Here is a 144,179-nt window from a genome sequence, read left to right on the forward strand (position 1 = left end):
TGTCATATTTTTAAAGAATTTTAATTACCTTATTTTCATCGAAAAAATAAAACAGATTAATAATAATATCTGTCATATGTTGCGGTTCGGACCGGAATGGCAAGCCTCGTTACCGCCCAATGGGCGGGTCCCCTCGGGGCGGATATTCCGGTCCGAACCGCAACATATGACAGATATTATTAATCCGTCCCTCGGGAACCCGCCCATGGGCGGTAACTCGGCAAGCCTCGTTACCGCCCAATGGGCGGGTCCCCTCGGGACGGATATCCCGGTCCGAACCGCAACATATGACAGATATTATTATTATTATGTATTGTGCTCAACAATAAAAAGAAAAACATAATCCAGAATTAAAAACAAGAATTCATAGACGTATGTATAAATTAACTGCCCTTGAAATGACCTCAGAGAAGTTCAGGGGTAGATAACTTAAAAACGAGAACGGTAACCCCGTTTTTTTCTCGCTTAAAATGCTTCTGTTATCATATAATAACAACATGCCGAAATTGTACTGAACAGTTTTAATTTTGCCTGTATGTCTATATGAAAACTACCGAAAACTTCCTTAAGTCGGAAGGACATTTACGTTTGGTCTTTGTTATAAACAACTACGTTTTCAAGATGAAGAAACGCATAAACATGATGTTTTTCATTATTTTAATTCAGCGAGTCCAGTGCTAATGTCTTGAGTGCAGTCACCCTATCCATTATCGGTAGTGGCCAGAATGACGACACTTTTCATTAGACAAAAACTGACCGGACTCGCATGCGCACACAGTGCTGATGCGGGATTTTATATGATAGGTGACTGTCCGTCGTTCTGTTCGAGAGAAATTTCGTTTCTTTTAATTGACAAGGATAAAGGTTACACCAGTAGTACGATTAACGCTAGCTATACGCTCTGTAGTGATTTATTATAAATAACTGATTTAAAAATTCCTCTTCCCTAATTGACAAAGCAAAGTCAGAAATTTGTGAATCTTGTCTAATTGACCAGTATTGTTTGGACTGTGATCTACATTCATTTTAAATGTATTGCGCTGAAAATTTTAGCATCAGTTCAGTTTGTGACTTTGACCAAGTGACATACTTCTCATTATAGATGTTATGACTTTATAATCAAAAAGTACGTACGATAAAGGGCCACTATGACCATTTTGTTTGTAGATTCTGTAATGTCTGTTGTATTCCGATTAACTCGAACTTGAACATGCCAAAAACTTTTCGGATAGGAGTGCGTCTGCTTTTTAAAGTAATAATTAAAAATAAAATAATATAGTAATTCGTTACATAGAAATCGGACTTCATTAATTAATACAGGGCACTCCACTGCTAAAACTGATTTTATATTTCCTTCATTGCAATGTTACACTCAGTTTACATAATACCGTTCGTTCATTAGGGTAGTGCAGCAAGTCTATTGTGGGTGTTTTCGACGAACGTTTACTTCCTGGTTGTGACACTATAAACAACTTAGATATCTACACGTAATTGTTAAGAAATTTAAGGAAGGTAGATAAATATTCATGATTTAATTTCAGCAGATTTACAGAATATGCTAATATTAACAATAACTAAAACGTCTTCTATGTAATCTTTTATTTCAACAATATATACTTAAATACAATGTAAGAAATTATAACGGTTTTGTGTAATGAAACAAGTACCCGAATCCACACACATACGTAAAACTTTGTACATAACAATTAAACTTTAGCACCATGAATAATGTTACGTAAGTAGATGGAGATAATCAAGGGCAGCTTAATGGGTTGAATTTTTGTAAATATACACGGTATAAGAACTTTATTATTTGGCATATAATTATATTCACTTAAGATCACATTAACTAATACGGTCCCCCTAATAGATTTTCAGTCTCCCATGTTGAAAACATGCCGATAAACTATAAGATGTCCAGGAACATATTTAGTTTTCCCTGTCTCTTATGAATTGATAAAAATGCGTTTTTGAACTGGAAGTTAAAACAAACGAAACATTGTTAAATTACAATTCATTCAAATTGGCATATTTTGTCACGATCATCAGATGTATAATATAGATGTATTGATAATGGGAAATTACGTCATTTGCCACATGTTTCCAGTACAATGGAACATTGTCCAGAGACGTCACATGTAGTCACACACTTTATTAATGTCAACACAATGGTTATTATTTTTGAAAAGAATATTTTGCAGGATATGGAATACCATTTCAAATAAAGAATAGTCTTACTAATAATCAGTGCACAGGATATAGAGGACATTGAATGAGTGTAAGTTTAATACTGAATTTATTAAATTATATCATGCCAGCCTCTGGCGAGCATAATATTCTTTTCTTCGACGAGTTCAATAATTTTTGTATTAAACTTGCACGAATTTAATATTCTATTTATCACATACCCAAAAGAAAAACTGTTAAAAGTGAAAAAGTAACATATTCCATTTATATTTGTAGTGTGTAACGCTTACAAAATTTTACTGTAGCGCGTCTTTACACTATGTTTGTGTAACGCAAATGACGTCACGTCAAAATATATAGCCGTGCAATACCGTTCTTACGAGTCGCAAAATCGGCACGGGTATGTGATAAGAATCATTTATGGTATGAGAAGAATCTATAGGAATAGGTAACACAGTAAGTTTCCTATATTGCCTTTAATTAACTTTTTCTTAATAAATGCTCTTCACTATGTCCCTGTGGGGATGGGAGCAAAGTGCAAATATTCACAAAAAATATATAAAAATATGTTTCAATAAATTAGGTTAATTGGTCACAAATGTGGTCAAGTGTTGACCAGTCTTGGTTTGAATATCCTCTATGAAAAGTTTGATCTTGAATAAACAAGTGAAGTTGAAACATGTTGGTTAAATTATAGTAACAGGTGTCTTCTCACAGACTATCTTAGTTTGAATTACTATCACTCTCTATTTGCAATAATACAGCAAAGACACACATATATATATATAACCAAAATGGTGGTCTTGTTATCCAACTTTGTGCCATCTATCATTATATATATGCTATAATTGTTTTTTATATGAAAGATGATTTGAGTTGAGTTTTTTAGTTGTTTTTTTTTACCTATAAACACAAATGATGTTTGACAAAATACTCATTAAAAGTAAACACACTGCGAAAACATTATAAAACATTGTGTGTTTGTGTTGACTCAACTATAGACTAATAATGTCACAAATTAACAAGCAGAAACACAAACCAATATAAATATACTTAGAATTAAATTTTGTCTTAAATTTTCATTTCACCTTCATATTCATGCCTGGATCATTCTGCGTTGATCATTAATATCATGTACCTCTCAAGTCACCATAAAAACAAACTGTTTAAAAGTCTAAGAAAAAAAAATGATATCAAGCCTATAAATAAAGTTGAACTTTCCATATTTTGTCATCCTGGTTTCATTGTTTCAGATAAATCATGTGAAATAAGGCCAAAACATAAAACATATCAAGTATATGTATACCACAGAACACAAAGTTGTATGGTTTCAATATATACATAATAATAAAACTGCAAACATAGGTATTTTAAAAGCAAAAATTTTCTTAAAATAAACAAAGAGTTAAAGCTAAACACTTCATAATAGTAAACAAGAGCCTCATTATAATTAAGTATTATTAATGTTTAGATGTCATGAAAAGAAAACAAACAGAACAATTTACTAATAAAACAAGGATTTTACGCTAAGTGTCTCTTGACCTTGACCTTTGAATAATATTAAGAAGGAGTCATCTACTGGCCATGGGCAATGTCCCTACCAAGTGTCACAAATCTAGTCTTATTTCTTCTCAAGTTATTGCATGGATTTGAATGAGTGGGCAAGGATTTAACACAAAGTTTTACTATGACCTTGACCTTTGAATCACTGACCACAAGATAAATTGTGGTGATCTACTGGCCATGGGCAATGTCCCTATCAAGCTTCAACCTCAATACTTCTCAATGTATTGAACAGACAAGGTTTTTACACAAAATGTCAGTGTGACGTTGACCTACTGACCATAAAATCAACAAGGGTCATCAGGCCATGGGCAATGTTCATACCAAATTTCAGAAATCTAGGCTATATACCTTCTCAAGTAATCAAGTATTTTCCACTAAGTGTAACTTTGACCTTGAACTTTGACCACATGACATAAAAATCAAAAGGGCATGTGTCATCAATCTTCTCAAGTAATTGTGCAGATAAAGATTTTACACTCTGTTTCACTGTGACCTTGACCTACTGACTTCAATAAGTGTCATGTACTGGCCATGATTATGCTCCATGCTAAATTTGAAGACTGCACACACCCAATAAGCAACAAACTTTAATCATCCCAATGTTTTACAATGTTTGGGCTATAAAATATTTAACATAAGACTTTATAACCTAATTCATTAAACAAGGGAGGTGATTTCTATATATATATTGATAACAGTTGTTTGCGTCCCTTTAATACATTAATTGTACTTAAAATGGTATTTCACTCTCCCATAGCTCCCAGTACCAAGGGAGATAAGTCAAAAGAATTTACATATTTTAAAGTGTCAGAGTTACATGTATAGAGTCTGACCAGCAGCCTACAAATCTACACAGCCTTACAAGCTAAAAACCAAACTGTATTATAGACTGATAATATTATTATTGGAAACTCTCAAACTCACATTGAACAGTTCTATATTCAAACTTTATTTCACAAATTAGCTAGAATTATGTAATTAGAAATAGCCTAAACAAACTTTACTTCAAGACTGACATTAAAATAAGTATGGGCCATTTTATTCAAATAATAAAAAGTAAGAGACACATGATATTATTCTACCAGTACTTTGCATTTGTTATGATTAATCAGGAAAATGGATAACACGGTCATTTTTAATTGTTATCTCAAATTATGTGATTTATTAAAATTATTAAAAAATATTTTCACATTGGTTCAATTTAATCAGATATGATTAAAGATACTCAACAGAGCTTTAATGGGTATAAAGCTATATCTTATTTTTTTTTATAAAATCTAGTAACAGGAAAATTATGTTTTGATAATGTTATGGTTGATTCTCCCAAGAGTTGTAACATAGAATGTCTCTGTTATTTAACATATATAGATAGTGTATGTAAATAAAATAAAATGTTCCAAAACAAAATACATTGTATAATTATGCTGTTGTAAGTAGGATTTTAACTGATTAGCAATGATTTCAGACATGTGCATAAACAGCTCTAAAGAGATATTCAAACATACTGTATTTCTTTCATACAAGTATTTTGGAATTATTCTTTTTCAAAAAATTAAAATAATAAGTTTTGAAGCACATATATATAGCTTTATACACTTAAATTGATGACTACTAATAATGTATTACATAGAAAAGTTTATATAAATTATAATAGACCAACAAATCCACACTTATATAACAAGTGCTGAGATAACAATATTACAAATTTGTGTGCATATAACTGATAGTTCATCCTTGATAACAAGTATAACAGAACTATATATAACATAATAATGGAATGCTTTATAGATATGGTATAACATTAGTGCTTATATATACAATGTATGAACAAATGAATAAGTAAGTTAACATCTCAACAAACTATGATATACACTGGTGTGGTGGTAATCACAATAATTGAAAGATATTGTTTTCTGGCATTAGAGAATAGTTGATTCTGAAGGACAAAGAATAGCTCAAACCTTGCATGAAAAAACACATCCAAACATCAAGATGTAAGTATGGTCAACTGTAATTACAACAAATGTATCAAACTTAAACAATACCCATAATTAATAGCTTTCTCTATCTCATTCTTTCCCCCTGTCTCTTAGTTTTAAATCAATACTTAAGTCTGTGTAGCACTTTTTGTAGTCATCTTTAAAGCTTTGGTGCTGATCTGTCATTAGTTTTAGTTTGCCGAAGTGAAACTGAAGCAAACATCGGGTTACTACGGTAACTGAAAAATAAATACAGTAAGGAATTTATCTACATCTAGTTTGTAGACCAGACATTGAATGGATCAATATAAAAATCAGTAAAAAATCAGTTATTTATCTTCCTGAAAGTATTATTGCAGGAAACTTTTTATTTTATATGTAATGTCTACTATTCATTATACATGTTTTAAAATGCCACTGAATAAAAATAAAGTATATTTATTTGAAATATTCATGTATATCAAAATAAAGAATAACAGAATCCTTTATCAGAGTAAACACATGTACATCTGTATTGTAAACAGTTACTGGATATTTATTCTATAACACTTACTTGACATTTTCTTCGATTTCTGCATCATGTAGATCAGACCTGTTTGAGGTGGGTGGGGGTGGGGGTGGTTGACTGGGCTGTTGTCTTGCCGGACTTCCAAACCTTGATGGTGCCGTCATGTGAGGATTACCTGCAAGCTGTGCATTCTGCTGGGAATAAATTGACGCAGATGAAACATATGTTGATTGCTTATGCCCCGGTGTACCAGGTGCTGGTACTGATGGGGGCGGTGGTACACTTTGTTTGGTTATGACAGCTGGAGGGGGTGGTGGTGGAGGAGGGGCAGGGGGCGGAGATACTGGAGCAGGAGGCGGGGGTAATCCTGTCATACTTCGTAAACTTGTGGTTTGGGCAGGGAGGGTGCTGGATCTAGACTGCATCTGTGATGATGTTGTGTATGGGTTGTGGTGTGGGGTAGTGTGCTGGCTTGATAGCCTTGGTGGAGATGGGGGTGGAGGGAGGGGTGGGGAAACCTGTGGGCTGTAGCTGATGGCAGCACTCTGATGCGAGTTCTGCATTGGTCTCCCATTTGAGGTGTAGATAGAGGAAGTGTGGTGCGGAGACATTTCTCTCCCTGTATATAGGCTGTGCAGCTACAAAAGAAACAGTAATATATGATTAGTATGATAATTCCTTTATAATCATATCTTAAAATTGTTATAAATTTTACTGGTTTATATACAAGTACTAATTAAGTTCAATTTGTCAGTTTTGTACATTAATCTTTTAAAACATTTAAGCTTACAAAAAGTCTCAGATTACTTAACAACATAATTCAAAATAATCTAAATTTCAAATACAAAACATAACAATAATGCACATAACAACATGAATTTGATAAAATTACACATAATTTTAATAATTCATTTTCAAACAACATTTTAGGTATCAATTTCAGTTCATTCTTTATTAAAAGATATACATGAAAGACAAAGACAAACATGCCAAGAGTAATCAAATCACGTCCACTACCTCTGTTCAAAACACTGACAACATAATTATAAAGTCTGACGAAATTTACATTACAGTCAACTATCATTATCTCGACATCGCTTTTCTCGATATTTCGTTATCTCGATGAAATTTTGAAAGTCCCGATATTCTTCCTTCTTTGTCAATATTTGTTTATCTCGATATTTTTATTTCGATATTTTCAGTATCTCTATGTAAAATTTCAGCCCCATCAGTTATTTTCACACTATTATCCTTTGTTTATCTCGACTTACAGTTTTCATTCGTCTGTTCCCTTCAGATGTGTGAAAAACACAAACTAGACGATAATTGCTCAATAGCGTGTGTCATAATGATGATTATGTTTGTAACAAGTTAAGCTGTTTTTATAAAAGTTAATCTATTTAGCGTGTTGATTGACTTATGTCCAAAATGAGTGAATTTTACGTTCTTTATAAATATTCGAACACTGTATTAATTCGTTATGACTTTAAATGTAAATGAAATAGTGAAAGTATAGAAACGCTATCGTTGCAATATTGTTTCACAACATCACCACGAAATCAATCAGCGGTCGAACATCTCGAGAAAGACCCAATAAATAACTCTGGATGATATCCGGATCAACCACTCTGAAAACAATGTTTTCACTATATTGGTGTATTACTGAGTAAACCGCACTATGTGTTTTTATCACAGACACCCGTATTTCCGCTGGTAAACATCCGCTAATGTTACTTTGTTAAATATTGGCTAAGCCTATGATAACAAGACTTGGGGATATCATAGTTTATTTGACATAAGGTATGCACATGTCTTTTGTAAAAATCAGTTTCTGCCTTATTCAAACCCTAATATGTTTATCTCGAAATTTCGTTATCTCGATACTTTTTGGACGGTCCCGATGACTTCAAGATAACGAGAGTCGACTGTATTAGTGATTGAAATTGTAAAACTGACATGTCAATGTTCAATTTCTTTTACTTTTCCTACTTTATTGCAGAAATTTCAAGAACAGTTTTGTCATAAAAAACTATTGAGAATCTGAGAAACAAGAGCAAGGCACTAATACACTAAAAAATAGAATAAAAAGTTTTATGGTGTTATGTCTGTTACACACTTAACTTCTCAATAATGAAGATGAATAACTTTGTGATTGTGAGATTTTAATGTTATTTATACAAATATGTAACTATTTTCCACATGGAAAATGGGTATAACACTACAATAGATATCAAGTTATTCAGTGAACACTGCGGTAGCTGACAGATGGTAATGACAAACACAATACCGGATAACTACCAATGTTACCTTCCGGTGTTTACAAAGGGACAAAACTCCAAAAATTTAGCTTTCAGAATAATGCCCCTTGTCTTAAAACTGTATCTTGTCAGGATAAGCAAGTATTCTAAGTTTCATGTTGATATCTGTCAATCAACTTAATAAGTAATTTTGAAAAAGTTTCAAATTAAAAAATGTGACAACTAAAATAAATACAGCTTTCAGAATACTGCTCCTTGTCATACTGCAAGAATTGTTGAGGAAAGGGCTACATAAAGGGTTTTGCACAACAATGACAACAATGGCCCAGCACTCATAATATCATAGTCAAACTTTTTTCTTCGAAACAGACAAGCTAAAATAGCTTGAGAATCTGGTTTTATGCATAATATTGAAAATTAGTCTTCAATTGTTAAAAAATACTTGTGTTAATGTAAAATTTTTAGAAAGGGAATTCCTTGGTGAACAATGAAATAGATGATGCTTCTGTTGTTCATATCATTTTTTGTTACAAATTTACTTGAAAGGTATTTAAAGAAAATATCAAATAATCCAGACTACAACATGAGGTGCCTTAATAGTTTAATATTAAAATGCTAGTGTTAAAAAAATTTATCAAAAAAAATTACTGAACACATATGCTGAAAATGTAAAGACAATATAAGTCACACATTACATAAATACAGAATTACAATCAAGTTGACAGAAACGTCATAAGCATGCTGGGATATCCACTTTGACTGGTACCTGCTGTGTGTTGTCGATGGGAACAGGAATTGGTTGGTAGATGTTGTCACAGTCTGGCTGTGACAGGGAGGGGGCGGGATAATGTGTGTGGACAGGGGCTGGGTTGTAAGTTGTGTTAACAGGGACCAGGGGTCCACCTGCCTGAAACCAAACAGCAACTATGTTATATTCCAAAAAAAATAAATTGTTATATATATCCAATAGATAAATAAATAGATATTTAAATGAAAGTAAATGCTATGAGCAAAAACAAATAAAAAAAATTCTTTTTAACATAAATGTTTGGATAAATTAAATCCTGAATTAAATAATATTAATTTTTTTAATAATAAACCATGTCTAAAAACTATTAATCAAATAAAGAATAATAAATGTTTAAAAGCAATCATTCTGATTATTAATTTATAAGCAAAACACAAGGTTTAAACCATTTTCCTTAAGCCATACTGTAAGTCAATTAATTTATTTGCCATTTGAATTTTATAAGTAAACATTAGCATTGAGTAAAGTATTCAAGTTTCTATGTGGTGGGAAAATAATGTCAAACTAAATCTAATATGTAATTGTGCAGCATAAGGTGTTTTGTACATCAGTGTGCTTAAATATGCTGCAATACTTTGACAATAATACAACATATCATAATGATTCTGTTCTCTATGAACATTATATACATTGTTTAATATGTCAATCTGCTATCTTTATACAAACAACTATAAATTTTGGAACTGTCTGCATGAATCTCATTGTATAACTTGCAAAGTCTCTTAAGAGAATTAGAAATACTGAACATTTTTTATACAAATTTTCATCTTATTAAAGATCAATAATAAATTGTCGATACAATCCATTTTCAATGGCATATTTTTGCTTATTTATATTTCATTATAAAGGCAGTTATATTAATTGACAAACAGTGTGATGGGTAGTATGATGGAGTAAGCAAGAAGATATGAATTATGAATATACCTGTGGTGCTGATGTACCATGATGTGGTCCCTCATACAGAGACTTGGGTCGTCTAATGTTTCCAGGAACATCATGTTCATACTGGTGTGTGTACTCCGACAATGATCGACTGTCCAGTAAATCACCCATACTCTTATACCGCTGGTTAGGGCTACAGAAAACGTTCAACATGTATTAGTTTAACATTCATGGAATAGATTAGATAAAACAGTTTAAAATGCTGAACAACTTCATATCATGCCACAACTTTAATATTTACAGCTATGATATTTTTTTTACAGTTGCCTCATTACCCTTAACATATAAGCAACTCCTGTTGGGTATAAACAATTTGGTAAAAACTGGAATGTCAAAATTCAAGGCACTATGTCATATACTAGTAGTTGTATGACAATTTATTGATTATTAAACTGCATGATGGTTTAAAAGGAACATAAATATATAATACCACACATATATTGAGCATTAAATATGCATACTTTTATTTACTTTTAGCATTTTGAAAATATATTTTAATGTATCTTAACATGCCCAAATAAATACCAATCCATGACATTTTCAACCCATATTTCTAATCAGAAATTAGTTCCTGTAAGAATGTATGGTAGTATCACTGACAATATAATGTATTTATCTGTTATACACATCTTACCTCAATTTAAATTCCGGACTATCTTGACCAGTATTAACTACAGGCTGTGTGAAGGATAGAGGAAACCAACCCAGTCTGAAACAGAAGTTTACATTAATTAATTAAAATTTGTAAAATTTATAATTCAATCAGTGATTTGTAAGCTGATGAAACCATAATCTAAGTAAAAAGATGTATTTTCTGATTATTTTTTAGGAAATCATATATCTAATATAATACTAAAGCTGTGTCTGTAATTTTTATTAGAAAGGTCCATTAAGTTTGCTATTAATGTGTGATTAAAATGATGATTGAAATGGTGATTTTGTTTGGGATTTTTTTCAATATTTTTTGGTAAATAATATCATGTATGTGATATAAAATTTTACATTCTCTGTCATGTAGTCTTATATCAGTGAGCTCCCAGGCATGCCCAGTCTGGTTTAATACTTGAGTAAAATTGTATGTTCATGTATAAGAGCGCTTTTGTGGATGTTTGTGGAATTATGCAGAGGCATTTTTAGTAGCAGAAAACTTAAATAACTAATGTTGAAACCTTTTTGATTACATATAGTAAACTGATTTAGTCATAAATGGAATGCTGACTTAAGTATTTATCTCTATAATAACACCACATACCTAAAGCAGAACAAGATAAAAAAATATGCATTTTTCTATATTTGTTCCCTTAGCAGAATTCCTCGATTTCCCTGGACAGCCATTGCATTTATATATATACATAATACATGACTTGTCTAATATAACTCACTGATAATGTTTGCACTACAATATTTCAATATTTCTTTGCATTGAAAATGTTCGAATGTGACTTTAATGTCAAAATTACCAATGATACAGTGTGTGGTTAAAGAACTGATTTAAAAATTAACACATTAGAAGAAAAACACTTCAATGCAAATCTACAGGTCCAGTTATTTTGTGTCGCAAAAAGAATATGACATTTTGCTGTCAATTCATAACTTGTTAAGGAAAGAGTTATGGACTAGATTTATAAGTATGAATAAGTATGAAAAATATAACAAGAGCACCGCTAGGCGGAGCATTATATGCCTGAAAGTGATTTTTTTTTTTTTAGTAAAGATGAAGCATTTGTAAAAAATGGGAATTAAATAAAGTATTACCTCCTTCAATTAACAATCCTCCTTTGAAGTTTCAATATTGTGGCCCAAATGGAACTTAAGTTATGCCCCAGAAACTGTTTTCAATTCTTAGGTAATAGTGACCTTGACCTTTGACCTTGTGACCCCAAAATCATTAGGGGTCTTCTACCCAATATGGACAATCATACTATGACGTTTAAACACAGTAGGCCAAATGATACGTAAGTTATGTTCCGAAAACTGTTTTCAGTTTTAAGTTAATAGTGGCCTTGACCTTTAACCTTGAGACCCCAAAATCAATAGGGGTCTTCTACCCAATATGAACAATCATCCTATTAAGTTTGAATATTGTGGGCTAAATGGAACTTAAGTTATGCTCAAGAAACTGTTTTCAATTTCTAAGTAATAGTGACCTTGACCTATGACCTTGTGACCCCAAAATCAATAGGGGTCTTCTACCCAATATGGACAATCATCCTATGAAGTTTGAACACTGTGGGCCAAATGAAACTTAAATTATGCTCCGGAAACTGTTTTCAGTTTTAAGGTAGTAGTGGCCTTGACTTTTGATTTTGTGACCCCAAAATAAATAGGGGTCTACTAGCTAATATGAACAATCATCCTATGAAGTTTGAACACTGTAGGCCAAATGGAACTTAAGTTATGCTCCGGAAACTGTTTTCAGTTCTAAGGTAATAGTGACCTTGACCTTTGACCTTGTGACCCCAAAATCAATAGGGGTCTTCTACCCAATATGGACAATCATCCTATGAAGTTTGAACACTGTAGGCCAAATGGAACTTAAGTTATGCTCCGGAAACTGTTTTCAGTTTTAAGGTCATAGTGACCTTGACCTTTGACCTTGTGACCCCAAAATCAATAGGGGTCTTCTACCCAATATGGACAATCATCCTATGAAGTTTGAATATTGTAGGCCATATGGAACTTAAGTTATGCTCCGGAAACTGTTTTCAGTTTTAAGGTCATAGTGACCTTGACCTTTGACCTTGTGACCCCAAAATCAATAGGGGTCTTCTACCCAATATGGACAATCATCCTATGAAGTTTGAACACTGTAGGCCAAATGGAACTTAAGTTATGCTCTGGAAACTGTTTTCAGTTTTAAGGTCATAGTGACCTTGACCTTTGACCTTATGACCCCAAAATCAATAGGGGTCTTCTACCCAATATGGACAATCATCCTATGAAGTTTGAATATTGTGGGCCAAATGGAACTTAAGTTATGCTCCGGAAACCAAATTGCTAACGAACGGATGGAAGTACGTCCGGACGGACGCCAGGGGGTATAACATAATATGTCCGAAATTCTTTTGGGCATATAAAAATGACATGACAGCTCATGCCAGATCCTATTGGTATATATATATATATAGATGAGTTAACAATACAGAGCAAAATGCTTTTCTGATACATCACTGTGTATAAAGCTCTAGAAATATTGACAATTTGTCAATGGTTTTAAAAACTGAAGCAAATGAAAATACAAGAACGTAACATGTATCTAAATCTATGCATTACATCATAATAAACTTTGTATAAGCTGTGCAGCAATGAAAAAAAAACTCTTTAGAAGTGAAGCTTTATTCTACACTGATGCAGTAGAAATCAGCAAGGTGCTATTACTAAAAGAAGTTTGCTACATTAAAAATAGAATAACAGTTTAAATATTTGTTCTCAGTAACTGTTATATACAATGTATATACTGTAGTAGAAAAAAGTATCAGTCTCTTAGATTTTAAAACCGTTAATTCACCTTTATATGGGTAGGTAATACATTCTAAATCTTATGCTTTGAGCCCCTATGCCTGCAAATCTAATTCTTTGTTGAGCTAAATAGGTATACCAATAAATCGCAAAACAAGTGGCCTGAGCCAATTTAATATTATTCCTTATTTAAACACTTAATTACCAAATTCATTTTATCACTTTTGGAATGAAGTGTATATTGCTGAGATTACTATTTCAATCATTTGTTGACATATAAAACCTGGCAGAAAAATGCAAAATAAGAACAAAACAATGTACAAGTATCTGTCATTCACATTTTAAAATGACAAAGTAGTGCATTTGCTGTGATTTATCATTCATATATTACTATCAGGAGTATAGTAATATCCAGCATGTATACTCACGAAGTTGAAGGATGAAATCTGACTGAATGAGTTCTAGGGCGACTTCTTTCATTAAAATAAAATAAACATCAAATTTTACTGTCAACTTGTTCAATTTACCTAAAGATATTGTATTCAATATGTTTTGTAAAGTTTGGCACTATGGGGCTGGAAATTAGTCTTTTGCAAATTAGTGCATTTAGTTTCAAATTGCCAATTAAATTTGTTGGAAGTGTAATTTCTAATCATCATTCAAACATTGATAAGCTTAGTATTGGTATTATACAAGTACATAATTATTGGCTAATACAAAGTTCATAACTAACAGACTGTATTATATTTTGTACCGACTTAAAAAATGCTCTCAATCATGTCAAGGGGCAATAACTCAGATAAATCATATCTATCTAATATTACCAGTGAATTATATAGATTTGACAGATCTGGTGCACGAATACTGCTGTAGTAGTTCCCCCTTTAAAAACAGTATAAGGAAAATAACAAAATGAGTTAACTTTCTTTCATTTATGCTTACTTTTGCGAGTTGCTGTTTTGCCCATATTGCCAACCATCAGAGTTCTCTCCCATGATGGTAATCAAATCTCCATCCATAAAACTTAACTGGTTGTCCACACTGGCAGTGAAAGTGTACATAGCCTGTACTTGGCTTCGTGGGGGCAATGGAGCTGCTGTCCTAGGTGGCAATGTCTGGCCTGAATATATAAATACAACAAATATCAGTAAAAACTGTGTATTACCTTCAAATAACAATCACAAATTTGATATGTTATATATGTTTATTTATGATTTGCATATTTTATACTGTTTGCAAGATCCTATGGCTAGTTGTTACTTTAAAACTTACTAAAGTTTTAAACACATGACCATGTTCTTGAACTTGGTGTTTCTTGAAATGTTTTTGATGTAATAAATATTTCTTGTCAAGTAAATCAATTCTACGAGGGTTGTTCAAAAAGTAATAGGACTGCAGCTCTACTGTTCATATTTTTTCATCTACGTACACGAGTTTACAAAAATCGAATATCGGAATTTGTCCTCTATATACAGTGAAAAAATCAATACAATATGTTTAAAAACAACAATTCTGTACAACTTACAAATGACAAGGGGTACGCGACCCGGCGCACGCTAATTGTTAAATAAATGACGTTCATGACGTCGCAAAATAAATTCAAAATGTAAACAGCGTCATTCTTTCTGAAATTATTCTCCACAATGTTCTAGGTGCTTGAATCATGTACATGTAACTATAACCAGAACTCATCTGTGGTGATGTAGCGAAAAAAAACAATTGCATTTTCATTTCTTTATTCGAAACATGCCCGGTGGCCGGCAACTTTCGGTTTGATCTCGTGATTTTGAGTATTCTGGAAGCTAAACGGGCATGGACATATAATTTAAATGACAACGTGATTTATATTATTTATTTACACATGCCATCTTACATTCTTAAAACAATATGATTATGTACAGTAAATTAAAAATGCTTTTTAATTGAAAAATATTCTCTTTTTCTGATCACAGGCTATCATTTATTAAACGAAATCGAGAAAAATTGATACCAATAATTACCGCGTATCATTATCAAATTTATTCAATGATAACACACACATATATATATATCTAATAAAATAAAATAGTGTTTAAAACAAATTTCCCCTATTCAATAATTTTCTTAGAACTGAAACAGTAAACCCGATGCAAACATCAAACATGCCGGACAGTTCGCGGACTGTATATCGCCGATACATTTGTAGCGCTATTACAAAATTAATTAACGTCTCTTACGTCCGTCAATTTTCCGCTTTCTCCCTAGCCCTTTCGTGTCTGTGATCTCATATTCACCGTCTTTGAACTGCTTTCCCAAGCTGAAAACGAGTGTCCTAATTGCCTAATTATTGTTCTGTGAAAATTTAATCTTTTCATACGTAGCTAAAGGAGTAGGGCCTATCTGTTGGCAAAATTTAATGATCGTACACATTTTAAGTTTTTCAACGAACGTCATTTTTCTACATTTAACGCGATTATCACTGCTGTTCAAAACGTTATAGTTTAGCGATTTCTTGTCTGAATGACGTCAAATTTGGACAACATGACACCTATATCTGATAAAATGTGTTGGTGAAATATTAGGGGGAAAAGACAACATATTATGAATAAACTGAAAGTACAAATTAGCGTCAAAATATTTTTGATGCGCTGCGCCGGATGCGTGTTACCATGGTTATTTAATATCACAGGGAATACGCGTTTAGCACAATAATTCAATAAACTCATGCTGAAATTGTAGAAAACAATTAACTTTTGCCGTGGATATGAAAGTATTTAAAATCTAATGGAATATGGAGACATAAGACTCTTAGTCCTATTACTTTTTGAACAACCCTCGTATAATGTACATCTAAGTATTTCTTTATCAAGCATATAATAACAACCATTTGAATTAAACTAAATTGGATTTACAGCAATCTCTTCAACATTTGAGCCGTGTCACGACAAAACCAACATAGTGCGTTTGCGACCAGCATGGATCCAGACCAGCCTGCGCATCCGCGCAGTCTGATCAGGATCCATGCTGTTCGCTATCAGTTTCTCTACTTGTTAAAAGGTTTAAAAGCGAACAGCATGGATCCTGATCAGACTGTGCGAATGCGCAGGCTGGTCTGGATCCATGCTGGTCGCAAACCCATTATGTTGGTTTTGTCATGACACGGCTCAATTTCATTAAAGTTTAACTGTCACACTATTAACTTACTTCCATCAAAATGATTTGACTGTCTGTACAAATCATGTGTACTCTTTGACCTTCTAAACTCGTTGTTTAGTGACAATGACTGCGTTTCCTGACCATCTCTAAGAAGAAATCCATTGCTATGGTAACCAGGGCCACCATTCATTGGTTCATATGGCTCGTCCTATAGATAAATATAATGATGATATTTAATTATGTCTTCATTACATACTTATATCACATATATACCATGCTCACCTTTGGGTTATATACTTTTACTGCAGAAAATTATTGAAATCTAGGAATTTCATGCTGAATATGTCTAATTTAAATAAGAGAATGTACAATTCCCTATTACTGATCAAGTTATTTTGGTCCTTTCTTACAATTAAATGACAGTGTTTATGCTGTGTTTACCTATAGAGTGTAAAGTTTAAACATATACATCATGTATCTTCTCTATATGAACCAAAAAGATATCTAATAATTTTACATTTAAAATGAGAGTGTAACAATTATCAGCATTTTCAAAGATCAAATTTGAGCATAATATATCTTTAATGTTTTACATATTTACAATTTATTGTAAAAAAAAAGAACAATTTCTTATTAAATTTACCATGAAATAAAGCAACTAAAAACATAAAATAATTTAACAACTAATAAAGCCTCCTATGGACAAGAATGATTGTAAAAATAAACTTTCACCTTACACCAGAAATAAACTAAATTCTAATTGATCTATGCAGAACTACCAGAGTAATTGTTGTTAGTTAAATTTCGCAAGCATTTGTCGATAATTTTTGTTTTATTTACTTTGTTCTACATAAAACTTCAATGTGACAATTCTATTACCACAAAGTGGCTTAAATATGACATGTGAAGATTATTTAGAAGTATATACCATATATTCCATGAGAAGTTGGTCTGCTGATGGAGGCAGAACATGAGGATTTGAACTCATCTGTCTCCATTCTGGTAGTGGTGAGTAAACATCTACTCCGTGCCGATGCCCGGCTAATTTCAGCTGAGAAATTGCACACAATCGTTGTAAAACAAAACAATGACATCTTCGCTCTTCAAGCAATGCCTGCGTATAAAAAAATTGATACCATATTAAGTTTTCCTACTATGATTGGAAATGCCAATTATAAAGAGAAAACAACAAGACACTGATTGAAATGTCACACATGACATTATACAGTTTTGTTGTTCTTTATGATCATTTACAAAATGACACTGCAGTTTTCATTAACAAAAACAGCTCCTATTGTTTTGATCAAAACCAAAAAGGGACATTTTTTCATTTAAAGCTGGATTAATGAAGGAAAAATATATATGTCTACTTCCCTATAATGAAATTATACACAATAATCAATACACTATTTTCCCTTCATTGTTACCTAGGTTTCCAGGCTCTCTGACAATACAGTGTGTCAAATGATTGAGTGAATTGTCACAAAACAGCTCTGTTATAAAACACACCTTGCAACTGATGTTGTACAGCAATTTAATTACCTCCCTGGGGAAGAGCGCTCTTCAACCTTGTAAGGCTGAATCAATACCATTCCTAACATAACATCAACATTTCCTATTCACTGTATTATTTATACTGAGGTATAGTAATCATTCTTGTTCTCAAATAATTTGTGTTAATTGACTTATATACCTAAATATCACTTTATTGCTGTGATGGTACTCTTTCTACTATACATGATTTGCTTACTTTAAAACTGATGGATGCATGATTTGTGTTATGTCTGTTTCCTCATATGTGTTCTTTTGGCAAAGTATGAATCAATTCAGTAAATAATTAACACAGTTGACTATTTAAATAAATTTCAATAATTTGACCTTGATGGTCACCAGGTCAAATAAAGCCCAATGTCATATCTGAATTATTCAACATATGGGTTAAGCAAGTGGGTTACCGAATATAGCAAATCAATAAATAAATTACAGAGTTATGGCCAATTATTGCACAGTGCTAGGTCAAGATCAAATGAAGGTCAAGGTAAAGTTTAATTAAATCTTCTTTAATGTCTTGCCCCAAGGATTGTTGTGCAAAAGTATGAAGACATATACCGGTACATTCATTATTTATGAAGTTAAAGCTAATTATAGATAATTAATTTGACATTAAAATAATTTGACCTTCAAGGTCAAGGTCATTTATGAGTTAAGGTCATAATCAATATGGTCTATTTGAAAGTCATGTCCAAGGGATTATTGTGCCTAAGTATAAAGACAATCCATTTATTAATAACAAAGTTATAGCCAATTATACATGTAGTAAAAAATCAATCCAAACATTTGACCTTGAAGGTCAAGTTCATTTATGAATCAAGTTTAGTCTGGTCTGCATTGTACTTGAAGGTCTTGTCTAAAGGGCTGTTGTGTCCAAGTATGAACAATTCATTAGAAAATAAAACAAGGGCAACATTGTCGCTATATACGCCCCTCACAGAAGTTTTTGACAGAGATGTGGGCATTAAAGATATGCATATAGGAGATATGCTTTGGGCAATATCTGGAAAGTATCTGGATATTATATCATCTCTAGTGATTTTGACCTTAATATCATGTGTCACACTTGTAGTCATGATAGTTATCATTTGTGTTACAATCCATCAATAAATGATGACTAAATGGTCCCCATTCACAAACTTTGACCTCTCTATGTGACCTTGACTTTGGTAGTAGGGACCTGGAATATATGCGCAATAAGCCTCACAATGGTGAACATTTGCGCCAATTTACATTAGAATCCCCTGATGAATGCAGAAGTTTGGCTCAGAACAAGCATTTTTCAATAATCTCTAAGTGTGACCTTAACCTTTAACCTAGAGACCTGGTTCATGCATTTGACACTGCTTCTCATAGTGGTGAACAGTCCTATGAAGCTTCATTAGAATCCCACCATGCTTAGAGGAGACATGCTCTTGACAAAATTTCAATATTTTATCATCCTTAGTGACCTTGAGCTTGTATATATTAACCTAAATTACATTTTTCACACCAGTAGTTATGATAATGACCATTTGTATTTCAATCCCTCAATAAATTATTACTTAATGGTCTGAATAAACATTTTCATATTTTTATCTGAACTTTTACCCCTATGTGTTACCTTGACCTTGAATGCAGGGACCTAAATTTTGCATATGACACTCCGACTCATAATGGTGAACATTTGTGCAAAGTTCTATTGAAATCTCTCTATACCTGTAGAAGTTTTACTCAGGACAAGTGTTTTTCAATGAACTCTAAGTGTGACCTTGACCTTTGACCTAGAGAACTGGTTCATGCCAATGACATTGCTTCTCATAGTCATGAACATTTGTATGAAGTTTCTAAAACTTTTTTAATGAATTAAAAGATGTGAAAAACGTTGGCCTTATGCCTGTGAAGATGCCACCTTAAATTATTTGAGCTACAAGATATTTGAGTGATGTAGTAAAGTTCAAACATTGTGCTTGCCCATTTTTGAAATATGTTTTTGTGTTTGTTATGCACTGTATTTTAAGTTTCAGCATACTGATGATAGAAGCAATCACTGATATTTTTATGTACATGGCTGTTGTTTTTATTTAGAAGTACTAAATCATCTGAGAATCATGAAATGGAAATAAGGTAAGAATTCAACCAACAGAAATCTAGTAGTCAATTTACTATACCAAGAATTTTGTTCCAAATTAATAAAAGTTCTTTCAATGTCAGTAAATTGTAAACTTATGTTAACTGTTGACTGAACTTCCATAAAATTCATGACAGTCACAGGTTAGCACACAATTTGTCTACAAAGAATGTACACAATATCACACTGGGTGCCTTTAATGGTTTTATTAACTGACTGAGCGAACCTTATACTATTTTGGGCACAATTTGTTTGTTGGGACTTAATTTCATGGTTGACCTGTTCCAAGAAATCCACAAAAATAAATCACCCACAATTACTAATGATTTTACAGTAGGTCTAAAATGCAAAACAAATCTCGCAGATATTCATGTTCTCTTTAATTCTGATCATTCATGATTTTATCACTTTTGTTTCCAGTTTCAGCTTACATTTATAACAAGACATGTCAAATATATAAAACAAATAAACAAAATATAAATGTGTTCAACACAAATAGATGTAATTAAGACAATTGATAGTTCTATTAAAACACATTGTGATTATCTGAGAAATATTTTATTTTTCAACAATATGTTACCATGGAGATAACCTAAGTAAAACCTGATACAAAATAGATATATTCAAGCTAGAAAGATAACAGTTTGAACATACAAATAGGTAAAATCAGCGACAATTTATTGACAACACAACAGATGTGGATCATATCATTAAAGGCATGATTTCCTTAATACAAGGACTACATTTATATCATCATTTTATGTATATGAGATGTTTCTAGATGAGTATTTCCATCAGCATCAATATTACAAAATGCAAAAACAATGACAAGGAAGAAGAATTTCAATATCAGTACCTGACTTTAGTTATATGTATTAGATATCAAATCATGATGATGTTTTAAATTGATGCTGTGGTTTTCAATGTTTGCTTAGAAACTGATACTTCCTAAAATAGAAGCAGATGGATCAATATTGCAAAACACATAAATGTCTTGCCTAGAAAACTCAAGCAATGGGTGATGTTTACCTAAAAATAATATAGTTTACCTACCAGTTTTAAACCTTGTATTCTGTACTTGTCTAATTTTTCTTGGCACTTCCCTAAAGTCCTCATATACTGAAAAAATAAATTAATATACAATAAAGTAAAAAAAAATAATCTGGCAAGATCTGAGGAGATCTCTCAAGAGGATTGAAAACAGGAAATAATAATGTATGTAGTAAACTATGAAACAGCCATGATCATCGGGCAGGAGATTGTGCTGAAATATTTTGTACCTTTTTTAAAAACCAAAGACATACAGAACAATCCCACCATCTTGCCTTGGGATTTGAACTGTGCTTCTAGCATACAAACAAATAAGCATAATTTCTCTAGTCCACTTAGCCAAAGACTTGAGTCCCTGACTCAAATGTAAGAGTTTATATTTAATTAAGGTATACACTCATAATGTAACCCTCCAAATATATTGATACTTCTGATCTGAATTTTAATGGTATCCTCTGCTTTAACATCTTCAGTATCGTTGCACATGACTAGTAAACATTAAAAAACAGTTACACTTCTTTTAAAATCGGCTTAGGATTTATCCTGTGAGTTTTGTAAGTTTTGTAATGATCCTGAGAAAACTGAACAAAAGAAGCTTGATACCTTTAACTCTTGATGAAAAAGTCTTAATGGAGTCTACTTTGAATAGACAAGAAAAGACAGAAGAAATCAACAGTGTTTTGAAATATTGGCATACCTTTTCATCATGTAAATTGAAATATTTCAGTTATAATAGTTAAAAGCATTTGACCACTATAGTTACCTGAGCTTCTTTCTCATTGTCATACACCAGTTTGTTTTTTGTTTTCTTCCTGAATTTCTTTAATGATTCACAAGCTTTGTTGTAGGGTGACAATACAACTTTGTGTTCCTGTGAGTACTTTCTTGCATCCGACTGAATATAAGCAAAAATATGATATCACGAAAATCTGTTATCAACCTGATTCTAATTAAATTTAGTTAATTTACGAATTACCATTTTGTAAACCTGAAATCAGACTTAATATGTACGTACATTAAGTAACAAAGTGAGATCTTATTAAAATACAAGCTACATCACTATACCTAAGGTAACATGTGATGTGTAGGTATAGTCTCATGTTGAGACCTCAACTATGAAACTTAAAGCGACACAATACAGAAGTATAATGTTACTTCTCTTACACCCATCATCACATGATATCAATAAAAAACAAATTGTCAATAAAAAAATCCATTTCTTTCAGAGCTGAAAGTGTAGTCTAGGAGATAAAAGCTTTATCATAAGTCACCTGTATAAATTGTGTTTCTTAATTGCAAAAGGCAAAGCAAAGTTCAAAGCTATTAGCATCATGCAATACGAAAAAAATTGTATAAAAACATACTTGCAAGATAAACATTGGAGCTAGGGGCCTAGATCTTGCACATGACACAACATCATATCATGCAACTCAATTGTGCCCTCCTCTATCGCATGACAGAGTTATTGGCCAGACAAGATTTTCTAAGTGCTGACCTTTGACCTCATCAATGCATGACCTTGCGAATCATACATCGTCATATCATATTTCACATTTGTGCCAAGTTATTTCAAAATCCCTGGATGCATGCCAGAGTTATGGGTCGGACAAGATTTTCTAGCTGCTTTTTTTTTTTTTTTGTGATGCGTTTATTTATGGTCGCCGCCGGAAAGCCCATATGGGTGACCGTACACTCAAGTCGAGTCATCTTCGAGCGTCCCGCCGAGATTTTTCGTCGATTTTTTTCCAGCTTTATTGGTGGAGGAATACCCCAGTTGCCCCTCCGAGCATTGTTTCAGGCACGAGCGGGCACCTGGGTAGAACCACCGACCTTCCGTAAGCTTCCTCACATGAAAGATTTCGACCCGAGTGAGGATCGAACCTACAGTGGTGAGGGACCTGTGATCTCAAGTCAATGACTTTAACCACTCGGCCACAGAGGCCCCTAGCTGCTGATATATGACCTCTACTTATGACCTTGACCCTGGAGCAAGGGGTCTAGGTCTTGCACATGATATTACATCTCATAATGCTAAAAATTTGTCCCAGGTAATTTTAAAATCCCTTGAAGCATGACAGAGTTATGGGCAGGACAAGTTTTTCAAACACATACACCCAGACACGCACAGACATGCGCCAAAATGGATTAGGGGCTATTTCACTTGTCATTTTCTTTTGTTAAATAAAGGGCAATTGCCCCCTTTTTTTTATTGTTTTTTATTGTTGCAAAATGAATTATATGTTCTCTTTTGACCTGTGTAAAGTTAAATGGCCCAATATTCCTATTCAGTAGCGCAGACGGACAGACAACCAGACTAACAAGAGTAACCCCCTTGCCATTATCATGATGCGGGCATAAAAAAAACCAAAACAGTTAAGACGTACTGACCTTAAACCTGACTAAATTTCAAACAGAAGAAAGCCTGATATTTTCCCAACAGCAAATAATAATTTATGTAAATAAATATCATGAAAAACAAGATTAAATAGGTTATTGGTTGCCTAAATTTTGAACTGACTGCATTCAAATATTTATCAGATATCAAAAAGAAACAATACATTATCATAATGTTTAGCTTATCTAAGAACAATAATGAATTTATTGTCAATACCATAGTAAAAGTTATTTATCAGATTTTATCTTCATTTTATTTATTCGCCAATACAATACAGTCATGTACATGTACTTACACAATTTAACTTTTGAAATTTCAATCATGTATTCTTGTCAACCATAACTATGGTGTATTTCTGACTTTTGTTGATGATTTTAAAATGAAAATTCAACACATCTTACATGAGTGATATATTCCTCTTCAAGAAGAACTTACTTCGGATGATTTAATTAGCCATTACTAAATTTATGTCTAGTTGTGGGCAGTTTCCATATCTGGATCTGCTCATTGTCAATTGTAGGGATATTAAGATGACAAAAAAAAGTTTGTCAGCGATCATTATAAATCCTGGTCATACAATATAAAATGTTCTCTATACTGGTGGCAAGCAGGATATAAATGTGTTGTTTGTTTTGTGGGTTTTTTTTTCCAAAAAATTTCATATTTAGAAGACTTGTAACCAAAATGGTTGCTTCCATGAATTTTCCTTCCATCAAATTTTGCTTCTTTCTTAATTTTTACATGTATATCAAAGGAGAGCTTATTTCGAAACTTACAAAGTATTATACTTCCAAATATTACTAGACAAATACTAGAATCATCATACATGGTATATCTAGATTATATAAAAAATTCAAACAGCATTTTAAATGACTTCATGCACTACATTCTTCAGATAAGCATCAATTATTGAGCAGCCAAATACGGAGATATTAGCACTATCTTTTGACCAATTGAGGTCACCGAGAATACAACCTGACAACAAACTATGATAAATCATACCCTAAGTGAAAGTCATAGGGTATTTTATCAATTAGTAAATATTTGACTACTACTTGACAAGTGAATAAGTTAGAGCTGCCCTTTTTTGTTTCTTCTACTCAATGATGATACAGCCTTCATACATTAATCTTCAATATTATTAATGACTGGCTTACTTTTAAAATCTCATTCATTTCTCATCTCACGCCATTTCTTTTCTAAATTACGGAAGCAATCCTTATTAAGTGCAGATTCAAATGTTGACATTACAGAAGGTTACTGGCCTAGTCTGATTCTTGGCTCACCAAATGCTAGCCTGGGATATTGACCACATCTAATTTTTGTAACACCAAATGCTAGCCTGGGATATTGACCACATCTAATTTTAGCCACATCAAATGCTGGCCTGGGTTATTGACCACATCTAACTTTTGCCACATCAAATGGTGGCCTTGGTTATTAACCACATCTAACTTTTGCCACATCAAATGCTGGCCTGGGATATTGACCACATCTAACTTTTGCCACATCAAATGCTGGCCTGGGATATTGACCACATCTTATTTTAGCCACATCAAATGCTAGCCTGGGATATTGACCACATCTAACTTTCGCCACATCAAATGCTGGTCTGGGATATTGACCACATCTAACTTTTGTCACATCAAATGCTGGCCTGGGATATTGACCACATCTAATTTAAGCCACATCAAATGCTAGCCTAAGATATTGACCACATCCAATTTCAGCCACATCAAATGCTGGCCTTGGATACTAAACACATCTAATTTTAGTCACATCAAATGCTGGCCTGGGATATTGGCCACATCTTATTTTAGCCACATCAAATGCTGGCCTTGGATATTGACCACATCTTATTTTTGCCACATCAAATGCTGGCCTGGGATATTGACCAAATCTAATTTTAGCCACATCAAATGCTGGCATGGGATATTGACCAAATCTAATTTTTGCCACATCAAATGCTGGCCTAAGATATTGACCACATCTTATTTTTGCCACATCAAATGCTGGCCTGGAATATTGACCAAATCTAATTTTTGCCACATCAAATGCTGGCCTGAGATATTGACCACATCTAATTTTTGCCACATCAAATGCTGGCCTGGATATTGACCACATCTAAATTTTGCCACATCAAATGCTGGCCTGAGATATTGACCACATCTTATTTTTGCCACATCAAATGCTGGCCTAAGATATTGACCAAATCTAATTTTAGCCACATCAAATGCTAGCCTGGGATATTGACCAAATCTAATTTTTGCCACATCAAATGCTGGCCTGAGATATTGACCACATCTTATTTTTGCCACATCAAATGCTGGCCTGGGATATTGACCAAATCTAATTTTTGCCACATCAAATGCTGACCTGAGATATTGACCACATCTAATTTTTGCCACATCAAATGCTGGCCTGGATATTGACCACATCTTAATTTTGCCACATCAAATTCTGATCTGGGATATTGATCTGGATGATATTGACCTGGGCTCATACCAGTAATATAACTTGAGCATTACTATTTGTGATCCAGGGATAATGTTAAAGGATAAAAGTAATGACCTACATGTTCTATATACAATTGTGAAACAATATTTCTACAGTGACATAGTCTTATCAAGAAAATATAAAGAATATCTCACATTAACCCTGTTCTTAGTTACAAGCAGTTATAAATATGATGTATCTAAGAAACCTTTCATGTATCTAAGAAACCTGTCTTATATCTATGAAACCTGATTGTATCTAAGAAACCTGCCTTAATAAGGAAAGTTAATTCATTCACAATTTAAAAATTCCTTGTTGACCATACATGAAATAATAAAGAGAAAACAGATAGTAGCCAAGCAATATATGCATAATCACTTGAAAGATATGTGACAATAGAAAATATAACAAGGAAGAAGAAAAACTTCCTTACTTTGGACCCTCAAGTTTGGTATTCTCTATTAGGTATAAATTATATCAACAACTTGACTTTATACAAATATTCTGTAATACTCAATTTAAAATTTAATGCAAAGTTAATAAACACACTTCCTTAAGCATTATTATTAAAAAATTGTGACAAAAAAGGCCAAGCTATAAAAACTGGAAGGACAGTAATGTGATCATATTGCATAGATATGTAGCTGGGTAACACTTCATAATTATATCCATAATATTTTCATTTAAAAACGCTGCTCTACGTGATACATTATTCAACCATCTTAAATAATTTCATAATAGCTGATTAAAATTATTATACAACAAACAAAGGTGTACTATAGGCAAGCTGGAATATATCCATTTCATTAGATTTCAGATGATTACACTTACATGGGCTTTCTTGAAATCCTTTTCTAACTTTTGCTCCAATGGTAAAATGAGCTCTGTGAATAACGCTTTAGTCTGAAAAGTTAAACATCAAGTCTGTGCTATTGCAAATAAATGTAAAAAAAAATTATTAAAGAGAAGTGAACATGTTTTTCCTGTTTACACATGGATATCTCTATCAGCAAACTCCTCAAATTTCAATTAATCACATCATTAGAACTACAACTTGTTACTTGACACACAAGACTGACTGATTATTTAACATCATTTTTATCATGCAACATATAGGAGGAGGTTTTCTCAATGACAATTTAAGATTTTTTAAACTGATATTGTGATTTCTTAAAAAGACCTTAATTCCATGAAATCAATCAGTCTCAAGACACTAATTACTAGTTGATACATGAATGAATACATACGCTATCTTCATGTCTGCTTTGGATTTCTTTTTGAGCTTCAGTAATTTGTAGTATGGCTTCTCCTATAATGAAACAATATTCAACATTTTATAATTTATTGATTTTACTAATTAATGTACTGTCTAAAACATTCTAATTTCGGCATTATCTTTTCTATACTAATTTATATGTTACATTTTTACATTAATTAATATAACTATAAAGGTTGCTTATTTGCTGCTATTTTTGATATCTAAATTGTTTCACTGTAAGGTAGTTAACAATCAAATCTGACATCTCTGCATGATGATTCTTTTTGCATTTTATTTTATTTTTGTCCATAAAAGCATATACATTTTATCCATGATTAAAATTTTAAAATGCAGACAGGGTCAGACACAATTTTTTGTCAAGTTTAAAGCATAATAGTAGCCTTATCATTTTTTTACTTGCAAGACAATATAAAAGAATAACTTGATAAGGCTGTCTACATTAAAGAAAATAAAAATGTAGAAGCACTTAAAGCATGGCCTTCATCAAAATAAATGTCAAAATTTTAAGTCAGGCTAACATGTTTAAGTGGTGTTGCATTTATTTGGCACCTATGAACGAATTGCTTATAAATTTACAATTGTACATTGTAATTGTATTTTGTACAAGTCTCTGTTCTGTTCTTATAAATTTACAAGTAAAATAACCTAATATCATAGGTAAAGAATATCGTTGTTTTAGGACATAATTAGTTTATATACAGAGTATTTTGTTTGTACATATATTTAACGAGAGATTAAAAAATAACTTTGCTCCTGGATAAACATTCAGTATGTAGAAGATTAACATCTGATTCTAACATGTATACATGTATATATATATATGGAGGTATAATATTAAAACATTTCCTTTGGGATGTTAATTATAACAATAACTATAAATCAATTGTCTGTCAGTAAGGTATACACTACTACTACTAATATCAAAATGATCAACAATGGTCTTGTTCTTGTTTACCCCTGGGAACAGCCAAGGTATTTACAATGTAATCATTGGCACTTCAATCACATCATTTACACCTGTAATAAAAACTTTCCTTGTTCAATAGTTTACTGTTATCAACAGGTACTATTATAGGGTGTTATTCTATCCAACATGCAAACAAGCCCAATAAACCACATAAAATCCTATAAAATCAATATAAATCAAACTTGCTCAACAATTAAACACCAATTTTATTACCAATTTCAATTAGCATTAGCAACACTTTGATTTATAAAGTCTTTAAAAGCGTATAATTTGAAACATTTTTGATAGGTGGTCACAATGAACTTTATATTCAAACAAGTATAAAATTTGGTTCAAACAGTTCCAAAACTGGCCTGTTCAGGCTTGGAAGAAACAAAACAATTAGACCAATCTAATTTTAAAATCAACAGCAATTTAGTTTTGCAATCATTAAGAAAACCAGTAATTTTATTCTACACTTGAATGTCCTTTCTCAATTAGTAACGCTCAAATTATTAATTATGGCATTTTTCAAGTACATGTATTATTATAATTTATGCAAAATGCCCTCAATATTCGTTACATAACTCATAAAAAGATCTTTGTATATTCATCCTTTAAAGGTATTCACAAAAAAAGTTTGTTAATCATAATTATGCTACATAAATTTTTTAAATGAATTGAATATGATCAACATAGTGTGTAACATTCTGGCCTGAAACGTTATGTTACTGAATATTTATAAAGAAGCAAATAAACTGGTCTTATGCTGGGGCAAAATAAATTAATGATTTCTGTTTTCAGTAATGCAACAAAAATAAGGTACATGTACTCTGGCTTTTGTTCTCAATTCCAAACTATTAGACTGTTAGTATTTAAAAACAAAAACAGCATGATTTAAGAAACACTAAATGAACTTACATATCTTATCTTGCATATGGTCAAATTTGCTCATTCAGCAGGTGACCAATAATGTTATTTGGCATTAAATAACCTAACATTGCTTTTAGCATTGACTTGACAACAGATTTTTAATTAAGAGGCCATTGGTTCGATCCTTGGGCAGGATGAAATTTCTTTGTGACAAATGATGTTGAGTCTCTTAGATAGTAATTGAAATGACATTGATAAGTATTAAAAGAAAAACTGTTTAGCATTGAATGAATTGACTTTAATCACTTGGCATTACATTGACTGACATTATTCTATAGAATAAAATGCCTCTTATTGATTAATCAACATTGACATTGACTTAGTTAAAAAAACTTTGACTATTGTCAATATTAAAGATGAATTGACATTAATATAATATCTGGCACGAATTTAAGATGACAAGAGCTGGTTTGCACACAGAAAAGAACACCTTTGTAGTCCCAGACAAAGTTCAAAGTGCTTTAAATCGAAAATTAGGCAAGACAGAGTTACTGTTCTTTGCACTGCACTTCTACTTAATGAGATCTATCTACCAACTTAGTTTCTTGTTGATAACTCTTGTAGTTCCAGACAAAGTTCACAGTGTAAAATTGAAAAAGGGCAATAACTCAAAAAATAGGCAAAGCAGAGTTACGGTTCTTTTGCACTGCATATCTATGCAATAAGATCTATCTACCTTGAAGGTTTAATGTTAATATCTCTTATAGTTTCTGAGTTACATCAAATAGAGTTATGGTTCTTTGGAACTGCACTCTGCCTCAATGCCCTCTACCACTGTGTGTAGTTTAAACAAATTATGTCCAAGGGTTTTCAAGTTATGCTTTGGACAAAACGGACGGACAGACGGACATTAGGCAGCAAGTATATGCTCTCTCTTTGCGGAGCATAAAGATCTATTTGATAATGTTTTTACTAAAAAATTAAGTTAGAACAATGGTACCGGTATATTTATAAATGTTAACTCCTCTAAAAATTATTTTTTATGCAAAGCTACTTGATTTATGTGTTTCATAATTTGATATACTGTAATGCCATTTTATGACTATATAATGGATTTTTTACTTCTTATTTCAAATGAACCTTGTGAGGAAAATGTGTCACTTTCATTAGTCTAATACTTACACATATGTATGACTAGTTATGAGATCTTTATTATATCGTAATTGATGTTGATGATAATGTTTGATAAACATTATAGTTTGACACTAAAACACCTTGTAGCTTGAGGCAGGCATGTTGTGACCAGTAACAAATTGTAGACAATTATGTTGGTCCACAAATGTCACGCCCTCCAGCATCAAACTCTCCACATTTTACTACTAAATAACTAGACCTAACATCATTGTAACACTGCTCCAAGTGACATATATAAGATTTGAAATCATGTAGCACTGTAAGGTTAATGTAATAATACTTATTTACATTGTCTTATTTTTTTGTATTATCTAACTAAAACAGTTATTTGGATTTCCTGTAGTACTGACTCTATAATGTCCCACTAAACAGAAAAAAGTAACATGGTAGCATGATGAAGTTTAGTAAAAAATTGTTTGTTTCTAGAGAAGGTAAGTGTTTGTTAGTCAGCATAAATGAAATTAAATTTGTTGCAGCTGCATGACAGATTAATGGAATTAATGTTGACTTAACAAACACCAATCTACTTAGTGGTTGAACCAGGCAAGTATCATATGCTGATTTAATGTCATAGTATAAAATAACAAGTTTGATTATATATATGAATTAATTGTATCGAAGAATTTGTAAAATGGAACAATTTCATTGGATGAAATATATTATTTCAACAACTAGAAAGGTGAGTTCCCTAAAATGCAATAAATCAAGATCTCAACCCAGAGATCATGGGTTCAAGCCCTACTCGGGTCACGACCGTGTTTCTTCATACAACACCAGTACTGGTTGGTTCCAGGAAGCGGACTCGAAAGTGATTAATATAAGTTGCAAGAACTTGTTTTGCAATCGAGCTTAAATAAATATGTTTAAACCAATAAATCAAGAAAAAATAATTGAAAATCGGAGACTCAGATTGAGCCAGTTAATCAGAGAAAACATAAAGTTGCAATTTCTCTCATGTACCCTAGTATCTGTTAAAAAGGAACTCAACTCTGAGGTTTTTTGACATGATTCCTTGTGAGATTTGTGTACCATTTGATGTAGGTCTGAATCAATAACTTGCAAATTTTCAGATTATTCCCTCTTCAGAATATTTAGTTTTATTGTGCAAAATGACCAAAAATTAAACCCATTGCACTTATTATGCACAGTATTTTCATAAAGCCTCAGCTTTCACATGTATAAATAGCATGTTATCCTAACGCATCGAGTCCACAACGCCGCTTCAACGAACCGTAAAAAACATGACCAAACCATGCGCGCGACCATGTCAACCCCAGAAATCATAGTTTTCCTGGCGTCGTTGAATAGTCCACACGTGTTACGCTTACTTTCGTTTTCTTATGCAGTTTTTGAGGGTTTGTTTTGTATTTACAGCTTTCGGCTTTTTGTTTGTCGGTAAGTTTGTGAATTGACGTGAAATTATTTTGTTATTTTTATTTCTTATACAGTTTTTTTTGGCTCTGTCTAGGACGTTGTCCAGACTTTGTTGTTTTTTCAATATGAGCCAGTCCGAAGACGATGTCTCGGTAAATAGGAATTTATCTGTTCAGAATGAAGATGTGTTACATCTTTCTGACGAGAGTCCAGAGTTTTCTGGATTTTCGGAGGACGATGTCCCCGTTAAGAATAAGAGCCGTGGTAAAGGGCCTGGCAGAATTAAAAGTTCAGTGTCAAAAGTTGGTCAAGAGGTCGCGAAAACTGGTAAAAAATCGACCAATGTGGATAAATCTAAGACAACAAAGACCTCTGTTAGTGATAAAAAGGGGACAAAATCAAGGAACGCTAACAAAAGTTTGATTGATTTAAATAAATTATCCTCTGATGATTTAGAGTTGTTACGGAGTAAATTGGGGCTTCCTGCTCCACAGGTTTCTAACACTTTTTCTATGGAACAAAGTGATATGGAAAATGAGTATGTTGATTTGGCCGAGCACCTAATATGCAAATTGAAGTTGAAAATGATTTTTTAGATAGCGATGACAGTATTGGCCACAGACCTGCAAGGCATGCTAGAAGTCGAGATATGACTAAAAGGCTGATTGATTCAATGTTTGGAGAGGACGATGTGTCCCATGTTAGTGATGATGAAGATTGGGGCTTGCCTAAAATTAAGCAGAGAAATAAAGGTGAGGCAATTTCTTCCTCCTTAGCTAAACTCATTAATACTGCCTGCACCGCACTTTGTGACAGTGATGAACTTTGTGATAAATATCCTGTACCAGCTAACTGTGAGAAGTTGAATCCTCCAATGGTGAACATGGAAATTTGGAAGGTTATGGATAAACGTTCTCGGTCTCATGACCGTCTATTTCAGGATATTCAGTCGTTGTTAGCAGCTGGTATGGTGCCCATTATTAAGCTGGCTAAGATTTTGAAGACCTCTATTTCTGCTAAACCACAGGCTAAACAGTTACTATCTGATTCTTTGTCAATTCTTGGACAAGCACAGTATAACATAAGTATCAGACGTAGATATTTGATTCGTCCATCATTGAACAAGAGGTATAAAAATTTGTGTAACATGTCTGTCCCTATTTCAACCTCTCTTTTTGGTGACGATATTTCTAAAGAGATTAAGCATTGTGAAGTAGGGGTTAATCTGGGAAAGGATTATAACGCACAGTATAATAGGAATTCTTTCAGAGGTCGTTTTTTCTAGAGCAAGGCATTTTAACAGAGGAAGAATGACACCTTATCCACAGGTGCGGGGTGGTTATTCCCAGAGAGCTCCCATGAGGAAGGGAACATTTAAGTCTGCCACTGTGACGGCACCCCCAAACGGGGAGAAATAAGTTCGGTAGGTAAGTTAAGATACTTTATTCATGCATGGGAAAAGTTTTCTAATGACCCTTGGGTTTTGAGTACTGTTCAGGGTTATTCATTAGAATTTGATGTTTATCCTGTGCAATATTCTTTACCAAAGGAAATCAATTTTAATACAGAAGAAATGAGTATTATAGATTCTGAAGTTGAAGATTTGCTTAAAAAAGGGGCTATTGCACCTTCTGTGGAGGAAAGTGATCAATTTATTTCTAATATTTTTGTAGTGAAAAAGCCAAATGGTAAATATAGACCAATCATTAATCTCAAAGAGTTAAATAATTTTGTTCATTATGAACATTTCAAACAGGAGCATTTCAAAGTAATTTTGGACTTAGTTCAAGAAAATGATTATTTTTGTTCAGTTGATTTACAAGATGCTTATTTTTCCATTCCCATTCATTCAGAGTTCCAAAAATTTCTGAAATTTTATTGGAGAGATTCATTATATGCCTTTGTTTGTTTACCATTTGGTTATAGTGCTGCACCTAGAGTCTTTACCAAATTATTAAAACCTATTTATGCCTGGTTTCGCTCTCAAGCCATCAGATGTGCCTATTATATAGATGATTCTTTAAATATGAACTGTGATAGAGATTTGTGTCTAGAAAATGCAAAGATTATTTGTGACACATTACAGTCTTTAGGCTATGTTATTAATGAGAAAAAATCAAGTTTGGTACCCAGTCATAAAATTGTCTTTTTTGGGTATCTTTTGGATTCAGTTCTTTTTATGGTGTTTTTGACAGAGGAAAAGATTGAGAAAATACTCTCAAAGGCTAATAATCTCATTCACAGTGAGTTAGTGATTGTTAGAGAGCTTGCTTCATTTATAGGGTCTGTTATAAATGCCTTCCATGCAGTTTTAGAAGCTCCTCTTCATTATAGACAAATGGAAAGATGTAAAATTAATGGATTAGGTAAAAATATGAATTTTGACAATAAAGTGTTTTTGTCCGAAGGTGCAAAATCTGAAATTCGTTGGTGGCTTGAAAATATACGTCTCAAGAATGGTAAGCGAATACGACCTCAAAATATTTCCTTTACGTGTCAAACAGATGCTAGTAAACTTGGCTGGGCTTGTGTTGATGTTTCATCAGGTTCAGTTGCTAATGGTCGTTGGTTAATTTGTGAACAAAGTTTTGCCATAAATTATTTAGAACTTTTAGCTGTTTTTAATGGAATTAAAGCCTTGTATGATAGTTTTAAAAGTTGTCATCTTCAGGTTTTTTCAGACAATGTGACAGCTGTAGCATACATAAATGACATGGGTGGAATGTCTTCCCCCAGTCTTGATAGTTTAGCTATTGATATCTGGAATTGGTGCTTAGAGAGATCTATATTTTTATCAGCTAATTATCTTAAAGGTTCAGAGAATGTATAAGCTGATTATTTTTCTCGACATTTTCGTTCAGAGTCTGCTGAATGGATGTTAAAAAAGGAGATTTTTGATAGAATCTGTTCACAGATGTTCTTTCCAGACATCGATTTATTTGCGTCTAGGTTAAACTGTCAATTGTCAAGGTTTGTGTCATGGTTTCCCCAGCCTGGGGCATTTAGAAATGATGCTTTTTCGTTTCCTTGGTCAAACCTTAAGCCCTATTTGTTTCCACCATTCTCGTTGGTTGGAGAGTTATCAATAAATTAAAAGATGATAAGGTTAAAAAAGCTATATTGATTATCCCTTTGTGGAGAACACAATTTTGGTTTCCACTTATTATGGATCTTCTAATTTCTGATCCTGTTAGGTTGCCGCGCCACAAGGATCTGATGATTATGCCTCAAGATTCCAGTACAGTGTGTCCAATGGTCCATTCTACAACTTTTGTCGCTCTTCAACTATCAGCAGATATCTCCAGGGTAGAGGATTACTTCCAGAAATTGTTGCCATCATCCTTGGTTCCTGGAAACAAGGAACTCGTAAACAGTATTCCATGGCATGGAAAAGATGGCTGTTTTGGTGTTCACAGAAATGTAAGAATCCCCTTAAAGCAACTGAAATGGAGGTAATATCGTTTTTATATTTTTTGCATCTAGACAAGAAGTCATATTCGGTGCTGAATTCTCACAAGGCTATGTTATTGCAGACTTTGTCATTGTTAGGAAATGATTGGTGTGATTCACCTAATTTGATTAAACGTTTTATGAGAGGGATTTTTTTTTTAAAACCGGCGTTACCGAGATACAAGTTCACATGGGATGTGACAATAGTTTTGAAATTGCTTAGTACTTGGTATCCTTTAGAAACTTTAAATTTAAAGTTTTTTAACATTAAAAGTTACGGCACTTATAGCGTTGGCATGTGCTCCTAGAGCTCAGACAATTATGTCACTTGATTTGAATTATATGAAGGTACATAATTCTTATTGTGTGTTTTTATTTCCCGAATCTATTGAAGACTTCAGTCGTGGGAAAAGAAAATAATTTTTGTGTTAAATTTGAGCATTTTAGGAAAGAAAGTTTGTGTGTATATCATACATTATTATATTATATCAAGTTAACGGAACAGTTGAGACTATCTGATCAATTATTAATTTTCATATGTAACATTTAATGCAGTTACATCAAGCACTATTGCTAGATGGCTAAAGACAGTGTTACAATTGTCAGGCATTGATGTTGCCATTTTTTAAGGCCCATTCTTTTCGTGGGGCCTCGGTATCGGCAGCAGCAAGAAGTCAGAGATGTTCAATTAAAAATATCTTGAATACAGCTGGTTGGAAATCGGACAATAACTTTTACAAGTTTTATTATAGACCTATTATTGAAAATGAGGATCTGTCTTTTTCTACAGCTGTTTTTTCCTCAAAGTGACAATCTGGATTTATTATTTTTGATGAAATATGAATTTTATATTTTGTTTGATATAAAATATTATGGATTTGTCAGATATTACATTTGTGTTTCTTGATTGGCGTTATGTGTCTTTTCATTTTTCTAATGACATGGAAATATTTGTTGCCGATCTTTAAAGATGCTATTTATACATGTGAAAGCTGAGGCTTTATGAAAATACTGTCCCCCTCATCCAAGCTTTAGTGATGGATGAGGGGCAGTATTGGAATAAAGCCGGGAGGCTGAGCATGTATAAACCCCCCATTTTTGGGTGCTACAAGTTTTTTCTTTTTCCTCCCAGTTTATTTTTTATGTACGTCAACAAATTTTTTGGGCTTTGAATTATGATTTTCTGGGGTTGACATGGTCGCGCGCATGGTTTTGTCATGTTTTTTTACGGTTCGTTGAAGCGGCGTTGTGGACTCGATGCGTTAGGATAACATGCTATTTATACATGCTCAGCCTCCGGCTTTATTCCAATACTGCCCCTCATCCATCACTAAAGCTTGGATGAGGGGGGACATTAACCTTAAAGTGTTAAAGTGAAGTACAACTGTCAACTTACAGTGTTTACATGACTGTATTTAGTTACAGGGCCTTAATGAAGTTCTTGCTTTGTAGAAATTTAATACTAATATAAAATAAGCGAAAAAAGTATACCCTCAAATTTCCAGAATTTTTTTCATAGTTGAAAGGTGCAAATGTCTATTTACAGACAAACAACTTGGAATTATCATTGGACACCCAGGCTGTTTGCCTGTCAGTAGCTTGGTCTTCTTAGACTCTCAGCTCTCAGTCATTTCTCTCTACTTGAGTACAGTGGCATGACTTCATTGTTGCATTCACTGACCTAAGGTAAGTGATGCAGTGTAATATTTGGCATAGCTATATAGAACTATAGTAAATCACCAGTTAAAAACACTGGCACGATGAGGGCACAACCGGCAGTACAATCTGAGAACTGGACTTTGAGATTAGATTAGTAGGTCAAGTGCAATCCTCGATCATGACTGATATTTGAACCCCTATATAACCAGTTGAATTTTTGTGTAATGATCTTGTCCAACTTTATTTGGAATTGTCAATGATTCATTAAGAACATCTGTATTATATACAACAATTGACAAACTAAGGCAACTGAAACAAATTAATCCGCCAAAATTTATCAAGTATGGCCAGGCTGCATTGACAATTGCTAGTCCATTTGCCATTATCCCCATTTGCTTAATGAAGTTAAAATATTGGATAAATACAAATATCTGACTTACAAAAATCTCTGAATTAATTACATTGAAGATTTAGATTATCAAGATAGCTAAAATTACTATTGGTTTTTATATAAAAATAGTATACACTGTTAAACATATAAAAGGATTTAACATGATGCGTTTCTATAGTAACTAGCTATTATTGATTGTAAACAAGAATGAATGACAAACAGGTGTGGCACTATCAATATACATAACACATTACACTCATATGTTTTAATAGGCAATAAAGGCAAACAAATTATCAACTATTATAAATGTATTGATTGAAAAATACCTTTTTTGGTTTATCTATGATATATTTGAATTTATGAAATTTATAGAAACATCACATTTAGTATTATCATGCAGAAGTTAAAAAATAACAATTAAATGTTAATTCCAGTTTGAAATGACCTGCAGCATGACCCACAAATTTTTGGAGGTTTTTCGTCAGAGCTAACCTTTATGTCACAGTCTGTGAAACATATTATAGTTTCACTTGATTAACATAAAATGAAAAAATGTCAAGAGTGGTTAATAAGAATATAACAAGACAAGGGATGTAACATCTGATTTCAAGTAAATACATCGATAAGATCTCATATAAAGGAAACCCTAGTTTTCAAATTCTATAACTTAAGTAATAATAAAGTAATTGCCTTTATCCCTCTAGAATTACTAAATACTAGTGAAAATCTGATCCCATTTGACCTTGACTTAAATCTTCAGAAAGCAATGTCAAGGACAAGCTCTCTATATAAAGAGATGTCACAACTTCTTTACATCTTTTATTGTTGATGAATAATAAAACTTGTACAAACTTTTTTACTTTAACCAAATGTAACTGAAACTAAATATGTCAGCAATTAAAGGTTAGAAAATCTATATTTGACTCATTATGATTACAGATACAAGAAATTGACATGTTTCTAAGACTTTTTTACCTTACACTGTTTCCTTTTTATCTTTCAAAGTGTAGCAGTTAGAATTGAAAGAGAGTTAAGGGAATAATTCTGGTTGATTAATTAATGCAGGATCAGACATATTGTCAGCTATATGGGATAACAACAGCTGCTTAAATACATGCAGAATATAGGTGACAGTTGTATTAACTATAAACTCACATAGATTCTGACCGAGATATTATAATTCTGGAACTTTCAGATATTTTTATTGCTCTACAACATCAGTATTTCCTTATCCAAATCATACACTTGAAACATATCTCAATGAAAAGTAATTAAACTAATAGACTCAAATTGGAAACAGTGAAAATAAAGTATTGTTCGGTCTTGGAGTTTAAGTGAACTTGTAAATGAAAAATAATGTCTGTATCAATAAGAAACTGCAAAATTCTCTGAATAGGGAGCAGTACACAAAATTTATCCTATAAACAAAATTAATTATATAAAACATAGATCTACCCACTGAGTAGACAACAAGACTGTATATATGGTAGACTGAGGTAACATTTTATTAAAAGTTTGACCTCTATTTTCATGTACCCTTATAAATTACAGGTAATCCCTACAACACCAGGTGGCCAAGGTATTTAGATAAGTTTCCATCTTTAACCCTGGTCAGTGTAAGCAGGCAGATTGTCACCTTGTATCAGGCAACATGATAGGTACATGACCATGTTCATATCAAATATTAGATTGATACCACAAGTTGATTAAACTTGTCTATGTGATACCATGGTAACATTGACACAAATGTAACATTTTTTTTCTGTACTAGGATACATTTATAAATTGTACATGGATGTTTTATGACATATTCATTTGTCATAAAAAAACAACAGTAAACCAGATAATAAACCAGGATATATTTTATCAATTTTATCATATAAAATATGAGACAGTTGATAGATAGGGCACCCGCTATTCATTGTATTCTCTATCATGTTTCATACTCCACAGATAAACTTAATTTTATAAACTGCAAGGAAGTAATTTCTGTGGTGGAGATGAAAAAATACTGCAAGAATTTCCTCAAAATGTATTTTTTTAAATGTTCTGTGCAGAACAATGTCTTGTTTAACTGATAAAATTTGCAAATAGATATTGAGGAAAAAAAAATCCTTAAAAAAGAATTGGCTATCTTTATACAATAATTAAACCAAAAGCTGTTTTAGAAAAAAAAGTTCACAGATAATTTAATAACAATATTACCTTTTTGACCCTCATACCTAATTATAACTAGCTATGATGTAGCTTAGGTAGCAAAAAATCTGGTACAGCAAATTTTTATAGTAAAGGTAAGGATATTATTTATGTTTTTTCTAATTAGTGAAGATAACTATGTGACAACAGTCAGACTCAGTTTTGTACACACCTTAATTACAGACAGTTATAACAAATGTAACAATTAATCATAATGCAAACATATATAATGTATTTACCAAGCTTACTGAATTGTCCAAATGAAAATAAAAACAATTTGTTGAATTTGCACAAGGCAATAAAGTGGATTTTGCTCCATCAATGGCATAATTTTTCAATAAAATATAGGGGCTCTTGCATAACAAAGGGCCAGTAACACTAGACAGGAAATTATAATTTTTAGTCTTTTTTTTTTTATCTTGAATGTTTTCTAATTTTTATAGAAGCCCATTACTATTAAACAATACAAAATATTAAAAAAAATTCAAAAGATATTTTCTTAGTTTTTTTACCTGTATGTTACATGAAAACAGTCAAGGAAAGGCAAATTTGACACCAGGACATGATTTATATAGCTTAAGTAAAATCCCAATAAAAAAATGCAACACATCATACATTTTTTTGTTTGTTTGTTTTTGGGTTTTACGTCACACCGACACAGTATAGGTCATTTGGCGACATTCCAGCTTTACTGGTGGAGGAAGGCCTCAGGTGCCCCTCTGTGCATTTTTTCAGGCACGAACGGGCACCAGAGTAGAACCACCGACGTTCCGTAAGCTAGCTGGATAGCTTCCTCACATGAAAGAATCCAAAGTCCCTGTCGGGATTCGAACCCACAGCAGTGAGGGGCAAGTGGTTTGAAGTCAACGACCTTAGCCACTCAGCCACAGACACCCCCCTTTTATTAAACATTATCATCAACCTATTTTGTGTATACTGCATTTCAGTTTTTTCTGTAAGGCTTGTTTTTTTAACCATAACCTAATATTATAGTTTATTTAGATCTGTTTTATTTCATTAAGAACTCACCTATTTCCTCAGTACCACCTCTGCATATTTTTGCTGCTGAACCAACACGCCCCAGTGCTTCATTATAAGCCTGTGCGGTCACTGTCACAGCTTTAAGATAGAAAACAAGTAACACACATTAACAATCATATGTAGCAAAAAATCTCTCATTGTTCAGCCAATTAAATGAGAAAACTATAAGATATAAATGATTCATTTACAGACATTAATACCTACATAGGAAAATATCCTCATTATCGGCCCATTTATATTGCAGGGACTAACATTTAAAAGGGTGGTGCTTGCAAACTTTCAAATTATAGGAAAAACCAACATATTAACGTTACTAAAACAAAAGAAATGCTAAAGTATGACAAAGTGATAACATCTTAAAGTCAATAACAGAACAAATTAATTTACATTATTCCATAATTTTTTGATAATATCTATCATTTCAATATAATTTTTGTATTTACTGGTATTGATTGTACTTTAAATGAAATCTCCTGGGAAGTTTTTACTGTTACTCATTTAAGATTATGTTTTGTTAGTATTTACATGTATCTTATGTTATAAGGTGTCAAAATTAGTGAAATAAATATTTTCTCTATAGGTTTTATATAAAAATTAAAGAGTTATTAGAATTTTATCAATATAAATGTTAATTGCGATGCAGTGATCTTAGAACTAACAAATTACTGATACGATACGTATTGTCAAGGTCTGAATAGCGAATATCCGATTATCCAAGTTATCATTACAGCACTCTCATCTCCGTGAGAATGCAGATTGAAATTTTGACAGCAGCTGAATAATTTGCTGTAACAAGACTATTTTGTCATTGTTATTATAAGATGTAATTGTAATATTTCAGAAATTGTCTTCTGACAGAGCCATTATTTTCCAACTGTGTGCTGTCATATTTTATAATGTTAAGGACATTGACTAGAAAAGGTAGAAATCCTTCGTTAACATTAACAATTTTAGTTTTGTCATTTTAACACTGAAACATGAATTGAATAAAGTCTTCAAGATAAAATAAAACATGGTCTAAGGTGAAATTATTATATGTGAGCATTCTGATAATTTAATAAAAGCAAAATTAGATGTCTCTGTTATATTGAGACAATTAACATGCTAATATATATTCTAAGGTAAATTAAATCTTACATTTCGTGAAAAGATGATAAGTGTAAAGTAAAAGGTTTTGCAATGATGATTTGAATAAATAAAAAAAAAATGTATATAACAAAAGGATCTAATCACTAATTAAAAGGTTTACCAATGATGTGTTTCTATTAGAGTTAATTACCCTCATCATAACATTTCTTTCATTCATTTATAAAGCTTATGACATTTCTAAAAGAAACTGATACTGGTGATAAAATTACCTTAATACTTGACCATTTTGTGTCCATTTTAAACCGGGTCATAAAATTAGAATAAATGCTGATTTCAACCTTAAGTTAAAGGGATATTTCAGATGTCAATTACCATAACGATAAGACAAACTAATTTTACACCTACATATTTTGGGTAACTATGATGAAAGAAATGTCTTTGTTTGTATTGACTTAGTTGAATAAAAAGTAAAACTTACTGAAATACTCTTATAATTTATTATCAGAACTAAGATAGATTATCACATTTTATTAAACGTCCCACGCCTATCATGACCAGATGTAATATTTACATATAGGATAGTTTGAACTTGAATTTGTCATCAATGTATAATACTTCACAAGCGCTTTACGCCCTGTTCTGATAACATTGTTCAGTTCTATTATACAATTTTAACACCTATCTCTTAAATAATAATTTGAAATCCAACTTATCATGAAAAACTGATTTAATGAAATAATAATTTTCTCTCTTTTTGAGATGGATTTATTTTCCAGACTGACTTAAATTTTTTGCATCAACTTCTGGAATTTCTCAACTTTAGAGTGACCATGTATGACCTTAATTAAATAAATACATACATAGACTTTACCCTTTTTCAATAATGTATTTCAGATATTTGTTCTGAAATTAAATCTTACGTTGTTTTGTCTACCTGACTTCCTTTCAGAACAGCATATTTTAATTTTATCACTACATTATATCAAAGTACAAATATTTGTACATACAATTTACCTACAAACTCACTTTCTCTCTTTTAACCAACTGTCTGAAGTGACTGTAACATATTTATTTATTGTAGATACACTTATAAAAGTAAATAATGTCTCCAATATCAAAGATATCAAAACAAAAATAAAAATAAGAATGTAGTTGTTAAGTTCTGAAACAATACTTCCTTTATGTAAACATAGTCTTTAAACAAGATCAGTAGAATGTTTTATAATCTTTAAAAATCTATTTATCCTTGTAGCCTGTATTAGTCTACCAGTTGTTTTTAACCTCATTTCCTTGCATTATTTTGAATTAGGATTTCATTTGAGCTACTGTATCTTAATATTCAGGTTAAATTGTGCTGTATTAAACATAGCTCCCATCCCATTCTGAAAGTTCTATTATTGTCATAATTTTGCTATACCATCCATATTTTTTTTTGTATAATGTGACAATGTCATGATTGATTATTTTACACATACAAATATTCATTTAACAAAATATTTAGCTTTATTCAAGTTTCGAGAGAAAAATCTAGAAAAGACAGAATCCAGAGCTTGCTATCAGAAAGTGGAATGGTTAAAAAGAATGGTAAGATTTGATGAACTAAAGCCTTAGTACTAACCTTGCAATGCTTTATAATAAGCCTTGCCTGTCAACAGTATCTGTCTAACACCGGAGTTGAAATTTTCTATCAAATTCTGAAATATTCACATGTTTATAATAACATGTCCTAGTAATAAACTATAATAGTATATATATATTAAATTATATTTCCCCCTTTTATTGCACGGAACTTTTTATTAACAAATAGAAGTTAAAAGTATGTAAATTTGACATTCAATATCTTCAAGAACTTTTTTTTCATTCACAATTTTAGCCCAATGGTCAAACTACAAAATTAAATAATTATCAGATATTCTGAAATATTATGTATTAGATCTAATTAAATAATTTCAATTTTAAATATTACGAAACAGAAAACGATAACAGTTCATTTTTAATATACTATACGAAACATGTAAATATTGTGGTTTGAATACATTGTTCTTAAAATCGATTGTTAATATCGCGTAGATGAAGAATATTAAAATATAAAATGATTACCTTGTAAATTGCCTCCGTCAATTTATGTACATCGTCCGTATTACTTTTCATTTTGAATTAATTCCAATATTAACTTAGTTCCTTAAATCCACATTTATTTGCGTGTTATTTGCGCGTCCGTCATCTGTGAAGTTTAACATCAAACAACGAATGTTCGTGTGCTAACTTTATCTGCCAGATTACAGGTGTGATTACCCGCCATACGTCACAGGGATGTGAGACATTCAGTTACTTCCCTTTTACCTGTATATCGCTAAACTGCGTCGGATTTCTGAACTCGATAATGCCCCTTGTTTTATTGATCAATGCAGACGACGAATTGAAATGGGTGTGGTATGTCAATATCGTCGCTTTTCGAAGTAAAACTTTAGAATACTTACAACTATTTATTTCAGATCTTACCGGAGTCAAGTACTTAAGACTATTGGGAATGAGGTTAGAATGTAACTATGGTAACACAGTTTGTGTTTATTTAGTAAAGAGCTTAATTACACGAATTACTTAGTTCTGTGTCACTTGCAGTAGATATCAAATTTGAAACATTGTCATTAACTCACTAGCATATATTTAACTATGTGTCGATATATGTGCACATATACCTAATTGGCTAGCTCTATGCAAATTCTTCTTAGATTTAATTCAAACCTTATCATAGTTCCATTATCCAAGAATTTCATCCCTTCACTTAAGATAATAGGAACAAACGTAGCCGCAGAATATGCGAAAAGTTAGTAACAAGTGATTTGGAATAGAGGGCTAGTTGAAGGTAATAAGTTTCCATCTAAGCAAGTGAAGTTTGATGAGTCTAATAAATTGTTTGCTTATAATAATAAAGATGGCACATGGATGGTAAGAAGGAAGCTGATTATGTGACCAAACATTTGGAGGCAGAAACAACTAAAATTTAAATTTAATTTTCCTGAAAATAGGACTAGCTAGGTCTTTTCACAGTCACAAAAATCCATTCAATAAACATCGCAAATGAGTTTTCTACATCATGTACAGAAATGAAATGTCTAAACAGGGTTGTGAGTGCGAGAGAGTTCAAAATTCTTTGATGGTGGAATAGTTAGCAAAATGTGTGAAGCACATGGTAAAAACTTGATTAATAAGAATTTATGTTTGATAATACAAATAATGATTTAGTTTTCTTCCAGTAATAAACTGTTGTGTTTTAAAACTGTCCTGAAATTCATCAGATAGACCATAGCCTAATTTGACTAAAAAAAGTGGTCATGGTGATAAAATTGAACATTGCCAGGTTAGGGAATAAATTATTCCAAGAAATAAGAATTATCTGTAGTGATCTCAGATGTGTAGTTGGTGTTGAATCCTTACCTTGATGTGGATTTACAATACCTGCATAGCAATGAAAGTAATTTATGTACATCGTCCGTATTACTTTTCATTTTTAATTAATTCTAGATATTCCAGCATGCTTTCACCATCTAACACCGTGGGTAAGCAACTTTGGTCACGTGACCACAAGTCAACGTAAATGGCCAAAAAAGCTCGGCGCAGGAAAGTTTTTAGTGACGAGCCGATTTAAATTACCGACATGCGTATCGTTTATTAAGTTATTATCAACACTTTTACACAATAATGTGTACGTTGTCATCGACAAATTGTAAATATTGTTTGAATGTTCTCATAAAATACAAAACGTTAGACGACACCAAATGCATTTTTTTAAAGCATCGGAAATGCCGCGGTCGGTAGGCTATGTAGCATAGTTTAAATCGGCTCGATAGAAAAACAATCACTAAAACTTACCTCAGCCGAGCTATTTTGGTCGTGTACGTTGACTTTTGTGGTCACGTGACCAAAGTTGCTTACCCGCGGAACTGTTCAAATTTTAGCTATCAATTTCCCATACATTTTCTGTTCTCATTTTTAAAGCCTGCTAATTGATCATTACTCCAATGGTCACTGGATGTATTGTTCGATTTGCTCTGTAAGGCTTTCTTTAGGGATTCTTATTTTCTCTATTTTATCGTCACATCAGCGTTGTTTGTGCCGTGTGGCGGCTGTAAAATGTCGCTCCGTACATTCAATCAGAGATGTAATATTTCCTATCCTTAAAGATCGTTCAGCACGACATTATTGTTGTGCTTGTGGTAATTTAGTTCTTTCTATTCGGTTATTTTCTTCTTGAGTGGTTCCAGTATTCCTCACTTGAATACTGTTGGATCACCCTAAGGATATGCGGTCTGCTTTTTAAATTGTCTTTTGACGTCTTATCTGTGATATGCAGGTTTCATAACCTCTGATCCCCTTCCAAAATTCCATTTCATTTAGTTCCGCCCATTGTTTTCTCGTTTAGGGCAAACGCATATTTTTTTACTTGGGGACCATATGCCGCTTTTCATGGAATGGCACTTACGTGTCACATTGAAGGTTCCATGATAACCGTCATATGACCACATCTGCGGATGTTTTAAAATTAAAAATTGCACCAGTTCATGTTAAATTCTGCTTAAGCCGGTGCTAGAGGGCGTGGACAGTAGTTTGAATTTGACAGTACCGTCCATGAACAGGGTCAATCAAACCGAGCCTGCAACATTTTCAATTTTGCCCTGTTGGGCTTTCTTTAGGGATTCTTATTTTCTCGATTTAAATACGAGTCTTCTTCATTTGACTTTAACTTGACATTATATACTAGTATGTGTGTTTAATATTCTGAATGTTTTAATTCACTATCTTTTGTTTTCACACAATTCATTTAAAAGATCAACATTCATTTAATGTCCTTAGGACAATGGTGTCCATATCAGCATAAAACTGCATGAATGTAAAATTGTTTGATTTACATTTTCTATTTACTCAAATACAAACAAGACTATAGTTAATAATGTAATTTGTGTAGTTTTTATTTAGTTTGAGCAAAAATTACTACATAGCATCTTGATACAAGAGTAGTGCTAAATCATGTTTTATATGACATGTTTTACGTAAATGTCACTTAATTTTTTTTCCTGATTAAGTATTACAACCTTTATTGCAAGTCCCTGCCTAATTTCAGGCAATGTGGTAATTGCAGGTAGAACAATCATGGTAACATCATAGATTTCCCATTTGAAAATAAAGTACCTTAGCAGTGATTGTTTCCATGCATCCTTACCCTTCTTTACTATGGAGACATCATATGCATGAACATATATGTATAATGGCTCTGCTCATATTAAATGAGAAATACGTTTCAATTTTAACTAAGAACAGTAAAAATTCTGCTGCATTTTATACATTCTAGAACAATTCAACAAAGTTTAGTTTAACCTAAGAACATAGGGCATAACATGTTCCAGCTTACTAGTAATCCATGACATCTATTCTAGTACAGAAGCATAAATAATAAGTAAAACATTTTATAAATTTTTGTTTTTATTTTTACTACTCTTTCTTTCTTAACTCCCTTATACATGAATTGTAAGAGAAAGAGACATAAAAATTGTCAGCTAAATCATGAAATTGTTCCAAACAAGCATAAAATACATGTGTATCATACATATTTGTATTCAAAAAGAAATATTACATTAATTTAACCTTAAACCTGTTGAATTTCTGTCTATTATATCAAGATGAAAATTAAAAGTTAGCCAACATTATAGAGCCTTGTAGGACTACATGGATTGCCTGGCTCTATACTAGTGGCTAATACTCAATGGTTTCAGCACAGTAAGAGTTAAAAGAACAATGACAGACATCAATACAGTAGGAATTAAAAACCACTATACATTTAATATACATATATTTAAGGTGAAATATGTGCTAGATGCCACATGAGAAAATAATAGTGGTTAGTAGTTATACTGGATATTTTTTAAACAATATTGAAAAATCTGTCTCAAAGAAAGTATCATTGGATATGCCATTTTTGTGTAGAGTATAACAGTACATGGACAATTCTCTGATAAAAATTCAATCCCCACAACACTATGTCTTAATTTCCCAACCCTAAACACCACTTTAATGCTCACTCAATAAAGAAGTGGCAGTGAAATAAATTGGCACTGTGAGATTATAATCTGATGGCCTTTTAATTATAATATGATACAATAAAATTGCAATAAAAGCAGGTTGGTACATCTAAATACATTGTATTGGAATGATAACTTTCCTGGCTGTAACAAGCTTCATAACATTTGCAAAAACATAAGCATTAACTTATATAACCCCTAAACTGTATCAAAGCAACAAATAAACACCTTCAACTATCCCAAAAGTACAGAAATCCTTATGGTGATATGTTGTGTTACAAACTTTTCAATGAAACTATATTCTACCTGTGGTAACACTGTACCCAATGTCACAAATTTACCTAAAATTACCAATAGAAATAATACATGGATTGTGTTTTCTCTCTATTTTGGAATTTTTATAATCAATTTTGAAAATAAACTGTGAAAATTCTTCCTGTACATTTCTTGATAAAGCTTTTACAGGCTCCTTATTACAGACACCTCATTTACAAACAGTTAAAACATAAAATCAATAATTGTACAAAAATCATGGTTTTCTCACATGAACACAAGTGGGTAAACAGTTATAACTAATGATCTGAACCATTTTCATGTGGTTCTTGTTTTATTGACCCTCCTTCTACTTTCTCCACTTTAATGCTTGCCATATCTCCAAGTGCTGTTGTCACTGTACTTGCCAAGTTAGATACAAACGTCTGCGTCTCCATCAACGCCGACAGATATTTACGGTTGTTTGATTCTGAGCTACTTGTGATTTTTGTTTGCACTGACAGTTCATGTTTCACTGATTTTAAGTCTGATGTCAGCTTAGCGCATGCCTCTTCTTTCTTCTTAAGTTCCTTCTTGACTTGATCTATAATGTAATAACATCACAATATTTTAATCTTACACAGGAGTGCGACAATGGTAAACTTTTTTAACAGTCTCAATTTTTCCAGCATAACAACCTTAGCAAATAAAATTGATGTCAAAAGATAGTATCTTATACTGTCCTTCAAAGTTCTGTTAAGATGATACAAAAGTGAAATATATTATATGATCAGTGTATAGATTTACTGCTAAACTTACGCACTGAATGTATATGCAGCATTACTACCTCATACATCATAAAACACATGTAATATTTACCTCTCTCATTCTCCACCTGTTGTACAAGCCTCTCTGTTTCTGCCATTGACTTTTCTCCTTTACTAAGTCTCTCTAACAGACTGTCTATATCTAACATGGCACCATTATACATCACCATACCTGACAGTGTCTCATTATCACTCTTAGATACCTTCCTCTTAACTGGTGTGTTAGTTGGTGTACCTTCATTCTTCTGATTCAACATACCATAGTTACCTTAATAAAACAAAATTTTATACAAAAATTTAATATCCACATATTATTTCAACTAATTATCAGTCAATTTCAGACTTTGCTAAATGCTCCAGACCATCATACATGACTGACAAAAATTACCTAGTTTCAATAAAAAATTGTTAAGTTTTAGTTCAGATGTTGGTTCTATTGCAACATATTCCACTTATTAGTAACTGAGCTTGATTAATGCAGAACACATTTTAATTGGACACAAGTGCTTCTTCTCAACAATCATCATTTTGTCCGCCCTATCATTTTCATGGGAGGGCTTTTGTCTGCCCTGTCATTTTTTGTCCATTTCCTGGGTAATTTAGATACTTTTAACCATTTTTAAAGTAGATAATGAATTTTTATGCAATATTTTCTTTTAATTTCTTCTTTCTAAGACTGAACAAATTAAGATTTTCCAGAGAAAGAGAAAAAGCTGATTCATTGCCAGAAATAAAGAAACAACAAATACAAATGTATAAAGTACTTTGATAAGAGTTTTAAATGCCTTATATACATGTACATCGTAGTAAGAAGACTTCATTACTTCATTAAAATGCTACTTTTATTATATATGTATGGGTTTAAATATTTTCAATATCTTAAAGATATACTATGCTCAATTTTCATATTAGAAAATATTGATAATTGCTACACAGTCTCTTTGTAAATATTAAATAAACATGTTTTGACTCCACACAAAGTAGATATGTTATGTTAACATCTCAAAACACTATAGGTGGTCATAATAAAAAAAGTCATTAAAAAACTTGCAGTTTTATAAGAAAAGGCCAACTTTTCTTGACCTGTAATAGGGAATGCAGCTTCCCATACATAGTTTAATCATTCATATATTCAAATAAGACACATTCAGTAAGAATTTTATAGATTTCAATAAATTTCTGTGATTGGAATATTTTACTCAAGAATGAGCATAGCATATCTTTAAAAGATTAAATAGAAAATTCCTAATCTAACCTTTCTTACTTTTTGTTGAAATTTTAATAATGGCACAAAGAAGTTAAATAATAGATTATAACAGCTATAGATAACAAGTTGAAGCAAAAATATGTGACACATTTGTCTTGGCCTTTCACACATAAAATAGTTGCCCCTTAGTCTTTAAACTTGAACAAAAATCATACCAAGGGCAAGTTTATCTAGGTCAACTTCCAGTTCTTTAGGTTCTAAAGTCTTCTCTTCATCCCCTATGGCCTCATCAGTTAGTTTACGATAGTTGAACGTATCTCTGGACACTACCTTAGTAATTAACTTCTTTACCTGAAATGTCAATATTTTAATTACATACTTCACTTGTAGATAATTCAGTAACATTTAGATAGATATCTAAGTCTATCAATTTGATCAATAAAAGTGTATATAAATTTCTCAAGATGAATTAGTATCAGAATTCATCCTCATAAATTTTAAACAAGAGCACTGCAAAGGCAGGGCAGTAAACTCCAAATGTAAACTTGTTTGCGTAATGAAAAAAACTTTCAATTTGGGTAGAGACTCAATAAAGGAAATTGTCTGAAAATTTTTCTTAATTATCCTTATGATACTATATGAATTACAAAAAAAAAAACTGTCACTAGGACAATGCAGTTGATTATTCTCATGGTTTAATAGTAAAACAAAGAGCCTGGATAATGTAAGTTATATCAAAGATGAAGATTTCATCCACTTATGTATCTTGGATAGTCACCAAGATATTTTTTCAGTTCACAACAGGTGAGAATTTGTTCAAAATCAAGGCCAGTGTTATAACTCTTGGACAGTGATCTTCAATTATGAATCAGGGGACATCAATTAAAAGAATTTTAAGTGGTTTTTAAAGATACATTCTGGACAAACTTTCATTAGAAATTTTTAATATCAAGGCCATGAATCAGTCAAAGTCTATGGCAGAGTTATAGACCTTTGGCAGCGATATCTGTCTATAATGACATGACATGATTTTGTTACAGAGCTTGACTTACCTGGGCTCTAGATAGAGACAGTCCAATAGCGTGCATGATTTCTTCCATATCTTTATCAAGTATATACCCACAATGGTTTTGGTCAAAATATATACAAGCAAGTAAGAGATCTGGTTTTACTGTGAGGTATTTACGTTTCTCTTTTTTCTTCTCCTTTTCTTTATCATCTTTATCTTTCTTTTTATCATCTTCTACAAAATCAATCACAAAATATCTACATTGCAGTTGAGTTATAACATCCAAAAGAATAATAGCCTTATCTATAATATCAGCAGTTTAAACTTATAAATTCATCGTTTAATTTCTTATTTTGAAAAAGACAAGTAAAGTGGATTATGTTTGAACATCAATGGGTTAAAGTATATAAAGCATGCAGTTTACAAAAGTTTTTTTTTTAATTCAGAAAATGAATAATTCCAAAAGCTTGTATATAAGAAATATGTTGGTATATTTCTTGAAGTGCGAATGGCGCATGAAGGAAATAATTGCTAAATGGTTAAAACCCTACTTTTAACAGCATCATAAAATCTTGATCTGGAAAATTTAATTCTTTTTATGTACACTACTCATGACAATTAAATTACAGAAACATTTTATGTTACAACTCTTTCTATAATCAACTTTAAGATTATGGAGATTTATGGAAACAGCATAAGATTAATCTGTGCAGTCAGTTAAGAAAACAATATCATGTGCTTTATAAATCCATAAAAAAAACACCAAAAAAAAAACCAATAAATAAAAAGCCCTCACTTTTCTCGTCTTTATCTTCCCTCTTATCATCTTTCTTGTCTGGACTATCCTTCCCATCTTTCTTCTCTGTTTCCTCATCCTGTTAATTTATCATTATTTATTATATTATTATCATTGAACTTGATCTTTATATAGAAATGTCGCTGTTGATCAGTGATGTAATCAATGAATTACAATATATAAATTAACAAAAACCTTTTCAAAAACAATCATCTTGAAAGAAAAAAAATTAATTGCATTTTCATTATAAAATGCTACATTGCCTTTAATACATACATATGGTACATTGCAGAAAGACAGTGTTTCCTTAAAACACAAGTATTTCGAAACAATATTAAATTTATCTTACTTTTTTATCTCCGTCTTTCTTGTCATCTGTTTTCTTTTTCTTAGCAGCTGGCTCCTGTAGGTAAAGGATCAACTTTAATTCCAATAATTCAATCTTTATAATCTCATAATAACAATACCTCTAAAAAAAAAGTTTTTTTTTGTTTAGTTTTTTTTTTAAATCGGGTCTTATGTTTGTTCTTGTTTTCTTTAACCACAATGTCACAAGTTTACTTCATTCAAGTTTCAAAATCAGCATGTTGAAAATAAGTAGTTGCCTATTTCTTCATAAAAATTATAAAGCAGCGAAAGGTTCTACATATATAAATAATCATACATTACAATGAATGTAAAAAATAATTGAAAACTTTTTTTAAGAAATATGACTCAGTTTTAGAGACCTAATTGAGGAAAATAGGTTTCTTATTACGTAAAAAACAAATATGCAAGACTAACTTACATCCTCTTTTTTCTTATCTTTCTCTTTTTTCTCTTCTTTCGGTTTCTCGGGGGCAGCAGACAGACATTTATACATGGTGAAACCAAAATCTCTCATTAACATCTCATTGAACAACTCCGCAAATAACGACACCTGGTGAGTAGGTAAAATATGTCGAGACATGTTCAACGAAACTAATACAGTATTTGTAAATACATGGAAATATTTCATAAAACAATCAGTTTATCAAAAATCCTCTATAATGTAAATATATTGTATATAAAATGAAAAATATCATAAATACAAAGACATGAGAAATATCATAAAAACAAAGACCATCTTAAGTAAACAGAACTAAACATGGCTAGTAAGTGGCCAACAACTGTGTGATATTAGTATTATTTTAAACACAGGACTGACCTCAAATGAATGTTCTTTGTTATCCTCAGGCCTGTAATCTAACAGAACACTCAGTGACATGACAGAACAATCAAATTTGCCTCCCTTGGCCGAGGCATTAGGATAGACTAATATTGACTTTTTATCTGGTAAAGTATATCTTCTCTCCAAAGTTGCTTTTTTGCGTTCCTCTTCTTTCTTTTTCTCTTCTTCCTGGCAATACAGAAAACATCCTTAATTAGTATTTAATCTAATATTCTAATTTCGTAGAAATTTTGGTTTTTCTTATTATCTTTTTGTTCACTTTATGTGAAATTAATATTACAATGCAATTTTATTGGAATAATTTAAGATGCCTGTATGAATGAAACCATTAAAAAATTTACAAGTTATGAATTATACAGTGCAATAAAAAGTTGCAAATTTATAATGAAGAATGGACACAGAACAATTGTTTTAAGTTTCCTGCAATAATAAACCACACCTCCTTTTTCTTTTTTTCTTCATCTTCTTCAGTATCCATCTTTTCTTCTTCTTCTTTTGGTTCCTCTTGCTGAAATACATTATAATTTTTACATAGGCAAAGAAAATTGTCTTACCCTAGTAAAATAAGAAATTATCAATAGAAATGAAGTTATTCTTATAAATATATCTTATTATGTCATATCTAACATTTCCTAGTTACACTGTATCTCATAATAGTTTACTATTGTACTTATTAAAATTACTTCACCTTAGACAATACAGATCTGTTAACACATAGTATGTATAATATACTAAATTATCATATTTCTTACTACAATATGTGACACTATGTAAGCCTTTTACTTTATTGCAGAATAAAACATGTAAGGTAATCCAAACAAAGTTGCAATTGCCACAAAAACCCCCCAAAAAACACACATCATAAAACCTACAGGATCCTGAATTTAGCACATGACACAGAAATGCTGCTGACTATTTTACTTTCATTTAAATTTGAACTTAACCTTTCACAACACTATACATCTTATGATAGCAAATATTTCTATAAAGTACAAAACACTAAAATCCCTTTATGTAAGACAAAATCTGTACATCTCTAGTGACCTTGACTTTCCTTATAAAAAACAGACTTATAACATTTGTAACACTTAGCTCATAATGGTGAACATTTGTAATAGAATCCCTGGATTCATGATGACTAAATGGTCTTTATAACAGATGTGCAAAATAATAGCATGAATCAACTGAATCATCGAGTTCTTAAAGAAGGAAACAAATACATAACAAAAACAATCTGTTGTAGGAAACATAATACTATCATTACAGTAATTTACTGCCAATTTATGAGCTACCACCGACACAGTCTGTCAACTTTTTTTAGTGATGTGCGTGTCTTTCAGTGGGATTTGTAAAATATTGTTAGTTTAATGTAAATTAATACAAGTTTATGTTTTATTACAACATGTTTCAACATGACAATAGTCTTACTTTTTCCTCCTCAGCTTTAGTGGCAGCATTTTCCTCTTCTAGTTCCTGCTCTGTTTTAAGCTGTTTGGTTAATCTTGCTATCAACTGTGACTTTAATCCTTTAGAACTTAAATTTCTACACTCTAATTCCCTCCGTAAGTCAATTATCTAAAATATCAAATTTCAAACATTACTGCTTTCATTTCTTTTTGGGAAAATGAAAGTATAAGTCAAGGAAAAATCTATTTCCATCATTTTTTTAGAGTGCAGCATGGGTTTTGCAGATCGAACATTGAGCCCAGACTGTAGAAAATCCATCAAGAGGTATTGTCTGACATTTGACCTTCAAGGATGACCTTGACTGAGCAGGCATAAGGGTAGCATGGATTCTGCAAATGACCTTGTTCAAGTGGACATTTGAGCAAAGTTTGAAGAAAATCCTCTCAAGGTTGAAGGACTCCTTAGTCCTAGAGTGGACACGAAAAACCGACGGACGGCCGGACAGCCGGACGGACAAGCTGATTCCAGTATACCCCCCTTACAACTTTGTTGTGCGGGGGTATAATGAAGATTTTCTTTTAAAATATATAGTGTATCTTATTATGTCATATCAAATGTTTCTTAGTAATCTCATAATAGTTTACTATTGTACTTATTTAAATAACTTCACCTTAGACAATACAGATCTGTTAACACATAGTATGTATAATATACTAAATTATCATATTTCTTACTACAATATGTGACACTATGTAAGCCTTTTACTTTATTGCAGAATAAAACATGTAAGGTAATCCAAACAAAGTTGCAATTGCCACAAAAACCCCCCAAAAAACACACATCATAAAACCTACAGGATCCTGAATTTAGCACATGACACAGAAATGCTGCTGACTATTTTACTTTCATTTATAAATTTGAACTTAACCTTTCACAACACTATACATCTTATGATAGCAAATATTTCTATAAAGTACAAAACACTAAAATCCCTTTATGTAAGACAAAATCTGTACATCTCTAGTGACCTTGACTTTCCTTATAAAAAACAGACTTATAACATTTGTAACACTTAGCTCATAATGGTGAACATTTGTTATAGAACCCCTAGATTCATGATGACTAAATGGTCTTTATAACAGATGTGCAAAATAATAGCATGAATCAACTGATTCATCGAGTTCTTAAAGAAGGAAACAAATACATAACAAAAACAATCTGTTGTAGGAAACATAATACTATCATTACAGTAATTTACTGCCAATTTATGAGCTACCACCGACACAGTCTGTCAACTTTTTTTAGTGATGTGCGTGTCTTTCAGTGGGATTTGTAAAATATTGTTAGTTTAATGTAAATTAATACAAGTTATGTTTTATTACAACATGTTTCAACATGACAATAGTCTTACTTTTTCCTCCTCAGCTTTAGTGGCAGCATTTTCCTCTTCTAGTTCCTGCTCTGTTTTAAGCTGTTTGGTTAATCTTGCTATCAACTGTGACTTTAATCCTTTAGAACTTAAATTTCTACACTCTAATTCCCTCCGTAAGTCAATTATCTAAAATATCAAATTTCAAACATTACTGCTTTCATTTCTTTTTGGGAAAATGAAAGTATAAGTCAAGGAAAAATCTATTTCCATCATTTTTTTAGAGTGCAGCATGGGTTTTGCAGATCGAACATTGAGCCCAGACTGTAGAAAATCCATCAAGAGGTATTGTCTGACATTTGACCTTCAAGGATGACCTTGACTGAGCAGGCATAAGGGTAGCATGGATTCTGCAAATGACCTTGTTCAAGTGGACATTTGAGCAAAGTTTGAAGAAAATCCTCTCAAGGTTGAAGGACTCCTTAGTCCTAGAGTGGACACAAAATTTAATGAGAGACTGACTGACCAACTGATGGCTCTACTATCACAACAGAATATGGTCCACCACATTAATATGTTGTGAGTATAATAAACTTGTTTTGCATAACTGACAATACATATTATATATTCACATATCAAGTTTCTAAAGAGAGAAAATACCCTGCATGATCAAAATTAAATACAAATTATTTTCATGACAAAGATGTTTTGTAAAAATGGTGGTTATACAAATGTATGTGGAATATGATCAATATCTCAGTGAAATAAAAATTTACCTTCATAGACTTGGGATCCAGTTCAGAGAAGTGGGTGGGGTCTTTTTTCTCACCAAGTGCCTCATCCATACCTTCCTCATCCTCATCCTAAATAAAACAGTCAACAGACAAAATATTAATATTGCTTACAATGAAATGAAACTCATAAACAGTGTTAACATGATTATTAAACCTTTCTCTCTATGGCTGCTCAAATATTTTAAGATTAGAAGACAGAATGATGCAATTTAAGTTTCATCTCTGACTGGTACAAAAATTCACTGATCCATCACTGGGGATAAATATGGTGACTACACAGACTTAAAATATGTAGTACATCACTTTGGTATAAGATGATCATCTAACAGTAACACAAACATGTAGCTTATAATAAATCAAAACTAGGTGAATAAAGTACGCTAAATAGAAATCCCTCTACTACAATGCAAGTCCTTTCCCCTCATTTCCCAAGTCTGTTTTTCTGGCAGGCAATTTCTTTCGTACAGAAAGCAACAACAATAAAAAAAATAATAAAAAAGAGAAAAAAACTGGGGGAAAAAAGAGAAAAAAAAATGTCCATCATGATGGAAATGCACCAGCATTCCAAGACCGGGAAGCCTATCTCCACTTGATGAAATAGTTCATTGTTCAAATAATTTGAACCCCAAGGTTTGGTACTATCAAAGCTATTTGAAATAAAACAAAATGATTAAATTTTATGTTAAATATGGAGAATATGATCTGCCTGAGCATCCTCTTTGCCCTCCAGCTGTGCCAGTTTTTTCTGAAGTTGTTTTTTGTAAGCAAGCTGTAAAGTCTCCCATTCAAGGTGAGTAGGCTCGCAACTCCAAACATCTGGGAGGTAGATAACACTGGTCTCTACACGAGCTGCAACTAATTTGCCTTTGTGCGTCTCCTCGGGGCGAAGGTAACGCACCTCAGCTACACGATACCTGTTTAATTTGGGGATAAAAATATCTATATCAATAGATATGAAATGTGTGAAGCAAATTATAAATGTGATAATGATACTTGATGGTAATGATAAATGAATGATTCCTTACATGATTATATAGTAGCAGGACAAATTTTGAAGTAGAGAAATACATGAGATATAATCACTGTTCAAAAAGTTTGGTCACAAAGAGAAAAGAACATTTTTTATATAAAAAACTTTTTTTATTTTTAGATAAGCCCTTTGTTTTGTGAATAAATACCAGGAAGAACATATAGGGAAAGTTTTTTACAAGCTATCAAAATGGTATAGAAGTACAACAACCAATGATATGTGAATTCACATGCTTAAATTACCGTATGATATAAAAGTCTAGTAATATTCCCAAGTTCACAAGTACTTGTATAGACTTAACTGATGTCATACATACATCATGCTATTTTATTATCTGTTTCATAATGACAAATGCAAACAATGACAAAGTTATGTAAAATGGATTTAAACCATAGGTGCTAGTATCAAAAATAATTTTCTTCAATACTATTTTACTTTAGTAAAAACATTTTATTACTTTATCTGATACTTGCACCTGTGAACGTAATATTAATTCACTCTTCAAAATTTACTACAATAAAATTGTATGTTTATCTATGCTATTTATTACTTCTATATCTTTTCCCAAAAATTCACATTGCTGAAATAATTATTTTCTATCTATCTATTCAGCAACATATTTATCACCAATGCCTCTACTTGTTAAATCCCCACTTTCTAAAGGATCAGAATATACATTTACAAATAGCATTATTATTTACAAACATTTATACTGCTCCTATAAGAGAGGTTTAACAACTCAAAATATTGGAGATAAATTGTGTTACAGATAGATACTCAAAAATATCACAAACCATAGACTTCAAAAACCTAGTAAATGAAAGGTATTTGAATTGTAAAACAATAATCTGTGTCAAGTATTTCTGCAAAAAATGTATTAGTTTTTTTAGGTTACTAGGTATTGTAAACACCACTATCACTTTTTATGTAAATGCTCAATTTCAATCTGAAACTAGGGTAAAACTTACCACATAAAACATATTGTTTTATAAAATTACACTTTTAAATGTAAAAATGTTAATTTAGAATAAAATAATACACCATATATGACTAATCAATAACAAATAAGTCAATATGGTTTAGTACATGAATGGCTTAATGGCCTTTCTTTTATTTATACAGGTGTATGAGCAGTTACAGTAGATATTAGGTACTGAATATTGCATCATGTATAATAATTAAAGAAAGAAAAGGTAGACAAGTTATGTCATCCTATAGCATTAGCATAATTTGAAGCTGTTATATCTCCATTCCTTTACTCTAAAATAGGTATAGTGTAGGTGATTTCTATCGCATTTCTTGTTATTTTCAATTTCAATTTTGTCTTGTCATGCTGTGCCTAATCTCTAGCAAAATGTTGACAACATGCTAATTTACTTAAGACAGCTTCTTGTTGTACAGGCTTAGTGTCTAAACCTTTTTCAGCTATTTTGGGAAAAGACCCCTGATAAGAATTGGGAAAAAATATTCTGCATTTTGTGAAACTTGAGATATTTCAAAAAGTTAAACAAGAGCACAGCATGCAGTGTTTATGCTCTTCTCTTAAGTCAAAAGTTAAAAAAGGGGCATAACTCCAAAAATGCTTTCATAATTATGCCCCTTGTATTATAAGCAAATATTCCAAGTTTCATGTTTATACCATTTGAATAATGGCCTACATCAAAGACTTTGCACAACAACAACTATATTGACATGGCTGCAAGACTTTTTCTACTTAAAAACTTCTTACATATATGTTTTTAAGTTTTATAACATGTTTACTGTGATTATAAACATATCACTTCTTTAGTCGAAACAGTTCAATGTTTTTTAGAAGCTGAAACAGTTAGAAAATCAAATTGTCAGGAATTTTTTTTTTTTTAAATTGGGAATGAAAGAAAGAATATTTTGAATTAGGAATGGGGCCTTATACCAGCCCCTGGTAAAAGGGTGAGGATGCCCTGTGCATAGAATGAAAAACACTTTAACATGCTGTTCTAAGTAAATCTGTATGATGTCATCTTCTGATTAGCAACAATGCGCTACATAACAAGATGAAAGTGAACTAGGCCTGTTGTCTTTTTGTTAAAGACACCATGCTGCATGACAACAACAAAACTGACAGAAATCACCCTCCATAGTATAATGATAATGACAATGTAAAGAAAACATGCCATTTAGTTTTATCTCTATTAATTTAAAATATTATAATAAGTATAAAACTGAAATATTTCTAATAAATTATTGTTTCGGAAAAATATATCTATGGTAGATTCTAAATATTAGTCCTGCATTTTGTCAACAGGACAGTTCAGTCCCTGCTTGTCAATGCTGATTAACTGATTCATGTAGCCACTCCAACAGTATGATAGTATTTTATGTTTTTATTATCCTATATACCAGTTCCAAGCAGTACTTTACTTTAAATACAAAATATTGTCAATCTATTTAAGAACCTATTAAAACTTTAAAACCTTCAGTTAACAATTTCATGTTAATAACTCTAATGTCTAAATGAATTTAACATGAAGAAATAAAACAAGTGTGAAGGGAAATCACTCACCATTGTGTACATGAACTTAAATTAATTCCAGTCAAAGCCTTTGTTGTCCTGATAGCAGTTTTGATGAGCACCTTGGGGTCTTCCTGGGGATTGGCACCATCCAGTGAGGGAGACCAAGGCCCTCCTATAGCTATAGGTTCATTCTTTCCCTTTACTCCAACAAGAAAGTTGATGAGGCGTGTTGGGTGTACAAAGTTTTCCTGCGTGTTTTCTGGATCCTGAGACAGTGAGCATGACTTGTGGTATAACTCATCTAGACTTGGACTTGATATCAGCATCACCTAGTACAGTGAAATATCATTTTTATCAGTACATGTATAATGTAAGCAAACAATGAAAAGGAAAAAAGATTAAACATAACTCTTTTACTTTTGTTTGTTTGTTTGTTTTGGGTTTTACGTCACATCGACACAGTATAGGTCATATCGCGACGTTCCAGCTGTACTGGTGGAGGAAGACCTCAGGTGCCCTTCCGTGCATTATTTCAGGCACGAACGGGCACCCCGAGTAAAACCACCGACGTTCCGTAAGCTAGCTGGATAGCTTCCTCACATGAAAGAACCCACAGCGGTGAGTGGCAAGTGGTTTGAAGTCAACGACCTTAACTCTTTTACTTGCTATGAAGTATTTCTAAATGGTATGAAGAAATGAGACTTTTTGAGAAAACAAAAATTCATACTTTAATAATGAAAAAGAAAAGATGACATGTTGCTTAGTTATTAACTGTAATTTAACAAGATAATGATTAAGAATGCTATATTTACTATTTATTTAATCTCTTGGTCATGAGCTATTTCTAGTTAGTAGTTTGTTTACCTTGGCACTGTAAAGATGGTCTGCATCAGGCGGGTCTAGTACAGCTGTGTTTTGTCCAACTCTATCTATGTCTTTGTGCATCACATGGAATGTACATGCCTTCCCAAGCTGAAAAGGTCTGAGGAGAGGAAAGGCCTCGTGCCATGGGAATTCAGCATTGAAGAAATCACTAGGAATGTACATGTTGCTGTATCTTGATTTCAAGGACACAACACTTGCTTCTTTCCTGAAATATTAAAAAACTTTCATGTGATTTACATCTAGTTACATATGATTCGAACAGGTGAAACAGGTGAGTCAAGAAAAACTTCTGATAAGGTTCATACACTTTGAATTCTGCTTAATTAAAATTGGATGCTGGTCTGTCTCTGAACTGATTTTATAGAACTTTCAATATCATTGCTGGAGATCAAAACATTGAAAGAGCATTACCATTAATAAAACGCTTCTCCAGCTGTTAAACACATTATAGCAGTAAAATGCAGAAACTTTTTGCCACATACATAGCTTCTGAACTGGTTAAATTTAAATTCAACAAACTAAACATTTTAATGCTTTTCTACCCAACAAAACAAGACATGCTTAATAATTTTCTGGTCTAATCTAAAAAGTAGAGAATATTCTTACATTGTGAGTATTACTTTTGGAACTTGAACAACATATCTCGGAATAATTCTTGGTCTACGTCTCACTGGTGACCTTGACCTTCTAGATGATGATGGAGAACCTGATTTACGTGGTGACCTTGACCTTTTCCTCTTTTCTTTCTCTTCTGGTACATCTTTATCTTTCTCTTCAGATTTTCTACGTTCACGCCTTTCTCTTTCTTCTCGTCTACGTGTTCGTTCACGGTCACGTTCCCTGTCAAAACTCCTCCCACCGGATCTATTTCTGTCACCTCGACTTCCTCGACCTTTAAATTCAAATTTTGTATTGGTTAAATGGTTGATAATCTTTTTATTATTTTTTCAAACAGGATTTGTTTCCCAATTTACATATTTCCATTATATCTTTCTCATTGACTTTTCAGAGATTATACTGGATAAGTTCATGACATTAATACAAATTTTTGAATATTCATATATTTATAAAAAAATAAAATAAAGTAATATGATATTAGATAGTACAAAACATACTACCTGTAGCAGTGTCCATCAATGCTGGTGGTTTGCTTCCAGGTAAACTACCTCCTCCAGTCTGAAAAATATATAACTAGCATTAAAGACATCATCAAACTGTTTTATGTCATCACTAAACTTACTTTTCATGCAAAACTATTCCATATATACATATAATAACAAAATAATTCTAGATAATTTGAAATAAATATTGAAAGTTTAGTATTTGAGTTTTTGCTATCCTTTTTTATCATCTGATATATTTATCTTAACATTCTTATCTGTACTTACCTGATAATTCAGAACTTTCACACTGGTGGCGTTCCACTTGAAAGGCATATTAGCGTTGTATTGGGCCTCTACCAAAACTCTGTCTCCCACCTTTGGCATTTGACCTTTCACACACCTTTGCAGAAATAAAAGACCTATACCTGTTACTTTTTACTTATAATGTCCATTAAATTTGACAACTATAATGATGATTGATGCTTTAATTATTTTAGAAGTGTATGTAACTAAATATAGTGTACAACAGTGTTTAAGCATTAAACACTGGTATTTACATAATTACCAACCTGTTCTCTCAGTTCTTGGCTGCACATCAATTAGTAACAATTAATAGAAACTACTATATTTGTATAACAAGTTGTAATTGTGTATGGAAAAGCATATCATATTAAAATCTACATTATATTGTAAGAGCCTAAATATATGTTTAAGATGGATGGTAGATAACATGAATGACATTATGAAATGCATTAATGATTATGATTTACAGTCCAGAGCCTACAGATATAATTAAGACTATGTATTTTTACATTTATTCATAAAATTATATGATAATAATTTACTTGTTATGCATATATAATAAGTTGTTTACTATACAGGTTTGTTTCTTATATATATCTTGTTTAGAAGATATAATTCCTTATACTGGTTACAAAAACCACGGACATAGCACACAAAATGTATTGGCCTGACGTTTGCTACAACCTAGTTTCACTGTAATTACAATATATGAGCGCAAAGCTTACGTAGTTTGAAAAAAGACATCTTCATCAACAAAACCAAAGTTGTCATGTAGTTTTGTAACAGATCCTGTGAAGACTCGTTGTTTTGGTTGTGAAGCTTGTTGTTGTTGTGTTTTCAATGTTGGGTAACTGATAGCACCCATGTTTGCTGATGCTAGAGACGTTGGCATGGCAATACCTGGCTGAGGTAGCATTGCTGCTTGTTGCTGCATTGTCTAAAAAACATTCATAGCAAGGTCTGTGAAACACTCTTCACAATGTAACATAGTTACTTGAAATTATAAAACTGAACAATAGTGATCAAACAAAACTTGTTTCATCTTTATCAAAGTCTGCAGTACCCAATTTTAATTAGATACATCTACATTGAAGTCATTATACACAGGGCTCGAGCTAGTGGGCGATTCGGGCGAAATAGTCGCCGAATTCCGTCTGACTTCGCCGACATCCTACATGAAAGCGAAAATGAAGTCGCCCGATTTTATTGATCCATTATTGAAAATTACCAACAATATCTGTGAATAACATGTTGTGTGTGTTTGCTTTGTTTACCCTCGCCGCCGGAAAGAGGGACTGTCATGCATCTCAATCAGGCGAAATGTCATTAATCCGTTTGTTTGCCAACATGTCATAAAAGTCTAATTAGCAGACGCTCGAGGAACAATTAGACTCCGCCCACGGCGAGATTACCGATACGTGCGAGAAACCAATCGTAATTCACGTTTTAATCGAGGCGACATTATTTAACCAATCATTAAATCGCTAACATACAACTACCTGTAACAATTATTTATGATGGACGTATCAAACGTCAATTAAATTTTCACTATCGAATGATTGTCAGAATTAAGAGGACCGCTCGACATGTAACTGTAACGGTAATTGTAAATGAAAGTTATGATAGCCTTTTTTGTCGAGGAATTTAATTTGATAAAATTAACGGCGTATTACACTGTATTTATTACAAATGAAGTGAAATTAAAGATCGTTTCTTTCGTTATCTACTTTTATTTTCTTTCGTTATCTACTTTTATTTTCTTTACAACATAAGTGAATATGAATATAATGTCCGGCGCAAGCTTTTTAATAGTAAATCAGAAGGGAATAACTGTTAATCCACCCATGATATGATCCATGATAGGAATCAACTATGGCTTTTTTTATCTTCATTTAATAAATAATGCAATGGTTGCATTACATGATACTCATTCTTATTACTTGTTTCAAACTACTTTTAAACAGAGACATAGTTAACAATAGTTATAATAATAGCTATCTATATCTCTGTTTTAAATTAAAATTGAATATTCTGTTGTAACACAAATCCAATTCATTTAATAAGATATGTACAGTGAGTCAACATAATTGCAATAACATACAACAAACATCGATAAATGAATTTCCTCACTTCTCCCTAAAGTCTCCCCACTTCTCCCTAAATCAGCTGGAGGGAGAAGTGACTTCTCCCTAAATTTAGAACCTAGCTTGAGCCCTGATACATATACAAATGATACTAGGACATTTTTCAAAATTAAACAATCTAATTACATTTTAAAGAATACATGTTTACACGTCACAATCATGTCATATTTCATAACTTCAAAAATAATTTTAATAAGTTTCTGAGATATCACGGCAATTAAGAAATCATCTGGTTTAAATGATAACTGTTTGAACGTTAGTGCTTATAGACATTAGATTAAGGAATGCCGAGTGTTTCATCACATGAATAATTATTTCTGATAATGTCTCAGATATTAAAAATCATAAACAATATTACCTGTACCTGCATCGTGGCTGCGGCCATTTGTTGAGCTTGAAACTGTGACTGTAGATTTTGCTGGGCTGCTAAATTATATACTGCTTGGGTGGCAACTCCTGGAGTCAACATCTGCTGAGTCATACCCACACCTGAAAACTCTGAAAGTAGGTCATCCTGGTTGAACACAACAATGAACATATAAATGTTAAAAAACAAGATAGAAAAATCAAGTTTACAAAGGCCTTTCCTTATTTTCATAGTATTAAAATAAAATCAAACATACCTGTCCCAGTTCTAGCCCAAGGTGGATTCTTCCCTGCTCCAAACTGTGCCATCTTTTATTTCTCTGAAAGAATATGTTGCAGCAACAATAATGTTGTCTTCTCTTTTCCTAACAACTTTATTAAACTTTATTAAAGTTAAATAAAGAAGTAAGAAATGCTGATATGAACTTTGTTTTCAACATTCTCAGTGCTTGATAGTAAAACAAGCACCTGGATAATATAAAGATACTTTAAACGATTAAATGCTCAATTGCAGATATTTGGCATGTTGTTTTATGTCTGTAATAATGATAATATTGATATGAAATATATGGGTCGAAACGTCCGAAGGCCGAAACGTCATGTAAATTTGTACAAACGTGTTTCTTGTCCAGCATCCACAAGTTAATTATATAGGATAAAAATGGATACAAAGAGTCCACTTTAACAAAATATTTCGGTTCTAAAAATGGAGAGGATATCTACTCCAATTATCTGCCTCAAAATATTATAAATTTATCACCCATCAGAAAATAATTTCATTACCTGAACTCAAATAAATCAATATTAATTTATGCTATAAACGCATATAGTAAACAGTAGTACGAAACTTTGATAAAAGTACACATTTACAAAAAAACACGTAGGGTAAAGAAAAGAATTTATAATTTTGTCATACCAAAAATAAATGATAGCGAGGAAATTATGGTTTAACAACTTATTTTAAACGAAAATTAGATTGAAGACCACAATATTATTTCCTGCACCAAATATAAGCCAAAAATATCCCTAATATGTTGTAATGATTGACCTACAGTAAATTAATGGTCATATTTGCTTTACTGTTTACATAGTAATCAGATGAAAATAATAATTGGAAAAGTATGGGAAAGAGAATAGCTACTTACCGTGGACGACAATTACAAGATGAGACACGGAGCACAACATGTGTCACACAATTAACCTGAACACTAAATTCTAGACATCTGGACTAACCTGTACTGTTGACAAAATCTAGGGGACGCAGGGAACTTATAATTTAAAAAGCAAAAATTTATCTTTAAAACTTTGACAAGAAGTATACGACGTCTACAATTTTAAAACATGAATGGCATGTAAACTTATAAATGTCTCTGTTTAGTAAATTCGTTACTTACATTAATATATTTTCATTTATCAGCAAGAAAAACTCCCAAGTATTCTGCTAAAGTAAATAAAAAGTAAAAAATTTCCATGGTGCAAATCACCGTTCATGTTCCATTGGCTAGCACCAGCTTAAGCAGAATTCAAAATTTAAGAGTATTGCCAGTGGTACAAATACTTAAATATCATTGGAAACATTAATAACCATTGGCACCACTGGCTGACAATTTAATCTGAATGGACTTAATGTTTGTGTCATTAGGAATATAATGAACATTAAAATGGTACCAAATCATGTGAACTAGAGGAACCAATTTTCATTGTAATTTGTGTTGTTAGAAATATATTCTATCCTAAATTAAATTTGTTTATTTGCAAATCTACATTTCTTTTACATTTTGTAAATGTGCAATATTAGTTCAGTCTAATATGATCAATTAAAGTTAAAAGATTATCAACACTGCGCTAGTCTGGATGCGTTCAGAGAATTCCCAGTGGTACCGATGCTTAAATTAAATATATCAATGGTTATCATTGATATATTTAATAATTTTAAATCTAAAATAACTAATTATTTCGTGTAAACCGTGACATTTTTGAGCTGTTTTTTTGATTAGTCCGTTTATAATTAGATTATTCATTCTGGATCACTAGTCATTCGAGTTTTGTTGTCTAGATATCAAGTTTAAAAAAAATCATTTAAATGCGAATCTGCTGATATTTCCCTTAAATTCAGTCCTAAAAACAAACAATTACAGATAGTGTGATTATATTAGATTCAAAACGTGCAGTTAATGACTACCTGCCAAAACATAATTATTTTGGTGATCCGGATTTTTTAGTATTTCCTAAGAGTGATGATTTTGTAAAACTAGTTCTGGCAAAATGTAGAGGTGTTTTGATGTATAAAAAGACTATCTAGAGCAAATAAAGTACAACATAGACAGGTTAAAAAATATAGATAAATAAGTATTGTTATTTATATTATAATTTGGTAATTCATGTATGGCAAAAGCATGTTTTTTTGTGATACTGTTTTGACTATAGGTTGTAGATCATCTGCTCAGATTTGTCAGAGAGTTACTAATGCAATTGCATATTCAATGTATGATATTTATGATGGAAATGCCTAATTAAAATTATCTAGATGATCTGGCAAGTGTTAAGTGTTGAAAATTTAATGGATGCTTGGTTTGCGTATATTAATATTCTAGCTGTTTTATTACAGAAATATGGAATTGCAGAATCATTTAAGAAAAGTAATCTGAAATGATGACATTTTAAGGGATTTTATTTCATAGTAATGATTTTACCATTAGAGTAACTGATGAAAGGCTGATAAAAATTTGTGATTTCATTAAGTGGTTAGATAAAAGTACGCTACCTTAAAAGAAGTTAAATCTTTGGTAGGAAAATTACAATTCATTGGTTATTTTAATTTGGTTACGAGATGACCGCCATATGAACACATCTGCTGATGTTTCTAAATTCAAAATTTCACTATTTTTATGTTAAACCGAACCTGCAATTTTTCAGGGATTGATAATACGAATCCCAGGGGCACGAGAACGTAAATAATTGACAGTCTCTATATGCACTACACATGAAGGCAACACTGTGACTTTTAGCAACATTATAAGTTTCAACATGTACTACTATGAAACTGAATGAAGATAAATCAATGGAAGCAACTGATGTTGTAACCTTGAAATAGTAGTTCCTGGGAAACCACATTACTGCACTCCATCTATCGATGGCAGATGTTTTATGATGGAATTGCCTACAATAATACACAGCGAATTTCTGAAATTACATATAACAGAATTAGATATACATGTACAAAAATATTAAACATATATACCAGTATAAATATAAAAGAAAGAAATCCTTTTAAAAAGTACTATAAAAAGAATTATCTTTTAATTACAACAATCTAATTGATGACAAACACAATGTTTTATATGAAACAATTTATGAATCCACACTCTAGTTTAAGAAGAATGTAATATACCCCTTGATTAAAGGTCTAACAGTACTTGAATTCATACTGGTAATTTCACATGACATTGAAAACTATGACTTACCCAGTAATTACCCATCCCACTGAAATAGAAAAACAGAATCACTAAAGAAAACCCAACAAGGCAAAATTGTAAAATGTTGCAGGCTCGGTTTTATTGAGCCTGTTCATGGACGGTACTGGAAAGTGCAAGTTACCGTCCACGCCCCCTAGCACCGGCTTAAGCAGAATTCAACATTTAAACACAAAAATGGTGAAATTTTGAATTTAGAAACATCCGCAGATGTGTTCATACGGCGGTTATCATGGAATCTTCAATGTGACACAGAAGTGGCATTCCATGAAAAGCGACGTATGGTCCCCAAGTAAAAGAATGTGTGTGCCCTAAACGAGAAAACAATGGGCGGAACTAAATAAAATGGAATTGTGAAAGGGGATCTGAGGTTATTAAGCCTGCATATCACAGACAAGACGTCAAAAGACAAATTTAAAAAGCAGGCAACATATCCTAAGGGTAATTATACAGTATTCAAGTTGGAATACTAGAACCACCCATGTTGAAAAAGGCCAAATACAAGAAACTAAAAATACCATCTACAATGTATACACAACAATAATGTCGTGCTGAACGGTCTTAAATTCAAGGATCGAAAATATAACATCATTGATTAAATGTACGGGGAGACTTTTTACAGCCGCCACACGGCACAAATAACACGGATGTGACAATGAAATAGAGAAAAACAGAAACCCTAAAGAAAGCCCAACTCGGCAAAATTGTAAAAAAAATGGAAGTTCCTTTTCTAAACTCTTAGAAGTAAATTTGACAGTGTAATTTTATTCTCAAAGGAATATTGTAAATATTCTTTATATTCATCTGAACGGCAATTCTCCATGAGCTGTTATATCAGAATAAAAACCTGACCTAAAAGCAAAAGTAGCCATACCTCTTCTGAAGGAATGAGTGAAATAATTTAACCTGTTTGGGAACTTTTCTGTGTTAAAACAGTTTAAAAATGAGAATAAAACCTAGTTTTCCATACTTAAACAGAAAAAGGGGCAAGTCTATATCCCTAGGAATAAGACGCAACATATCATTATAAGTTTTCACCGGACACAATACAGGATGTTCTACCTTTACTAATGGTAGCAACAAAATCATTTCACCATATTGAATCGTTTGAGACAACTTAAATTAACCAACAAACCAAAACACCCCCTTCATTGTTTCAAGCCAAGTGCTATGATATTCTCCTATTTTAACTGTTTGTTTTCTGTTTGATAGATAGTTTGAAACTAGAGCACATGCATTTTCAGACAACCATATGCCTCTAGCTTTTGGCCTGTAAGATCATGCGGTAGACATGCCTTGGACAGGTCCATTAGGATTGCTGCAGGTCCATTAGGATTAGGAACCAGGCCTTATGGTGAGTTAGTGATAGTGTTGTTTGACACACAGCTTTTAGGAATAACTTTTCTTTTCTCTTCAATCTTTTTTGCTTATCTTTAAACATTAAAATGTATAGTATATTACTTAATGCGTACATATTTACTTTGATATTAATTAATTAATCTTTACTTTATGAAAATGACCAGTGTTGAGCGTCCACGATAATGTTTCAAAAACTATTGACCACAACCTTTCGTATATTGTATAGATGTGTTGTTGTAAAATTGATTTAAATTTATATATATATGGGATAGAATATTATAAAAATATATTAAAAAATATCAGGAATTGGCGAATTGTTGTCACATAAGAGGTTGAATTATGGTAAAAGAGGATTGAAACAATTGATAAGTGAATGCTAGTATTTTTATTTCTAAAAAAAAAAAAAAAAACGCTAATAACGGCTTTAAAACGTTGAAATTATTTATAGTAAAGAAAATAAAAAATTAATAATATAGTAAAAATTTCGTTTCATTAAAAAGTTCTTATAACGCTCACATGTATAGCATCCGGGGACTTTAAAATTAAAACGAGGCTCCAGTTTCGTACGGGAATTTGGTGGAAATTTTGTAAATAGTAAAAACAAAATAAATATGCTCTTTAAGACATAAAATGCATTTAATTGAACAGAAACTTGAATTGTATTAATTTTTGCGTTTGTTATCAGTATAATTTTGCAAATATTATAAGAACTGTTCTGTAGATTGAGAAGTTCCATAAAATTAAACGCAAAACTAAATTGGCGAGAAGTTAAATACCGATACTGGCAAATTATACTCATATTAAATAGTAAGTCTACAGGGTACAGGTTTATGTTTGAATGTATTTTATAGAGATGTGACCTTCCCATTTTTCATGGACTATTTACTAATTAAATGGGATGAAAGTAGGCAAAGCCTATGCAGGCTTCGAAGAATTTTTCTCTACCCCTCCCCTAGCTAACAAATTGTGCGCTTTAGTGCCCTTTATTATATAGACGATGGTCGCCCTTTATGACAGACATCTATGAAATATCGGATTATAAAATCGGGCAGTTTTGCAGTCGAAATATTGAGACTACCCCTATCCCCCCTGACTACCCTCCCCTTGCCGGTGAAAGTCAACTCGGCCCTATACCAACTCGAATCCGGTTCAGCTCGGCCCTAAAACGTACTCCGCCCCCAATTCAGCTCGGCCCTATTCCAACTCGGCACGGGTCAACTCGGCCCACTTTTTAATTATTAATATTTAGGGTTGTGTTATCACTTTTTATTGTTATTGTTGTAATTATTTACAAAACACGGATTGACAGTTTCAGAACTAGCAGCAGACAGGCTTTTCTTATCAGTAGAATTGCGAGTAAAGATAACCAACCGATTGCGTATCTCACTGTATTTCTGACTCGTGGTAGGTTAAACTGTAAATTTAAATACCTTCAGTGTCAAACAATTTGTTGAAATATATACTGAGAGGAAGCTAAGATCACCAGCTTTTAATTGGTGTAACACAGGGCTCGACATTAACGGTTGTCCGACTGCCCGGGACAACTAAAAGTTTGGTCCGGGCAAGTTATTTTGAAAAGCACTTGTCCGACAGGGCAAGTGAAAATAAAAAGCATCATTGACAAAATGCATGTACAAAATGAATAGAAATAACATCTTTTCATTTATAAACATCTTTAAAACAAAAATACACCATGAATCATTATCAATAATGTGAATATACTACGGTCATGTACATTTGTTGATATAGGAAACGGAAGCAAAAATATGAGCATGCGCCGCGGTAAGGTAATTCCCCGTTCTAATAATAGACTATATCTTATTTTGTACAAGGTAATTCCCTGGTTATGCTGTTGTTTAAATTTTGATGTTTGCATGTAAAGATATCATTGAAAATGTGTAAATAATCATATTGATCTTTAAATATAATTGTTAAATAAAGTTTTTGCATTTAAAATGATTTATTGTTTAATCTAATATAACAACATAATATGAACTTAGTCAAGGAAGACTCGTTTACGGCTGTTGACTTGATGATTGAACGGGGAATTACCTTACCGCGGCGCATGCTCATATTTTTCCTTCCGTTTCCTATATCAACAAATGTACATGACCGTAGTATATTCACATTGAATAAACAGATGAACCGATGTTTTAGAAAAACTACTAAATACAAAAAATATTTGTGTCTACGTATTAATGTATGAGCTTGTTTATTTTTTCTGATTTATACATTTTTACCATTTTTAGGTCAGGACAAGTAAGTCTTAGGTCAGGGCAAGTAGTTTTAAAAACTACTTGCCCGACAGGACAACCTGATTCAAAAGTTAATGTCTAGGCCTGTAACACATTTTAAAATCGGACATTTACTCTCCCCAAACTAGCGATTTAAACACGGCTAAATTGGCATTCTTTTGCAAGCGAAGGGAAACTAAGGGAAACAAGTCTTGCTTTTTCACTCAATATACCTCGGTTATTTACGTAGTTCGACAGAGAGAGTTTATAAATATAAGACAAATAAATAAAAAAAAAATCTAAATATACTTTATTTCGGGAGAAGTACAATGTATAATTATATAATAATAAGATATTTCTTATTATTCATTTACCTTAACAACATGCAAAGCAAAGTTAATACGTAATATATCTTTTTGTAAAGTGGGCCGAGTTGACCCGTGCCGAGTTGACCCGTGCCGAGTTGGTATAGGGCCGAGTTGACTCTTTTCCTACCAACTCGTCACGGGTCAACTGAGCCCTCAATAAAAAAAACAGCATTAAACGTATTAACATTTTTTATTACTTGCATGTTGTGAAGGCCAAAAAAATGTTATCAAAGATAAAATAAAAGATATCTGGTTTATTATTATATTATTGTACTTCTGCAAAGTTTAAGTCTATTTAGAAGAAATTCGTTATATTTTTCTTGCAGATTCGTTAAAAATTTATATACTACAAATGCATTTTCTTTGATGCATTTTGTATGTTAAGTAATCTTCAATAAAATATGAAATAAAAATGTGTTTATTATCATAAGCTTTTAATTAGTTGCAGGAGGTCATTTATCAAATTTGAATGATTGCATCAAATATAATTATCACCTACTTAATCGGTACCCTTCGCTGAACATACACATGGTAATTGATTGGTTATAATAGCGGATGAATAAATTAATTTAAGAAAACATCTTTCCATGTTTGTGAATAAGTGATTAAGTCCATATATTAATTATTCCTACAATATTGAGTGATAAAACAAACCAATATATTAATATATAAAATTGAAATGGTGGCTGAGTTGACCCGTGCCGAGTTGGAAAATGGCCAGGCTGACTTGAGCCGAGTACGTATAAGGACCAACCAAGCTGACCCTGATTCCCCCTTGCCTATAGGATGGTCCCCTATGCCACTGTTCTTATAATTTCCAGCAAACTGTACAAATAAAAAGAACTTGTATTTACTACTTTAATATGAAATAAAGTGCTACCAATGGCGCGGAAAGCTCCTATAAATTATGATTTTAGCCAGGGTCTTTCAAATAGAATGGTCTAGAATCAGACCTTTTTTATGAAAAAAGATGTCTTGGTTGAATCCAAGATTAGGTTATTTAAGTAATTTTGTAACCAGTTCTACCTGTTAATATATTCTTTAATTTCGATTCTGGCTCTGTTGAGAGAACTTAACGTAATTTATGTTTAATTAGGATGGCATCTGGTGGTTATGGACGTGGTGGCCGAGGGGCAGCTTTACTGCAAGCACTTAGTCAACCAGCAAGAAAACCTGGTGATAATGGGCAAGATTCAACTGAAAAGGTAAAATTTCCTCCTAAGAATAAGATTGATGAACTGCACATAAGTATGTATAATTGTATAGTTTAATCTTGAGTAAAAGGTTAAGAATTTAGAATATTTTTAAATAAATTGGGTTTAATTGAATTACATCGGGTTATACACTTAGCAGATCTGCTAATAGGATAGATAAGAGAACATTCTTGATCAGCTTTTTAAAACGGCATGCCTTCAGATTTATTTTAATTTTCAAGGCAATTTTTAGAATTGATTAAAAAGTTGAATATTGTGAAGTGAACAAAGAAAGTAATTTACATATTGCAAACAGCACTTAATATCTGCAAAGAAAAGATACTAAACGTAAGTTAGAATATGCAAAAATAAACCTTAAATGTATTAGTCAGGCAGCAGAAATATGGTGATACATACTACAAATTATGTCATTAATTACATATAACATGATTGTGAATATTTTTTACTTTTCTTTAACTCATTATACGCAGTACATTTTTCATAAGGTTTTATTTATTAAAATAATTGGCTCATCTGGAGGTTTTCATCTCTAACATTTTACAAATCTGAATTTTGTCTTCTTTATTTTTAATGTGAAAAATTGCCCTTGCTTTTATTAACAAAAAATGATATCTTTTTAATAGACACAGCAGTCATCAGGAACTCCTGCAACCACATCTGCTCCAGCCCCGATGGGTAGAGGTGCTCTACTTGCAAGTGTTTTGAGTCAGACCCAGTCTTCCCAGCAGCACTCACCAGGTACCTATCTCATACATGAAACTTTTTGTTATATTTTACTGTTGATACACAAAATCTAGTTGTCACCAGTAATTGTGGTTTTGAGCTAGACTGGATGCTCAAGCTGATTTCATCTGTTATCTAAGGTCTTTGTAAACTGTGTCTTGTAGGGAAAAAACTTTTCATAAGCTAATTAAAAGACTTCCATAAAAGTTAGTCACAAAGTGACAGGGTGAGCTTTTGTGATCGCTTTTCGTCCGGCGTCCATCCGGCGTCCGTAAACTTTTAATTTAAATGACATCTCCTCATAAACCACTAAGCCAATTTAATCCAAACTTCAAAGGAATGTTCCTTTGGTGGTCACCTTTGAAAATTGTTCAAAGAATTTAATTCCATGCAAAACTCTGGTTGCCATGGCAACCAAAAGAAAAAACTTTAAATATCTTCTTCTAAAAAACCCAAAGAGCTAGAGCTTAGATATTTGGCATGAAACATCTTCTAGTGAGTGTCTACCAAGTTTGTTCAAATAAAAGCCCTGGGGTCAAAATTGGCACGCCCCAGGGGGTCATTGATTTTCCCCTTTATGCATATATTAAAAACTTAAAAAATCTTCTTTTAAAGAACCCAAAGAGCTAAAGCTAAGATATTAAGCATGAAACATCTTCTTATGGGTGTCTACCAAGTTTGTTCAAATAAAAGCCCTGGGGTCAAAATTGGCCCCGCCCCAGGGGGTCATTGATTTTCCCTATATGCATATAGTAAAAACTTAAAAAATCTTCTTTTAAAGACCCAAAGAGCTAGAGCTAAGATATTTAGCATGAAACATGTTCTAATGGATGTCTTCCAAGTTTGTTCAAATAAGAGCCCTTGGGTCAAAATTGGCCCCGCCCCGGGGGTCATTGATTTTCCTTATATGTGTATAGCAAAAACTTAAAAAATCTTCTTTGAAAAAAACCAAATAGCTAGAGTTTAGATACTAAGCATGAAACATCTTCTAGTGAGTGTCTACCAAGTTTGTTCAAATAAAAGCCCTGGGGTCAAAATTGGACCCGCCCTGGGGGTCATTCATTTTCCTTATATGTGTATAACAAAAACTTAAAAAATCTTTTTGAAAAAACTCAAATAGCTAGTTTAGATATTAAGCACGAAGCATCTTCTAGAGAGTGTCTACAAAGTTTGTTCAAATAAAAGCCCTGGGGTCAAAATTGGCCCCGCCCCGGGGGACATTGATTTTCCTTATATGTGTATAGCAAAAACTTAAAAATCTTCTTTTAAAAAACCCGAATAGCTAGAGTTTAGATATTAAGCATGAAACATTTTCTATTAAGTGTCTACAAAGATGGTTCAAATAAAAGCCCTTGGGTCAAAACTGGCCCTGCCCCAACTGTGTCATTGTTTTTAACTATATGTGTAAAGAAAAAACTTGACCAGCTAGACCTTAGATGTTTAGCATGAAACATCTTCTAATGGGTGTCTACCAAGTTTGTTCAAATAAAAGCCCTGGGGTTTAAACTGGCCCCGCTCCGGGGGCCTATATACAGGTGAGCGACTTCAGGGCCATCATGGCCCTCTTGTTTATGAGTTGTGCATGACCTTCATACATGTAGTCATTATGGCCATAATTATGTAAGACTTTAAATCTTTCTACAGAACTTGCAGAAAAATTTCTAGTATTGAAACACTGCAACATTCAGGTTCATAACTCTGCATGCATGGTGGGTTTTCAAAATCAATTGGTACATATGACTTACATATGTAGACCATGTGTCATGTGCAGGACTCGGGTCAAATGTTTTTTTTAAAAACTAATGATGGATTCCACTAAGTAATATAACATAATATTCTGTGTCATAGAGGTCCTATAGAGATTGGGATATACTCTTGTCCTGCTGTAGCTATAGTTAATTTTATTAAAGGGAGGCCTTAATTGTTTTCATTGGCTCCACTACACACTTGGGCCTATGTATTACTATTAAATACTTACTATTAAATACTAACACACTTTAGTTTTAGGTTGCCTTTTCCTGATATTTATATTTTATTTAATTTTACCCATGAAATATGGTGATATATTAGTCAAATATATTTCATATTTTTTAAAAATAAATATGAGATATAAATATGAAAGCGGGCGGAGTCAAAACTTATATTAATTTCAAGGGACTTCTTTCGTCATTTTGTTCGAAAAAATCTGATAAAAACAAAACAACTTTTTCTTGAATTTTGTTTTGAAAACTATCTAGAATGATAGAAAATGGTCTAACAAAGAAAATTAATCGCAACTCCAATATCGTTAATTCAGTAATTAACGCTGTACAGACGTTTAAAGAGTTGTTTACATGACGTCACAATGTAGTGCCAAACAGCGCGTGCTTACGCATAAATTACTGCGCGCTGTAAAATTGCAGTTGGTAGCAAGCAAGGGCATTCGTTACCATTTTCTTTGATAATGAAATTAAATAAAAAGGTTATTTTTTCGTTTTTCGTGAAATATGGTATACATTTTCACTCAACATGATAAAATGCCACATATTTTCACTCGCCGTACCGGCGAGTGAAAATATGTGGCATTTTATCATGTTTCGTGAAAATATATTCCATATTTCACTCAAACGAAAAAATATCCTCTTAATATTAACTATCTAAAAAAAAAACCAACCTGATAGATAATTGATAGCGTGTAATTATTTTTATAGGTGGAGATGCCCCTGCTGTTCCTAGACCAATGGGACGAGGATTAGCTTCTATGCAGGCTTTGTTAAAAGCGTAAGTACTAATTGTTTATACAGTTCAAATTATCCAACTATTTATCATCATGTGATAACACTTGTATTCATGATGATTAACTTATTTCTGACATACTATTCCAGTATTGTGAATTTTGTTAGATAGATAAAATTGTCTTTAAATGATGATATACATGTAATATTTGTATTTTAAGATCTGGTCAGACATTGCCCCAGACAACAGCTAGAGGAGCTGCATTCATGACACAGCATGCAGAGACAACAGTAGCTCCACATCCTCCCAGTCCTCCAAGGAAGATAGTAACTCCACCCACTCAACATTCTCCAGTTACTCAACAGCATGTATCTCCTCAAGCAAGGCATGAGGTAGCAGGCACAGAATCTCATGGTCCGCCAACCAGTGGTCTTGCTAGAATGTCGTTAGACAGAAAACCAGTTGTACATAATTCTGGGGAAGTTGGAGATCCGTAAGTTTTAAGTTTTCAAAAGCATGAAACTTTTGTCTCTTTATTTCTGAAATTTGCATTTCATATTTATTAATATTGCAGGCTTGCCCCTTGAACACCCCCCCCCCCCACAAAAAAAAAGAAGGAAATCCAGACGGTTTTACAGTTTTATACCACTTATGCTCATCTGATAAGCTCTCTTCTATTATGCTTGTATAGATACTGAATAATTTTTCAGAAAAAGTATTTCATGGGTTCTATTTTAATTCAAGATTGTTTATGAGAAAAATGACTTATTATGTTGCTCAATTACTTTGATAAAATTTGAGAATTAATCAAAAATGAATTATTGTTGTTTTAAGTGGCATATATGTTAACAACTTGTTATGTGGCTATATATTCAGATTGAGACTGTCTGCAAATTATATCAGAATACAGTGTAAGAACAAAGGTGTCTACCAATATCATGTAGATTTCCGACCCAATATTGACAGTAAAGGGATGCGTATAAGGTTCATAAATGAACACAGAGATGTAATTGGATTTACCAAAGCATTTGATGGGTCCATCCTATATTTGCCCATAAAATTGGAACAGCAGGTGAGTTAATATAAGAAGATCATTATCACAGCTTAATAATTTTCTAAGATTTGTTTCCTGTGTCCTTATAGGTGAGTAATATTAATTTATGTATATATTTAGATAAGTAAGAAAGATATGGCAAGCAAACACTGATTCTGTTACTTAGATTTTATTTAAACCAATGGTTTCTGTATTTACCGTTACCTTCAAGGCCCATTATATTCCACCAAAATGCTTTAAATTTCATTTCTCAAAAGCTCTTTATTTTTATGGCAAAAAATAACTAATTTGCCAATTACCTGAATCAATTTTTGCTTCTGTTGATTTTTGGCAATTTGTATAGTAATAATAATTTGGTATTTTGTATGAAAGTCAAAATACTACTTTATTTACATTTTGCTAATTTTATGACAAATTATTTCACACTTAGCCCTATTTTGTTGAGGTGATAAGCATCAAACATGCTTTTATATCATTATTTAAATGTGACAGAACTTTCGTTTGTCTCCACTATTAAATGAAAGAAAAAAAGAAAGAAAAAATTCTGAGACAAGGTTTGTCGTTTTTGGCATTCTTTAGGGATTCTGTACTTTCTAATGTAAAGATTTTAGAAAAGAGTGACATTTCGGCATGAGACATTAGGTAATAAGGTATTTATATAGTGTTTAGATCACAAAAGGGTAATTGAGTTTGACCTACTTAAAAGTCAAGGTCAAGGTAATAACTTTTTTCAGTCTTCAAGTTACAGAGTTGTATTTTAATGTCTTGAAAACGCATTATTGGTATAGGTGTTCCCATCTATCAACTTGTATCTTTTTTGCTTAAAAGTCCAGTTAATGAGAAATAAAAATATGGAAAGTGCCATTTTGTAAACTATTGATGTGACATTTACCTCTTTCTGTATGATGATAATGTTATCTCTGTGGCAAAAACTCCAGTTTACTGCATACTGATTACTGTGTTAAAGGAAATAAAACATCTTTCTGTGACTGATATTCAGTTTTTTTACAACAGGAAACAGTTCTGCACAGTGAACGTCCAACAGATCAAGCCAAAATTACAATTGTGATAAAATTGACAAAAGTTCTCCAACCAGAATCTTGCCAACAGCTCTACAACATTGTTTTTAGAAGGTATGTTATTTGAAGAAATTAGATTAAAAGAATCAAATTTAGATGTTTCTGTATGCTCAGTTAGATTCAACATTAGCTGTTGTGTTTCATATACCTGACATGAAGAATAAGTTATATTTTTTGATAAATTTAGTCTTTGGTATACTTATGACATTTTGTAGGTTCTAAATTTTAATATTGACTATACTAGAACTGATAAGTGTTTGTAAATGTATTTCAGAATAATGACTATATTAGAGATGGTTCAGGTTGGCAGATATTACTACAATCCTCATACACCTTCCAGTGTACCACAACATAAGTAAGTTCATTACTCTTCTTTATCCTCTCATACCTTGTATCCACATTAAATGTTGAATGAAACCAACATAAACAAAATTATACCATGCCATCAAATGTTACCTATATTAGGTATCAAATTTTTATTTGCCCGTTTAATTTGTAAACAAAATGACAGGCATTTATGTTACCAGGTGTAACCAGAAATGAAATCTTTGATTTAAAACACATTCATTACATTTTAGTATATTATTTATGCTTACAGGTATAAAGAAATTAAAATCATGCTTACCTTTATGAAGTTATTTGTTTGTTATGCTGTTACTATAAAGTATTGTATATACAGGTTGGAAGTATGGCCAGGATATATTACAGCAGTAGCTGAGCAGGAAGGTGGGCTCATGTTACTGGCTGATGCCTCACATAGAGTCCTACGAACAGAGACTGTCCTTGATGTCATGTAAGACAAATTTAATGTGCAACATCTTTTACCAAACACAGTCATTTTATACAAATCATTGCATATGGCATGTTTTACTTAAGAAGCAATTTAAAATTATAACAGATCTTAAGTAGAGTGAGTGATATTTTTGTACAAGTAGTAACTATGTTTTTGTTAATGCCAGAAAGTTTCTGTCAGTCCTGACCTGTTTTGAATGCTACTTAATAACATCAAACATTATATGGTTAAATACAAAATTATTGGTGGCTGTAATATTAAGGCACTTGCTGTTATGAACATCTTACATCTTTAAATTTTTTAATAAGACATTCTCTTAGATTATCAATTGAATGACATACTGGATGTTGAAATTATATTTTGAGATTTTGATTTACTTAAATTTTCTATTTCTTGCAGGACTAACATTGTGAATAAGAATGCTCAGGGATTCCGTGATGAGGTGATACGCACGTTGGTTGGTACAGTTGTACTCACTCGTTACAACAACAAGACATACAGAGTAGATGACATTGTGTGGGATAAGACACCAAGGCAAACTTTCTCCACACATTCCGGTGGAGAAATGTCATTCTTAGAGTACTACAAGTAAGTGTTTGTCATTTATTTCCATTTCAATGTATTTTTTATTTATCTCTTTCAAATGAATTTTAATATATGATTACTGAATTGGAAATCAAATAAGTTTAATAATAAAAAGAGAGAAATAATAATGTTATTATAAATAAAGAATTATGGCCTCCTTGTCGAAAAGTTGAAAAGGTAGTTAACTTCAAATCCATTGTATTTAAATGCTAAGGGTTTCTATCAGGTGAGAGATCATGCATTCTATTATGGTTAGGACATATTAAGGTAGGTTATGGAAGGTTGATGGTTGTACATATGACTAAAGTAATGCAGAGGAAGCCACCAGATGTAATCCTCTACTAGTGAACCTGTAAACACAGTGTTGCTCTGACTATAAAAAGAAAATTTTCAACAATAAAGATATGTTCAATAACAAATTGCTATATTTCAGAAAAAACTATAACCTCACAATCCATGACCATGAACAACCTCTTCTGCTACATCGACCGAAGAAAAGAATGGAACAGGGCGGGGTAGGTATTTATAATGGACGTAGTGAGAGTGATGTCCAGTTGTGTCCATAAGCTGCATGAAAGAACTATAGAAATTATAGTCCATATCATTTTCATAATAAACTTTCTATTATTGAGCATAATAAAAGTTGCAGTACTTAAAAGAAATTATAAGTGTATTACAACTTTTATGTAAAATTTCTCCTAAGAGACTTCCTTCATGATTTTCTCTCTTAATCTGATAACAGCACATGACTTAGTTTACTTATGATCATCATGTATTACAGCAACCAAGAAAACAGCCCGAGGTTATTTGTTTGATACCCGAGTTGTGTTACATGTCTGGTCTCACTGATGCCTTAAGACAGGACTTCAGAGTCATGAAGGTAGCTTATTCTTCTAACATATATGTTGTCTTAAGCTTTAACATTTTAGGTCACCAGGGATGACTTAATACAAAAAATCTGAAAATTAAATTTGTTTAACCTATTGGTCAGATTTTGATAAAATTAGATAGAAATGATATCATTAAATAGAAACAATGTAAAAGAAAAGAGTTATAAATCTGTTTCTGACTACCAAGATTTTCAAATGACTATTTTGTGTCCTGCTTTACTTATTTATTTATTATCTGTGTCAAGTGTTACATGACCATTATTCTGAAATTTTCTGATAACAGCTTTTGTAAATAGGTTACTATTTTAAAAACTTTTAATATCTATATTTAGGATTTAGCTTGTCATACAAGAGTTACTCCAGAACAACGGAAATTGACAATGAAGAAGTTTATTGACTCAGTGAACAATAGTCCAGATGCAAGGGGAGAACTTGATAAATGGGGTCTTCAACTGGACACTAACACCTTACAGGTATGTGGTCCCTGTATTCTATAGGTTTTAAACATGAGATTCACTGTCAGTAGCATATCAGTAAAATGTGAATTGAGCTTGATAAATTTCCTTGTACAAATTTGTCATCTTGTAACTTATATCAATTATTTGTTTCTGAAATCAAATTCAGAGAAGTCTGTCATTTTCTATAATTACAATGTATATGAAAACATTTATTTTTATTTTGCTCACCTTGTATTCAAAGCATTTAATTTTCTTGTGAATTAGAGATGAGATTTTCATGTTGTCATTATAACAGTTTGATGGTCGTTTGTTGCCACAAGAAGAAATAGTGTTTGGCTCAGGTAAAGTTCCAGCTGGACCTAATGCTGACTGGGGTCAAGCTACAGGTCGTCAACAAGTTATCACAGCCGTTGCACTGCAGAACTGGGTTGTCTTATATACAAGAAGAGATCAGGGTAAAGCTAATGACTTCATCAGCTGGATGTTAAAGTTGTGTCCACAGATGGGAATAGCATGTAATCCACCAACAAGGTTTGAACTGCGAGATGATAGGGTAGAGACGTACATCCGAGCTCTCAGGGAACATATCAATCCAAAAGTAAGTCTTTAAACATTTCATATTTTATCGTCAGATCTTACAAAATTTCAGCAGACACATATTGCATTTTTTAAACATTTGTATAAAACATTCTTATGAATTTAATAAGTCAGTATTTAAACAATGCTGAGGATCTAGAGAAAAAAACTTGGGTTTTTAGCTCGACTTTTCTATGAAAAGGGGAGCTATCCTACTCGCCCCGGCGTCGGCGTTAGCGTCGGCGTTGGCGTCACACCTTGGTTAAGTTTTTCGTACCACCCCACTTTATTTCAGAAGTATTACAAGTATGGCTTTGAAACTTACCATACTTGTTCACCATCATAACCTCCATCTACAGACAAGAGTACATAACTCTGTCAAGGTTTTTGACAGAATTATGGCCCTTTTTTGACTTAGAAAGTGTATTGAGCTTGGTTAAGTTTTTTGTACCACCTCACTTTATTTCAAAACCATTGGAGGTATTGCTTTGAAAACTGACCATACTTGTTTACCATCACGACCTTCATCAACAGACAAGAGGACATAACTCTGTCAAGGTTTTTGACAGAATTATGCCCCTTTTTGACTTAGAAAATACATTGAATATGGGTAAAATCCACTTATTGCCTTAACCCTTTGAGATATTGCTTTGAAACTTTTAATGCTATTTCACATCATTACCCCCATCTGTACGCAAGAGAAGGTAACTCTGTCAAGGATTTGTTTTTAAAAATTAAGGCCTTTTATCGACTTAGAATCTTGGTTAAGTTTTTAGTACCAGTCCACTTTTTGACTGAACTGTTTGAGATATTAATTTGAAAGTTGGAATACTTGTTTACCATCATGGTCCCAAAACATGGGCAGGAGAAGGTAATTCTGTTAAGGATTTTATTTGAATTATGGCCCTTTTTGACTTAGAAACTCAGTTAAGATTTTCATTCTTGTCCACTTGTTGACTTAACCATTTGAGATATTACTTTGGAAGTTGGAGTTCTTATGTGCCATCATGAGACCTATCTGTAAGCAAGAGAAGATAACTCTGTGAAAATGTTTCTTGATTTGTACTTAGAAATTCCTAGTTAAAGTCTTGTGTGCCCTTAACTGTCAAAGTTTTGTTTTATAGGCAAGCACTAAAAAAGTCGAGCGCGCTGTCCTTCTGACAGCTCTTGTTTTAGATGACTTTTCTCATACAAGAAAATATTACCAAACATTTTTCATGAAAAGTTATCAACTTAATAATATTAAATATGATATTTTCAGCTTCAACTGGTTGTTGCAATTTGCCCTACCAGCAGAGATGACCGATACTCTGCTATCAAAAAGACATGTTGTGTTGACCACCCTATTCCAAGTCAGGTATGTTATATCTGGAAGTCTTGCATTTCAGCACAGATTTGGTTACAGTTAAGTGCAAACCTGACACGATATGTATACTATACAATAACTGGTGCCTTGAGTTACTATACAATAACTGGTGCCTTGAGTTACTATACAATAACTGGTGCCTTGAGTTACTATACAATAACTGGTGCCTTGAGTTACTATACAATAACTGGTGCCTTGAGTTACTATACAATAACTGGTGCCTTGAGTTACTATACATTAACTGGTGCCTTGAGTTACTATACATTAACTTGTGCCTTGAGTTACTTTACAATAACTGGTGCCTTGAGTTACTATACAATAACTGGTGCCTTGAGTTACTATACAATAACTGGTGCCTTGAGTTACTATACAATAACTGGTGCCTTGAGTTACTATACAATAACTGGTGCCTTGAGTTACTATACAATAACTGGTGCCTTGAGTTACTATACAATAACTGGTGCCTTGAGTTACTATACATTAACTGGTGCCTTGAGATACTATACATTAACTGGTGCCTTGAGTTACTATACAATAACTGGTGCCTTGAGTTACTATACAATAACTGGTGCCTTGAGTTACTATACATTAACTGGTGCCTTGAGTTACTATACAATAACTGGTGCCTTGAGTTGTTAGCTGATAATTTATTTTAGAATGAGTTAACAATTATGTTACATTGGCCCACTAAGGTAAGTAGAGAGATCATCAAATTTGTCCCAGGGTGACTGAGGGCAAGGCAGAATTTCTCTGTGACAATCTCTGGCATGAATCCTAATGGTCATATGTCTCTCACCATTGATTTAGAAATCATGATACTTAGAAATTTATAATTATTGTTTAGTGAGCCAAGAATCTGGTTTAGAAGATATGACCAAAATTGTGTTAAAAGTGGCATGAAAACCAAAATTAAAACAAAATATCAAGCTATTTCAGATCAAACTTTTTATACCCCCAAAAACGAAGTTTGGGGGGGTATATAGGAGTCACCCGGTGGTCGGTTGGTTGGTCGGGCGGTCGGTCGGTCCAGACGTCCGTTGCATTTTCCTTGTCCGGAGCATAACTTGAAAACTAATGGTTGGAATTCAATATAACTACATACAATGGTCAAGCACATTGAGAGGAAGTGCAGTGCACAAGAACCATAACTCTATCTTGACTACTTACAGAGTTATTGCCCTTTGTTACTTTTCCTTGTCCGGGGCATAACTTGAAAACTACTGGTTGGAATTCAAAACAACTTCATACAATTGTCAAACACAATAAGGGGAAGTGCAGTGCACAAGAACCATAACTCTATCTAAAGTAATTACAGAGTTATTGCCCTTTGTTGCTTTTCCATTGCTTTTTTTTGTCCGGACCATAACTTGAAGACTAATAGTTTGAATTCAATATAACTACATACAAAGGTGAAGCACATTGAGAGGAAGTGCAGTGCACAAGAACCATAACTCTATCTTGACTAATTACAGAGTTATTGCCCTTTGTTACTTTTCCTTGTCCGGGGCATAATTTGAAAACAACTGGTTGGAATTCAAAACAACTTCATAAAATTGTCAAACACAATAAAGGGAAGTGCAGTGCACAAGAACCATAACTCTATCTAAAGTAATTACAGAGTAATTGCCCTTTGTTACTTTTCCATTGATTTTTTTGTCCGGAGCATAACTTGAAAACTAATGGTTGGAATTCAATATAACTACATACAATGGTCAAGCACATTGAGAGGAAGTGCAGTGCATAAGAACCATAACTCTATCTTGACTAATTACAGAGTTATTGCCCTTTGTTACTTTTCCTTGTCCGGGGCATAACTTGAAAACTACTGGTTGGAATTCAAAACAACTTCATAAAATTGTCAAACACAATAACGGAAAGCGCAGTGCACAAGAACCATAACTCTATCTAAAGTAATTACAGAGTTATTGCTCTTTGTTACTTTTCCATTGCCATTTTTGTCCGGACCATAACTTGAAGACTAATGGTCGGAATTTAATATAACTTCATACAATGGTCAAGCACATTGAGAGAAAGTGCAGTGCACAAGAACCATAACTCCATCTTGACTAATTACAGAGTTATTGCCCTTTGTTACTTTTCCTTGTCCAGAGCATAACTTGAAAACTACTGTTTGGAATTCAATACAACTTCATACAATTGTCAAGAACATTAAAAGGAAGTGCAGTGCACAAGAGCCATAACTTCATTTTGACAAAATACAGAGTTACTGCCCTTTGATACTTTTCCTTGTCAGGAGCATAACTTTAAACGTACTGGTTGGAATTCTAAACAACTTCATACAATGGTCAAGCACAATAAGAGGAAGTGCAGTGCACAAGAACTATAACTCTATCTCCAGTATTTATAGAGTCATTGCCCTTTGTTCCTTTTCTTTGTCTTTCTGGACTTATTACAGAGTAATTCAATTAAACTTCATCAATGGCCAACCACATTGAAAGGAAATGCAACATATAAGAACCACAACTATCTTTAATTGCCCACAACCATAACTCTATATTTCAATTCTTTTACAAGGTATTCTGTTACTAGTAACATCCTCATTTCCGAAGCAGTCTTGTGGGGGTATTAATCACATTTAGTGATAGTTCTAGTTACTCTAGTTTTCAAGGAATTTTCACATATGCAATGATCTCACAAATTTATTATTTAAGGTTAGCTTGATGAAAGAATCTTTTAATCATAAATATAATTGTATACAGGTGATCATTGGAAAGACAATTGGTGATCAGAAGAAGATCAGATCTGTTGTACAGAAGATAGCCCTTCAAATAAACTGTAAACTTGGAGGAGAACTCTGGGGTGTTTCCATACCATTTGTAAGTCATTTTGTTAAAAACATTTTAAATTTTTGAAAGACTAGCAGTAATTTTAAGAAAAACTTTCATCCTTATAGATATGTCTATTTTACTTGTTACTCTAATGTTGTATAAGATGTATCTCATAGCTGTAGTGATAGAAGTCCTGGTTATATATTCTGACTAAATGCATTGTTGATATATTTTAGAAAAGCATAATGGTGATTGGAGTTGATATATACCATGACTCAGCAGGGAAGAAACAAAGTATTTGTGGGTTTGTTGCCAGTATGAACAGGAACTGTACACGCTGGTTCAGTCGATGTCGAGTACAACCAGTCAGCCAGGAACTTGTTGATGGCCTCAAGATATGCCTAGTGTCTGCATTAACTAAATTCCATGAAGTAAGTTTAGTAATTTGCTGCCATTTTCATTGTCGTAATTATAAAAGATTTTATTTATGGAGCAGTAAAGAGTTATAGATTTCAGTAACTGAAAATATTTGACAACTTTACAAATCATTCTACAAAGTTTTGATCAATTGTCCTATTTTAAAGATTTTAGATAAAAAAATAGACTGCTGTGGCATTGTGATGAGAATGAGTTTTTAAAGACATCTTTTTATTTGTAGGTGAACCACAGTTTGCCTGACAAGATTCTGGTATTCCGTGATGGTGTTGGTGATGGACAGTTGAACACAGTAGCTGACTATGAAGTTAGTCAACTGAGGACATGCTTCTCTAGCTTTGGGGAATACTCCCCCAAACTCTCATTTGTTGTCGTGCAGAAACGTATCAACACTAGGATTTTCCTAAATGTAATTATTGCGATATTTTCAACATTATTATATTAAATTATTTTGAAATGTTAGTGCAAGTATTGTAGTCAGGGTCATCCTGTTAAGATTTGAGACTTACAAAGTTGTGGAATTTATTGTTTGACATTTTACATCTATAGCTTTGATAAATGTCTTGAAATTTTTATTAACAGAAAGGACGACAGATGGAGAATCCCCCATCAGGAACAGTGGCAGATCACACCATCACTAGGAGGGACTGGTAAGTATTTCTGTAATGATTTAAAACAAGGGGAAAAAATGTTATCGGATGGTGAGATATGTTTTTTGCAATCTCACTCAATAGGAAGAATTTCAGTATAGTGATTGACCCACTGTTTGTGAATCATTGCTCCTCCTTGATGGTTAATAACTAAAGACAATGCTATTTATATTGTTTGATATTGGAAAGATTGATGCTACTTATGAAAAACAAAAAAAAATGAACACTCACTGTTATTTGCTTAACTGCTTTGAAAATAATAGGACTATCTTACTTACACTGATGTTTGTATAATGCTTGGTCAAGGTTCTGGCAAACACTTTTATATATCATTAACCTCCATAAACTTCACACATGAATGTGGGACACTTTCAAAAGCCCATTACTTTTTGAGTTCTTTTGTGAGAATTATATTGGTGTATGTCAGATTAAGAAACTTCCTGAAGAATTTATTTATAATTTGATATAAACATTTATGCATTATTTGGTTGTTATAATATATTAGGGCTGGGAACGAATAAGGAATTTCATGTTCGAATATTCGTTTTCCATATTCGAATATTCGTTTTTACAACATTTGTTCCAATATTTCTCTTTGACGTACACGTATCCGAAATTGATTTGCGTGGAATACTATACTACTTTAATATGCTTGGAATAATCGACGATTAAAAATACATTTATAACTTCGTAAAAGTTTTTTATTTTATATATTGTAAATTGACAAATATGTTTACTTTTGAAATAAATTCATAATTTGATTGCCTTTGGTTCAGTTAATCTGACTTCTGATCATTTGTCTTATTAATGGGAGGTAACTCATGTGATTTAATTGACAGTAATATGAATCTCCGTAGCCTCTTAGCCCCAATAACACATAATTATATTGAAACTTATCTTGTATAAAATATTTTTTTATCTATTTATAATTTTAGATAAGGTTTAAAATATTCTGCAGATACATTTAGCTATAACGCAGTAAATATCACACGGAGTCTAATTTCTACGGAATAAATATATTCTGATGGAATATAGACACTTACCATACTGATTAATGCGTGTCGATTTTTTCGTCTTCACAAAATTTAAGACAATTATTGATAATTTTGAAAGATTATAGCACAGAAAACAATAAGTAAGATTATTAAAATCGGAAAGAATTACATTATAAACTGTTAAACAGGTAAATTGCAAACAGTGAAACGGGTGCCCTTTTGATCAACTAGACCCCAAAGTTTTCACAGTTAATTGGCGATAATCGTTGACACGCGCCATACAAACATGTGAACACCTGGTCAAGTAAAGGTCAATGGTTTAATTTACGATCTCAATTGAAATTTGAAAGTAATAACAAAAAAAAAAACTTTTTTTTTTTGACTATTCATATTCGTTTTTCAATGTTCGAATATTCGGTAGTGTTTCGAATATTCGAATATAATTCCCGGCCCTAGAATATATACAATATTTAATTAGTTAATTGATTGTTTACAGGTATGATTTCTTCCTGGTATCACAGCATGTACGTCAGGGTACAGTATCCCCCACCCACTATATTGTTGTCAGTGATGACTCCGGTATGAAGCCGGATCACATGCAGCGTATGGCCTACAAGATGACACATATGTACTATAACTGGCCAGGAACCGTACGTGTCCCAGCACCTTGTCAAGTAAGTGCTTTATATAATTCTGTATATATTTGCTGATACTGAATTTACAAAAAAAAAAAAAAACCCAACTGCAAATCATAAATTTTCAGAGAAATATTGCAGTCTAGAAAATGAAGAAATGATAAAAGCTCATATTATAATTGTATGGCCACATTGACAGTGAATAGTTCAAAGAATTTTAAGGTACTCAGACTTTAAAACTACCCAACAGAAAGTTTTCTGAAGACATTTCATACCTTGCATTCTTGTTAAAAATGTAGGATTTAAATCTTTGAAAAAAATAATTATTTATATTAAGCTACATTCCCATGTTTGATTTCAGTATGCACACAAGTTGGCTCAGCTTGTTGGTCAAAACATTCACAAGGAACCAAGTCAAGAGCTGTCAGATAGACTGTTTTTCCTTTAGACTTGTATCATGTGTACAGAACAATCCTCAATATTTGTTCTCAAGTTCAAGGATCTCAGGGTATACAGATGTGTAATAACCCATTAAAAAACCACAGCTCTCAACTAGCACTTGTTTACTGTTCAGATAGGTACACACTCTTATAATGTCAGTATCACTACTAATTATTTAATCTTCTTAAATTAGTTGAAAGTGACACTCATAAATGTCTTAATCTGATATTTGTTTTCAAAACTAGAAACTAATTTGCAGCAAGGTGATTAAAGCATTAAACTATTTCAAGGTCTGATCGAAAAACTTCTCTCTTAATACTCAAAAAGGAACACTAACAAATAGTTAAAACAAATGAAAGTTGAGAGTTGCACCTAGTACATAGTGTACATAGACATTAACAAATCATTTACCAGTACAGCTGTCATTGTTTTATCCAATCAAAATGCAGCAAATATGAAAGTGCAATTCCTGTTTTAGTGTCTTATGTGTAGAGTAAGAGAGAGATGATAGATTTAGTGATATAGATTATCCACTATATGTATGACATACATCAATATCAAAATGGTGCTGAAACATGAAACAATATTGAAATATATTGTGTCAAAGTAGATGGCAGTGGATATGTGTTACAGTTTTGTTTGTAACTGACTAGTATGTTTGAAATTATGTTTGTACTAAGATGAATCAGTAAGGTTTGACTGAATTAGTGCAGATGTTTTATTGATGTCATAAAAGTTCATGCAATTGATACTATTTTTTGTGATACTATTTTTTGCACCATGTCTTAATTTAAGTTTTTTCTAGGTTGTTCTACAGTACATGTAATTATTTTTGTCATAAAGCTTGAGATAGCATTTATTTCATTATCAATTACTGTTAACTGAGAGTACTAAGCAATGTTAACTTACACTGTAGCAGTGAGCTGCTCTTTAACATGTTTATAATGGTATTTCCAAAAAAAGTTTCGCTCATTTAATAGATTCTGTTTTCAAATAATTTGTAAATTTTCAAGTAATAACGACAGGCAGTTGTTTTATCAATTTGATGTGACACTTTAGAAATATGTTCACAAGTTTGTAACATCCAGAATATTGTGGCTAACCATTATTTTTGTTTATTTGTTTTGTGATATATATATGTATATAAAGTATATGTTACAGAAATGTAGTTTAGCATTAGGGAGAAAAAAATGTAATCTCCTCATTTATAAACAATATGTTAGTAACTTAGTTTGTATTAAGGTTGTTACAATATTTACATTTTGTATACTTAAATATGTTTATCAATTTCATAAATATGATTGTGGACAATCTGAGTAAACATTAAGATTTTTTAACATTTGCAACTCCATGTAAATTTGAATTAAGTAATTTATTCAATATACATTAGCTTGTAGTAGTTAAAGCTATTAGATAACAGTATTTCATTCAAAATTTTGATAAAACGTTTTAGAAAGACTCTTCCATTACAAAATCAATGTGGAAGGAATTAGAATTTTTTTAACATTTATGTTTCAACAACTCCAGAAAATTGTCTTATGACAGCTCTCATTGGTAAAAGTTTCATCAAAATTTCCTCTCACCTGGACAAAATAGTTTAATCTGGCTAAGACTTTTTCATATAATATCTAATTAGTAGTAGTAGATATACATAGAGTCCAATAAAGAAAATTTTCAACCAGTGTAATGTAGAGATTTAACCAGACGGTCATATGTCTTTATTTTGTTTTACTTAAACTGTTAGGTTAATGTTCTTTCAATAAGACAGGAAAAGCTTAAAGAAATTTCTGCTTTTAAAGTAAACAAAGTAACTTAAGTGAAGGAAATACACCTTCTATTATCTAGTCATAATGTAGAGCTATACATGTGTATCATGTACGAAGATATTGATTACAAAACACACACAGTACTTATGTTGTTTTATATATTATTATTTGTGATGTAAGAGGGAATCTCTTTTATACTCTGTGTTCTGTATCTTTAACACGCATTCATTTTGTTTTATCTTGTTACTATTGTTTTATTCCATTTTTGATTGTTTCAAATATATATTTTTATGAATTGTTCATTTAGTAAAAACCATTACTAAGTTTAAAATATGCACAATACTTTTTGTCAGTAGTTATAAATGTTGTCCAGATGTCAAAACTGTGCATTCTTAAAAATATCATAAATGCCAATTTGAAGGAAATAGAAACTTTCAAATATCTTCTCTGGTTCTACCAGAATATTTTTGTGAGTGATACATGATGACTTTCATCTTATACCTACATCAGAAATGAAAAATAAGAAAACAATTGGAAAGTAAACAAGTATTACAGAAATAAGGACTCATTTTTTCCCAGACTTTTAGTGAACATGTAACTTTAAATATGGTTTTACAAAAGCATCAGTTGTGATTCTTTAAGATTAGTTAGTTAAACAGTAAAATGGTAACTGATAAACAAGGATGTTTTAACTATATGTAAATTAAGATTGCACATTCTACATGTATTTGGTTTTATGTTTTCATCAGCAGTTTATTATTTTGTATATAAATAGGCAGCAGTCATTATCACTTGTAAAATGTTCATTCTTATTGACAGGTAGTATTTTATGATTTCCAGTTTTTATAAATAAAACATTGAATTTCATCACAAGGGCTCATAAAGCATTGTATATAACCATTTTCATTTTATCTTATTTATGTAAATAGTTTGCATATGTTAAATTTGTTACAGAAACATATTTTTTAAAACATGCAAAAAGCATTTTATAAAGAAATATTAAAACACTGTTGATAACTAGTCAGCTTTTCTTGTTATTGTACATTTCTACAGCATAATCAGTCTTAAAGATTTGAATTCCTTGGGGAAAATGCCTCATAATGTCATGCGCAACACCCAGGCCCCTACCTGAAAGGTCAAGGCCACGCTTAGAGGTCAAAGTTTTAAATGGTTTGTTACAGGGTATGATGACAAGAAGGACCCATGCAAAGAAAATGTCATTGTGAATCACCCAAATACCTTGGTCTGAAAATATTACAGACTTTACACGTAATATACCCTGTAACAGACCATACCTTGTATTGATTTGCACCTTGAAATAGTGATATTAATTTGACAAATGTTGACACAATGAAATACACATGAATTATTTTATTATATTTCTTTAATGAATTTAATTGATCATATGCAGATCTAGCATTTATCAAGTTTTTGCACTAGAAGTCCAGATCCGTACCTCGGACCGCCTCCGTGGTCGAGGGGTTAGAGTTGATGACTTCTAATCCAGTTACCTCTCTGGCGTGGGTTAGATCCCCAGGAGATGCTTTGGTAGTTTAGCACAGAGGAAGGTAGTCTAGTACTGGTGTAACTCTCTAGGAATGATGGTTAGGAAACTATCCGCCTATATGACCGAAATACTGTTTGGGAAGAGGCGTAAAATGAAACAAACCATACCTCGGTCTGTTCATGTAAAACTTCCCTTAGGCTGGGGACGTTGGTAACTAATACAAATTCTTGTTCATTGTAAACTATAAATGTTTCCCAAATTTTGACTTAGAAACTAGGATTTTTTGCATATTATTGAACATTAAACTATAAAAGACAGCCTGTTAATAAAAATAAGAGTTTTCAGTAAAAGCTTAAAATATTTGATAACAAAAGTGCAAGTAATTAATGTATTTATTTGTATTTAAACAAGAATGGGGCAATATATGCACAGATGAAAATTTGAGTAATCAAAAATTATTTTTAAAATAGAATGGGAGACATTTTTAGCTCACCTGTCACAAAGTGACAGGGTGAGCTTTTGTGATCGCTTTTCGTCCGGCGTCGGGCCGTAAACCTTTACTTTAAATGACATCTCATTAACCGCTGACCCTTGACATCTCCTCATTAACTGCTGAGCCAATTTCATCCAAATTTCACAGGGAATGTTCCTTTGGTGGTCACCTTTAAAAATTGTTCAAAGAATTTAATTCCATGCAGAACCCTGGTTGCCATGGCAACCAATAGAAAAAACTTAAAATATCTTCTTTTAAAAAACCCAAAGAGGTAGAGCTTAGATATTTGGCATGAAACATGTTCTAGTAGTATCTATCAAGTTTGTTCAAATAAAAGCCCTGGGGTCAAAATTGGCCCCGCCCCGGGGGTCATTGATTTTCCCTATATGAATATAGTAAAAACTTAAAAATTCTTCTTTTTAAGAACCCAAAAGAGCTAGAGCTATGATATTTAGCATGAAACATATTCTAATAGGTGTTTACCAAGTTTGTTCAAATAAAAGCCCTGGGGTCAAAATTGGCCCGGCCCCAGGGGGTCATTGATTTTCCCTATATGCATATATTAAAAACTTATAAAATCTTCTTTTAAAGAACCCAAAGAGCTAGAGCTAAGATATTTAGCATGAAACATGCTCTAGTGAATGTCTACCAAGTTTGTTCAAATAAAAGCCCTGGGGTAAAAATTGGCCCTGCCCCAGGGGGTCATTGATTTTCATTATTTTGTATAGGGTAATAATCTTCTTTTAAAAAACCAAGAGCTATTGTTTAGATACTAAGCATGAAATATTTATGCCCCCGCCATGTAATGGCCGGGGCATATAGTGTTACCCTGTTCCGTCATTCCGTCCTTCCGTCATCATCAGTTTCCGTTCATTATCTCCCCAACGGTACAACACATTCAACTCAAATTTGACATATGGATATGTCATGAGAAAATACAGGTCAAGTTCGAATTTGGTCATGGTTCGATGATTTTTGGCAGAGTTATGCCCCTTTTACTTTGAAAATAATATGAAATTTTAGTTTCCGTTAATTATCTCCCCAACGGTACAACACATTCAACTCAAACTTGACATATGGATATGTCATGAGAAAATATAGGTCAAGTTTGAATTTGGTCATGGTTCGATGATTTTTGGCAGAGTTATGCCCCTTTTACTTTGAAAATAATATGAAATTTTAGTTTCCGTTCATTATCTCCCCAACGGTACAACACATTCAACTCAAACTTGACATATGGATATGTCATAAGAAAATATAGGTCAAGTTGGAATTTGGTCATGGTTCGATGATTTTTGGCAGAGTTATGCCCCTTTTACTTTGAAAATAATATGAAATTTTAGTTTCCGTTCATTATCTCCCCAACGGTACAACACATTCAACTCAAACTTGACATATGGATATGTCATAAGAAAATATAGGTCAAGTTCGAATTTGGTCATGGTTCGATGATTTTTGGCAGAGTTATGCCCCTTTTACTTTGAAAATAATGACATTTTTTGTTTCCGTTCATTATCTCCCCAAAGGTACAACACATTCAACTCAAACTTGACATATGGATACATCATGAAAAAAATACAGGTCAAATTTGAATTTGGTCATGGTTCGATGATTTTTGGCAGAGTTATGCCCCTTTTACTTTGAAAACAATATGAAATTTTCAGTTTCCGTTCATTATCTCCCCAAAGGTACAACACATTCAACTCAAACTTGACATATGGATGCGTCAAAGGAATGCGCAGGTCAAGTTCAAATTTGGTCATGGTTCAATGATTTTTGGCAGAGTAATGCCCCTTTCACTTTGAAAATAATATGAAATTTACAGTTTCTGTTCATTATCTACCCAACAGTGTTACATATTCAACTTAAATTTGACATATGGATATGTCAAAGGAATGGGCAGGTCAAGTTGGAATTTGGTCATGGTTTGATGATTTTTTGGCAGAGTTATGTCCCTTTCACTTTAAAAATTATATAGATACATCTTAGGAATAAGCAGTTTAAGTTTGAATTTGGTCGTGGTTCAATGATTTTAGACAAACTTATCTTTCCTGAATGTTGGAAAAATTTTGAACTTTCAGTTTCAGCACTCATAGTTTTACCCATTATTTTGGCTACAAATATGCAATATGCTATTTTTAAAAGGTTAAGACTGAATAATTTCAGTGCCTTGAACATTGTATGAAAATGGTTTGTGTTTACATTGAAAAGTTTTAAGGGCTTTGAACTTAAAATGAAAAAAAAAATTAATGCACCATCTGAAATTTTGGCTGCATGCGGGGGCATCCGTGGCATGATGACACATTTCTAGTTTCTAGTTAGTGTCTACCAAGTTTGTTTAAATAAAAGCCCGGGGGTCAAAATTGGCCCCTCCCGGGGGGGGGGGGGGGAGGGTAAGGGGGAGTCATTGTTTTTTTCCATATGTATATAGTTCAAACTTAAAAAAATCTTCTCAAAAAACCCAAAAGAGTTAGAGCTTAGATATTTATCATGAAACATCTTCTAATGGCTGTCTACCAAGTTTGTTCAAATAACAGTCCCTGGTTTAAAATTTGCATTGGCCCAGGGACCTATTTACAGGTGAGCGATTTCAGGGCCATCATGGCCCTCTTGTTAAGAATTTTGCTTTTAAAAATGTTATATTTTGATAACAGGGATGTTTAAAAAAATAACTTTAGAGTGTCCTTCAGTTCGTCTGTCTGTACATAAAAACTGTTTCCTGTGATCACTTTTAAAGAACTTTTTCAACAAATTTACTTAAAATAGAGACATACCATATGGTAAGTGAATGGCCAATGGCCCTTCAGAATGTTGCTGGGGTTCTAACCGGTAGGGGACTTATGGATTGCTTGCAATACTATAATAATTCCTTGTTGACAGAGCTATTTATTAAACTTTGGATTTAAGGAAAGCTGCGTAAAAAATCGGACTATTTTTTTAAAAAAAAAATAATTATGGTTCCAATGAGACAAGTTATTCCTAAATGCCTTGGAGCAAAAATTATGTTTCTTGATTATTTATAAATACGGCACATTTATTTTAGTTTGATTGTGTAGGAAGCTATTAGCTTATAGATATACTTCGAATCTGTTTCGGAACCAACCAGTACTGAGCAACGAATGTAGTTTCTTGCCTAAGGCAAAACGACTTGCCTCAAAGGAGTTTGAACCCATGTGGTTAGTGATCATTGTATAAACTGCACACAATGTGGTACTATGACATGTTTATTTTATATGGAGATAGCTAATTTTAAACATAATTCATACTTTAAGGCATGAAATTTGCAAACATTTCTGATCAAGGTAAAGTACGAAATAATGATTTTTCTATACAGGGTTAGCTTTTCGAAAAGGAAAACTGAAGACAGTAACAGTAATATCAAGAATTTTATTTCAGTTTCACAAGTTACTGAGAACAATTATTTTGTTAACACATCTTAAATATCAATCAAGTACAGCTCCACAATTCCAGGGGAAGAAAGAAATAAGCATTTAAAGTTTTTAATGTATTATATTTCAACATTTTATACAATTGGAAATAGCTATTCAAAGTTGTGATTATTTAACACAATAAATGACAACATTCCAAATATATTGAATGAATGTAGATTTAATACTTAATCTATTGAGCAAGTTAAACAAAATCATATTATGTGAGTCTCTGGTGAGCATAATACTGTTTTATTCAATAAGTTCATTAAATTAAGCATTGGATCTACATGAATATAATATTCTTTTTATCACATATTCAAAAAGTGAAAAGTTTACCTTTCAAAAGAGCCATTTTTCATTGAAATGGCTCTATTATACTCCTGTGGCGTAGTTTATGTGATAAATTTATTTAACAAGAATTATGACACAAATGGATGCTCCCAAATATAGCTTTGACACACAGAAGAAATATCAGCAGAAAAATCATAACCTTAACCTGCTGAATTTCTTCAATGAACTTGTTAAATTTCCAATATTGGAACAATCCATTAATTTTGATTTTTTTCCATTGTTAAAATGGGGGGGGGGGGGGGTGCCAGTTATTAATTCCAGCAATGGAAGGGTGACAATGGCTCTATAAACCAAACCCATCTATAAGGTATGTGTCCATGTATGGACTACACCACCAAATACCAGATATATCAATCAATAAATGAGCCGCATCATGACAAAACCAACATAGTGCGTTTGCGACCAGCATGGATCCTGATCAGACTGCGCGGATGCGCAAACCCATTATGTTGGTTTTGTCATCACGCGGCTCAAATAAACTAGAAAATGAAAAACATAATCTATATTTAGCCTTAGTAAGTAACAGAGTTGCTGAATGGCAGAAAAACAAACAGGCAACTTTAAACTCCCACAACATTTTAAAGGGAGCGCAACAATGCCTTCAAATAACAATTGTGCAATTAACTTTTATGACAATGTATTAATATACAGTTATTGAAACACTAACAAGTATTTACATGGATGAGCACATCAGATGAATAACTAACAATTTTATCACATTTGCTGTTCCTATCACAATAAACATATATAAATTACATAGTCTCAATGTTACCCTTTGGGATAGAGAAAACACAATGTTTAAGGAAATAATGTCACTTTGCAAAGATTGAATCAATTTAAACAGGAGAGGAAAATGTCTTTGTATCATCTTAACATCATTCAGTTAGTAACCTTAGCATTAAAAGGTTTTATAAAGAGGTTTTTAGAAACCTGTACCAGTAAAAAATTGTTTACATTACCAATAAGTCACCACAATAGATAAGTAATTTGGAAATATATTACAGGGTGTTCACTAGCCATGAAATCCTGAGGGTCTTACCGACTTCAAGGTCAAATCCCCATGATTTTAACAGACCCTCCAGTTAAAATCGTGAGGGCCAAATCAGGCTTTTTGGAAATTTGAAGGGTTAAAGAGTCATTTCAAGGGTCAAATGGACACCCTGTACAATATTATAGTACAAGACGGATACAGTAAGATTTTTCGAAAATGTTTTCTCATAAATATATAGTAACTTCAGAGGTAACAACTAATTCATACAAAGTCTTTGTAATATGAGATGAATTGAAGCGCTTCAGCTGTTTTCTTTTTCTCTGTCTTCTGCACAGGAGTAAAAATAACTTCAGGTCAAGTTAAAGGATAGATTTGTTATACAATGTTTTGTATAAAACTACTGTGATACTGAAGCCAGATGTAAACTATGTATAGTTTTACATGATCAATGATGCAACACTTAGAATAGAAAAGTTGACTAATAATGTACATATGTAAGAAAGTCAAGTGGTTTATGATATGATTATTACAAATGTTCCCACTTTATGAATGTATTTTACTGAAAACAAGCACAACAATTTGATTGGTGGCTACCAGAGCAAAGTTACAACATGGTCATTTATATTTTAATTCAAAGTCTACAGCACACAAACTTAAATTCAACCTAACAGTTCATAAATAGATAATAAATTGATCATGAAATAAGGAATTCAAAATCTTTTCTTCTTTAAACCTTTATCTACAACATGTTATCAATTCCAATCTTCTTATGTAGGTAAATGTTATAAATTCATTCTCAACTATGCTGCCATTGTTCACTAAACATCTGCATACATATTTCATCATCATATTTATGTTCAACTCCTTATTTTAATCAATAAGCAAAACTCTTGTTACCTACACTTTCACAAGTACAAGACATCAGCAGCACTTTTAAAGCTTGACAAACATTCTTCATACCAGTATCTGTCAACAACAACAACAACAACAACAGATAAGGTGAAAGCTATTATGACATGATATGTCAACTAGTCATTAACAATAAGCACTGTGAGAAGTATAACTATAAACATTCACTTACAACACAAGCATTAAAGACTTGCTATAAATCATAATGTATTTGTGTTGATGTAGTTGTCTTATAAGCTGCAAGGTGTTTGGCACAAAAAAAGTGTAAATGGTCAGCTGTAGATATATCACACCTGTCCACTACACAGGATCAATGTGTTTTTAGATCATTCCTGTCTTGATAAGTAGATACATACAAGGATGATCTACCTGTAGCTGGACTATCTTGGATGTGTGACGTGTCCATGTCTGTTCCAGCATTGACCAGCTCTTGCATCATTCAGCTACAGCGTGTTAGCATGTTGTGAATGTATGTTTTATATCACAGGCATGATATAGAAGCTTGCTGGGAGATTTTATCTCATTAATGAGAATAGATTAGATGCTACAAAACATGAAATAACTATCAGCTACGTCTCAATGATGTACAGTACACAGATATATACGAGTCAGAACTACCAGCTGCCAATTTTACCTGAAAATAAACAATCAATTGTATAGACAAAACCTGTCAGTAGGACGAATTGCTCAACTATTCTCAGTGTAGGATAGTAAAATAAAGAGCCTGGATAATGTAGAATATTCTAAGTTCAAAACTGGCCATAACTTTGTCAAAATCTGTTAGTTATGGGCCATAAATAGTAAACTGTTATGCTTTCAACCCTTAAGTTGTTTTCTGCATACCAACTTGCACACAAAAATTTAACCAGTGCAACTATGGTGGTGACTCTAACGCAGGGGTGAGTACAATAGCTCTCCCTATTCTTCGAATAATTGGGCTAAAAACACACAACAAAAAAAATCTTAAATCTTATCATATGAAAATCAACTAATTGGAAAAGATGCTAATAATAAGTTAACATTAAAATATAAACTATTAAAACCTCAAAAAACATTACATAGAAACTATATAGAGACTTTTATACAACTGTAACAGCATTTTCATCTATTTATAGGTTATACTCATTTCTTTTTTAATATATAAAACAAATTCAACAAATAATCCACAATATATATTGCCCCAAGAGACTATTGCAACAGCTTTTCAACCTTTTACTGATATGTATAATGTACATGCTCTAATTTGAATCAGGATATGTGCATTGTTAAGTGGTTTCAGCATCAGTAAGTTATAATATAGCAGCCAACAATGTTATCTAGACAGACTTCCTGTGTGGGCGCCAGCTGGCATGTTGATATACTGATGACACTGGTCATAGATTATCACTAATACAGTTCAAAGAATACCTTTAATGCATTAATTATAATCTGAGGTACTGAGTAACATAATCTTTAAGTCTTGTTATATCAATTTTTGTAAGTATAGTTGAAGAAGAAAATACTATTTACCCTATAGGGATGGAACGCTAATGAAGTTATTGCACCTATTCTCTGCCCTATAAAACCATCATGGTATTTGATAGTACTGAGAGTATCCCCAGACTGATTATACACTCCAATATACTGATTCATTGATCCACTGTAAAACAATTATCATATACCTTGTTATAAACTGTTCTACACAAGAAAAAATCAATATATTACAAAGAGATAACGACTACTTATCACTGCACAAACACTAAATACAATACGCAATTTAATGACAAAATTTGCTATTTAAAATTTTGTAGATTCATTTCATATAAATACATCTAGATATAAATCAATCTTAGTCTCTTATACAATTAACAATAATAGAAATGTATTGAACTATTTTCAATTTGTTTGAAGACATGTATTTAATAAGCTATATAAACAATGTATTTAATAAACATGTTTGAAGTCAGCAAACTTTTACAATACGATAAATCACTTGATAATTAAATGTTTCACATCCTTCTGTGTCCAACCAAAAGTTAGAAAATATAATAACAAAAATATAATAAGAAATAAAAGATATACCAAGCTAGAACATCAGCTCTGGGATGTATATCAACACTGGTAAAACTGGACTGTAGATTCATACATCTTACACTCTCTGTAAACCGTGGATCCCAGAATCTCAGATCTCCAGAATTACTGAAAGTAACATTGTTTATAAACAAATTCATTACCAGATAAACTGAGTATCAGACCTGTGCATCCATACAAAGTTAAAGTATTCTGGCAACTTTTATTTATCATAAATTAGTAGTGACATTCATTTTTGGCTAATTGGTTGCTGAGTATTTTTGTAAGTCATTCAATTACTATATGCACGACTGTTGAAAAAACATCCTTCTGCACAATTATTTTTACATATAATATGAAAGAAATGGAATGTACAATCAACACAAGTTTATTTTCAAAGGTTTGTTTAATGATGAAAACCGATATTTCCATAAGAGTCTTCATCAGGGTTTGAAAACATAAATGAATGAAAACTTCAATGAATAATCAAGCAGACGTTATTACCCTTAAGGATGTAATCAGGTTAGTAGTTTTTACAATATATTGTGTATTAATATGAAGGAGATATACATACCTTGCTGTTACAATTTTGCCTTCAGTGCCTTTCTGTAGATGAACTTTTACTACCCATCTTGTATGCTCCCTCAATGTCATCACTCGACTGTGAAATATGTGATAATACAAATTGTATGGTAGATATTATAATACAAGTATGAGGATATAGTTTGGTAATAAATTGTTAGAAAACATTTTAAAAGTTTACTTTATTTGTTCAATATGTTAACACAAATGTACCCTGGCCAGCTCTTCATATGTATACATAGGTTACAAACATCACTAAGACAAGTTCAGCATGTCCCTGTATATCAGTTTTACATTAATTTAGCTTCAATTTTTTTAACATCCATTAAATTATAACATGGACACTAGCTAAAATTTGCATAAATTCAGCTATAATTCAATTGTAGGTAAGAACCCAGTATTTATTTGTTTCTAGTAAACATACCATTCAGTTGGAGCTAGTCTCCTATCAAACAATCTTACAGTACCATCACCACATCCAGCTATCAATAATGATCTACCCGACATATCTGATGCCATACATGTGACACAACTGTCTGCTCCTGTTGGTATATCCTATAAACAAATGATAAAACAGTATTATCACCTAATACAGGTATGTCATTTATTTAACACCATAACTTCTATTTCATTCCAGAGATCTCAAATTATGTCTATAAACAATATTCTTAAAGGTAACAAATTTGCAGAAAGCTTGTTTCGCATATATAAGGTACTTTTAGAACATGCATATTTTAACACTTGAATGTATTTATGTATTGATATAAGCCATAGAAAAGATTACCTGAACTTTAAATTCTTTCTGTGAGTCCCAGATCCTGATGAATCTAACATCTCCTGAGGTAAGTAACATCCCTGTATGTTGTTCCCAGTAACTCACTAATCCTGACCCTATCAATACATGAAGAATACTACATACAGTCACCTTTACAACCATGTGTTGTGTATTCTAAATCATATATAATATTTGTAAAAATGTCATTGATGGAAAATTTTGCACTGATATTTCAAAAGCTGAGTATCGACAATATATCAATTTCAATAGCTTATACATGATGCTTAATATACTGTTATTTATCATGGTGTACACAAGCATGTTTAATACATGACAAACACAGAATACCAAAAGAATTTTTTTGGTTATCATATCATACAGACCTCTGAATATTTAATCCAGTGTTCAAACTAGACAAGAAAAATAGATAAAGTGGCATTTTCACTTCACAATAAGTATGCTGAAATTTTCACAAAACATGAAGACGTGGGTTTTAAAATGTCCAGATATTTTTTATTGTTAATTAATATTGTATCAGTTGTTGAATTTCAATGATATATAAATATCATGATTTTCAATGACAGCCCTATATATTTACACACATAAAAATTATAAAACTCAATGCAAAAAGCTCAAAACATCTTTATTTTCAAAACACTGCCATCCAGTTATAACACTAAGCTCATTTTGAATTACAAGAAAATATAATTAGATCACAGAGATGGTTCCTGTTCTACTAACACTTAATGCTTCTATACTGCTTAACTAACTGTATCCAGTGTACTAAACCAAAGGAGCTATAGAAGCTGATAAAAAATTAATGTCTAAAAGATCATATTGCGGACAAAGCCTGAATAGGAGACAAATATTTAAAGATCATATAATTTCCATGATGCAACTCTTAAAATGTACTATATGAATATCACACATTTATTAATTTATGTTTTATATATAAAGGTTTACCTCTGTTAAGTGGTAACATCTCACTAACTGCCTGGAATGCAGTGACTAACTCAATATCAGATTCTGAGTTGTAATCTCTCCATATCTTCACACATCCATCATCTGTCATATTAATATTATACATTAATAGTCATCTTAAAAAAAAATCTTTTGTGTTTCTGAAACCAAAGTTCAATTTTTAACATTTCCAATATTTGGCACCATTAATGGATGTGAAATTTAAAAATAACAAAACTAAAATGAAAACATATCAAGTGCAGTAAGAGACTCCCTGAAAATACATCAAAGACACTATAATACATTAAGAATTCTCCATAGATAAGCACTATATAAAGACATTACCTGATCCACACATTAACAATGTGTTATCATGAGCATTTATATATTCCAGAGATGTTATTCTTGTATGACGAGGATTACCATTGCTCAGATAGCCAAGTTTCGGACCTTGTTCCCAATCCCAAAATCTGAAATAAAACAAAAATCTGTATCATTAACCCATTACTTCATGAGCATTTTGTGAAAAATGGCTGTTTTCATTGAAAAGTCTCCTGTTACAAGTTCAAATTGCTATAATACTATAAAAACTGCTTCAACACTAATCAAAAAAACCGAAAAACTGGTCACTTTTTTTAACAACATTCCTCAAACAAAAACAAGTGTTGGGGGCCTAAATAAGGCATTTTTTCACCATTTGAGACACAAAAAGGGGGGGGGTGAAAAAGGCGTTAAAAGGCGTGTATATGAAGTAATGGGTTAAAGAACGTTATGAAAGAGAATGAACAGACAATAAGCTATAATATTCAATGTGCATATATGAACTATATAGAGAACAGAACTATTTTAATGATATTATGTTATTTTTTGTTGTCTTTTTAATGTATCAATTTACAAAACATTTCAAAATCATTTTCATAAAAAAATCAATATGAAAACCATCTATTTAATTCACAATTTAGAAAAATATGCACACCAGACTCATCTCAGTTTTTAACTTACATTTACAATTAAAAAACGTAGAATTCCTTTTACTCTTTAAGTGTCCCATAAATTTTCTTTAAACCTTAACAGATCTGATGCTATAAGCAACAAAAATATCATCAATGATGACCTTATTTTTAAATTTTTCAAACTGAATAATAATGTAAAATCACTGTTACAACATTGTCCAAATAGTAAGATATGTATTAGAGGAAAACATGAAAGTAACTAACGCTACACCATCCTTGTCAGCTACAGCCAGTTCCGACTCATATGGATGGAATTTTATCACAGAAGGTACACCTACATTCCTATTCACAAAAATCTCGTTGTCCAGTCTGTTGAAACCTGTAAATAAAAACATTTTCTAGTGTAAGAAAGATGTTACATCTCAAACACATTCTTCTCTTACTTGAAACAGATATTTCTACTTCTGGATATAGTAGTTTGAAAACTGATATGATTTTAGTATTAAGTCTGCAGAATTTTACTTACTTCTTACATGTCAATGTCATTTTTCAATACATGAAAATGTTGTTTTATTTTCATACACAACAATGTGTCTTATTTCCATTCATGACAATGTCTTTATGTCCATACAAAACAATGTCTTTATTTCAATACAAAACAATGTCTTATTTTCATACAAGACAATGACTTTATAGTTGTTATAAAACTGTACTAACCAGCCTTAACCTGTTCCTCTCGTGCCTCCTCTTTAACCTGTGTGTTTCTGTCAAACCTGAAATTCCTCTGTAGGTATGAATTACTCTCACTGTCTTCTTCATCAGACAATCTCATTATAGGTTGTACAAAATGTTTACAACTCCACTCAAAGAATTCTGTACTGATATTCTGTGCTTGACCTTTAATATCCTTATCATCATCCTTGTCTTCAATCTACAATAACATACTTTAGTTTAAACGTCTTCAATCTACAATAACATACTTTAGTTTTAACACATTTATTTAAGCTTGATTGCGAGACAAATTCTTGCAACTATCTGAGTTCTCTTCCAGGAACTAACCAGTACTGGTGTCATTATGAAGAAACATGGTCTCGTGCCAAGTAGGGCTAGAACCCATGATTACTAATTTTGAGAAGCAGACAGCTTAACCACTAGGCCATCCCTCCCCATTTAATAACATACTTTATAACATAAAGTAACCTACACAGTCTCCCCTTTACTACAAATAACGAAACACAAACATATATTTCGCCTGGTAGCGCTGCACAATAGCTACGAGAGACCAGTTAATACACCAAAACCATACAAATATATCAATATTTGTGACAATACATGTATACATATGATAACGCAGTGACATTAACAGTATGTTAAAAGATCTCTCAATAATAAACATCCGCGTCATCAGAAAACACGACGTCCAGGAAAACAAACAGAGAATGTTACTTTGATAAAACCTGTGTCCAATTTAACAAGTTCAGTGCCTTCCTCAGCGGCGTGTGTGGACTTCACACGAAAATATTAAATAATATAACATGAATGGCCTAACAACTTTTCAACTAAAACATATCCTTATAACAACATTTCACCAAAGTTTGCATTTAATAACCACTATTTATTTATTTATTTTTAAATTTATGAACTAGAAATTTTTAAAGCACGTGTTTATTAGCCATGGTGCACGCTAGAAACTGATACCTGTAACTCTACCTATCTCAATTTATCATACCATTCATTTCCATTGGTCAGTTTGTAACAAAACAATCAAACATTGGTCAATCTTTTACTCATGTGACTTATTCAATCGTAACGTGCAGACATAACTTTACCGCTATACTACGTAACGCGGTAAAGTAAAGAATAATTACATTAGCAAAATTCTTAAGCTTAAAAGTTTATGAAACAGTGGTCTTTAATTCAGTAAGAGCAATCATCCTATGAAGTTTGAACACTGTTGGTCAAATGGTTTTCTAGTTATTGGATAGAAACATTTCATTTCTTGAAGTTTATGTGACCTTGATCTTTGAACACCTAAGTTTGAAAAAAAAAAGGGATTTTCTAGTCAATAAGGGAAACCATCTTATGAAATTTGAAGACTGTAGGCAATATGATTGACAACTTATTGAGCAAAAACAAAGTGGCCAATCAACTGACATATGCAAAAAAATATTCCAAATCTTCTTTGAACAGCAAACAAAAAACAAGGAATGTATACTCAACAATATTTCTTCTGTGATATCATTAGAGATTGTTTATTTTGTGCAAATATTTAACATATTATATGAAAAGTGGCTTAGCAACTGTATATAAGTTGAATATAACACAAGTTTTTACCATATTTGGCCCCTTGTCATACATTTTTCTTGATCTTGAAAACTGTGCTGAGTATGTATATGAAGATTGTGGGTTAAGTACAATGCTGGAACGAGATGGAGATTCACGTTTCTGGTCTGTTGACTCCTCAAACACACTACTTAACTGAGGTGGTGTCCTGAAACAATACAAACAATCTGAATATAAACTAGTAACTTGTACAGTTAAAAATACTGTACATACAATATTAAAGTTATAAAAGTTTAAAAATTCCCCATCTTCACATTGCCAATAAAAATAGTAAAACTGTTTCTATATCCAGTCAGAAAAAAATTTGTGATTGAAAGTATCCGCAACACTGGAAGCAATGATAGTCAACTTGATTATAATTGTTTCACTTACCCAACAGAGATATATTTATTAGAGGGGCTGGATGGAGCAGAATGTGAGCTATTTGTGGTGTTTGGCATGTAACGAGGTTTGCTGTTGGTTGTTACCTACAAAAAAAACAAAAACAACATAGTAACAAGAGTGGCAGGAATGTGTGCTTGTTGCAGATTATGAATTGATACATGACATTTTTAAAAAAATCTTATGAATAACCTTTTTAACAAAATTAAAAAGATAGAAACCGCGCAGTCTGATCAGGACACATGCTGTTCGCTTACAAACCCTATTACAAGTAGAGAAACTGATAGCGAACAGCATGGATCCTGATCAGACTGCGCAGATGCGCAGGCTGGTCTGGATCCAGGCTGGTTGCAAACGCACTATGTTGGTTTTGTCTTGACATGGCTCAAATCAATTATTTTTTTACATGCATGAACAATATCATTGAAATTAGTATTTTACTAACATAAAGAAATTTACGGAACTATTATATAGCACTATACATCTGATAAAAGTAATGAATATAAAGAACATATAAAGCTGATTACCTTTGACTTAACAAGGTTCACTAGACATCTTGCCATATCTGAAACCTGTGTCTCCGGATCAACAGCCAGCTGTAGTAGAGATTTCCATACATTGGTGTAAACATTGTTTTTCAAGGACATGTTAGATATAGCATTGGAGGACATGGCTCGTGGAATCCTAGATGATGATGATGATGGTAACTCTAGGCTCTCCATAGATGCAGCAAATGCTGAGCCTGGAGTCGCAGGTGGTCTTGGAGCTACTGACGTGGCTGAAGCTATTGAACATGAAAAAATATTGCAAGTCTCTTTATCTAATTTGTACATTTAGACTTAAATATATAACTGACACAAATATACATCTAAAACTAAACTTATTTACATAGTGAAATATCTACCTGACCATTTTAAATAGTTATAACATGCATATATTGGAATCACTTGAATCTTCAGTATCAATTAATCTTTTTTAACAGATGGGTCTGAAAAAATCAACTTGATTAATTTGCAATAAGTTTTTTACTATTTCAAGAAATGAGTGACAGTTTTGCATACATGTGCTAAGGTTCTTATAGAAAGTGTGTAAATGGTATATTTTCTTAATGTGAGCTAATGGTAAGTAATCTTAATATAGTGATGGGGAAGAGCTTACAAGTGGAGGACAGGAGGGTTCTGAGACTGCCTCGTGATGATGACCTCTTCAAACTATTAGAACTGGAAATGCTGGTAAATATTCCCTCTGAAATATCAACATGCTACATACAATAATGAAAAGTGCCTACATATGCAATAAACATGCAGGTAAACACTTGGAACAATTATAACAAGAACTACTTAGCATGCTCCTTAAGGAATTTTTAGGAAAATCAATAAAAAAAATGTTCTATTCTGTAAATCTATCAGTCAAAGCTCAAAATAAGTATTTAGCTACGTATAGCAACTGTTTCCACAGACTTATGCAATAATAATGAATAATTGTGTCTTTATCATTAAATATACTTTTCCTTCCTCCTTACCTTTTATGAACCAAACAAGTTTAAGGTCAACAATTTATTATATAAAATTACTTTAAATTTTGATTTTTTACCCCCGAGGAAAGGTGGAAGGGGGGGGGGGGGTTTAAATAACTGAAGCTTTTCTTTTTCCATCCTTTTGTTTGCAAGTAACTAAATAAATAAATAAAGTTAAAAACAAGGAATGTATCCATAAGCAATGGGTGCTCCAGCAATATGACATTTCTACCTCCAAATACCACCATGATCTGGGTATATATGCAAGACACATCCTACCACCCTGGTGAAGACATCTGCCAAATAGTTTGATAATACCTTTGACCTCAAAAATGACCTTGACCATGCAGACATAAGTCTTGCATGTTACACATTGTCTGACAATGGTGAAGATATATGCCAAATATTTCAACAATCCATCATGGATGATCAAAATTGATTATTCTGTAGATTTAAAACCAATTTAATGTACAATAATTCCAAATATCCTTAACACTTTCTTAACTGCATTTCCTTCTCATGAGTATTAAAAGAAATATATTATTTTTCCAATTAATTTGTAGTTTTTCTAATTGGTGCACTATTTTGTATATCTGAACATCAGAAAGTGAAATGTGAATAATAACTGGAAACAATATAAGAGACTTTTGGTGATAGAGGGAATGATACAATTGGGTTATGAAATGTTGACACTCATACCAATTGATGCCGGATCATATATAACTTTTTCAACATTCAGTTCTGAAGTCTCAATTATAATAGGCCTCTTTAGTTTTCGTTTAACACGATGATCTAAAATTAAACATGAATGGTTGCTTGTAACTCAGAACTTTTATACCAAAACTTATAGATTTATTCTTGCATATCAGACAGTATTTTCTTCAGTTTTACAACCATGCTAGAAAACCTGTGTTATTATATCCCCAAATAAGACATGTTGCACACTTTAAATGATGTCATTTCCACTCTTTTGTGAATGACTTGTGTGCTTAGGATGACCTCATTTTGTTGTTATGAATAAAGTTGTAAGTTCATACGCTACTATAGGGATAAAGTGCTTCATGAGGTACAATTTAAGATATCAGATCTTTTTTTTAAATTTCTTTTTTAAATATGATTAATATGCAATATGCTAGAAAAAGGATGAAACAAAATGTTGTTGTCACACATGTGAAAAATTATCTCTTGTGTTCAACAGAAACTCAGCAAAGCCTTGTTACTGCCATAAACAGTTACCCTTGAGCTAGATATTGTGGTCTGTACCAGCAGCCAGTGTAAAATGGCTGTATCTTCACTATCGCCAGTTTAAAGATCAACAGGTTTCTCTTCCTTCTTATTCTAAATATGACTAATGTAACAAAGTTTAAAGTCCAGTTTTAGTGATATCAACTTTCACTGAATGTAAAGAATCTGGCCAAAGGAAAAAAGCCTGAATAAATGTCTTCCTATCATTTAATCCCTTAGAACTTGGCAGCCTTTGTAAATGCCTACATAGTACACATATTTTTAGTCATGCTACACAACAATAAAACATGATCAATCTTCACTAGATACATTTACAATAATCACCACTATGTGAAACATGTTGAGGCGGCAAGCCTGTATTATTTCAAGCTGATAGCTTCCTATTATGTATGAGTCATATATATACTACTGTACAATATACCAAGCATGATCATAGTGAAATCATCTTATAACAAATATCATTTAATCAATCAAGTTAAAGATACATGGGATATACATAACAAAATCGGGACAAGAACTTTATAATATATGCATTATTCATTGGACTGACAGTTGGGATGATGTTACTACGCTAAAATTATAAAGAAAAAAAAACATACAAAGTAGAAGAATTTCAAAAGCAGTTCACTACACTATAAGAAAACATGACAAAATATTTGTCATAAAGAGCAATCATCAAAATGAAAAACATGGTAGATAGATGAGTGAGTGAAATGCTTCAAATAGAAAATGAATTTCTATAAAGTAAAATCAGAAACATTTGGTAACTTTTGAATTGATTATGATAATAATTCGCACCCCAGATAGTCAAATAAATGTCTTTTAAATAAAAGCTATACTTATTCAACATGCTTAATATATAAAAATAACTTTTAGTTAAAAAAAGTAGTTAATAAAAATATAAATTGTAATCTCAAGAACATTATTGTTAACAAGCAAATTTGTTGATCAATAATAACTGGTCTTTTACATAAATCTTTGACTTTGAAACTTTAGGGTTTTTTTTTACAGTTGAGTTTCACCAACAGTTTTACTTGTGAAGGAAGACCTCAGGTGCTCCTATTTGCATTATTTCAGTCACAAACTGGCACCCAAGTAGAACCACCGATACTCAGTAAGCTAGTTGGATAGGTTCTTCACATGAAAGAATCCAACTCCTTGGCAGGAATCAAACCCACAGCAGTGAGAGGTAGATTGTGATGGAGATTTATACTGCAAAGTTGGTTAATTCATCACTCTTAACATGTTAATTACAATGTATTACTTGAATCTTTTTACTATTCCTAAAATACCAATACATTTTTCAGAAGTTGAATTTCTTGAAATATTTTGGCTCAACTGGAGGCAGTGAAAAAATAATAATAAAGAAGATCAAGGTAAGAGTATGTGATACACAAACATAAATAACTATAGGTTAATATACTTGGTATATTTCTAGGTTAATATAGAATCAAAATTGATTGTTATTAATGTAAACAGCACAAACATAAAAACAGACATGCTTTCAACTACTCTTTTAAATACATGTACTTTCTCATCTATATAGAAATATTCAAAAACTAAGTGCTTTTATTTAAAGCAAAAAAATGGTCAAACAAACATTGCAACTTCTGACCAATGAAAAAGTTATCTTTTTTCTTCATTTTTTTTCTCTGGAGTTAAATATAAACAATAAGCAAACTAAAAAGATGAATAAATGAAAAAAATTCTCCTTGGAAACCTAAGGCGTAGTTGAAAGCATGACCAGGTTGTTAGGGATGTAGGTACCTGGGGACCCAGGGGCTACAAGATTCCACCCACCCGGTGCCTCTCCAGTCAATATAGCAGGTGTTCTCTCTCTCAACTTTTCATCCTCTATCAGTTGGGTAGCTGCTACAGCAAATTGTGTCTCAAAGTGAGAAACTAATCCTCCAAATGCAACAACCAACTCCTGTCATAAAACATCAGTGTTTTCAACCAATAAAAACTGCTATAATGAAATAAACTATGTTTCCGAATTCTGTTCAGCCAGTTTTATTTAATTATGTATAGAAAGGTGTAATAAATATCTCTGGCATTCTCATATTGTAAATAAACTCTTTCAAATAGTTTAACTAATATTACTAAAATATAAGAAGATTGGCATACTGCATACCTTTCTAACAAGTGGACTTCCATCTTGAGCTACATGTACTAGTTGCATACCAACACCTAGATCAATACTGGTAGCATGGTCACTTTTCTCGCTAACGTTACTGATGAATGTACCGAGGGCATACACTGCGGCAGCTCGTACCTCGGGTTCCGGATCAGTTAACAACTTGTAGAGTTTCTCATGTGCCGTGTCTCGTACACCACACCAACGAGCACTGTCAAAATTTGTCCAAACTTTTGCTAGGCATAAAGCAAGCCAATGTCTTAACAGAGGACTAGAGTCTGTGAGCTGTTCTAAACAGATGGCAACAACACTTCCCTGTAATGCTGCCTCCTATAATATAAAAGAATACACTTTATAGCAGACTACACAATGGCATATTCAAGACTGATTGAATTCCACAACAGACATAGGTTATTTATATACATTGCATATCAGAGATTTATCTACGACTGTAAAAGAGCAGGCATATTCCTGTTAGATTCAAACTGGAGTCTAACTAACAAACCTAAATTTAGATATTTTGCATGTGGTGCTAAAATGAAGTTTACAAAATGTTCAACAGTCAATGACTGCTACACTGTTTAAGAACTGTAAAATCATGAAAATATGTTGGGTTTTTTCAACATAAGAAATTTTACCTGTCCTTGTCTATATTCATTCACCATCATGGCCAACACAAATGCTGCCATAGTTTTCTGTTTAGCCTGAAACATACATAGAAATTAAGCTTGTAGTTTACATCCCTACCACACAATAACTTCCTAACCTAGCATTATGACCATGTATAAAAGTTTAATGTCACTTTAAAGCATTTCAATTAATATTGAGCAACTGTATAAAATTTCAGAAATGGACTCTTTTAATAGCATGAATGTAATGTTAGTAAGTATTTTACAACTTGGTAAATAACTATAAGACTTCTGTTTTTTTTATCAAGTAAGGTACTGCGAATTCACTTATATTTGTGGGCATGAAATTTCATGGTTTTATCAAAACGGGCATTTTCGTGGGTTCTTAAATTCGTGGATTTTCATTTTCTTGTAAAAAAATTCAGTAACCTAATGCAAAGTAATCTTAAAAACTCAATCGCCGAACATTTTTACTTACAGCATGTACATATCTTTACGTGTCACACAGCGCATGTCAATAAATTTAATCCTTGCCTCTGGGCATAACTCAAATATAGAACAGTTACTGCCAATAATTGGCTGCAATTAACACATTTATGTGACATGATATGCACCTCCATTAGACACACTGCCCCTGTAATTCGCCGATGTAAACATCGCATAATTTATACAACACCCGACACGTTTTAACCAGCGAGTTTAAAAAGTTTACACCCTGAATTGGTCTTACCATATTTGACAGTAACTACACGCAACGTCACAGCGACAGTGTAAATTTACATGCATATTAATTAATCTGAGTATATAACACGAGAAAGTGTGGATCAAGAAAAAGTCGGTGGCGTCTTTGATGTTTACGTAATAGCATTCGCACAACTACAGATTAAAATTCATTTAAACTGGATCATTTAAAACGAAAAAAGAATGTACAATTCATCTGTTTTAGGGATTGTATTTTTTTATAGTTTTGTGTACTTACGTCATTAATATCAAAGACTTTTTTAATTAATAAGAGCAAACTGACATTTTTTTATAAGCGCTAATTATTGGATTGCATGGGTTCCCATATTGACTCGATTATGTCAAGTATTCTAACAACGATCAAGTGTGTATATGCAACGGACATTTGTGACAGTAAATTGAAGACATATAATCGAGTTTTCTTTCATATATTAGTTGGGATAAAATTTCGTCGGATCTTATATTCGTGGATTGACCTACCCACAAAAGCCACTAAAATTTGTGCCCCACGAATAATAATGATTTTACAATAAGCAACAATCATTATCAAACTGAGTATCAAAATCTGCTGGTAGATCTAGTGTTAGATGTGATATATTAAGTTGAAGTATATAAAGATATTAATGTACTTACAGGCATATAAGGATCAGCTAACACAGAAAGGAAGTATTTATGTCCATTATCTTTAACAAGATCAGCTTGGCAGGACTGAAACACAGATTGAAAACTGTCAATTAAAATGATCAAATATAAATCAACAACAAAGATTTGACACAAAGTATTGTTAATACTTATTACATCATATAATTTATACCACTTAGATATTGCTACAGCTGAACTGTTTAATTTAGTAAAAAATATCTTACATTAGCCATGAGCTACAGTACTGACATTAAGCCTAGCAGAATGGTGCATTTAATGTGGCTATTTCTTTAAATTTGATGATTGTTAATTTAGAATTATTTAAGATCCTGATAAGGAGTAAGATATGACATATAGAAAACTGTGTTTTTTTAATAAAGATAATAAATCTGAAACTTACACTATCAACAGAGAGTATTTTAGCCCAGATAAAGACAAGAAGAGGTCGTAATTCCCTTGCATTGCTCTGGAGTAACTTCAGCACATATGGAAAAATTCCCACAGATAAAGCCTACACAATATACAATCTTGATTATTAACATGAAATGACACATTAGAATTTCTTAATCACTACAGAAAATCTTTACTTCTCAGAATTTTTTTTTATATAAAAAATACACATGTTTTTAGATGCATTATTTTATTTCTGGCTAAATGTATGAAATAGTTTTAGCATGAATTAGCAAATGTTTATTAAATATTACCAGACTAACAGCCCATGGACCAAGATCAAGGAAGCGCCCGAGGAGTTCTAAGGCTCTCAATCTGTGCACCTGGCTCAGTAACACCTGTAGTACGATAGGTAACTGCTCTGGTGGGGCACGAGACTCTGCTCCATACTTTAACCAGACATCAAAAGCTGTCAATTGTTCTGTAAAGAATGGACTGTGCTGAAATACAGCCGACTCATCCTCCAATAACTTGGGCAACTGTCTTAAACACAAATCTAATGCTAGGTCCCATGCTTGCCTAAACAAAACAGAAAATACACCTCTTAATCATACACTTCAATTACAATGCTACAATTTGACAGGTGAAATTTTTCTATATAATTGTACAATGTGTAATGTTAAATGTTAAGACTTACTGAAATGCTGGTGTGCCTAAATATTGATGAAATACCTGCAGAAGTTACATCAACATTGACACAAGAGAAGTTTTACATAACAGGAAATAAGCATTCAGGATATTACAATTCATTCCAATAAAAAACAACTAAAGACATCATTTGAAGCTAAACAAATTCTATAATTTATTAAATTTGTTTTATCTACTAAACTTTGAAATAAAGAAATTGAAAATATAATACCCCCACCCCTCAAATTATCAGAAAATTACGATAACAACAGTATAGGATATAAAAGAATGATATACTGACCACATGGGATGTTGATATGTACGTGGTAGGGTGGGTCCAGATATGGGAGTACAATTGTAAGATCTCATGATTCTCTCTGCCAGCAGAAAGTTACGGAACAAACTTGCAACCAATAAATCTTGACGGAATAATCTTTGAAACAAATCTGCAACAGATTTATTTTTCACTTTAAGTTTTGTTTCACACAAATACATATCATTTTGAGTTAGAGTTTAGTTACCTTAAGTTAACAATATAGATATCATATAGTATTTTAGCCCTTACTAGGAGGCCACAGCTGCTCAGATTTGCATTACATTAAGCACCAAGAACCTTGGTAGAACAGAGAACCTTATACAAGCAAACTGGATACCTTCCTCACATACACATGTCAACTTCTCTACAAAAACTCCAGCCAAAAAGTTGAGTAGAAATTCAAGGTCACACAAACCCTTTGCTTCCTCCTTGCTCCAGTTCATGCTGATTATACAAACATATTAATTTCTATGCAAGTTTTATATATTTTATATTTTTACAGCTTGTTTTTGTTGTTGTTTTGATGTGTTTTTTTTTTCAGTTTGAAACAAAATTAAAAACAAAATTTATATATTTCAAAGTCTATATAATGCTTTGTATACCTCTAGGGAGAGTGTTCCATGCTATGGTGTCAGTTATAGCTGTAAATATCCAGTTTAATTCTCCCAGCATTGTTCTTCTATCATTCAACATGCCAGGAACTCTAATATATACAGTAAACAAGTAGTTAAATGTGAATTTATAAATTTTAAAGTCAGGTTAAACAAAAATTATAATTTAAATCTGCCAGAATCCAACTTACTTTTATGAACACATTTTCATTTACACAAATCAAGCATTAAAAAAAAAACAGCATGTGAAAAGAGAGAAAAATCTTTATAAACCTGCAGATGATTTGCTACATAGATCAATAAAACTAATGTGTGAATGTGTAACAGTGTGGAGATGGAGGAGAGGGTGTAACACTTACTTATCTACCAAATCTTGTGTTAGACCTGGTACTAGCTTACTTGTATTCTGTAAGACATACCTGAAATATATAAATCAAAATGTAAAAACCATGTAATAAATCCTGCTAAATATAAACATTATCATACAACATTCTTTTTATCTTAAGGTTTTACAAGGAAATTAACCTTTTTTACCCCCTTCATAAAAACATAAAAAATAACCGATTTGTATAGAATTTTTATGTTTACATATAGTACCAACCAAAAGCTAATTAAGATAAATGTACCATTTTAGAGCAATTTTGATGGGTGTAGTAAGACATGAAGTAAAAAGATCAGCTGGGAGTTCTGAGTTCATGGGTAGTAGTTCATTGGCACCACAAGCTGCTAGCTGTATACAATGTTTTACTGTGGAACTTGTGTTAGAGGTCACTGATTTACCATTCACTGCCTGCAAAATATTACATTTACTTATATTGGACAGAGAAAACAATTCTACATGCAATATTGAAGAATACAAATAACTTACATCTTTGATATCTTAGTGACACATCAGTAATTTAAATTAACTTTTTTATTGTTAGTCATGACATAAGATGGAAACACATAGAAAATATCTCTAACAATAATATTTTACTGGAAAATTATTAAAACAAAATTTTTCCGGAGGTGTATCTTTTTATATATTACAATTTTTTTTTTTTGTTTGTGTTTTACGTCACACCTACGCAGTATAGGTCATATGGCGAGGTTCCAGCTTTTCTGGTGGAGGAAGATCTCAGGTGCCCTTCCGTGCATAATTTCAGGCACGTACAGGCACCTGAGTAGAACCACCGACGTTTCATAAGCTTGCTGGATAGCTTCCTAACATGAAAGAATTCATAGTCCCTGTTGGGATTTGAACCCACAGTGGTGAGGGGCAAGTGGTTTGAAGTCAACAATTGTTCTCAGCCTTTAAACTAATATCAGTGATCCAAAACCAGTGGATAAGTGCAGGTATATACAAAGTACAGATATTGGCACAGTCAGATCTCAAATCATCTAAAAATTGTAAACAACAAAAACAATATTCTTACTTCCGATTCACTTTCCCTCTGTAATGAGAATTGTCTGAAGAGATCTACTATCACTCCAGCATGGGAACAATCATATACATATATAGATGGACTGCCCATCCAAGTTTGTAGATCATAAATAGACAGTGGTATATATTGTGTGTAACTCTACAATTATAGAAAACATGAATGTTTATGATAGTAGAAAATACAATAAAATTAAAGTATACATACATCACTTCATTATAAGACTTTAGTATATCATTTAAGACCAACACGTTTTTATCGAACCATGCAATATATAATGTATAATATACAGTGAAGATATAAATACATACCTTGTTGAATACCCAGATTTCTCCATTCACAGTTGGTTTTGGTACACCATGACCATTGTAATGAAATAAAACTCTTTCCTCCTATAATTTATTACAACAAATTCAAGCATGTATTAATGCAAAATGTATCTTTCACACTTCAAAGAAATCTGTTCTTGTAATAGCAAAATTATTCTTATCATAAATATACTTATGAATAAAATAAGAGTTAGTTTACATTATGAATGATTTATAATTATAATGATAAAACACAACATCTAATCGGTATTTCCTAATATTCTATGGACCTTTCCAGTGTTTACAGTTTTATGTAAATTGGCTAACTTGTTATCCAATTGCTACATTGAGATAATACATAGTCACTGGTTGACCTGGTTTGCACAAAAGAACACGTGGTTATGTTTGTGATATAGTTTGTGAGCAGTTGACCGAGCAATGAATGGAAAAGGTGTGGCTTAATGTTCCACTACGAAAAAACGTAAAGGTCCATTTGTATGTTATGTTAGTGTATTGTACCTTTGCATTTCTACGCAATGATGTACACAGTTTTTTCACTTCCTCAACAGTAGGGTCTAGAGTCTGCTTGTATCTAGCTCTTGGTTGCCACCGCTCATATTGTTTCTGTAGATTAGCACCTATAGCTTCTAGAGCTTTCTGAGGACTTTGTGCTAGTGGATCTAAAAACAACAACAATGCAATAACGAAACAACATGACAGAAATTATGAAATGCTATTCAGTAAGTCACAGGTCAAATTTAAAATATTTCTTTCATCATTTTTACAGTAATGTTAACTTCCTTAAATATAGTTTTTAGGCATGCCCTTTTACATTTAATAAATACTGGATATTAATTATCTACATTTCAATCAAAATAACAGTGACATTAGACAAATGTACTTGAATTTACTCTCTTAAAGTCTTTCAGTTACACATGTGACACTGGCATCTACTTGTAGCAATGATACAAATCTTAATACTGCCACTATGAATAATATGATGGTGAATCATTCCAAAGGCACTGACATCACAGTATACATGTACCAACACACACAATCGTCCCATTCTAGGACTGAGCCTTTATGCTTAATGGAAAGCAAAGAAGTCTACTGTACCATTTTCAAAATAGTACTACTTGGCACAAGACTTGGAATTGATCCCTAAATATGTGGTAGGTCCTTGACCACAATGCAGTTATGGTAGTAAGACATTTTTTAAAATTGATATAGAAAATATATAAAAATAATCAATGTACCAATCCAGCATTCCAATCTAGCACAAGGAGTTGTTTTTACAACATCTGGTGGATCTACTCCAACATTTAGACATAACACCAGAGCAACACTGACAGTCTTCATCTGAAACAATATTGAAAGCTTACATTATTAGGGTTTTTCTGTACAGTTTTAAACAGACTAAGCATTACAGGTTCTGAGATTTTTAAAATGTGTTTTTTGTTGTTGTTTTTTTTAGAAAGTCAATGTAACAAACTTAACCAATGACAGGAGTGCGGACAAATTTTTTTCTAATGCATTTAAACAATTAAGAGTAAGACAGCGTGTATTTACATTAATTTTGACCTATTTATGAAGAAAACTAAAAAATAAATACCTTTTATAAAAAAAAAATTAACTGTCACATCCAATGATTAAATTCTCTCATTTAATTAAATTCTTGAACAACTGATAAACAAATGGCCGCCATACAGTACGCGAAATCTGATTGGCTAATTCAAATGCAAATCAGTCAGAAGTTTCCAATGGAATATCTTTTTTAATGAAATAATTGCCCATGCATCGTCGGGATGTTCGTATATATTTTTTCGTTCAAAAATTTGGAATAAATCTGTAAAGCACTTTACTTAACCAGTATGGCCGATAGGCAAAAATAGGTTGATATTTATGTTTTATTTTTAATTGATAAGTACATTGTTTGAGAGTTTTTGTTAATGATTGAGTAGAAATTGAAAGAAAAGAAGATAAGCTTTTGAATAAAGCTTGAAAAGCAAGACAAAAGACATTTTTTGATTTTTTTAAAATGCTATGCGTTTATGAGCAATAACTATTAGACGTCAGGCTTGACCGACATAAAACTATAACAAGCCTGTAGCGTCTAATATATTGGACTATACTACAAGATTTGTATTCATCCCATATGATATGATGCAGATATTTTGAAACTGTGCGCCTTTTTTCGATTTCATGTGTTATTTACGGAGACACATATCTAGATTAATCACGGTCCTGCATTTTCATCACAAATTTGCGGACATGACTCATATCTGGTATTGACCTTTTCGAAAACCTAGCTAAACACTGTTTTCCGGTACTTTACCGTTTTAGCTCTGGGGAATTACACCAAATGAAGTACATAACACAGTTACGTGATATTTCTATTTTTCTATCATTATTTAACCGTTTAAGGTGAAAACAATTGATGTTTTTGAAAAATATCAATATTCCTTTAATATCTATTGCAAATTATTCAAAAAAATAAATTATTTATAATGAAAATCAATAAAATTCAAACAGACGTAGTGGAATCATCCATAATAAATAAGGTTATTTTCTGCGTAAACTTGTGTATTTACTTTATTTCAGTGTAAGAAATTAGGATTTGAGTCAACTAGGCTGGTTGGACTACCAGATTAGAATATTCACTAGCCCAAAAGACAATTCACTAGCACGATTCATTTGTTCAAAACAGTTGTTTATATTGCCTCTGAAAATACAGTAGCCTGGTCGGGCCTGTTACTGTGAAAAGTTGGTAGCCCGAGGAGAAATTTAGTAGTCTGGGGCTATAGGACTACTGCTAATTTCGAACACTGTTATTTTTTGTATGGAATTATTCAAACAATGATATTTAATTATTTTCTTTTAAAGAAATAACTTTTTTTATTTCAATTTAATCTAAAAAAAAGGCCGAAAACTTCGAATTCGCTATAACACTCCATTAGGCGAATTCCTCAGAGCTAGGTACAGAAAGTACCGGAAAACAGCGTTTAGCTAGGTTTTCGAATTCGTGAATTAAGTCAAACTCTTTAAACATTAATTTTCAGATGTGACAGTTCAATTATTCTCAAAAGGTCATACTTTTTTACTTTTGTTTATGGACAGCCAAAATTTATATGTTTATTTGAGTGTTATTTTGTTCAGGAAAACTTTCTTGCGGAATATGCTATGGGTCTGAGACCATTTTGCGATATGATGCTTTGCCAAGAAGCCAGAGCAACGTCATATAGAATTTCAAGGACTACTGTGTTATCAACAAATGATGGATTACACTAGGGTGTAAATTGTTTACATTAATATTAATTTGAAAGTGAAATGGACAACTATTTTCACATACACGTTCCTTCATTCGCCATGACTGCGTGACCTTTTTTGAACCCTCGATTTTTTCTCGGTGTCGAAGCTCGTTATACGCAATAGGCAAATCCGAGTCTACAACATCGAATTCATCGTCACATAATCCGAACTCTATTTCAAGAGCTTTTGACATATCTTTAGGTACAGGTTGCATAATTTCATAAAAGATTTAATCTCCAAATAAGTGTTAAAATTAATTTTAAGTGGGCATGTGTCCTGTTCGGCCCAGGCGCCATGTTTTTTGTTACTTCCCTTTATTTATAATCTCTTACCAAAGTATTTTAGTTTCTTGTTCAAATTTATATTCTTAAACTATTTATTATGGATACAATTTAGATATTAAAATATTTTTACTGTTTAAAAGGTCGATCTTGCGATGATGACTTATTGAAAGAAAAATAATTTGAATTTTCCACTGATAGATTTGGAGATTATTTTTTTTTGACAGGAAAGAAAATTAATGAATCCAAAGGAAAAGATATGGCCAGTGAGGAGGGAGAAGACATTCTTGCTGATGTATCAGATGTAGAAACACAAGAGGACTGGGAATATGCTGGACTTGAGGCAATTGATAAGGCATGTCTGGAAATATATCCAGATCAAATTAACCCATTACAGGCTACAGCTGTAGTTAAATTTTGGTAGGTTGCCAGACCAATTGGGTGGTGTCTTTGTAAAAAAAAAAATCCAGGAAAATGTGTGTATGATTAATTTTTTGTTGTTGTTGGGGTGGGGGTTGATAAGGGAAATCCTTAGAAAATAGATACTTAAATGGTTTTATGACTGTCATATTAAACCTGACAATAAATAAATACAGTCAACATTGCTTTACTGGTAGTGGTACTGTAATAAACTGAAGTTAGTTTCTTAAACAGTTATACATGTAAGTATCATGTGTTTACCAATAGTCTCAATTCAGTTTAGCTCACAGAAAAGGTTACACAAAGTGCACTTGATGTACATTGCATGTGCACTACAAGTGCAGTAAACCTTTAAGCACTGGACAGTCATGACACTTGACAGTGTTTCAGTGCGTTTGTACAGTAGCCTTGCTAAACCGAACCCTTCTAACCCGGAATCCTTTCTTATCCGAATGAATTGTCCAGTCTTAAATTTATTTGTTCTTTTTTCAATAGTAAAAAAACCTTTCGGATCCAGAACCTGTCTTCTCCAAATTCCAGACAATTTTTTCAATTTTTGTTCATGTTTTACTCTAAAATTAACCTCCCAGGTAACAGATTTTGCCGATTTTCACACTGTCACGGTTCAGAACTGTTCACTATTTATGGGAGAAGATGTGTAAGCGGCAGGATAGCTCAGTCAGTAGAGCTACGGTACGATATTCTGAGGGTCCCGGGTTTGAGTCCCAGTCAGGCTGCACATTTTTCTCACCCTGTGACAATTAGCGCCAAACGTGGGGCGGTGACTGTATAGCTCAGGGTTTAATTTACATTGCTCAGTGTAACTCTGTGAAATTCGAGGACGAATTTCAACATAGCAGGGGAGTATGTCACGCTTCAGAACTGTTCACTATTTAGGGGAGAAGATGTGTAAGCGGCCAGATAGCTCAGTCGGTAGAGCCGCGGTACAGTATTCCGAGGGTCCCGGGTTCGAGTCCCGATCAGGCTGCACATTTTTCTCACCCTGTGACAACACCTACAGCCTGTACTTTCTTTCAAAATAAAAAATCATAAGCATATTATTGTGTTATTCAACAAGTTCAATAAATTTAGTATTAAATCTATATGAATATAATATTCTATTTATCACATATTTAAAATAAGAATGATAAATTGCTAAAAAGAGCCATTTTTCATTGACACGCCTATAGTGTAACGCTAACATTAGCACGCTTTAATGCTATGTTTATATATAGCACAAATGAAGTCACATCAAAGTGTTATTACACTAGTGTAATATCGTTTTAGCTCGACTATTCAATAAGAATAAATAGAGCTATTGTAATTACCCGAGCGTCAGCGTTGGCGTAACCACTTATGTTAAAGTTTTTGTAATACCTCAAATATCTTCAGTCCATTGACATATGGCTTTGAAACTTTGCACATTTGTTCACCATTATGACCCCAACTTGTAGACTGGAGGAGGTAACTGTTTCAAGCATTTTGACAGAATTATGCCCCTTTCTACTTAGAATTTACGTTATAGTTTTTGTAACACCTCAAATATTTTCAAAGTCCATTGACATATGGCTTTGAAACTTTGCACACTTGTTCAACATCATGACCCTATTAACCTGTACTGGTTGGAGACCATCAACCGGACACTTTCGGAACATTTTTCCGTACAGATTTCATAATTTTTAACCTAGAGACCAAAAAATTTGACACAGTTCAGCTAGGTTCTTCTCCTAACTAACAAACTAGTTTCTTTATTTCTGATTTTATTGACACTTATATCTGAGGCTCGACAAGGAGGGTATCAAAATTACCTAAATTGTCTACACTATAGTACCATGTGTCCGGACAGATATGTACATGACGTGATTTAATTCAAATAAATGCTTGGGTGTTTTGATTTTTGATATTTAACATGATATACAATGTGTCAGCAAAAAATACTGAAGTTTTGGATATTCTATTATTCACTCTGTGCAAATGATTATAGCTGGTATATGAGGTCAGGCATTGGTTTCTTGACCCCCAAATTTCAACGTCAACATTCTTGAAATAGACATTGAAATATTACTATTTACGGAGGTTGAAATAAATTTATTTACTTAATTTTAAAATAAATATGCATTTATTGTTGATAAAAAAGTGACTGACAACCACTGAACAAAGAAAATACTAAATTAAGCATTTTCGCGGCCGTCCAAGTTTGGTGGTTATCCGGTTTTGGTGGTCCCCAACCAGGATAGAATGCTCAAAATACATACTATTTATTTTGTATTTACAGTCAAAAATTTCATTCTTTATACTAATATGTAATATATACGTATAAAAATTTAAAAGAATCTTACACTGGCTGCCGGTAGAGACTGTATGTATGTGTATATGCGAGTGTGCATATGTGTGCGTATGACTGTGTATGTGTAATTGTATTTGTGTATGTATTGGTGTGAGATTGTTTTTGTGTGTTTGTTTTACATTACTGTTAGAATTGAATAATTATTATAATGGAATATATTATGTTGAATACATGTAACAACAGTATGTTAACTGGAATGTTTTGTAATTCATATATGAAAGAACATAATAAATGAAAAAAAAGAAAAAAGAAAATGCTTAATTTAGTGTTTTTCATTGTTCAGTGGTTGTTGGTCTATCAGTCACTTTTAATTAACAATAAATGCATGTTTCTTCAAGAATAAATTTATTTCAACTTACCGAAACGGTAATATTTTAAATGTCTATTTAAAGAATGTTGATGTAGAAAATTTGGGCATCAAGAGTGCAATACCTGACCTCATATACCAGCTTTAATCATTTGCAGATTAAACAATATAACATCCAATATTGTACATCATGTTAAAAATGAAAAATTAAAACACCCTAGCTTTTATCTGAATTAAATAACGTCATGTACATATCTGTCTGGACACAAGGTACTGTAGTGTAGACAATTTAGGTAATTTTGACATCCGTGGTTCTAGGTTTGAAATTATGAAATCTGTATGGAAAAATGTCCAAAAAGTGTCCGTTTGATTGTCCCCAACAAGTAATGCAGTCAGCACAGCACAATTTTTGCATTCAAAATTAAATGATATATTTATCACATCAGTTTAGCTCAATTTTATTCTGTGGCCTTGAAAAAGGCGACATATTTTCAAGGCGACATATAGGGGTTACTTTTGTCGTTGGCGTTGTTGCCTGCGTCGGCGTCCCCTTAAGCTTGTCTGGAGCATAAGTCAGTCATTATAAGTCGGATGACTTCAAACTTGGTATGCATGCTTCTTTTAATGACCCGAAGTGCAGTGCACAAGAACCAGTACTCTGCACTTCTTAATTTTTAAGTTATTGCCCTTTGTTAATTTTCATACTTTATTTTTGTCTGGGCCATTTCTCCTAATGTATAAAAGCTATGAACTCGAAACTTCATAGGATGATATATCTCATTAAGAAGAAGTGCAGTGCACAAGAACTGGTACTCTGCATTTCTTATTTTTTGAGTTATTGCCCTTTGTTAATTTTCATACTTTATTTTTGTCCAGGCCATTTCTCCTAAAGTATAAAAGCTATGGACATGAAACTTCATAGGATGATAGATCTCATTAAGAAGAAGTGCAGTGCACAAGAACCGGTACTCTGCATTTCTTATTTTTTGAGTTATTGCCCTTTGTTAATTTTCATACTTTATTTTTGTCCAGGCCATTTCTCCTAAAGTATAAAAGCTATGGTCTTTAAACTTCATAGGATGATAGATCTCATTAGGAAGAAGTGCAGTGTACAAGAATCTGCACTTGTCCAGGCCGTTTCTCCTAAAGTATAAAAGCTATGGACATGAAACTTCATAGGATGATAGATCTCATTAAGAAGAAGTGCAGTGCACAAGAACCGGTACTCTGCATTTCTTATTTTTTTGAGTTATTGCCCTTTGTTAATTTTCATACTTTATTTTTGTCCAGGCCATTTCTCCTAAAGTATAAAAGCTATGGTCTTTAAACTTCATAGGATGATAGATCTCATTAGGAAGAAGTGCAGTGTACAAGAATCTGCACTTGTCCAGGCCGTTTCTCATAAATTATAAAAGCTATGGACTTGAAACTTCATAGGATGATAGATCTTATTGATAAGAAGTGCAGTGCACAGATTCTGCTGCTCTGCACTTCTGCTGCTCTGCACATCTGACTCGCGGAGTTCTAGTTTTTTATGCCCCCTTAGAAGAAGAGGGGGTATATTGTTTTGCTAATGTCGGTTGATCGGTCTGTCTGTCCTTCGGTAGACCATATGGTTTCCGCTGATTATCTTTAAAACTTTTAATCACAGTCTTCATATTTTATCATAACAAGAAGATGACCTCTATTGATTTAAGGGTCAAAGGTCAAGGTCACATGGGCCTGAAATGTAAGAATGGTTTCTGTTCATTATCTTGAAAACTGTTTATCACAAAGTCTTCATATTTTACATATTATTAGTCATATGTAGTAGATGACCCCTATTGATTTTAAGGTTTAAGGTCACTAGTTTAAAGGTCAAGGTAACAGGGACCTTAAATGTCAGAATGATTTCTGATCATTCTCTTGAAAACTATTTATCACCAAGTCTTTATATTTCACATATTGATTGGTTGTAATTAGTAGATGACTCCTATCAATTTTGGGGTCTTTAGGTCAAAGGTCAAGGTCATAGGGACCTTAAATGTCAGAATGGTTTCCACTCATTATTTTCAAAACTTCTTGTTATCAAGTTTTTGTTGTTTTACATTTTAATTGATCATCACTAGTAGATGACCCCTATTGATTTAAGGTCACTAGGCAAAAGGTCAAGGTCACAATAACATTCAATGTTAAAATGGTCAAAGAAGATGCTCATAGTAACAATTATAATTATGATAATATATATTTTATTCCAGCTACACTCCAAGTTGTATAACTTACTACTTACTTATGATAGCTTTCATTCAGTTTCAAATCATATTATGGGTCATTAATTTTTATTTTCCATAATTCAACTCTTCAATATACCCATTTATGGCATGTCTCTATAATGAAATTACCAATAGTATGAGTCAAGGGCTATAAATAGGGGCAATGTGTTGTTGGACATTTCTTATTTTGTTGTTATTGTTGATTCTATTATGACAGGTTAGGAGGTCCAGACCCTCTGGATTATATCAGTATTTACTCCAACAATGGTGATGTAGACAGAGGAATTCCTCCTCACTGGCATTATGTCAGCTATGGATTCTCAGACTTGTATGGAGACAATAGGGTTCACAAGTATGTATAAATAGAATTTTTACCACATATTTTTGAATATTCAAAACACTTTAAACTCCATGCATCAATAATTTGTGAAATTAACACATATGCTATAAGATTTAAGCTTGTCTGACACATTCATATATTATAAAGGAAAACAAATTTGAATCTTTTATAAAACTTCATGGCAGCATGTCATAGAGCTTAGATATATGAAATTAGGTACACATGTATTGTCTAGTGAACATTTGCTAAGATAGTCTATATATATCATCACAGGGTTGTGGTCAAATTTAGGTTCAAGTATCAAAGTCTTCAAATTAAGATTACCATTTTTAGCTCGACTATTCAATAAGAATAAGTAGAGCTATTGCAGTCACCCGAGCGTCGGCGTCCGCGTCGGCGTAACCACTTATGTTAAAGTTTTTGTAATAGTTCAAATATTTTCAAAGTCCATTGACATATGGCTTTGAAATTTTGCACACTTGTTCACCATCATGACCCCAACCTGTAGACAGGAGGAGGTAACTCTATCAAGCATTTTGACAGAATTATGCCCCTTTTTCGACTTAGAATTTAAGTTTTTGTAAAAGTTCAAATATTTTCAAAGTCCATTGACATATGGCTTTGAAACTTTGCACACTTATTCACCATCATGACCCCAACCTGTAGACAGGAGGAGGTAACTCTATCAAGCATTTTGACAGAATTATGCCCCTTTTTCGACTTAAAATTTATGTTTAAGTTTTTTGTAATACCTCAAATATTTTCAAAGTTGATTGACATATGGCTTTGAAACTTTGCACACTTGTTCACCATCATTACCCCAACCTGTAAACAGGAGGAGGTAACTGTATCAAGCATTTTTTTTACTATCAAGCACTAAGAATAGTCGATCATTGCTGTCCTACCGACAGCTCTTGTTGTTTATGAAATCAAAATATGATCATGAAAGATTGTGATCTACTTCTCCATGTAAGACTCTTTCTAGCAATGAATCTCAGTAGAGCAATATTTGGCCATCCTGGCTCTCTTGTGTCAATTGTATTTATAATTTGTTTGCAGGTATAGTGGTTCTGGATTGCCCAGTGGCTATGGTTTTGAAATGACAATGAGATTAAAGAAATGTGGAAATGAGTCGGCACCACCGATGTGGCCATCTGGTCTTATGAACAGATTGGCAAATTACGTTTTCCAGACTGGTAAGATTTATATCTAAGAATACTATTATATTGCATTGTTTAATTTTTTTTTAGTTTGTGCAATGTATAAATATTGAGTAAATGTTGTGTAATGGCATCTTATTTGTTAATGACTTTTTTTATTTGAAAAGCAACAGTATTCTGAATATTGTTCGAATTTTGTCACAATTGTTCAGGGTGAATAAGGCTTATATACCTTCTTCAAAGTAACAAATTATGTATATTACTGTAAGATATATTGTTATAATGAAATTATTTTAGCATGTTTGTCATAAAGTTTTGTATATGTTTGCCTCATGGGCTTTTAAGCCTCAGTGATTCAGTGATGAAAATAAACTTCAAACTTTTTTTTTAATTTATGCAATGTATAAATATTGAGTAAATGCTGTGTAATAGCATCTTGTTTTTTTTATGATTTTTTTTATTTGAAAAGGAATAGTATACTGAACAGCTGTACTTATGGTTCTAAACATTTTATGATTCATCAAATAGGATAGTTTGTATCTAATATGTAGTAAAATTGTTTTTCAAAGAATAGAAAGATGAATGTGTTCTCATTGATCATGAGTGTGTGACATATAAACTAGAACAGCTGGTTGTTTCCATCAGCCATTGTTAGTGTAATTTTAGAAAGTTGCTTGTTTAGAACCACTACTCATTATTAGATCTGTTTTCTGGAGTGGTTTTCTGTACATTCTTTATCAATATTTGCCTTTGTCTATAAAGTTATTAGCTTGTCTGTTTCAAAGAAAAAGTCAAGCTGTTATGATCCCTGCATTGTCCTTGCCGTTATCTTCGTGGTGCAAAAATTTTAATGAAGCCCATTTTTCAAATATTTGAAAGGTTATCAACATGAAACATGGAATACTTGGTGCATTTGTTTGACATGAGGCATAATTCTGAAAGCTTTATTTTTGAAGTTATGCCACTTTTTAACTTAGAATTTTTGTGAAATTGGTTATTGATAGTTGTTGCCATGAACAGCTGAGCATTAACACTGCATGCAGTGCTCTTGTTTTATATATTATAATGATATTTAACCAGGTTTTCCGAAGGAAAAAAATGGTTATTAGATTGAGGTATGTCTGCGGGCGGGTGGATGCGCGGATTCGGGCGTGCGTAAAAAATTTCTTCTGTGCCCAACTCCTCCTACATTTCTCAACGGATTTTGACCAAACTTTCACATAAGCTTTGTCATCAAGTGCCCTGGTGCATATTGTCGGGGTTTTGTGATTGGGTAATATTTGACCTAATTATGGTCCTTTGTTTTTTTTTCCTAATATAGAATATATAGTGAACAATTTCTTCTGTGTGCAACTCCTCCTACATTTCTCAATGGATTTTGACCAAATTTTCACAGAAGCTTTGTCATCAAATGCCCTTGCACATATTGTTGGGGTTTTGCGATTTGATAATATTTGACCTAATTATTGCCCTTTGTTTTTTTTTTCCTTATATAGAATATATAGTTAACAATTTCTTCTATGCACAACTTCTCCTACATTTCTCAACGGATTTTGTTCAAACTTTCACAGAAGCTTTGTCATCAAGTGTCCGGATGCATATTGTTGGGGTTTTGTGATTGGATAATTTTTGACCTAATTATGGCCCTTTGTTTTTTTTATGCCCCCACAATGTTGGTCAGCATATAGCATTGCACTTGTCCATCCGTCCGTCCCGAAATCTTGTGAACGCAACTCCTCTTAAACCTGATGGCAGATTTTGCTTAAACTTACAGGGATAGACAACCTTAATGTGTAGATGGTGGTAAAGGAAGGAATTTTTGCTGCGACCAAATTTAACAGAATTATGGCCCTTTGTTGATTTTTTCACTATATACTATGTAGAAATTTTGTGAACGCAACTCCTCTTAAACCGGATGGCAGATTTTGCTTAAACTTCCAGGGATGAACAACCTAAATGTGTAGATGGTAGTTAAGGAAGGAATTTTCGCTGCAACCAAATTTAACAGAATTATGGCCCTTTGTTGATTTTTTCACTATAATTTATTATACTATGTAGAAATTTTGTGAACGCAACTCCTCTTAAACCGGATGGCAGATTTTGCTTAAACTTCCTGGGATGAACAACCTTAATGTGTAGATGGTAGTAAAGGAAGGAATTTTTGCTGCGACCAAATTTAACAGAATTATGGCCCTTTGTTGATTTTTATCCCCCGCCGATGGAATCGGGAGGGGGATATAGTTTTGGCGTTGTCCGTCTGTCCGTCCATCCGTCCGTCCGAATTTCGTTTCCGGAGTAGTTCTCTGCAACTACTGGCTGGAATTCAACGAAACTTTATGGGAATCATCAATATCAAGAGGAGATGCGCATCTGACCGTCCGTTCGTCCGTCCGTCCATCCGTCCGTCCGAATTTCGTTTCCGGAGTAGTTCTCTGCAATTACTGGCTGGAATTCAACAAAACTTTATGGGAATCATCAATATCAAGAGGAGATGCGCATATCGTCGGCTTGTTCCGGTCAGACACTTTAACTCAGAGTTATTGCCCTTGATTAGTTATGTAGTATGCATATAGAGTAAAAATCGTTTCGGCGCTACTTCTCTGCAACTACTGGCTGGAATTCAACGAAACTTTATGGGAATCATCAATACCAAGAGGAGATGCGCATATCATCGGCTTGTTCCGGTCAGACACTTTAACTCAGAGTTATGGCCCTTGATTAGTTATGCAGTATGCATATGGAGTAAAAATCGTTTCCGCGCTATTTCTCTGCAACTACTGGCTGGAATTTAACGAAACTTTATGGGAACCTTCAATACGAAGAGGAGATGCGCATGTCGTCGGCTTGTTCGGGTCAGACACTTTAACTCAGAGTTATGGCCCTTGATTAATTATGCAATATGCATATGGAGTAAAAATTATTTCCGGTGTAGTTCTCTGCAACTACTGGCTGGAATTCAACGAAACTTTATGGGAATCATCAATATCAAGAGGATATGCGCATATCATCGGCTTGTTTAGGTCAGACACTTTAACTCAGAGTTATGGCCCTTGATTAGTTATGTAGTATGCATATAGAGTAAAAATCGTTTCCGCACTACTTTTCTGCAACTACTGGCTGGAATTCAACAAAACTTTATGGGAACCTTCAATACCAAGAGGAGATGCGCATGTCATCGGCTTGTTCCGGTCAGACACTTTAACTCAGAGTTATGGCCCTTGATTAGTTATGCAGTATCCATATAGAAAAATATTTGTTTCCTCGCTACTTCTCTGCTACCACCGGCTGGAATTCAATGAAACTTTATGGGATACTAAGAGGAGATGTGCATATAGTCGCCTTGTTCCAGTCAGATACTTATAACTCAGATTTATGGCCCTTGATTAGTTATGTAGTATGCATACATCTCATTGGCATTTCCAGATTTTACTATTTAACACAAAGTTATGGCTCTGTTATTTCCCTGAATATTTATGAAGTTCAAAGAATATTACTGTTTATGCCATGATTAATATATAAAATAAAGCCTTATGTCTTCAGTTGTTGTGTTAATAATAACCAGTACTCGGCGGGGGATATAAATTCAACGAATTTGCTTGTTAGTTTTCAACTTGAGGCACATGTAATCCAAAAAATATTTGACCTAGAGTCATAAGATTGACAGAACAGTGTTGTGTGGGGGCATCCGTGTCCTATGGACACATTTCTAGTTCTTTATACAGAAGAGGGCATGCGTAAACAATTTCTTATGTACGCAACTCCTCCTACATTTCTCAACGGATTTTGACCAAACCTTCACAGAAGCTTTGTCATCAAATGCCCTGGCGCACATTGTCGGGGTTTTGTGATTGGGTAATATTTGACCTAATTATGGCCCTTTGTTTTTTTTTCCTAATATAGAATATATAGTACCGTTGGCCTAGTGGTTAAGGCGTCCGCCTTCGGATCGGGAGGTCGAAGATTCGAGCCCCACGGGGAGCGTTAATTGAAGGATGAATGTTTCTCATGGGACTCGTTCCGAAATGGCCGCTTCGTGAGCCGCGAGGTAGTTAAAATGAATGGTTACCGATTTCTATCCGCCTGACATAGTGATAGGAATTGGGAGGTACATGGTATGCAAGCAAAAGGTGTCTCATAAGTCAAAATGGCTGGCCCTTTCGGTAGGGGTGACACTATAATAAACAAGACCTTTACCTTTATAGTGAACAATTTCTTCTGTGTGCAACTTCTCCTACATTTCTCAATGGATTTTGACCAAATTTTCACAGAAGCTTTGTCATCAAATGCCCTTGCATATATTGTTGGGGTTTTCCGATTTGATAATATTTGACCTAATTATGGCCCTTTGTTTTGTTTTTTCCTTATATAGAATATATAGTTATGCCCCCCTTCGAAGAAGAGGGGGTATATTGTTTTGCTAATGTCGGTCTGTCTGTCGGTCTGTCCGTCGGTAGACCACATGGTTTCCGCTGATTATCTTGAAAAGTATTTATCACAAAGTCTTCATATTTCACATAGTGATTGGTCTTAACAAGTAGATGACCCCTATTGATTTTGGGGTCACAAGGTCAAAGGTCAAGATCACAGGGACCTTAAATGTCAAAATAATTTCCGCTGATTATCTTGAAAAGTATGTATCACAAAGTCTTCATATTTCACACTAAGATTGGTCATCACTAGTAGATGACACCTTTTGATTTTGGGGTCACTAGGTCAAAGGTCAAGGTCACAGGGGCCTTAAATATCAAAATGGTTTCCGCTGATTATCTTGAAAAGTATGTATCACAAAGTCTTCATATTTCACATAGTGATTGGTCATCACAAGTAGTTGACCCCTATTGATTTTTGGATCACTAGGTCAAAGGTCAAGGTCACAGGGGCCTTAAATGTCAAAATAATTTCCGCTGATTATCTTGAAAAGTATATATTACAAAGTCTTCATATTTCACACAAAGATTGGTCATCACTAGTAGATGACCCCTTTTGATTTTGGGTGTCACTAGGTCAAAGATCAAGGTCACAGGGGCCTTAAATATCAAAATGGTTTCCGCTGATTATCTTGAAAAGTATGTATCACAAAGTCTTCATATTTCACATAGTGATTGGTCATCACAAGTAGATGACCCCTATTGATTTTGGGGTCACTAGGTCAAAGGTCAAGGTCATATGGGCCTTAAATGTCAAAATGGTTTCCGCTGATTATCTTGAAAAGTATGTTTCACAAAGTCTTCATATTTCACATAGTGATTGGTCATAACTAGTAGATGACCCCTATTGATTTTGGGGTCAAAGGTCAAGGTCACAGGGGCCTTAAATGTCGAAATGGTTTCCGCTGATTATCTTGAAAAGTATGTATCACAAAGTCTTCATATTTCACATAGTGATTGGTCATAACTAGTAGATGACCCCTATTGATTTTGGGGTCACTAGGTCAAAGGTCAAGGTCACAGGGGCCTTTAATGTCAAAATGGCTTTCGTTGATTTTTCCATAATTGAACACTTCCATGTACCCATTTTGGCAAGTTTCTGTAATAAAATTACCAATTATGTGAGTCAATGGCTAGAAAGGGGGGTATATGTGTCATTCGACATTCTTGTTAACAATTTCTTCTGTGCACAACTTCTCCTACATTTCTCAACAGATTTTGTTCAAACTTTCACAGAAGCTTTGTCATCAAGTGTCCAGATGTATATTGTTGGAGTTTTGTGAATGGATAATTTTTGACCTAATTATGGCCCTTTGTTTTTTTCCTTATATAGAGTATGTAGTGAACAATTTCTTTTGTGCGCAACTCCTACATTTCTCAAGGGATTTTGTTCAAACTTTCACAGACTAGCATATTGTTGGAGTTTCGTGATTGGATGATTGGATAAGTTTTTACCTAACTATGGCCCTTTGTTTTTTCCATAAAATTTAATTATTAGTGTAATATATCCTTTTAATCACAACAAACTTTATTTAGTTACAAAACAGAAACTCTAGGTTGTTGCATGCCTGCCAGCTCATCTGTCCTGTAGAGTCAAGGTCAATGTCATTTTTGCTAAAAACAGAAAATCCGTTTTCCAGTCAGGTCACTGTTACTGAAAATAGAAAATAGGTTTCCGGTCAATAATTACAATGTAGTTTGGAATAAGATATTTTTATGAAATTTGGTGTAAAACAAGTTTTTATAAAGACCTCACTTGGGATGGATTTTTGGCCCCCTAGGGTCAAGGTTACAGTTACTAAAAATAGAAAGTTCATTATTCATGATTTACATTGCACATAGTTACATTGTTTGTTGCTTGTATTTCAACTACAATATATATATCTACAATGGTGATAATTGAAAACCTGGTTTCATGGCATTGCCATGTTTCTTGTTTAACTGATATTTTAATGTCAGGTAAGATGATAATATTATACTATAGGAAATACTCTCCATGTTGGAGATCACGTACCGTGGCATAAACCGTTGGATGGTTGTGAGGAATCTCTTGTACAACACATGCTTGTTGCTAAAGATCCACAGTTACATGAACTTCACTCTCCATATGGAAATCTGGACTTTAGACAGGTTGTTGACATTGTTATAACTAATGTTGATTAAATTTGAAATGATATTATAAAAATGTTATAAATGCTGTTGCAAGTACATACAGTTTATCTTATTGGCATACAATATAATGGATAAATTATTTGTACAAAATTTATAAAGTTTCTTCATTTTAGGTTGTTTTGTTTATCATGAAAGTCATTACACAGAGTATAGACCTTTACTAGATTTATGTGAGTTTATAGCAACAAAAATTGTTTCAGCTATTGAATACCAATACATGATAGAAATACATTATTAACAGGTAGTTGGAGTGACAAATGATGAGATGAAAGCTGCGCAGAGATGGAAGGGTGCTGGGGTACTTGAACTTATGTCATCTAGTAAAGGGTATGTCTTCCATTATTTTTTTGCCCGTTTCAGACTAAATTATAATTGTTATTGTGTTTTATAATTGTAAATGAAAGCTTAATTTACAGTTGCACTATAAAGTTTATTTTTTTGATACATTTGACACTATGAGTATTGCTGTTTAAATGGTGTAGGTAGACCACAGATTCTGCACTGTCCTCTCCTTAAGACATGATCTTGCACTTTGTGAAGTCATCAGATAGCTTCCTTACATGACAGAATTCACTGTCTTGTGTGGAACTTTAACCAGCTGTATTGGACGAGTGAGTCCAAGTCAGCTATCTAAACCACTCCACTACAAGAGCACTATTTATCATGTTTTATTATTAAGTACATTGTGTGAACTTAATGTTACTTTCAGCTTCATATAAAGTTAACTAAGTCAAGCACATTAAACTCTGCTTTAATTTCAATATTGTTCAGGCAAGTTGTGTGAGGCAACCAACATTGTGTCTTGTAAAGTGGCTCAAATATATAGGATTACATAAATGTACAAATTTATTTAAATGTGGAATCTTGCTTGTCTTTTTATTAATTTGGCCTAGATAATTCATTGTCACTAGTAGTGTCCAATTACTTATGAAAATATGTATAGAAATGAGTAAAACAAACTCAGTATAGAATTTTATTTCAGAGTAGGGCCATATTTTATCACAGATCTAGGACGTAAACAGTCAATATTTGAAGCTGAAGCTGGTCTTATAGGTAAAGTTAATGAAGGTATTAACATTGATGGATCTAATCTGGGACATGTTACAGCTATATGTAAGTGGGAAGATGTAAACTCGAGGTTAGTTCATCTTTTTTATCTTTTTTTTATTAGCTCACCAGAGCCGAATGCTCAGGGTGAGCTATTAGTATCAAAGGGGGATACTCCGGTGTCCGTCATCCGTCGTCATGCGTCAACAATCGTCTTCTTCTCTGAAACTGCTGGGCAGATTTACCTCAAATTTGGTCTGTAGCATCCTTGTGACAGTCACACTTAAATTTGCTCATGTCATTTCAATTGGCCCCTTTTAGGGGTCAACAGAGCTAAAAATAGAAAAACCTTTAAACATCTTCTACTACAGAACTAATTGATGGATGATCACCAAACTTTGTCTGTAGCATTCTTGGGTAGTCTTTTATCAAGTTTGCTCATATTAATTTGATTGGCCCCTTTTAGGGGCCCCTTCTAGAACTAAAAATAGAAAAACCTTTAAACATCTTCTTCTACAGAACTAATTGATGGACGATCACCAAACTTGGTCTGTAGCATTCTTGGATAGTCTTTTATCAAGTTTGCTCATATAAATTTGACTGGCCCCTTTAAGGGGCCGCTATAGCTAAAAATAGAAATACCTTTTAACGTCTGCTTCTGCTGAACTAATTGATGGATGATCACCAAACTTTGTCTGTAGCATTCTTAAGTAGTCTTTTATCAAGTGTGCTCATATTAATTTGATTGGTTCCTTTTAGGGGCCGCTATAGCTAAAAATAGAAATATCTTTAAACGTCTGCTTCTACAGAACTAATTGATGGATGATCACCAAATTTTGTCTGTAGCATTCTTTGGTAGTCTTTTATCAAATTTGCTCATATTTATTTGCTTAGCCCCTTTTAGGGGTCTCAAAAGCTAAAAATAGAAAAACCTTTAGATATCTTCTTCTACAGAACTAATTGATGGATGATCACCAAACTTTGTCTGTAGCATTCTTAGGTAGTCTTTTATCAAGTGTGCTCATATTAATTTGATTGGCCCCTTATAGGGGCCGCTATAGCTAAAAATAGAAATTTCTTTAAACGTCTGCTTCTACAGAACTAATTGATGGATGATCACCAAACTTTGTCTGTAGCATTCTTAGGTAGTCTTTTATCAAGTGTGCTCATATTAATTTGATTGGCCCCTTTTAGGGGCCGCTATAGCTGAAAATATAAGGAGCAACTATAGCTAAAATGCCCTGGGCCATGGCATTTCTTCAAATTATAGTTTAATAATGAAAGGAAAATAACTCATGTTTGAATTTTCCATTTTTGTGTACATGCATACATGTGAACTCTCCCAATTTGAGCGGGAAACACCTTCTTTCTCCTGTCAAATTTTTAAATATTTTTCTTAGAATAAGGGGTGTTTTAAAAAAAATAAAGAAATCTCCCTTCTTTTTCATTTCAAAATTTCCTGTCAATTAAAAAATCTCCCTCTTTTTGAAGTAAATTCTCAGTTCACATGTATGTACATGTTATGCATAAAAAAAAAAGATTGAATGTCTTAATGTCATGACCTGTTTGCTTTACAGAGATCTGAGGTCAATGTGCTTTGTATCTTTCTGTTTGTGCCCTAGAATTCAGATGGGCATTACATCATTCTAATACCCCGGTCACATATTCACGGAATACGCCCACAGAAAAGCCACGGATTAATTCCGGCATCGTCCGTAGCTACCCGTATTGGCCAGTAGCTCTCCGTATTGTAACCGTAATCAATCGTAGTAGTCCTTGTATATCCGTAGCGATCCTTGACAATTTTTGAACATGCACAAAAATTTGCTACGGAAAAATCAACCGTAGCGTATCCCTGCTAGTCCGTATTAAACCGTACTGATACGTACCTGTCCATACGAAAACCGTACTAGTCCGTACTGATTTGTAGTCCACCAACTTATCAAGAATTTCCACGGTTTTGTACGGAGAACTACGTATTTGTACGGTTACCCTACGTATAAGCTACGGTTTTAATAAGGATTAATACGGCATTGTCACGGAAGGCCACAATCGTAATACGTTGTACTACGGAGAGGCAGGGATTAGCACGGTCTTATACGGTTTATTGCGTTGCAACACGAAACGGTACGGAATGGTACGGTCCACCACTGTTTAGTACGGATAAATTAAGTATCATGTACTTTTTCAAGGGTATAAATACTACCTTCTTGTTAAAATATTTGCAGGAACATTCAATAAATGATAATTGCCATTTACTGGATGCAACTTTATATTGAAATGGCTCAGAATGCGGAGGCAGTGGTCGAGCAGCTTGATGACATGCGGTAAAAATATATTAATATCGTATTACAATTCATAAGTAATAGAGTAACATTTAATGTTACACATTTTCGTGAAATTGGAGTAAATATGTACATAAAACGAAGTGTCTCATAAGCCTCGGACGCTGGCCCTTGAGTGATAATAAGATTAATCAACAAGGTTTTTACATATTTTTAAAACCTAAACATTCACGATAATTAATGTACAGTAAACTCCGCTTATAATAAACTCACTGGGACATTCAAAACCTGTTCCTTATATCCGGAGTTCCTTGTAAGCATATAGCGAATTAGTTTGTTATATCAGGAGTTTTTATAGCAAACAGATTTACATATAACGAACTGATTGTTTACCATTGTCCGCCATTTTTGAAGAGAATTTGATTAAGAAATATATTAGTCATTTATTTATATTTTAGACACACTACCCGAGAGCGTACTTTTTGGAATTTGAAAATCATTGCTATTTCAGTTTTAGTTTTACTTCTTATCTCAATTTCACATAAAATATAATATTTTGTTTCTAAACTATTTTCGTTTTCTTTCCATGATGAAGAATAAACAAGATTTTTGATTTTTCCTTCCTTTTATATTGAATATCTTCTATTATAATTTAAGGGTGACTTTCACTAATGTAAGATATAGATTTCTTTTCATTTAAATCAAGCGTACTTTGCAGTTTGCAATGGATCATGCTTGCAAGCATGCATGATTATGTTGAAAACCGATTATAAATTATTATAATTATTTTACTCGAGCAAAACTATTGAAGAAAATAAATAAATAACCGTTTTATCTTGGTGAAAAGAGCTCATGCTAAAAATATCCAAAATAGAAAACTATACAATTTCATTTGAATAGATGTATTGAAGTACATACAACGATAAACGGTACATTCGCCCGAGTTTTAATCCGTGCGAATGAAAACGAAAGTTGAAAATGCGGGATCTATTTACGGATAGCCAATAATTTGGAGTTCGTTATAAAAGTGTAATTTTCTGTACTATTAACTAAATTGGGACTAAGAAATGAGTTCCTTATACGCGATAATTTCTTATAACCGTGTTCGCTATAACCATATATTTTTATATTAAATAAAGACGGCCAAAATTCGGGCCAAAATAAATTGTTCCCTATAACCGGAAGTTCGCTATAACCGTGTTTGCTATAAGTGAAGTTTACTGTAATTGTAAAATGAACAGCAAATTTTAAAATTGAAAGACAAGCAGTATTGATCAACATTTTTCATTAATGATTACTAGTCCATATCTAATCATGTAAGAGAAGACGACGAGATGGTGGACTAGAGATGGGTTTTTTTACGAAGACCCCTTCATGTTTAGTATGAGGCTCTCATGGCCAAACGGCGTCCTTCAAGAAATTCACTTTAATCGGACCTGATATGTCTCGGGGGTCGGACGCGATGGGGTCGAATCCTCTCCGCCAAAATCATTGAACTCTGCAATTCGTTTTCCAGGTGTTCTTTTCTTGTGAGACATTTTGAAAAGGAGCATGTAAGAGGTTGTGGACGGAAATAATAGGTCCGTATAGATCCGTGGCAATTCGGTCTTCTCCGTATCAACACGTCTTTACCGTATCAGACCGTACTTATTCGTACTAACCCGTGCTTTTACCGTAATATACCGTAGTGTATCCGTAGTGCGTCCGTCCTGATACGTGTCGCTTCGTATCAAACCGTGTCGGTCCGTAACAATCCGTGTCTCTCCGTGGATTTTTGGGGGTTAATCCCCCCCCCCCCCCCCCCCCCCCCCCCCCCCCCCCCCCCCCCCCCCCCCCCCCCCCCCCCCCCCCCCCCCCCCCCCCCCCCCCCCCCCCCCCCCCCGTCCGAACAATCCGTCTCTCCGTGACTGGTGTGTTAATCCGTCGCGACTCCCTATATACGGATTGTCCGTACTGGAACCGTACCGGACTACGGGATTTCACTCCGTAGTAATCCTGCTTATCCGCTCCGGGCATTATCCGTGAATATGTGTCCGGGGCATAAGGTTCATTTGTAGGTCAATCTAGAGAATTTTCCTTAAGGCCTAAAAAAATGTTTCATTTGTTTCTGAAATAGTCAAGGACCTTCAAGGTCAAAAGTCCAAATTTTTGGACCACCACCACCATGTGGACCACCACCAGCATGCGGACCACCACCAGCATGCTGACCACTGCCAACATGCGGACTACCGTCAACATGCGGACCACCACCAGCATGCAGACCACCACCACCATGCGGACCACCACCCACCATGTGGACCATCAACATGCGGACCACCACCAACATGCGGATCACCACCAACATGCGGACCACCACCAAAATGCGGACGACCAGCAATATGCCTACCACCACCACCATGCCGACCGCAACCATCATGCAGACCGCAACCACCATGCCGACTGCAACCACCATGCAGACCGCAACCACCGCTACCATGCGGACCTCTGCTACCATGCGGACCACCACCGGCATGCGGACCACACCAGCATGCAGACCACTACCATGCGGACCAACACCACCGATGCGGACCACCACCCCCATGCGGACCACCACCGCCAACATGCGGTCCAAAGCCAACGTGCGGTTCACCACCAGCATGCGGACCACCACCAACATGTGGACGACCATCCCCATGCAGACCACTGCCAACATGCGGACCACCGTCAACATGCGGACCACCACCAGCATGCGGGCCACCACCTGCATGCCGACCACCACCACCATGCGGACCACCACCCCAATGTGGACCACCACCACCATGCGGACCTCCACCCCCATGCGGACCACCACCATCAACATGCAGACCGCCACCATCATGCGGACCACAACCACCATGCGGAACGCAACCACCATGCGGATCACCACCGCTACCATGCGGACCACCATAAGCATTTATATATATATATAAAGTAAATTTAGATACAATTTAGATATTCAAAATATATAGACAAAACTAATGTGACAAGACAGACGGATTAAATTTATAAAAATGTTAAGATTTGTTCAAACATTTCTTTGTTTGCTTTACGAAAAAGTAAAGAGTTGAGCGTTGCCCCCACCAGAATCACATTTTGCAAACTTTGAAGTAATTTTGCACTGTTTCATACAATGCATGTAAAGTTGTTTTCATGTTCACTGAATACATTTCATCTAAACAACCTTTTGCCTTTTTCCTCTATGTAGTTTAAAATACAATTTTTATCATTTCTATTAGAGAGTAAGATAATTAACCTGAAATGTTAACTTTCTGGTCAAGTTGGCTAGTATACCTATGTTATCTTAAATAAATATTGACCGGTGGTGTCACCCTGACAAACAGTATATATGTATATCTAAATACTGAGATTATATAATTATCTAATTTTTTAGATAATTAGAAAAAAAGAAGAAAGATCCCAATTTTGAAAAACAGTCATAGGCAATTTTTATCACAAATTAATGGATGGATGATTACCAAACTTGGTTCCTATCATTTTTACTATAAAGAAAAAAACAATCAGTGTCCGGAAACCTTATAACTAGAGAGGAGAGTTGAAGTTGACCTAGACTTGTCTTTCTACAATTTTATTTGAAAAAAATATTTCTATAATCACTGAAAAACAGTTGTTTCTGGTGAGCGATTCAGGGCCATCATGGCCCTCTTGTTTTGAAAAATGATGATATGCAACAAATTTTTAGATTTATACACACTGGTCAGTTGCATGTTCTTTTACATTTGATGTTGTTTTCTTTTCTAAATTATACACAAGATGTGATAGTTAAGTTAAGGAACTGTGAAAATATTCATGAAACTTCATCAGTTAGGTTTTACAATTAAAGACATATTAAACATGAATATACTATATTTGACAGATATGATTATCTGACATATCTGTTATTATATGTTACAGTGTATTAGATGTAGAGAATGATATTATATGTTACAGTGTATTAGATGTAGAGAATGTTGATGATAACCAGGAGCCAGAGTGTCTAGAAGGTGTACATCTAATGTTTGATTCTGAGTCAGCTGACCTTCTACCTATGGTTATCAGGTAAAGACTTTACTTATTTATGTCAACATTTTTCTTATAGTAATGGTATTAAACCTACTAGGTGAAGATTGAGTTGACTAAATTATGCACACAGTAAGTCTGATTCCCACCAGGGAATGGTGCACCTTCATGAGAAGATTCTGATGAAGCTATCCAGCTAGGTAACTTGAAGATAAGTTATTGGCATCTTAACCCATAGTCTGTTGGTGGTAACTGATCAGTGATTTTCCTGCTTATATAACAGACTCCGATAAAAGGTCTCTTCCCAATTGAATTTTTCTTTAAAATCATACAGTTTTCCCAAAAATCTGAACTTAAACTTGCTTTTTATGCCCCCGGGCATATAGTAATTGAACCGTCCGTCCGTCTGTCCGTACGAGGTTAACCTAGAACGGCAAGTTGGATTTTTCTTAAGTTCTACCTGTACCAATGGCTTCTAAGTTTATACACTTACTAATCAATACAAAGTACATGATCTGGGCAAGTTACATAACCCTGGCTTTCATATTTGCCAAGTTCTTGCCCTTTTCAGCACTTAGAAAATGAATAATGGTTAACCTAAAACGGCAAGTTGGAAATATCTTAAGTTCTATCTATACTAATGGCTTTATAATTTCCACACTTACTTAGCAATACAAAGTACATGATATTGCCAAGTTATATAACTATGTCATCCATATTTCCCAGTTATTTCCCTTTTTTCACTTTGAAAATAGGGCCTTGTCTGGTTAACCTATTTAGGCAAGTTGGATTTATCTTAAATTTCTCCTAATTGCTTAATTTCTTTAATGAAATCTATCATATTTAGTAGGTGGATACCTTTGATAGTCCTCTAATTTTTTGTGGAGTAAGCGGTCTCTAGGGTCAAGGTCAAGGTCACTGGTTTAAAAAATAAATATAAACATTTTTGCTCATACAGCCTTTATTTTTTAGTTGATGTCTTAGTTTAATACAAACATGCCAAGGGAGGTCCTCCTTCTTTGGGTGTAGTAAGGGGTCATTTGGGTCAAGGTCAATGTTACCAATATCAAGGTCATTAATGTTAAAAGTAGATTTTTACATTTTTACAGGTGTATTGACCTTATTCTATAGACAGATGTTATTAATAATTGATAGAAACATAAACTTTGATGGAGTTAGTTGTCCAGTTGGGTTAAGTCACCAGTACTAAAAATAGATTTTTACACATTTGCTCATACAGCCTTTATTAAGTGACAGATATATTTTATATTTGGTAGGAAGATAACTTGCATGGTATTCATCCTTTTGATTGGGGTAGGGATCAGTGGGTCAAGGTCACTTGTGCTAAAAATAGATTTTTACACTTTTGCCCATACAGCTTTTATTTATTGACAGATGTAATTCATATTTGGTAGGAAGATAACTTGCATGGTATTCTTCCTTTGGATGGAGTAAGGGGTCAGTTGGGTCAAGGTCACCAGTGTAAAAAATAGATTTTTACACTTTTGCCCATACAGTCTTTATTTATTGACAGATGTATTTCATATTTGGTAGGAAGATAACTTACATGGTATTCTTCTTTTGGATAGAGTTAGGGGTCAGTTTGGTCAAGGTCACCAGTG

General features: G+C 32.9%; 5 protein-coding genes across 12 annotated transcripts in view; 2 read left to right on the forward strand and 3 right to left on the reverse strand.

Annotated features, from left to right (window-relative positions):
* Positions 1-1,582: 1,582 nt before the first annotated feature.
* Positions 1,583-44,263, reverse strand: LOC132731315 (brain-specific angiogenesis inhibitor 1-associated protein 2-like). Of its 4 annotated transcripts, XM_060717479.1 has the most exons (15): positions 44,037-44,263; positions 43,555-43,630; positions 40,836-40,925; positions 27,692-27,753; positions 27,276-27,347; positions 22,317-22,448; positions 21,557-21,622; positions 17,771-17,956; positions 16,891-17,050; positions 14,650-14,827; positions 10,883-10,957; positions 10,231-10,381; positions 9,265-9,405; positions 6,286-6,878; positions 1,583-5,971 (listed from the first exon to the last, which is right to left on the reverse strand). In XM_060717479.1, the coding sequence occupies exons 1-15, from the start codon at positions 44,085-44,087 to the stop codon at positions 5,893-5,895; spliced, it is 2,112 nt and encodes a 703-aa protein (XP_060573462.1). In that variant the 5' UTR covers positions 44,088-44,263; the 3' UTR covers positions 1,583-5,892. The 4 variants fall into 4 exon arrangements, with proteins under 4 accessions (XP_060573462.1, XP_060573463.1, XP_060573464.1 ...); XM_060717480.1 differs by lacking the exon at positions 9,265-9,405 and having other exon boundaries at positions 44,037-44,257; XM_060717481.1 differs by lacking the exon at positions 9,265-9,405 and having other exon boundaries at positions 6,286-6,434; positions 44,037-44,250.
* A 2,618-nt stretch (positions 44,264-46,881) lies between these two features.
* Positions 46,882-66,130, reverse strand: LOC132731303 (cell division cycle and apoptosis regulator protein 1-like). Its single transcript, XM_060717459.1, has 21 exons — positions 65,993-66,130; positions 65,467-65,529; positions 65,202-65,341; positions 63,425-63,636; positions 62,682-62,796; positions 62,412-62,469; positions 61,900-62,185; positions 61,273-61,498; positions 60,457-60,737; positions 57,591-57,798; positions 56,867-56,953; positions 56,133-56,279; positions 53,754-53,816; positions 53,291-53,482; positions 52,892-53,023; positions 52,454-52,507; positions 52,105-52,183; positions 51,352-51,542; positions 50,515-50,650; positions 49,145-49,360; positions 46,882-48,869 (listed from the first exon to the last, which is right to left on the reverse strand). Exons 2-21 carry the CDS (start codon positions 65,516-65,518, stop codon positions 48,586-48,588), a joined length of 3,159 nt encoding a protein of 1,052 aa, XP_060573442.1. The 5' UTR covers positions 65,519-65,529; positions 65,993-66,130; the 3' UTR covers positions 46,882-48,585.
* A 4,429-nt stretch (positions 66,131-70,559) lies between these two features.
* LOC132731307 (piwi-like protein 1) lies at positions 70,560-90,121 on the forward strand. Of its 2 annotated transcripts, none has more exons than XM_060717467.1 (21): positions 70,560-70,635; positions 73,740-73,848; positions 74,481-74,595; positions 77,271-77,340; positions 77,516-77,788; positions 78,172-78,367; positions 79,364-79,482; positions 79,703-79,783; positions 80,108-80,221; positions 80,621-80,809; positions 81,240-81,321; positions 81,588-81,686; positions 82,029-82,169; positions 82,450-82,752; positions 83,992-84,087; positions 86,817-86,933; positions 87,122-87,316; positions 87,544-87,729; positions 87,903-87,970; positions 89,462-89,639; positions 89,962-90,121. In XM_060717467.1, the coding sequence occupies exons 2-21, from the start codon at positions 73,741-73,743 to the stop codon at positions 90,046-90,048; spliced, it is 2,817 nt and encodes a 938-aa protein (XP_060573450.1). In that variant the 5' UTR covers positions 70,560-70,635; position 73,740; the 3' UTR covers positions 90,049-90,121. The 2 variants fall into 2 exon arrangements, with proteins under 2 accessions (XP_060573450.1, XP_060573449.1); XM_060717466.1 differs by having other exon boundaries at positions 70,577-70,628.
* A 9,501-nt stretch (positions 90,122-99,622) lies between these two features.
* Positions 99,623-121,798, reverse strand: LOC132731309 (regulatory-associated protein of mTOR-like). Of its 4 annotated transcripts, none has more exons than XM_060717469.1 (29): positions 121,525-121,798; positions 119,432-119,534; positions 118,695-118,855; positions 118,179-118,259; positions 117,862-118,008; positions 117,073-117,236; positions 116,806-116,865; positions 116,438-116,538; positions 115,821-115,965; positions 115,147-115,411; positions 114,843-114,953; positions 114,434-114,508; positions 113,069-113,134; positions 112,428-112,760; positions 112,094-112,223; positions 108,691-108,777; positions 108,060-108,316; positions 107,524-107,618; positions 107,143-107,299; positions 105,526-105,739; positions 105,073-105,187; positions 104,201-104,325; positions 103,859-103,960; positions 102,905-103,011; positions 102,545-102,675; positions 102,113-102,199; positions 101,551-101,667; positions 100,999-101,128; positions 99,623-100,123 (listed from the first exon to the last, which is right to left on the reverse strand). In XM_060717469.1, exons 1-29 carry the CDS (start codon positions 121,696-121,698, stop codon positions 100,055-100,057), a joined length of 3,909 nt encoding a protein of 1,302 aa, XP_060573452.1. In that variant the 5' UTR covers positions 121,699-121,798; the 3' UTR covers positions 99,623-100,054. The 4 variants fall into 4 exon arrangements, with proteins under 4 accessions (XP_060573452.1, XP_060573451.1, XP_060573455.1 ...); XM_060717468.1 differs by having other exon boundaries at positions 112,061-112,223; XM_060717472.1 differs by lacking the exon at positions 108,691-108,777.
* Positions 121,799-121,985: 187 nt separating this feature from the next.
* LOC132731302 (suppressor of fused homolog) overlaps positions 121,986-144,179 on the forward strand; it is a 26,643-nt gene continuing 4,449 nt past the window's right edge. The window contains exons 1-7 of the mRNA XM_060717458.1: positions 121,986-122,185; positions 127,309-127,443; positions 128,491-128,627; positions 135,003-135,148; positions 135,432-135,517; positions 136,173-136,328; positions 142,489-142,596. Coding sequence (XP_060573441.1) covers positions 122,025-122,185; positions 127,309-127,443; positions 128,491-128,627; positions 135,003-135,148; positions 135,432-135,517; positions 136,173-136,328; positions 142,489-142,596 — 929 coding nt within the window. The 5' untranslated portion in view covers positions 121,986-122,024. The remainder of the gene's footprint in view (positions 122,186-127,308; positions 127,444-128,490; positions 128,628-135,002; positions 135,149-135,431; positions 135,518-136,172; positions 136,329-142,488; positions 142,597-144,179) is intronic.

This window comes from Ruditapes philippinarum, unplaced genomic scaffold (genome assembly GCF_026571515.1).
Source record: "Ruditapes philippinarum isolate M1 unplaced genomic scaffold, ASM2657151v2 ctg1904_1_1_1_1, whole genome shotgun sequence".
Taxonomy (NCBI): Eukaryota; Metazoa; Mollusca; class Bivalvia; order Venerida; family Veneridae; genus Ruditapes; species Ruditapes philippinarum.

What these genes read in the sequence shown, in the direction of transcription:
- LOC132731307 (XM_060717467.1), top strand. Translation starts at nt 73,741, where the DNA reads ATGGCATCTGGTGGTTATGGACGTGGTGGCCGAGGGGCAGCTTTACTG. An exon ending in ATGCAGGCTTTGTTAAAAGC is followed by an intron (nt 77,341 to 77,515) that starts GTAAGTACTAAT and finishes TTGTATTTTAAG; the next exon opens with ATCTGGTCAGACATTGCCCC. An exon ending in ACACTAGGATTTTCCTAAAT is followed by an intron (nt 87,730 to 87,902) that starts GTAATTATTGCG and finishes TTTTATTAACAG; the next exon opens with AAAGGACGACAGATGGAGAA.
- LOC132731303 (XM_060717459.1), bottom strand. Translation starts at nt 65,518, where the DNA reads ATGGCACAGTTTGGAGCAGGGAAGAATCCACCTTGGGCTAGAACTGGG. An exon ending in CAGCCACGATGCAGGTACAG is followed by an intron (nt 63,637 to 65,201) that starts GTAATATTGTTT and finishes AATGTTTTTTAG; the next exon opens with ACAATGCAGCAACAAGCAGC. An exon ending in GATGTCTTTTTTCAAACTAC is followed by an intron (nt 62,797 to 63,424) that starts GTAAGCTTTGCG and finishes ATTTCTGCAAAG; the next exon opens with GTGTGTGAAAGGTCAAATGC.
- LOC132731315 (XM_060717479.1), bottom strand. Translation starts at nt 44,087, where the DNA reads ATGAAAAGTAATACGGACGATGTACATAAATTGACGGAGGCAATTTAC. An exon ending in AGGTGGTACTGAGGAAATAG is followed by an intron (nt 27,754 to 40,835) that starts GTGAGTTCTTAA and finishes GTTTCATTATAG; the next exon opens with GAGAAGCCATACTACAAATT. An exon ending in ATGGTACATCAGCACCACAG is followed by an intron (nt 9,406 to 10,230) that starts GTATATTCATAA and finishes GTTTGGTTTCAG; the next exon opens with GCAGGTGGACCCCTGGTCCC.
- LOC132731309 (XM_060717468.1), bottom strand. Translation starts at nt 121,698, where the DNA reads ATGCAACCTGTACCTAAAGATATGTCAAAAGCTCTTGAAATAGAGTTC. An exon ending in AGAGGAACAGGTTAAGGCTG is followed by an intron (nt 105,188 to 105,525) that starts GTTAGTACAGTT and finishes TTTTATTTACAG; the next exon opens with GTTTCAACAGACTGGACAAC. An exon ending in GCTGACAAGGATGGTGTAGC is followed by an intron (nt 104,326 to 105,072) that starts GTTAGTTACTTT and finishes GTTTTATTTCAG; the next exon opens with ATTTTGGGATTGGGAACAAG.